A 144179-nucleotide genomic window follows, 5' to 3' on the forward strand; every position below is an offset into this window, starting at 1 on the left:
TATTGCCACCAACAATAAAGTCTTCAGAGTGAGAAGCTGAACTGGGCAGCTGGACATTAGCTCAAATAGGGATGCTAGGAGAAGCGTCAACTCAAGATTTCAATACCACTGAGGAACTATTAACTAAGTTGAAGAAATCAGGTAAAGTAAACCCTTTAGAAAAAGGTTGAAGGCGTGCATGACGCTAAATAGCCCTTAATGGTAGCTTCTGTCAGACCCTTCTGTGCCAGAGGTGAAGCAAATTTACAGGATGTTAGAAAGTCAGGAACAAAACGCATCACAGTCTTCTTACTGGGAGCTTCCTGTCAGCCAAGATGATGATCCCAACTTCAGTAAGAATGCAAAAAGTCTCTAAATGGCACTGCACTGTCTCTGTGAGTGCTCCAAAAGTAATTGAGGATTGGGGTGGAGGACCAGGGCAACCTACTGCAATAGGAGGTTTACCTCGCGAGGGACAGGAAAAGGTGTCTGATTGCTAACAGGTCAGTATACATTACCATCCTTTTACAAACTGGCGCAACCAGGATCAGCTTTGCTCAGTCCTCCTGCTTCTTCCACAGGACTTCCAGAAGTAGTGGAATTGGTGGCAACCTGTACAGGTGAAGCTGCTACTGGAAGAATTCCCCATTGCTGCACCCATGGCCGCAGATGAGGCGCCTCCCCAAACAGGGTCCACAATCCCACATCAATATGACAGTTGATATAATGGACGGTCGCAATGTTGTCTGACAAAATCTGGATGTTGCTCCCTGAGATCGAAAGGAGAAATGCCTTCATGGCAAGACGGACTGCCCACAGCAGCAAGTTTATGTGCAGATGTTGCTCGGACATGTGTCAAAGGCTTGCACCATCATGTCACTCTGATGTGCTCATCTACCTTGTTCAGAGGCCTCTGTCATCACAGAAGCCTGTGCTTGCAGAGGGTGGAAGGAACAACCCAGCAAAAAGTTAGAGGAGTTCATCTAATAGTGCAGATCTGGGAAGGCTGATTGGTAGATCTGCACACTAGCTAAGGGCCTCCCTTGAAGCTGGAGCTGCCATTTTCTCAGACACCACAGACGAGCCCTAATCTACCATCTGGCATAGGGCACCAACAGGATGCAGCAGGCCATGAGACAAAGAAGACATAAGAAGCATTGATGTCTGAGTCAGAAACATCAGAATCATCTCTTGAATATCCCTGATCCTCTGAGGAGGAGGAAAATCCTTCATGTTGTAAGTGTTAGTCCTGCATCTGAGAAGGACAGCATCGGCAGCGGAGTGAGGTGAGATTTCTGTGTGTTGATAGTAAATTCCAAGTCGTAGAGGAGAGCCACCATGCACAGATGCTGTTTATTGACTAGTGCAAAAAGAACAAATGATGTACGGGATGCTCACTGCCTCATGGATTCAAGATGGCCTGGTTGATATGGGGTGATAACCCGAAACCAGTCCAGGAGGCTTGTTTCCAGTCCAGGGAAGACCTGGCTTAACAGTTCAGGCTGGACTGTACCCATGAGGAGCAGGGTCAAGACTGATTTGCATATGGTTGGGTCCAAACTGAGGTGGCGTGGTGGGCAAAAAAACAATGGCTTAAACCCAGATCTGTTGACTGGGGTGAATATTTGGCATTGTTCAGCATTCTGTCCATCTTCTGTCCTTTTTGTTTTTTGACAAGGCAGAGACTCTACTTTCTGAGATTTTATTTTTTGATTATATAGTTCTCATAGTTATAGCGAACATAGCATCCATTGCTGGACATTCACAAAAATGTGACAGGATGTCCTCACACACCACCAGGTGTCATGCTTCATCAGGGGTTCTTGAGGCCTTCCTCCACAAGGGTCTGGATGACCCAATAGGGGAGTAAGATTGTGAGCTTGTCTCACGACTAGATAAAAAATTGTCTTGGGGCTATCGCACCTGTGCAGTGTCACTTGCCACTGAGCATGCAAATGTTGCATGCTTATGGTTATCTTTAATTGTACATATGCCTTATCTTATCTACACACTAGGAGAGACCTCAAATATTGTTTTTATCTGTTTGCAGGTACATGTGGGCCAAATATAAAAGAGGTTGACACAGGTAATCTTTTCTATTATTAGAGGCAAAATTAGTGTATATTGACCATACCAGGATCCTGTGTTTCTGCCCTGAAGAATGCCATGGACTCACATGAGCCATCAGGCAGAAACATGTTGGCGGTACAGTGGTGATGGGGTACTAATTCTCCTTGTCACCACAGTTGGTTTTAATACCAAGTGCCATTTCTAGTAAATAAACGGGTCGTTTAGGATGCCACATTGGTTTTCAGTATATCTAGATCACGGTTCCATTCTTAGATAGAAGTGCCTCCCTGACCCCGGGGGAAGGCCTGCTTTCCATCAAACCGGGTTTTTGTAGAGCTTAGGTTATCCTGTGATGAAGCATGACACCTGGTGGTGTGTGGGGATAACCTGTCACATTTTTGTGTATGTCCAGCAATGGATGCTATGTTGAGTAGAACTATGAGGGATATATAATAAAAAAAGAAAATCTCTGGTAGCTTTTTTGTGTGAAAACTTTGGGTTTGGCAGCCAGCTCACACAGGAGGTCACACAGCCTCTAGTTCCCTACCTTGGATAAATTCCAGGGTTGTGTGTTTGCTAGAGACTCCACTTTCACCAGCCAGTTGTCCAAGTATGGAAAGGAATGGAGTCCTGACTGCTGCAGAGAAGCTGCCACAACTGCACAAGTTTTGTCAAGATGTGTGCTGCATCCCTCAGTTTGATTGGCTCTGGTATCATGGAGGATCTGCACACCAAGCTGGCTGCCACTAAATCCACATGAACAACGTTTGGAAGAAGAGTTTCCATATCCAGAAGAGGATACAGCTTTGCCATAAACCTAGGGAGAGATGGGTATTTCTAATAATTTTTAATAACCTCCAACACATACGTATGTTTAGGTAATCCAGAGCAAAGAGGTTTTTGGACCTGTTGTAACACTGCAAATCCCTCAATTGAACTCCCCAAAAAGCAAGAATTCAGCTGAAAATTGCAGGCATGACCCATAAAGCTCTACACGTCAATATATCCCAAGCTACCTCGCCCAGAAGGCTGAACTTTCTGGAGGCTCCGGATCCTTCAGAAGCTCCAGCACCTTACTGCTGAAACAACAGAGATTCTTCCAAAAGAAAACCTACAACAGAGCCTTCTCTGGCATTGCCCGAGAATTTGGAACTCCCTCTCCCCTGAAATCAGACTGAATTCTTCAACTACATCTTTCAGGTAAGAAGTTAAGCTACTATTTATGAACACATTTCTGTCCTAAACCCTAGGAACTCCTCTCCCTGAGCATGTCATGTCTCATCAACTACACTCATGGCTCCTGCTCACATATTCTCTTTTTGATCAATCTGTTTTAACTTTGAGGTGACACCGCCCTCATCTGGGGTGTTGCCTTATCCAGCACTGTTCTAGATTATGACATTATTAGTTCTACATGTCATGCTCTTTGATTATTTGTAAAGCGCTCTGATACCCGTGAGGGTCATGTGCGCACTATATAAAACCTTTCAAATAAAAAATAAAATAAGTAAGATCATGAACGGATCGTGTTGGAACTCCTCAGTGATTTTGTGGGAGGTGAGGATTGGCAGACGCAAATTAGAGTCCTGGAGCCCAAGGATGCCAACCACTATATTGAGGGCCTATAGAATTTGGCTTAGGGACAGCATCTTGAACTTGTCTTGCTGGCTGTATGGGCAGGTTTAGGAGGCAAAGGTGAAGGACGGGTAAAGTCTGGGTCTGGTCTTGTGGTTCAGAAGTTAAAGGGGGTAAATGCCCTTGACTCTTCCAGTTACATCACCTCTCTGGGCTGTTGGTTCTGTAAGGTGAGGACTTCCGCTACTAAAATCAAGGTGCATGCTAGAGAGCGCATCCTCGTAGAGGGGAAAACGTGCAAAAGGAGGGACAGGAAGAGTATGGCGCAACACCTGTGGATTAGTTGAAGGATCCAACAATCCATTATCAACGTCTTCTAATTGGTGGGAGATCCTACCCCCCCACCGGAACAAGGTGGTGTACTGGGGACCTTAAAGAGGGTTTGAGCCAGATGATAGAGGGGACTGGATCTGCTGCTGGTACTATCCCCCATGTTTACCCTTGCCCCAGGAGAAGCTGTACATCAAGTAGGGTATTTGGAGCAGCTGTGAAGGTTGGCACCGATATAAGGCTGTGCAATGGAAAAGGCTTGAGTTCAAGCTGATGAAACTGCTTCAACTGGGAAACCAGAAGGTTGGCAGGATATGTCCTGAGAAGGGAAAGTTATGAATTCAAACACAGTGGTGCAATGTGATGGCCTTGCCATTGGACCAAGCAATGGTGTCCACAGCATCCAGGCTAGACTTCAAAATCTATTTGGAGGAATCCAACCCAGCACTAACCAGATGTTAGAATAATTTTTTTCATGAGGTATGGTATTATGATGACTGAAAGGTTTGCCAGTTCCCACAGGGCATGAACACAGCATCTCAGGACACATTTATTGTGCAAAGGTCAAGGTTGCCATAGATGAATACATGTTGGCCGTTATTGTCAAGTTTTTTAACTCTATCTGGAGTTGCCATAGGAAAGGTATTTAGGTTCAGTTTTGGGAAAGATTCTTAGAACACTGAACTCTCTGATGAAGGATAAGATGACAGAAACGGTGGGTTGCCCAGGGCAAGTTTATATTGTCTGGCTATTTGCTTGGATTGAAAAGGGTTTCTCCCATGCAGCGAGGACAGGTTCCAGACTAGCCTCATGAAAGTGGAGCCAGGGTCTGAGCCTGAAGAAGATGGTTCCAAGATTTCCATCAACATTTTAAAGCCATAGGGGAAATTAATGTTCCATTCGGGTGAAGTATTGATGCCACTTGCAATTTGTAAGTCAAGATATAAGCCAGAATTACTTTTTAGTGGGGAGGAGGTTATCAGGCTGCAGGTCACCATCTTCTGTATTGCTGAAATCCTTGTCAGGCATGTCAAGAGTCTCAGACCCGGATCCAATTAGTGTTAATATTTGGGGAAATAATTGGGCACAAGGAATATGCTCACCAAAGGAAGGCCATGTCACCAAAAAATGCTTAGCCCCTTTATTTCAGTTCTCAAAAGAATACAGCCAACTTTGTTGGCGACACCATAGTCAACTTTGAGAGTGGATCTGTATCAGCGGATCTGTAGGAGGCGCTGACCAAATGTGTGATGTTATCTAGGCACAATAACATCCATTGAGGTATCAATTGGGAAGCCTTAGGGTCAAGGCAGCCAGAGTAACAAGCCTGTAACATTGTTCTCAGCCATGGGTAGAGGCCCAGAGGTTACAAGAGCCTTCCCAAACAAGTGTAACATAGCTAGCTGCAAGGGCTTGACTGACGAAGGGTCAGCAGAAGGAATCTGGAACTCCTGCTTCACCTTTTCAATGTGGGAATTTTCTCTGATGACAAGGAAGAGTCTAGCATAAGGGAACAGTGGTAAGACTCCAAATGGTCCCGGTAGTGTGACTGTTTCCTGGAGAAAGAAGAGGATTACTCCTTTCCAAGCTTTTTTTGTGTGAAAATCTTTTTGGGTATCATTCCTTGTCAGCAGATTTATCTGAAAGCAAAGTGGAGTGCTTTGGCAAAAAATAACTTGGCCTCTCACTCACTGATGGCTTTAGGGTGCATCGAAGAACAGGTGTCACGTATAGTGGCACTGTGTTTCAAACCCAGACTACATACCATTATAATGGGAGTGTGTGAGACATTTCCTAGCAGCACCTTTGGACAGACTTTAAACCCTGAAATCCAAAAGGAGAAATTTGACCTAGTCACTGTCAAAATGCTGGTAATTTTGCCTGTGAAGCAGCAAAAGATCTTCGGACATTCCTTGGTAAGGCACAGAAATACAGGAACTTATGCTGGTGCACCAGTTGATACTTAATATATCTTGATGTCGTCACAAACAGCGGAAAAGTCCAGGCTGAAGCCGCATGGCACCTCCTGGTGGTGCTGGAGAACTAATACTGGAAATCGTTTTTAGACTCATCCGGCGCTTGGAGGGATATTCATAAGGTGAGGAATCTATTGTTATTTACGAATCTAGGACCCTAGTGTAATTTTCCCGATTCATGCCCATATATAGGTATAAATCACCCGATCCTTATATAGGCATAGAAATCATACCCTTATTTAGACTGAGCCTATGCAGCCCAAAAACGGCATGGCTACTTCCACTAAGTTCTGAGAATCCACAACGATTTCTTAGAAAAACCCGCCTTCAGCAGCTAGGGACTTCCCTTTGCCTGAATACTACTTTATCCAGGAAATCATGGAGTTTTAAAAAAACTGAGTCTTTGATGACGTTATTATGTCCAACCATACGTCAAACTTGGCACCTTCAAGATATAAATATGCCTACATTTGCCCAGACAAACACACAGTGGTTTGGAGCAGTTCGGCTATCTACTTGCCCGATGCGCCCTGCAGCAGCGAGTGCCGAAGGAAGCCGACCCTCCAGCTGACGCACTGAGAGACGCTGTCTTTTCTCTTGCTGAGAAATCCAGGTCCAGTTTTTCCAGGCTACCCTTGCGGGTTGCTGGGAAATCGAGTCCTGAGAGAGAGATACATGACCTCCTTCATTCTAAACCAAGGTACGGAGCAGATTAGACCATTAGAGAATTCTTGGAATAGATTCTTGGTAAAGAATACAAAACTTAAGCTGCACTTCACTTACTTCTTCCCTTGTACTAGACTTAGGTTAGGTACACCGGGATATGAGTATTTTATAAGCACCAGTTGAGTACTTTTAGTCATTATTTTATCACTGTATGTATTTTAGGTATTTTATGGCTTAGAAACAATATCATGCTTTTACAGTACTACTTTATAATACTTATCGTATTATATACCTTGTACTTTATAACCAGTATTGCGATTGTAGCAGTAAATTTCTTATTCTTGAGAAAGAAGACTGTTCAATAAATATTTTTTATTGAAAACGCCCGTCTCAGCACCTCTGGTGAAACTAAGCATGCACGATTGACTGAGGGAAATAGTTGTCTATTGTTTCCGCGACTCTAGAGATTGATTTCTCATTCTTGGGAAACAAAGTTGTCATGTTTATGCGGTTGTCAGAAACGAATCCCTTCTTGTGAATTCGAGAAAGTTTCTAGTGACCTCTGAGCTAGCTGGCACTCACAATTAAGTTTAATATATTCGATAGAGACCTAGTCGACCTCAGTCCTACGTCTAAACTATAGTATATATTATTCCAATGAGCAGAGCCTATTGGGAATATAGGAACTACACTAGACTATGGGAAGACTTATCCATTAGAAATACATTGTGAGACAGACAGAGGTGTATACCTCCAAGCCACCAATGACACAGCACCCTGACTTCCATGGTAGATGGTGGGTGGGTGGTCATCGGCTATCCAACAACATTTGAAATTGGGCCCTTAGACAGCCATGACGTATGGGGGTGGGATGGGGGGTGGGGGGGATAGCATAAAAATGTGAAAGTCACAACTCAGCAACAATGGAGAGCTATGAGCCTCAAGACAAAAAATGGTTTGGGCATAGAGTGGTGTGGGACTTAAGGAAGGCCAAATGTCAATATTCTGGGGATAGGATAGAGGGTGATCTGGAAGAATGAAGAGGGTAAGACTCCCTGTAATGTGACTTGGGAACAGGTGTGTGGGAAAACAGAAGGCAGATTAACCGGCAGGCAATGGTGGTGAAGGCAAACCTGTGAATCCTTACCTGTTAACCGGTGTGAGGTCAAGCTGCAAGACACGGAAACGTGACAGTTTTGAATCACATCGGCCCTGGTCAAGGCTGATCCTGTGCAACACATGCCTATGCAGCACTCACTAGGTAATGGATCATTCTGTGCCAGGGCATAAGCAAAGGCACAGGCAGAGAGAAACACAAACCCTTCCTTCCTGACCACCTCCCCATCATATTGTAGTTGCTGCCTGACAACTGGTCGCTTCCACAATATTGTTAAAATTCTCTGCTAGGAGTCCTGTATCAAGCACATGCCCACTCACAAAAAACTGACGCTTTAGACACAAATACAACACAGAAAATAGAGAGACTACACACATTTTGAAATTACATTTATGTATTTCTTGCATAAGCACATCACCTCAACAACAGACTGCAAATCACGGCAATGTGTATGAAAAAGCTGAGTGGATTGTCTATTCGACCCACGACCACTAACGAGTGCCAATCACCCCTTGGTATCCGACAATTAAATGACAGTATCGATTAAGCTGCAGAATGGCCTGGTGGGTGCCACAGATCCCAGGGATAAAGCTACAGCTTGGGATAGATGCAAACCTTTTCCTTTTTTTGTGGCAGAACTTGATGCTTTTAGTGGGGAGGTTCATTTTGCAGGTGGGTTAATGGATTAAAGACATCATATTCACACTCCGGAGAAGGGCAAACGCTAGTTAGTTGCAGTACTCTCAAATGAACCCTTCTAATAAGAATAGATGTCAAGTGAAAATGGGTTTAGCTAACATATCCAAGGGAGGGCTGAGGGCTTCTGGAGGTTGCAAGATGTCTGAGGGAGATGGATGGGGCCCTTGGGTTGGTTAGAGATGTGTCTATTAATTGCACATCTTCCCAGGGCATGGTGTTGTCACCAGTCTTTAGACAAATCCTTGTATGATTCAGATATTGAATAATTTTGAATCAGATGACTTAGGTAGTGTATTCTTCTTTGTATACCAAGATGAGCATACATGGAAGATGGGCTACACTTTCAGCTTTAGAGATTATCCCTGCTGGGTGACCAAGATGTAAATAAGCTTGAGAAGAAGTTCAAAATGGCAACAGAAAAACACAAAAGTTTAAATCCTGAAAATTAATCCATTGATGTGTACACATTTGCAAGTCTATGGTCAATCAACAAGCTTTTAACACAAAAATACAATAAGCACTTAGTTTAAGAAGGAAATGGGCTATCAGTGGATGGAGCCCCAACCCCTAAAGATGATAAAAAGACTCCAACATTGCAGCAAGGCAACGGTCCTCATTCTCTCCAGCTGAGATCATTTTTCCTGACTTCTCTGAAATTCAGAGCTGGGACTGGACAATAACTGCAGAACCTGCGGGGAGACAAACAGCAGGATTTTAGAAGGGGGAAAGGAGAAGGGAAAGGAAGAAAGAGAAACAAGTTAAAGGAAACAACAGGAAAGGACACATTTACAGCAGAAGAAAGACATACAGGAGAAAAAGAAGTACCCCAAAGAGAAGAGCACAGAAGAAAGTGTGAAGGAGGGTTGTAAAGACATAGGACAGAGAGAAGAGGAAGAAGTGTAGGAGCCCCAAGTTGAGACTGTAACTCCACTCTTCATATCTCCAACTCTTAGATTTAACAGAACCAAGAGACTATCTTGTACAAATGGGCGAGGCTGAACCACATGCAAGAACACTGGCTGAAATAGAAGAATGGCTAAATATGAAAGGCCCACTGCTTAATATTGTCTTTAAACTGCTATGCTGAGTTTTTTTCGAGGGTTTGTTGACCTAGCAATGGGAATATTTAAGGCCTGTGAATTTATGATTGACCCATTGCTTTCAATGAAGTCAGTGGCCTGGAAGACCCAAACCACATTCTAACCACATTAAATGAGCCAAGTTGTGCAACAGGGTCCACAACACTTGAGTTTGCTGAGCATTCTGGGAAACAGAGTGAAGATCTAAAGATACATGCTCAACCGAGAGAGAGTGAAAGTCTCTCCCTGGAAGGCTGAACAGTTCCCCATCTGGAAAATACAGGCAGCACCTGGATTCGGGATTTGTGGCAAATGGTGACACTCTGATGCAGTTTGTCAATTACATTGTAAATGTATGATGTGACCACTCATGCAGCACAGGGTGGAGCTTGCTAGGTCTGTCAATCGTCAGCTTTTTTGCGCCTTCGAGCGGGCTGTACAAAAAAGGATGCCGTGATCTGTTGCCGTAAATCTAATTTTACTTGTTCAGCAACACAGTTAGAGCAAATACTTTTAGTGATGAATGTTGCAATAAATCAGCACTATGGACTTGATAGTATGGACTATGGTATGTTTTTTTTCAACGATGGGAGATATATCCTCACTTTTGCTCCAAGATTGGTCATGAAACAATGGTCATAAAAAGAAGGAAGAGTATAATCAAAAAATGACTGTGGTGAATTCTATGTGGAAAAACTAGATTTAATGAATCATGGAAGACGGCTGCTTTCAGGAAATGTACATTCTTGAGTGTTTTGGTCTCAGGAACTATGTATCTGTCTTGACACTTTCCTCCTTTCTGAAATAGCTCTCATTAAAAATCCTAAAATATTTTTTTGTAACTCCAGCATGTAAGGCTTTCCTTGTCCACGTCTGCCACAGATCAAGCCACTGCATTGAAATCTGGACTTCCTTAAACTAAGAATAGATGGAAATCCTGCTCCAGATCACACCATTTTCAGGATTTCCTTTGGACACTCACCACCCATGTGTATGCCCTGTGTGCCATAGTGTAAGGATTCTGCTCATCTCCTTTTCTACTGAGCTATTACATGAACATACTCTTACCACCCCACTTGTGAGCAATCCTTCTTTAGATCCTGGCGACCGCAGTAACCACAGACCTATTTCTAAATTACAGACCACAATTTGCTTCTCAGTTCTGTGGGTCATAGATAAATTACTTGGTATCCCATTATTTCCAAGCTTCAGCTGCTCATTTAGGTAATATACTTTTGGAACCCCTTCATGCAAGCATGCCGGTTCTTCTCCAACTCTACTACAGGCCATCGTACAATAAAAATAGACTCAGTCTTTCGATAGACTCAGCGTTCTTATCTTTCTTGACTTCTCTGCCGCATTCAACATTGTGAACCATTTGATTCTTATTGGCTACTGATGTAGTGATCCGTAACCAAGCATTAGCTTGACTTACAACTTTCTTCCAAGACTGATTGCCAGTGATATCTAAGCTATGCTTTCAATGTGACTTTTCTCAGTCTGCTTTTGGAGTCTACCATGGGGCTGGGCTAACTTTAGGACAAGACTGATTACCTACTCCCATCCATCTAATCAAAAGTTTCAGTCCTAAGTTTTACATTACCACAGCTTCTACTTGGTAGTAACAGTCTGCACAAAATGTGAAAAAGGGGGTACACATGTACAAAACAGGCACAAAAACGTGTGAACACTTATTGGATAGTTGCCCCCCCCATTGTGGTACAAATTTGGTCCTGAGGGAAGATAACACCCCTTACCCAATGCAAATGTTATTAACACCTGGATCTAAGGGCATTGCCAACCAAGATGGCTGACAACACGTCCTGAACTGAGGCTCTGAATCCCCCTGTCTAATCCTGGTGCATCCTGTGGCTCCATGCCCCTGTGGAAGAGGTTCTTTGAATTTCAGACGCCTATGGTGGTGAAGGGCCCCCACCAGAGTGGTCTTGAGTTATTTCGCACTGCCTTAGATGGGCATGGCCTGTGGAGTTCTGATGAGCGCTGCACCTGTAAACTGGCGGGCAGACGGCACTAAAGCTGGGACGGGCCTGAAACCACCGGAGGGTGGCTTCAGAATAGGTCCAGCAGTCATAAATAGTGCGCATGGTGGAGGGAGCAGAGCACCAGGGTCTCGACGCAGTGGGTGTGGCCTGGATCACCATGCTGCACGCTGGCTGAGTGGTCCGCACAATGGGTAGAGGACCAGAAAGTAGAGGAATGGGGCTGTCTGGCCCTCCCTGATCTTGGGGTACCCGGTTGAGGATACAGTGAAGAGGCAGGTGCTGGACACAGGAGCAGCGTGATCCTATGGGAGGCCCTGCTGGGCCATTTTGGAGTGGGCAGGCTGACTGGCAGAGCACTGGGGAGGAGGGTAGCCACCCCCACACCCTCTCACAAGATACACATTCGGCACGGCTGGAGAGAAGCGGCAGATACCTGTTTTGGCTGCCCTGAAGAGGGCTTGATTGACCTGGGGAGTGAGCCCTGCCTGCTAAATCGCAGGAAATCAAGGCCAGACCCCCACCCCAGGCTGAACAGGCCGGGCAGGTCGAGGAGGCCTGGAGAGGCTGTACAGCAGAGAGATCTGTGACAGGCAGAGAGATCTACACACAGTGGCTTCTACCCGTTGGCACGACTGGCCCAGAGGCACTGGGAAGGTGGATTGGAAATAAGGAAAGATTGGACTCTCCCTGCAAAGGCACCCTCTGGAGCTGTAAACTGGGATGAGATTGGCCATCAAGGACCTCCCTGCAAAAAAAAAAATGGACCAATTCATGGATGGACCTCGGGGTTGTAAACGACAGATGAGTGCTGACAAAGAGGACGCTACCTACCTCCCCAGAGACATCTGAAACATGAATACTGGAAGCTATATAGCAATCTAAACAGACATTGGAGCATAAACTGGACTCCATCTGTATTGAGGTTAACCTGCTGAGAGCTGACTTGTGCAGGGTTACGCTCCCTGACAACAGAACGGAATGTGAATAGTCTCACAAAGGAGGTTAAGGGCCTTAAGTCAACAATACAGACTCGCACAGATCAGGTTACATTTCTGGAGAAATGAGTGGAGGATGCTGAAGGTAGGGCCCACAGATATAATTTGCGCTTTGTAGGAATTCCTGAAGGAGCAGAGTGCAGAGATCCAGAGATCTTCCAAGAGGACTGGTTGAAGTGTACTGATGCACCTGGCATACTGTTGCACTTCCTCACCATTGAATGTACCCAGAGGATTTTGGTGCTGTACCTGTCACCTGGGGCACCCCTAGGAGCACTGATTGCATGCATCCTTAATTATCAGGATAGAGATGGCATCCTGAGGTGTTCTAGGGTGGCAGGGGAATCTCTCGTTTGATGGCACTACAGTGCAGATCTTTCTGGACTATATGCAAAGAATATAGCTGCTTACAAAGCATGCAATTAGATTGCATGCCATTACAACGGGGTTGTTACAAGTACGTAATACCATTACATCGAAAGTCATTACAACGACTTGCTGTAGGGGGCACACTGGACTTAGGAATAGTATTATTTACTATTCCTACTCCAGTTTACGCAACAGTAGGGAAGGTGTTGGATTTTAAATCCAATACCAGTGCGCCCCCTATAGCAAGTCATTATAATGACTTGCGATGTAATGGTATTGTGTACTAACAACACAGTCGTTGTAATGACCGCGTTGTAATGGCATACGTTGTGGAGACAGCGTTGTAAACGCTGTTTCCCTATGCAAAAGGTACAGTTCCAACGCAAGTCCGACCTGGCAGCCAAACAAAGCCTATGCCCGCTTGGTCTCAAATACATGCTACTGTACCCTGCAAAACTTAAGATGTTGCATGAGGACAGCACATATTTCTTCCAGAGGCCGGAAGAGGTATGAGACTGGATGGTGGGCCTGGAACACGGAGGACAGCCTAGGAACTCAAGGAAAGGGGATCGCAGATTTTGTAATAGATCAAGTGGCTCGATGGGGCATGTTGAGAGATAGTTGGAGCCTCAGGGTTGCAGTACAGGAGTATGGTACCCTGGAGTTGGCGGCCGGCTAAGAGAAGGGGCTAATTGACACCCCAGAGGAAGGATCAGCGAAGGGCACACCTGTATCCACCAGACTCTGGGCGATAAAAGGAAGGGCTGCTGTGAGGTGCTGGGGCGGCATCCAGTCACGGACGGAGGTGGGACTTATAGAAAAGGAGCTGCGCTCTGAGAGGCATTGGATGGTAAGGTGGAAATATGGGTCCCAGAAGCAGAGGAGACCGGCTGCCTATTGTAATGTATGACTGTACCTGAAAACGTATTGAGGGTAGACACAGGGAGACGTGAGCTACATTCCATGTGTGAGTTGGACAGCAGCTGACTGACTGACCTAGAGAGCGGACAGGCCATTTCTTTGCCCCCTCAGAACGGGTGCATTCTTGTAGCTAGTAAGGGACACCAGGGAGGGATGCTCTCTACTATGGAGGATTGATCTATCCCTTTGGGTGGAGGGTGCGATTCTTAGCTTAGGGTTAGGAACACAGTTGCTATAATAGGCAGCAGTTGAACTTATTGTTTAGTTACTGGGGGGGAGTGGTCATTTGGATGCCTGTACATGGGGAAACATAGTTGTTTTGGGGGTGGATATGTTTACCATAGGAATTGGAGAAGCTAGGTTCAATGTATTTGGCAGTAATGGAGGTACAGAGAATCCAGGGCATCGTCCACACAGGATTGGATCGAATGACCAAGGTAGTGACAGATGACCGGTGATAGCATGACAATTATCACCTGGAATGTCCAGGGGCTTCAAGATAACACTACGATACAGGGTGCATATATATCTTTAGTGGTATAGGGTGAGGTTGGCTTTCCTGCAGGAAACACACTTAAGCGAGGCACAGGGAGAGAAGCTTAGAAAGAAATGGAGGGGGCAGTGTTACTCCGCCACAAACTCAGCGTATGCCAAGGTAGGTGTCTATTTGGATAGCCCTTGGGGTGCCATTGTCACATCACGCTTCTTATGCTGATGTGGAAGGCAGATACATACTTTAAATAGTGCTGAAGTGTGTTTAGTGAATGTTTATGTGCCGAACGTAGATAATAAGCTATACTTCCTGAAAGCGCAGGAAGTGACCATGCCATACGTGGGGGTGCCATTGTTGTGGGGGGGGGGGCTTTTAATTGTATACTGGATAGCACCCTAGACAAAAAATCTCCAGTGACCTCAAATGAAACCAGAGATGGATTGGGCATTATTGGACATGGTGCCCTACTGGGATGGTGTAGATGCTTGGCGAGCACTTAATCTGGGGCAGTGGGAAAACACATACCATTCAACGGTACACAGGGCATACAGTAGTCTGGACAGACTCATTGTATCCAGAGAACTGGGGCATCGGCTGTCTTGTGTGGAGACCCTGAACAGATTTTTATTAGATCATGCCCTGCCAATGTCCACATATACCCGGCAGGGGGAGATTAGGGGGGGGCACACCCCTACTATTCCCACATGGCGTTTGTCTCGTGAGGCACTTTGGGATGCAGCTTTCCAGGAGGACAAAGTCAAGGTCATGGAGGGATTTTTGCCACCAACTGGGTGATGATGACGGCCTGGGCTATTGAATGGGCTGCCCTTAAGGTGGTGCTCCGAAGGGAGTGCCTTAGTAAAGCATATGGGATAAAGCCCACCTGCAGAGAGTGCTCCAGGACCAAGAAGCAAAACTGACCAGATTGCAGAGAAGCGGTGGGGAAGTGGGGCAGCTGATCAATGACACTTTGGAACTAAAGAAGAGCATAGGGAACACATGGGCAGCGTTAGACAGATTCACACAGAGGGATTAGCGGAGTGGCTACATAAAGACGGGGCTAGGCCAAAATCTCCTCGCCTGGTCGCTTAAGAAAGAGACTCCTCCACCCATGAAATTGGAGTTTAAAGAGGTGGATGGCAGGATGGGCTCTGCCCAGAGGGCAATAAATCAGTACCTGAGTTCTTACTTGACAGAGACCTATAAAAACCTGAGGCAGGGCCGCAACTTACCTAGCGAGAACGCCGCGAATACCGCATGTAATGGGGGTACTCTACCAATCAATTGCGGGTGTATCTTAATATGCCACTTTATACTTATATTCATTTGGACTGGGACCAATACTGTGATACCTAGAGGTGCTACAGGGATTGCTTTTTTCCGATAGATTAGGACGATAGTAAGATTGACTTAGCCCTGGCGAAGTCCTGTTTTATCCAACGGACGAAACACATGTTGGCATAAAGCTGTAATGTTGACCAGGAATGTGTACTGAAGAATTGTTCCATAAATGAGAAGCCTAATATCTGAATAAAAGACACTGAACATTTCCATATCAATACGAACTGGTGGTTTTGATCTGGGAGTGCTTGGAGTTAATTTTGAATTCATTGAGTAGAAGACTATTGTTTTCTCTGGTTGAGGAATACTTGGTGGCTCTCCCTCCTCCTAAGCACCAATCATAATATTTGTATTTCTCTATGGACTTTTCTGGACCAATTTTGAGTGTGCGCCATTTCCCCAGCCATCATTAGTAAAGCATATATGATAAACGTTGATGTGAGCAAATTAATGAAAATATTGGTCAATGGAGTTAAACCTGCAATAGGGACTTTGGTGCATAAGGACCAATGTGGGATTATTCCCACTAGAAGTACCACAATGAATATTTGACGGGTAAGTCACATTATGCACATGATCCGTCGGTCGGACTCTCAAGGTGCTCTAGTGACCTTAGACATGGAAAAGACGTTTGATACATTGGATTGGGGCAATATGATGGAGGGCCTTAAGAGAATGAATGGGATTTGAGGCCAAGTTCTTGCAGTGGATAGCACTGTTATATTCGTACTCTACGGCAGAGTGGGCACTGCGGGGTGTCTCGAGCAGCTGGAGGGTTGAGAGGAGGACCAGACAGGGGTGCCAGCTCTCCCCATTGTTGTTCGCCCTGGCAGTGGGGCTGTTGGCCATTTATCTCAGAGGGGCATTAGCGGAGAGGGTCAAAAGGGTGGGGAACAATAAGCATGTGCTGTCAATATATGCAGATGATATCCTTCTTTATTTAACACCAATTCAACATTCCATCCTGAGGCTACTTGCAGCGCTTCGAACACTCGGGAAGGCATCGGGCTGTATGTTAATCAGGGTAAGTCATCATTGTTCCCGTTGGCATGGCTGTCCACGGTTCCAGTGGTGGTGCTTCTGCAAGTGGGAATTCGGTGGGAGATGGATATATAGTGCTATTTGGGTATCCAGGTGGCACACATGTCCCAGTGGCAGTTGGCTTATAATGTACATGGAGCGGTGGAGGAATTCCTGGCTTCTGTGTGCTTTTGGAATACACAGCCCTTATCGACAACTGGTAGAGTACCGGTTGCTAAAATGGTGTGCCTCTGATGGTGCCTATACGTACTGCAGGTCTCCCTAAGTCCAATACCTCATACTGTGTTTAAGGAGTTGGACAGCCTACTGGTTTTATTGGTTTGGGCGGGAAAGAAGAGTAGGGTAGGACTGATAGTACTCAAGCTAGACCCTGAGAAAGTGGATTTGGGTCTTGCTGTTCTGGAACTATATTATATGGTAACTCAGCTCCAGTACACAGTGCAATGGTGTTCACAGAAGCAAAATTGGGAAAAGAGATTGTTAGTGAGGACTTATGGGGCAGAGAACCTTCCAGTCTGCCTCATGGCAGGAGAGCCCCATCTGACAACATGCCCGTACACAATACGTCAAGTGGCCATGACATGGGAATCAGTGGTGAAGCGGGTACTGTGGGCACCGCCCTTTTCCTGGGTCCTACCCTTGGAATGGCCACAGTAGTTTATTCGCAATGCTTGCAACATGTCCTTGAGACGGTGGACAGAGAGGGAGTGCACCATGCTGGGTGACTTATTTCTGGGGGAATCCTGTATAACTTTCCAGGACGGTGCAGCAGTACCTCGGGGTGGGAACTGGACAGTTTTAGCAGTTTGCTACATTGCCCAAGATGATTTGAGAAATATGGACTGGGTTCCCTGCAGCCCTAGCAGTGTCACAGGCGGTGGCGGCCTTATTAGAAGGAGGATTATAGGTGGGGACTGCCTTCAGATTATCTGCGGCAGTAAAACAACATAGGCTGCCGCTGGTAATGAAAGAGTGACATGGTTGGGAGGCAGGCTTACAGGAACCACTGAGGTACAGAGTTTATGCACAAGGGGAGGAGGTATCTAGTAATGCTAGGTTTAAACGGACACATTTCTAGGTCCTTCACTGCACATACCTCACACCTGTGAGGTTACACCATATTTACCCCCAATAACCGCACAGGTGCCTTAGATGCAAGCGGGGACAAGTTGTTCAATATATGGTCTGGATGTGCCCAGACGTAGTGCAGTATTCATCTCAGCTAAGGTTGTAGGTAAACTACAGGACTGTGACGAGGATCCAACTGGAGCCATCAATCAAAATGTGTTAATTGGGGCTTGTCCCCCCACACCAAGGATGGTAAGATGCAAAGATGGTTTGCACATTTGGGGCTTATACTGGCCAAAAGGCGGATTGTCATCCATTGGATGGCGAATGTGGGGCCCACAATGTTAGCATGGATGAGAGACATTGAGGAATGGGTGGTGGCGGAGGGGCCTAGAACAAGGATGGTGAGGACTGATGAGAAGGTGGAAGAGGATAGTGCAATATGGTCTGACCTGCAGCACAGCTTGATAGGCCTGGTGCTGTCCCAAGGAGAGGGGTCGATAAATCGGAGATCTGATGGGGTTCGCCCCCCTCCACCTGAGGGATGATTAGGAATTGTGCAGGGTGCAGCCAGGAGAGTTTCATAGTTGGGAAGGGTTGGTTACACAGTGAGGGCAGATATCTAAGCCCACCCCCCTTGGCTGAACATGGATAGGGTGGCCTGGCAGATTAGGGTGGGCAAATGGGTACTGCAACGTGACAACCTCAAATGGACATGTTATCCAGAGAAATCGGACTGCAATCGATATGGATTTCATTCTGGCACTGCTTTTTGGTTGTAAGAGGCGGAGTCATTCCTCTATATGTTGTATTTAGGAATGATACCCCGCTATCCTCTTAATTACACTGTTACCAAAGAGGATGCTCTTCTAAAGCTTCTGCCCTCCTCTGCCAGGTGGTAACCTCGTTGAGATGAATTAAAGATGGATGAAGAGCAATGTGCATACAAGCAGCAACATTGGAAGCAAACCTGGCAGCAAAACTGTGGGATGACCTTCAAATTACTCTCATAGGGAAACCTACTTTAAGAAACTACTAGTAAGTGGTTATTCCACTAGACCTAGCAGCAGCCTGATAAAGCTCTCCGTTTCTGTTTTTTCCTAAACAGCATGATGAAACCTGGGTTCATGTGCTCTCTACAAATAATAAACAACATAAACTACAGATGGGTTCCAGAAAGGTTTCTGTTTCCTTTTGTGTGCTGTCTCTCTCTTCTGTAGCTGTTCTGCCTCTATTTTTTGCCTGTTTAATTTACCAGCTTTCACCCTCTGTATTTGTTGTCTACCCCTCAGCTTGCTTGATACCATCTCAGTTGCACTCGCTTTTCAACACCATTTTTAGCTCCCTCCAGAGAACCAGACATTACTGTCAGTTTTAAGTAGAGAGTGGATGCAAACTAATTTCAGGTGGAAGTCTCTGGCAACAGACTGAAGATGGACACCGATGCCAATGTATTCAAGCTGCCACTCACACCAATGAAGCTAATATAACTGCTATAAACATGGCTGCCACTGCCTATGAATCAATGGTAATTGACTACATTCGATTACTGCGGTCAATGGACTCGAGGTGGCAGCAGGATCCAATGGAATCAAGATGGCTACCAGCACACAGTGCAAACCCAGGCCTCACTGCAGTCATGCATGAGCAGTCCCCACCCTAACATCTTTCAGGAAAACCATGCAGGCGTTAGCAGCTGGCCTTAGTAATTATTAAGGAACGGTTGCTTGTTGCCATATCCTTTGCAAAGGGAACGTCCACCATGATTAGTGAAGTGAGAGTCAAATCAATAATAAGAGAAAAAACCTACCAGTAAATCAAGTTCAAAGCGAATTTAGTGCCTCAAAGTCACTTTGGCACCTGTCTTCTTCCTGCTGTACCACCTCGTGTGGTGAGTGAACACCACACTGTGTGTTTTGTTTGTAGTCAGGCAGAAGGGTAGACCCCCACAAGATGCTTCCAATCGCAAAGGGGGTTGTAGAATGTGTGTGCTAATCCGCATTTATCCAAAGGCCATAATACGTGTTTCACAGCCCACCCCCCAGCCTTTGTTCTTCAATCATTTACACACCCGGGGGCAGATTTACAAGCCTGTGCACCCCTTTTGCACCACTGTTGCGTCATTTCTGGGACGCAGCGGTGGCGTAAAGCTAGCGCCATGCTGCAGGGGATTCACAACGTGACGCATCTAGGGAGATGCGTCACGTTGTAAAGCCCTGCGCTACATGAAACCTGCGTCAGGTTTCATGTGGGCGTTCCGGCGCAGGGTGGGTGTTCCAGCGCAGGAATGCCTCGGAAAAATGCCTGAGTGAAATCAACAAGATTTCACTCAGTCACTTTTCCGACCCCGCTGCGTCAAGTAAGGTGTGGCGCACATTGTGCAAGATAGGCCGAGTTGGCACAGTGCTGGAGTTGCATCGCACCTGCGACACAAGTCCAGCACTGCGCCAACCTTACGGCAGCAGTGCGACACGCATCTGCCTATCCTTCCGCCATGGCGCGCCGCATTTTAAATGCGGCGCATCCGTGGTGGCGCAATGATGGCATTGCGTGTCGCACATTTCTTGGCCCATCCCTGCTGATTTGCAGGGATGCGCCAGGAAATGTAAATCTGCCCCCTGGTACGTGGCAGCTGCAAGTAAGTCTTTCCGGGTCACATCCGTCTTCCTCACACTGCTTCCTTGTTTCCGCGGTTCCGTCGCCTTCATTGGTGGCGGCTCAGGGTCTTCTGAAACACAGGCAGGAGGAGCTGGCGTCTGCGCCCCCAGAACTGTCTGACAGTCCCACCACTGTGCGTGAGAAGAGCCTCCAGTGCAGTGTCGCCTGCTCTGACTGGCTTTTTTATGAGGAGTTCATTCTTTAAGCTAGTTATCCATCGATTTAAAGGATACAGCCATATTATTCTAAACATTCTGAATAAGATGGCGGTGAAGCGCATTCAAGACCAACTGAACCACATCTTTGAAACTATTTTTAATAAGAATAAAAATCAGAAAATACATTTTTAAGTCTGGCGTGAGAACACAGATGTCTTGTGGGAAAGCTTATGTCCAACACAGTTGGTCTGAGTTGGTTATGATGAAAATCTGATGCTAAATATTATAGGCCAGATTGTTTATTATGAAAAGTTAAGATAAAGGCAGTAGGCCTGACACACTGATTGTGAAAAGCATATGTTAAAGCCAATATGCATTTAAGAGTGGATTGTTATTACTCTATATCATAACCTACTAATAAGAAGTTTGTTACATGCAATCTCACAGATTACTATAGTAGGCAGGAGTTTTGGCATTAGGTACCCCTCTGATGAACCGTGGATATAGAAGATTTGCACTTTGAGAGGTCTTGTTAGACCCTTTTAGTAGAGATCGTATTTAGCTTTTTCAACTGTAATTTTTTTATATGTTTGTAATTGTATGACTGTATGCTTGATGGTTTCGATTCACTATCCTGGCCTGGTAGTTTGGACTGGACTATTCATATTGGAGCAGGGACAAGCCAGATTTGCACATGGCTGGGTCCAAACTGAAGGGGCATGATGGGCAAGAGAACGATAGGTTGGAATGCTACCCGTGGCAATTGTCTGGGGTTAGACTTATTGCAAGCCTTCTTCTCTCCACCTTTTGCATGTTTGATGTAGGCTTGCTGGTTGCCTTGTGGGAATGCTTAATCTCAAAACTGTAGGCCTGAGTTGGGAATGGTGGCAAGCCAATATTAACATCTATAAACGTCATTGGTGTGTTAGGAAATCATATTTCAGATGCCAATGGTCTGATCTTATCTTTTTACTACGAAAAGCGACAACAAAGTCAGTAGGCCTGATTTATTTACTATGTAACACATATGCTAAACCCAATAATCTTTTACGGGTGGGTTGTTTTTGCACACTGTTTAAGCCTGTGGGCAGGTATTTTGTTACATTTCATCTCACAGATTACATTTGTAGGGAAAGATCTTGGTGTTGTTTATCTCCTTTGACAAACTCTAGGCGTAGAAGACTTACACTGTAATAATTCTTACTATAATTTCTTTGTAAGACTTGACAGGCTTAACTGACTTCCAGGATCTTGATTTGAACTCAAATCATTAAATATTAGGTACATCCATATAAATACAGATATTTATTTATCAGATTTCTGTAGCACATGTTCGCCCAAGGTATAAATGCACTTCACAAGGTAACAATAAATGTGACACGAAATCTTACAGAGAACTGGCAATTATAAAAAATACGTGAAACATGGGTCATAAGCGAGAAGGAGAGTGTGTGGGGCAAGTAGGATAAGAGCAGGTAAAAGAGTAAGCAGAGGAGGCTTGAGAAGGGACAGCATTAGTAGGAGTGAAAGGGATAAATGGTTTGCGGGAGGAATGAGTTAACTGGGGTAGGGTGATGAGGAAGAAAGAGGAAAGTGAAATGGGTGTTACGACGGCAGAGGGATGGAGGGTGAGATCATAAGTGTATCATATCGATCAGTTCTGAAAAAGTGGGGAATATTGAGATAAGTATAGTTCGAACAGGTGAGTCTTCAACAGCCGACTCAAGAAAAGGAGGCTCGGAGCAGTTCTGATAGTAGGCGGACAGTTCCAAAAAGTGGAGGCTGCTCCAGAGAAGGATTGTTGTAGAGCATGAGAGGTTCAGAATAAGGGTGATTCCAAGAGAAGGTTTTCTCTGCTTCTTGGGTTCCTTCTTCCACCCAATGTCTTGAGCATGTTGGTCAAGTAAGATCAGGCTAGGATTATTTTGAAGGCTAAACAGCCCAGCTAGAATTTGATAGTGGTTTTGATATGGAGCCAGTGCAGATCAACAAGTACTGGAGGGATGTGATTGAATTTCTTGGTCGAAAAGAGTAGCCTGGCTACTGCATGGAAGACAGCTTTTATTGGAGTTAGGGCAGATTGGGAATCCTCTGTTAGAACTAACCCTGGGCGTAGGACTACGCTACGCTACGCTACGCTACGCTCGCGGAGCGTGCGTAGTTTGCCCTACTACGCGCTACTCGAATTGCACATACCACTGTGCAAAAACATGTAGCGTAGCAGGCATTTTTTGCTTGCTCGCGGTCCTCAACGTCAAGTTGGCGACCGCGAACGAGCAAAATCAACATTCCGGCGAGACTTTTTCCTTGTTCGCAATCAGCAACATCAAGTTGCAGATGGCGAGCGTGGAAAATATACCTCCCGGCGAAATTCTCAACGCGGGGAGGTCAGGTTTCTCATTGCGAGTGGTCACGTATGCTCGTGACCTCTCGCAATGTGAAACTACCAGTCCGCGTTGAGAAATTATTTCAAGTAAAGAGACCTAAGGTGACAAAGTTGGGGTGACATCTGGCAGATCAAGGTACTTTGGCAGATCTGGGTTGAAATATTTTTTTTGCTTTGAGTGAGAATAGAATGGATTAAGCCTTTTTAAGGTTAAGAGTGAGAAAATCCCTCATCATCCAGTTTTGAATGTTGCGTAATATTGCTCTTACGGTGAGGATATTGTTTAGGGTGAGGTTTTCAGGTAAATTTGATTGTCGACTGCATATTGGTAAATAGAGACGCCCAAAAAGTTGCCGATTTCGGCTAGTAGTTCTAAATAGAAATTTAAGAGCAGTGGGGAAGGACCAGTAATAATAACTGTATTGTGTGATTAATTAAAGTATTTACAATGTTCGAATCAAGAAAGAACAAATGCATGAAATCCATCGGAACATAAGCCTATTTAAATGAGATAAAACATCAAAATGTGCAATGAGGTCAAATGTAGCAGCAGCAATTTGCATTAAAGCGATAATGCGTGATTCAAATCTTTGCAAACTATAAGAAGGCAAAGACATATAGTCACAGGCAGGCGTTGTGTCAAATGGAATAAAACGTCAGTATACACTGGAAAAGATGCCTAAGAACAAGGTAATCTAAAATATGGCAAAACTAAATCTGACACCAACAGAACTATAAGGTGCTAAATCACTGGTAGAGTACTGGCTAAACTTTTACATAGCACTTCTCTCAAATGCTGTGCTGATATCATAAGATAAAGTGCAAGTTAATTGTCTAGCAGCAGTTATGCATAAGCATGGCGATGGGTGGCATAGTTTAGCCAGTTATTGACTAAGCCCAAGCATTCTTAATCATTTGATCTACCTTGAAAAACAGGTTAATTCATAGACAGTTCTAAGTGGCCTGTTGATTTGCCACTAACTGGTGGTGGCTAGCCTGTTTCACGGTTATACTTCCTCGGAGAGGAATTACAGCTTTTGTTAATTTCTTTTATGCAAGCTTGTATAAAGCTGATGTTTTTGCCTAACTTAGCCAGCTCAGTTGGTTCGGTGATAGTAAACACTGAGGCCATATTATCAAGAAAAGGCGATACAATATTGCCGCTTTTATAGGCAGGAAACTGCAGCTAAAGCGGCGATAATGGGCTTGATAATATGCCCTTGTGAATTCCCATAGAAGCCCAGGTTCTGGTGTTAACCTGGACTTCTATAGGAATTCACAAGGGCATATTATCAAGCCCATTATGACGGCAGTTTCCTGTCGATAAAAGCGGCAATAATGTATCACCCTTTCTTGATAATATGGCCCTAAATTCCTTGCCTCATTGCAAGTGCCAATTCCGTGAGCCAGAAAGAGTGGTTTTAGCAATATGCAACAGGCTTGAAGAAGCGTCGGTCCACAGTAAAGTATATGATTGACTCAAGCTTATAGGTGAAACATCTGCAGTTGGTGATCTTTGAAAGAGACAGCCATTTGGGATTTAGTTCTTTAATTTTTAGGCCCATTAGTCTTGCCACCATTATTTGAGGCAACTTTTCCGGAGCACGGAGGGGAGCTATGGCTGAGGCAGTGTTGCTGCATTTTGGCATATAAATTCCCCACTGCTTGTAGCATTGTTGAGTTCTTAAGATTGCCCATGTTGCTTGCCTTTAAAAGGGTCCTTGTTTGGATTTTCAGTATTAATTTGAGTGCTGCGTGCGAAACCTGTAACTCGTTTAATACCGTCTGGTCAATTTGAAGAGTAGCAATTGATTTTTGGGGGTAGTGTGACCAGGGGTTCCTCTGGCTTAAAAATGTTCTAAAGGATAGCGTTCAGGATCTTAGGCAGTGCTATTCTGATCCTGTAGTAAAACCTTAAAAAGGACGCGATACTGGCCCATGTTTGACCCTACAGTCCAAATTCCAGCCTTCCTAGGCATCCCCATAAGTATGTTGCGGATCTTAAGACCCTTTTGTAGGCTTTCAGTTGGAATTTTTCCAAGATGTTGAGACATGGGTAGGCTTCATGGCCATAGTTGATCATAGGTTTAAGTGTTGGGGAAGGATAGATCCTTGTGGAACTCCACAAATGATTGGGCTAGATCAGAAAGATTGCTGTTGATTTTAACAATATGTGATAGCTTGGAGAAGAAGAAGGCACCGGCGCTTTTCATTAGCACCAGTTAAGGACACATTCATTTACGGGGAGATTAAGTGATTTGCCCAGAATCACAGGATGTTGAGCCAATGCCGAGACTCAAACCAGTTTTCCCAGCTTGGAAGTTGGTAGCTCCAGACATTACACCACATCCTTTCCCCACTTTCACGGTTAATAGTTGGTTCTGTTTTAGGCGGTGAAAACAGGAGAAATGGGCTGGTGCAAGCTGTCTCACTGCTTTAGAGTGGGGAGCTCGGAGCAGCGGACAGGGTGGACACTGGCTCAGCAGAAGAAATAGTTACTATTCAGTCAAAGGGCTGCTGAAACTACCCCTCATTGTTAGGCCTGAATTGGCAGTTCCTTAACCCCTTGGCCGCAGCGGTAATTCCGCTGCAACGCTGGGGGTGGAGGGGGTCCGCGCGGCGCCGCCATGCTCATGACGGAACCACTCCATCACGAGCCACGGGTGCGTTGTGCTTGTGACGGAGTGGTTCCGTCACGGCCCTACCCGCTTAATAAAACGACCACGCAGGCGCGGAATTGACGCCACGTAGGCGGGGCCACTGCGCCATGACGGAACCACTCCGTCACCAGCACAGCGAGTCCCTGGCTCGTGACGGAGTCGATCCGTCACGAGCACTCAAGGTGTTAAAATTTATCTAAAGTGAACTTTGGCTCCACTCAGACACGCATTACTGTCTCACACCATGCTACTGGCTTTCTGGTGTATCACTCCACATTCGAGGAACTGAGGGGCATATTACCAACGAATAGCGATATTTATCGCTAACTAGGCTTAGCAACAATTTTTTTATTGCTAAGCATCGTCGGAAATTATTGCTGAGATAACGTGCTATTAGCTACGTTTATCTCCAAAGCGATAATTTTTCCGGCGATAGCGTGAATATGGCTGAGAATACAGCGATATTCACGCATTAGCGACTAAATGTTCTTAGCCATGTTATCCACCTCCCATTGGATAACATGGCTAGGAACTGGTCTGGGCAGGTGTTAGTTTTTGGCGATATTAGCGCTTAGTGCGAATATTGCCATTGCTAAGCCTGCCTTGCTAATAGGCGTTAGCGACTGCTTTCAGTCGCTAACGGGTTGGGACGCCCACTTTGCATGTCATTAGCGATAATTATCGCCAACATGCAAAGCGGGCCCCAAACCGCTCGCTATCGCCTACAAGCTGTCGCTTACTGCTGTTAGTGACAGCTTGCTAATAGGGCGATAGAATTTTTGGCTCTTAGTGGCCGAAATTGCCTATCGTCCCCCCTTGATAATATGCCCCTTAGTGCTTCCATTAGCATGCTTGCGGGCTGTTATCATGGGAGCCAACTTGTGTGAAACACGGGGCTCAGACACCGCCAATATCTGAACCGACGAGCTCGACATTTGCAGAGGCAACACTAGCAAAACCTACAGGCATCAGGTGCATCGTCATGTCAAAAACGCAGATACGTTTTCATGGCTCCTCGTCCCTTTAGGCAATACTAGCTGCTGTTGCTGTGCTGCCGCGACCACAGGAGGGGTTAGGCGTCAGTCAGGTGGCACACACACTCTTCCTGGTTCTCAGCAAGTCTTAACTTAAAACTACATGGGCTAGATAATGATCCAATTCAGGGGTGAATGCCTGGATGTTACATTACAAAAGGGCTTGTTGGCAATGGTTCTGGTTTGATAGAGCGAGGTTTCAAAATAAGCTGGATATGGATGGTACAGCGCTTAGTATCTTGGAGAGGCCGTGGGTGAGAGGAGCCTTTGATGCAGCTGACATTCTTATATGGAGCAATGGGTGTTGTATTTGATCTTTTTTCTACCGGTCAGCAATTTTAGGGCTCATTTCTTTTAACTTTATCTCTTTAGATGTTGCTGGGTTCTGCATCCTTTGTTGCCTGTGAGCTCGTTTTTGAACCATCCTAGAAAGAATATAACAAAGTGGTCCAGAAATTGTGCTATATCCAGGTCTAGTCAGTTCCATCCAGGGTGAGGTGCATTAGGAAACTATTTTGCTGAGTAAGTTTCTCTGGTGCTATATATCATTTACTTTTTTAATTACCTGGGGTGTTAAAGATGGGCTGAATTCAGTCATAATGCTCATGTGCTAAATTTGTTCCTGATGGGTGGACAGAAATGGAGATGTTTTCATTTGAGATATGTATTTGTGGTGTGTGTTTCTGGAACAATTCACGTTTCCCCGCTGCATAGGAGGAAGCAGCCGGAGTTGGAATGCATTTGACTAGAGACTGCAGATCCAGTGGTTTGGGTACAGATGTTTGCAGAGTACCGGTGTATTTAGATAACTACCCGATAAACCACATAGAATCATGAGCCAGTTTGTAACACGGAAAATCTCAGACATTCCTAGGAGAGCACCTGCTATTTCAGTAAGAAAGTCTAGATTTCTTCTGGAGGAATCCTTGGTGGTGTCTTGGTGAACTTTCATACCCTGAAATAGTACAGATATACTAGTTGGGAGAACCACTGGAGAACTTCCAGGCTGTCAGCATTTCATACCAGACCTATATTACCTTCCAGAATGTGGAACAGCATTGTTTGTGATATCTTTATGTATTTTTGATCACTGCAGATGTTTTATTAAAAAAAAATGAAAGGGGTCAATTCACACAGACAAATAAATAAGGCAATGAAGACTCTGGTTTTTCATGGCTGAAAGCTGGTGTGTCCATAATGCTATGCTGGAGGATTTTCCTGTATTTTAGATTGGTGGAAATGCTTGGGGCTGATTATTCAAAGGTTCAGGATTTGAGTTATAGTTTGGAGGGACTAAAAATCCTCCAATTTCTGGACATGTGGTGCATGATTTTCGTCTGAATTTCCTCTACTGAATGGATAACGTTATGGAGGAAATGTAGTTAGTGTACTCTGCTCTGTATTTAGAGTGTCATCCAGATACTCAAGAATTTTCAGCCCCCTCCAAATTCTAAATGTGGCTCTGCCGCTTTCTCCCGTCCCCATACATTGTCACCTTTTCCTGTTTGGCGTGGTCTCTCGCGGGCTCTTGGCTGAGACAGGTAAAATACCATCATCCGTTATGGAAGATTCATTCAAGCCCACACCTAGCGACCCGCAGTAACCTCCAGTCTACCACATGGTCAGCTGGGAAACAGTCTTCAGCCCCCTTTGCTTCCTCAGGATTGGCCAATGTTTGCACTTTTCCACCAGCTGTCTCATGCTTACGGGCAATATTGAGGTGGCCTTGGTTTAGACACACCAAACTCCGAGGTTCATAAATATTACAAATCTGCAATCATTACAAGCCAGTGCACTACAAAACTCTTAAACTAAGTATTTTGGGGAAGATTTACAAGAAAGTGACCCATCTGTATAGATGCGTCACTTTCCCTGCGCCACCATTAGAAACCCTTGCGCCACTATGGATGCGCAGTATGTACAATACGGTGCACCATGTCGCAAGGATTGACAGATGCGTCAGAAATTCTGACGCATCTGTTGACACAAAAGTCACGCATTGCTGGAGTTGTGTCGCAAGCACAACACAACTCCAGCAATGCAGGGGGAGGCCTATCCTCGTTGTGCTGCGTCACTCCTTACACCTGCTTCAAGTAGGCGAAGAATTTGACACAGTGGCATCCTAGAAGTGGCGCAGTGAAATCCCACTCTGCATATAATATGCCTGACACAGGTATATGGTGACGCAGGGCTTTACAACGTGATGCATCTCCCTAGATGCGTCACGTTGTAAATGGGCCGCATTGTTACGCTGTGTCCCAAAAAGTGACGCAATAGCGGTGCAAAAATGACCCAAGTGGCTTGTAAATCTGCCCCTTTGTTTTCAAGAAGCACCCACTTGTAGTCAAGAGTCAGCTTCCTGATAGTGAAGCAGCCTTGGATGAGCCACATGCGGGAGGTGTTAGTGACTCAGGCCCGAGTGACGTGAATCTTGTGAAGAAAATCACAAATCTTCAACTCTTTTTGTTAGTCACACCACACACCAAGCAGGCATTGCACAGAACTGAATTTCTTACCAGCCAGAAAAAGAGAGACCGGAGGACAAATTGATGTTAAGCTAGAACATGAAGAGAAAGAATTGGTGGGGTTACTGTCAGAGCCAGGCCTTGAACTGGAATCAATGTTCTACGGGTGTAGGGTTCTAATATGTGACTACAAACGTCCACTGAAGGATGCATCTGGAAATTCTTAATGAGAGCTTGTGCAGGGCAGGGGGCTTGGTATTGTGCAGTGGATTTGGGTAAAGATTCCCAAAGGATATTAAGGACCTTGCCAGTTGTTACCTGTGGTAAGTGATTCTGCAATCAAAAATAAAATATCAGTACTTCAAGATGTGGTATTGACAGGGTTCAGTACTACCAAGCAGTTCCAAGTTCTGCACTTTGGAATGAGGGATATGCAGTAATGGTAAAATTAGGCAAATTGAAAATGCCCACAGTTTGTCCGAGAGGCGTATTTGCTCAAATCAGGAAAAAGGTTTAGAAACTGTTCTAGGGAGCAAGAAAGCAGGCTAGTTGTGTATAGGATAGTTTGTATCTGCTTGTTAGTATGCGTAGGAAGGCAGGACCACATGATTCTATCACACAGTGAAATGGGGGAAGAATCAATAGACTACAAGTACACGCAGGTTCAGCTCAAACATGTGGGGGACAGATACTACGGCCCAGCAGTCAATTCTAACTCTATGTTACATTGTGAAGTTAGGTCAGATTCCAAGCACACAGGACCTTTTCTATACCCGGCACATAAATGGGATGGAAAGACTTAATGGGTCATGAGTCTCGTCGCTGTTATACGCATTGTCCACACAGATTTGATGACACTTGAATCCCTTATTTTTCTTATATCACGTGGTGACATGGTATGGAAAGACTCAATAGGTGATGGATCCCTTCTAACTATGTTATATACCTGGTGTCGACCCAATTTATGGAAACAGACCATGAGTGCCTTCTAGTTCCTCAACAGCACAACACGGCATTCTGTGGACTGACTCAATGTACCATTAATCTCTTCTATCTCTGTTAGACCCATAGTCTGAACAGTCTTGATGGACCTTGAGTTATACTAAATGATGGAAACAGACTTGGTGGATGAACCATTTTTATTATACCAAATGGTGGAGACACGCCTGATGGACCATACGTTGCATCTACCCTATACCAGGTGTTCGGGTCCGACTTCATGAGCCAAGACTATCTTCTATCTCTATTACACTATGTGACGGGAAAGGTAGAGCAGGTTACATGGACCATTAGTCTTCTTTTTTTTATACACTATGGGGCCGGTGCGTAGAGCCGCTCGCTTGAGGACCGGAGCACGGACGGAAGGTGGCTGCCTCCATCGCCCTTAGTGCACCGCATGTTCGTGGGGCACCCGGTGCTAAATCATTCGTAGACAACCTGATTCTGGGTCACGGTTTCGCAAGTTATACAATATGGTCGAGGCAGGCTTGATTGCTCAAAATAATTTTCTATCTGGTACAGTATGTCGTGGGGGCAGACATGATAGGTTAGGATCGATCTATTTCTATTATTACTTGTGGTGGGCACAGACTTCATGGACTTTGAATTAATTTGATCTCTATTTTACCATGTGTTTTGGAGGACTTGAAAAATATGACTTCTTTCTGTCTCAGATAACCCACGTTGTGGGGAAATACTCTGTGGACCACGAGTTTCTTTTATCTTTGTTATATCATGTGGTAGGAACAGGCTTCGTAGAATGCGAGTCACTCCTACCTTTTACACTGTGGAGGGACAGACTCGACTGAAAAAGATTCCTTTCACATCACAGTAGGGACAGGATTCACAGTGAACATAGTTTTAGGATGGAAACCTTGCAGCACCAGGAAAATTGAGGTGAGGAGTTGCACGTACCTGTTGGGAAATAATCAGCCATTTTCTTAAGATAGATCTCTTCATCCTTCTCCAAGAAAACGCAGATGATGATGCGGTCCACCTGTAACTCACAGCAGAAGAATGGAAGGTTACAGCAAGAACAATAGAGCTTCTATCCAATAGTATCCCCTAAGCGTAGGGACATGTAGGGCCAACGCTTAGTTTTCTGAAAGGAGAAGCATCTACTTCTAAAGTTGACTTGGGCTACAGAGAAACAGAAGAAACTTGGGGACCAGGAAGCACGTCAAATAAATGGGGATGATATAAACTTTTTTTTCTGTTTCAAATTTTGTATTGCCAATATAGACAACAAATGTGTTCAGTTAGTTCAACGTTTGCACAACCATTTGAATCTAACAGTGTCTTATTACAGCTTTGAGAGTATCGAATGGCACACTCAACACTTGTTTGGTTCACCAGACATAAGCTACTTTCCTCCATAACAGAACACTATTAGCCATTACTTCTGCATGGAGACATCACATCCCCCAAAATAGATCAGTGTGACAAGCAATAGCGATGAATCCTTATGAAGGCAGTAAATCATTGGAGGTGTACATCAGCAATAAGAACAACATATTACATTCTAGCTCACAGCCTGGAACACATCCTCCTACCTGTAATTTTATCCATGCCTACCACTTTGGCAGTAACCCAACAATTTAGATGATTTAGCTATGGTGCAACAGTGTTTCAGTATTAGCTTTGCAATTCATAGCATCTTGCTTTTCTGTTAGAATAGGAGCCCAGTTGATGAATATACCAGCTGCAGCCCATGCAGGTAAGAGCGTTGGGGCCGGGTGAGGGGAGATTTTGACGAACGATGATGAGGGGAAATTAAATAAATAATTAATTTTCCCTCGTCATCATCCATCGAACCCCCCCCCCCGCGTTCTAACCTATACGGGCCGCGACTGGCGTATACTGACCTACGTCTCACCATTCTTCAAAGGAATAAGAACAAGGGTGCTTCCTTGCGGCTTATTCAAGTTCCACCCCAGTCAATTTATCTAGCAAATCAGTGTTACCTTCTTGCGAAAGTCCTGAACCATTGTTCACTCGAAGACGAGGTGAAAGAATGAAGTCCCTACTGCCCTGGGCTGCTCCTATAGGCTAAGGTCATTTTTATGGAGCCTCGCCAGGGTAACAGACACAGAATAAAGTTACCACTGATGTAAATGATGAGGAACATGCACATACACTTGGAGTATTAAAAGTGCAGGGAGGGACATTGAAGACTGAATTCCTTCATAAGGTCAAGGAACTCTGGGTGACCTGGAATATCCTTTCAAAATATGGCAGAGGATATTTTATTCCTTATAACATGTTCACACCACTTCTTTTCTAAAAAAAATCTCTTGCTTCTTCGTATGAGCAAGGAGTGTTGCAAATATGTCGAATAAACACAGAATTTGTTCACAAATTTAAACACACCGATGTATAGCTAGTAAAGCTCATAATATATCTGAACATGCAGTGTGATTCCTGTTGTAAATGTACCGAACAGCTCTGCAAAAAAGCAAACATACGGCCACAACTGGAGTGTTCTAATTACTTTTCATCTCATGAAAACAATTAAGATGAGCTAAAAAGGACATCCTAAAATGAGCCTTTTTCCAATAGGGAGCCAATGCAGAGAGTGTAGTATGGGAGCAGAGGGAGAAACAGATGGGAGGTTGCATACAAGTCTAGCTGCAGTATTCTGCCCCACCTGTAATTTAGAAAGCAAGGTCTCATTTGCACCTAAAAGTAGAGCATTTCCACAGTGAAGACAACTTGTAATTAAGACTTGAACTAGGGTTTTCCGAGAGGTAGGGGGGAGCCAAGGAAATACTTTTTTTCAATGATCACATGGTGGCAAAAGAGGTTCCACATGGGTTGAGACATGTTCTTTTATGGACAGAGGAGTGTCTAGCTTAACACCAAGATTTTCAACTACTTGTTTTGGGGGTGGGACAAGTCCCATTTCAGGTGGCCACCAATTTGACCTCCACAGGTATCGGGCTTTCCCAAAGAGAAGTATTTCAGTCTTTTCTCCATTTAGTTGCAGGCAGTTGGACATTCAAGAAGCAATCTTCCTCTGACTGTCAGAGAAGCCGGCTTTCACCCCTTCCAGATTGGGGCCAAAGGAGATGACCAACCGTATGTCTTTGGCGTAGGGTATTGTCTCAAAGCCACATGTCTTGACGACTTGTGCCAAAGGGGCAAGGTAGATGTGGGTCTTAGTGTGGTCCCCTGCGGAACTCCTTTCCCAACCGGCATGGGGCATGGTTTAAAGGGCTTCGGAGAGATAGTTTGAGTACAGTCTTTCAAAAAATCAACAAACCGTTGGAGTGCTTTGTTGTAGACTCCAGTATTGTGCAGCCTGCAAATTAAGATATCATGGAAGAATGTGTTGAAGGCCACAGTTAAGTCCAAAAGAAGGAGTATCATTGGGTCCCTGCATCCAGGGATAGTCTGACAGCATCAGTGACAGAGACTAGCGCAGTCTATGTACTGTGATAACTTCCAAAGCCTGACCAGGAGGGATCAAGGTGCTATGTTCTCCCCCCAAAGTTCAGAGCTGCTTGTGTACAATGCTCTGTAAAAGTTTGCTAAGTTGAGGAAGCAGTGAGATCGGGCAATAATTTGAGAGGCTGTTAGGGTCAGCTCTGGGCTTTTCTAAAATGGGGAGGCTTGGGCAGTTTTTCATATATCAGGGACTGAGTCTATGGAAAAGATTAAAAAGGGACGTAATGGCGGTAGCAATTGAAGTGGAGAGACTCGACATAATGCTAGGAGGGCACAGGTCCAATGGTGACACTGATGCGGCTGTTTCTAGGAGACTCTGGGTCCACTCTAGAGTGCCAGGGACAAACCTTTACAGATGAAAGATGGCCATGGCCTTAGGTGAAGGCAAACTAAAATCAGGAAGATAGTCAAACTGGCTCTGGGTTGGGGGGAAATTTGTATAAATATTAGTTATCTTCTCTTCAAAAAAGTTGGCTATCGGGTCGCATAGCTCTTGTGCAGCCAGGATCACACATGTGCAAGCGCGTGATTTGATGAAATCATTGAGTGCTTTGAAGAGAGTTTTTGTGGAATTTCGTGCTTGTTCAATGTTGTTTATTATAAATGTTTCTATGGACCATTTCAATAGTTTTGTGATAGTTCTTTAGCAGCAGTTGAAATTCTTCTTTATCTCTGGGAGCTTTGGTCCATCGGCAACGCCTTTTCAGCCTTTTGCACTTGGTTTTCCCTTTTGTACTTGGTTTTCCCTTTTGCACTTGGTTTTCCCTTTTGCACTTGTTTTTCTGCAGTTTTAAATGAGCTGAAAACCATGGCCATTGTTTCTTCCAGAGGCGGCAGTAGCCTGTATGATAGGGACGATGAGGTCAAGTGCCTAGTAAAAGGAATCATGAAAATTCCCCAGAGCGACCTCCAACTTTAAATTGCTGAGAGGCTCAGATAAAAGGGAAGCCTTAGCAGATGAGATTGGAGAGAGAGACTCCGACCATCTCGTATTCTGTTCGATTTTACCAGCTCATTTGTTTTTGGAATTTGAAAATGAATCAAATAGTGGTCTGTCCAGAGAAGCAGTAAGGGGGGTTCACACCTAAGCTCATGGGAATTTGTAAATATTAAGTCTGGGGTTTGACTGGCCAAATGAGTAGGCCCCTCCACAACCAGCTTAAGCCCTAGCATCTCCATGTCAGCCAAAAGAAGGGCCACCTCATTCTTTTGGACATTTTCACAGTGAAAATTGAAATCCCCCTGAAGGAAAAGATTGTTAGATGCTAAGATGTGAGGGGCAATGCACTCCGCTAAAAGATGACTGAAGTTTTCCTTAGCTCCAGGAGGACGGTAGTCCTTGAAGAAAGTGGTACATAATACGTTTCAGGCAAGCATTCCTTGATAACTTCTTAGTGTACTGGAAAACACCCTATAACCGGACTGATGGCATTGAAAGGACATTTCCTCGTTTGTCAGGAACTTTCTCTAGCCAGCACCCACTTGATACTCCCACTCACCAGGCAGGCACATCAGTTCAACCCTTCTTTATTCAGCAATGATATTTTTGACAGGATGGTGGAAAAAACTGCATGTTCTAGTGTAGTGTCATGGTGTGAGAATGTCTGTTTGTGCTGCACTGGTGATGTTACTGAATGGTGGGCGTGGATGAGAAAGCGTGATGATGCTTGAAATGCTGGAGAATTTGGGATGGAAGGAGTCTAGCAGGTAATTACTGCAGGAGGGAAGATGAAAGTCATGACAAGAGCTGGGATCATGATGCTGTACTTAAGGGCCCAACATGTAATAACGACTTCTGTGACCTAGCAGGGTGTCTCCAGATTCTCCTGGGTGCAGGCCTTGCCTCCAGTTTGCTACAACACTTTGAGGTCGTACCTGTGGAGAGCGCTTCCCAGCTACCGTGAGGGAAATACCATCACACAAAAAAGTGCATGCTTATATACGCAAAATAAAAAGCCGATGCTCCAGCCGCGCCCCATGCAGGTAAGAGCAGTGGGGTGGTGAAGCCGGGTGGGGGGGTTTCGACAGACGATCAGGGAAAATGAATTATTTATTTAATTTTCCATCGTGGTCGCCTGTTGAATCCCCCCAATCCCCATCCTGACTCCACCGCCCCAACGCTCTTACCTGCACGGGCCGTGGCTTTGGAGCTCCCAGACCCTCTTTGCAAAAGAAGTTCAGTATTCAGAGAGCTACAGTAGAGTGTTTTGATACAAATCTATTTCCCTAGCGTCATACCAGATTTAATAAAGAAAGCGACTTCTTGGTGTAAACACATTGTTGTTTCTTATAGAGATGCGGTGGTACACCACAGCTGTTTGTGCCAGCTGTTCCATCCTGTGTTTTTTTTATTTTTTTCCCAGAAATTTCCTGTGTTTTCAAGAGTGCTTGGAAACCCCTAATCCTATAGACTAGTCACACTTTGACTTCGGTGCTTCTGGGAACAGGCGAGGTTGCTTAGGGGAAAAGGAGCGCCTTCTCGAAGAGCCTTAATGAACATAAGGGCATATTACCAAGAACCTCGTTAAAAATGTTGCCGTTTTAGCAGCAGGAAACTGTTGCTAAAACTGCGATAATGGGCTTGCTAATATGCGATATAGAATTCCAATAGAAGCCCAGGTTACATGTCCTGCACATCTAACCTGGGCTTCTATTGGAATTCTATAACGTATATTAGCAAGCCCATTATCACCGTTTTAGCGGCAGGAACGGTGATAATTTTAACGAGGTTCTTGCTAATATCCCCCAAAGTGCTCAACCCTCAACATCCTACAAGAGGGTTGCAGGTCGTGGGAGTGGGTATAAGGTTTTTGGGGATACAGTATGGCTCAAGAGAAGTCTACTGATCCCAGGGGCGTAGCTTGGTCAGTAAAACTGGGGGAGGGCGTGTGCGCTTTAGATTTTCCAACAATCACGCAAGCATATAATGTTACAATACATTATACAACAAGAAGGGTGCATGAGAGGGACTTACGGGCAGTGGAAAGGGAGAGGAATGAGGATTGAAAGGGGTACTAAGTAGGAGGAAAAACTATATTATGTAAATTAACCAACAGTTTTGAAGACTTTCAAAACAGAGATAGGGAGAGTGTGTGTGCTTTTTTCCCTATGTGTATGTAAAAATTGCAGATGAAATCTGACAGACACCTCACCATATCCAACTGAAAGCACTTGTACTCAACTGGTTACCAGAAAATACAATTATTGCAGGAGTGTAACACCCCAAACACCCCCCAGAAGCTATGCCCCTGACGGATCCTTATGTAAAACCTAGGATCCACCCACAAATGGCACTAATTGCCCCCATCTTTAGTGCGTGTTCTGTAAGTACACCCTATAACAAGCATTGGGAGGATCAACACTTCTCGCCGATGGTGAGCTATTTGCTTCGGCAATCGGGTGGGGTGGGCAGCGGCGGCCGGCACAGGTAAGAACGGTGAGGTGGGGCAGGGGGGAGGCCGAAAGATGATGGAATAGGTATTATTTATTTACTTAATTATACCTATTCCTTCATCTGATGGCTTCCGTCCGTCCACCCCGCCCTGCACCCCACCCCACCCCGCCCCACCGTGTTTACCTGTGCCACCCGCTGCTGGGGGTGGGGAACGGTGGATAATGGCACGGTTAAACAAAAAAGCGCTATGAGGATGTCAGCAATTGTCTCTTCATAGCCCTTTTTAGGTTTTGACTGGCGATGCGTACTTCAGTACGCATGCGCCAAAAAACCTTTTGATGTGTGTGTGTGGGGTCGGGAATACGCCCTCTCCTCTCATTGGCTAGCTCCATAAATGGAGACTAGCCATTGGGAGGAGGGGGCGTCCGTCAATCTCGGACCAGATTCGGGGGCGTTCCCGAGAATTTTTGGCTTTTGGCGACTTCACGCGACGTCAGCCAAAAGCTGGGAACGCCCCCAAATCTGGTCCGCGAGGCGGCTTTGTTTCCAGTTACCCCGGGCACTGCTCTGATAACAGGATTACTCATTGCTTTCTTATCGGGTGTTGTGGGCGTGGGCGGCGGCGGCGGGGGCGGGGGGGGGGTGATCGTGCTGCGGCAGAGGGCACATTTCAGGTGGTAGGGTGCCTTGTGTCCCGGCGCCGCTGGAACGGGTCCAGCCTGTCCGGTCTGCGTGTACGAATGCTAATATCTGAAACCTAACGTAAAACAAGCATTTGCAATGATTCTCACATTAGTTACACTTTGGGGTATTTGCGCTGTAAATAGCAATGCTTCTTTATATACAAGTTGGCCATTAACCAGTGGCGGGGGTCCCGAGAAAAGAAATTACGCAACGCAAATGCATGCCAGATAAAGTAAACTGCGGCAGCTTGTCGGTTCTTAAGAGGGGAGGGGGAGAGAGAAGGGGCGTCTTTTAAACCAGCCTCGATGCCCCAGAGCCAGCGAGCTTTGAGGTGCAGGCAGATGGGGCAAGGACGCAGTGCTGTGATGTTTCAATGCGCCCTAGCACCACGTGGTTGTAGATGGGGGTCCTGGTACAATGGGGGTATTGGGGGGGTGGGGGGAGCAGGGAGGTGATGGTTTTTAGCTGCGCTAGGCGGCCGAGCAGCAGCGTTCATTGAGCTGGCATTAGCCCCGTGTCGTGAATACTTGAATGCAAGCTGGACGTATTTACAAGAACATGCCTGCCGGTGTGTCCCTACTCCAGCCAAGGGAAGCTTTGGAAAGTAGAGGGGGAACAGCACGCGCGAGTGTGGCAGCAAAAGGGGGGGCGCATTTCGGCAACCTTGCCCAAAGGACTTCCAAGGGTGGAATTTAAACTTTAAGGGGGAACGGGGCTTCCCGCGAGGCAATGCAAAGCGCCCCCGAATCTGGTCCGCGAGGCGGCTTTGTTTCCAGTGACCCCGGGCACTGCTCTGATAACAGGATTACTCATTGCTTTCTTATCGGGTGTTGTGGGCGGCGGGGGCGGGCGGGGGGGGTTGATCGTGCTGCGGCAGAGGGCACATTTCAGGTGGTAGGGTGCCTTGTGCCACTTTGTGCCCCGGCGCCGCTGGAACGGGTCCAGCCTGTCCGGTCTGCGTGTATGAATGCTAATATCTGAAACCTAATGTAAAACAAGCATTTGCAATGATTCTCACATTAGTTACACTTTGGGGTATTTGCGCTGTAAATAGCAATGTTTCTTTATATACAAGTTGGCCATTAACCAGTGGCGGGGGTCCCGAGAAAAGAAATTACGCAACGCAAATGCATGCCAGATAAAGTAAACTGCGGCAGCTTGTCGGTTCTTAAGAGAGGAGGGGGAGAGAAAAGGGGCGTCTTTTAAACCAGCCTAGATGCCCCTGAGCCAGCGAGCTTTGAGGTGCAGGCAGATGGGGCAAGGACGCAGTGCTGTGATGTTTCAATGCGCCCTAGCACCACGTGGTTGTAGATGGGGGTCCTGGTACAATGGGGGTGTTGGGGGGTGGGGGGGGGGGGAGCAGGGAGGTGATGGTTTTTAGCTGCGCTAGGCGGCCGAGCAGCAGCGTTCATTGAGCTGGCATTAGCCCCGTGTCGTGAATACTTGAATGCAAGCTGGACGTATTTACAAGAACATGCCTGCCGGTGTGTCCCTACTCCAGCCAAGGGAAGCATTGGAAAGTAGAGGGGGAACAGCACGCGCGAGTGTGGCAGCAAAAGGGGGGGCGCATTTCGGCAACCTTGCCCAAAGGTCTTCCAAGAGTGGAATTAAAACTTTAAGGGGGAACGGGGCTTCCCGCGAGGCAATGCAAAGCAAACCTGGCATGCGCGTGCGCGGCCTTCCTCAGTTGCTGAATGATGGATGAATGACTGGGTGAATTGAATCCGTTATGCCCTTTATGTCTCATTTGCAGGCTTGAGCCACGACTCGAGAATGGATGCATGCATAAATGAGGTAACACGTGAATAGGCTGGATAATGAATCGACGGATTAACTGAATCATTGAATGAATGCACTTGTGGAAGAATGAATGAATGAATGAATGCATGGATGGATGGATGCATGCATGCATAAATGAGCTAACACGTGGATAGGCTGAATAATGAATCGATGGATGAACAGAATCGTTGAATGAATGAGTGCACTTGTGGACGAAAGAATGAATGCATGCATGGATGGATGGATGGATGCATGCATAAATGAGCTAACACCTGGATAGGCTGAATAATGAATCAACGGATTAACTGAATCGTCGAATGAATGAGTGCACTTGTGGTCGAAAGAATGAATGCATGGATGGCATCAATACAAGAATGCTAGGCTACCATGAATGAATGAACACATGGCTAGGGGTTTGATGCATGCATTCAACGGATGAGCGTGTTGGCCTCATGAAAGCTGAGGCTATCGCACATAAACAAACGCAGAAATGAGGGCATTAATGAATGGATTAATTGAACCTATTCATACCCTTGCCCTAATGGAAGCTGAGGATACTGGACATGGATGAATCAATCAATTAATGAATAACTGTTGTCCCACAGGAGCTGCATCTATGGAGATGAAACGTTTTGCCATTGTTGGTCCTGTTGGCGAGGTTGGTCATTACTTCATTGTAAAGCTGGCTTGGTGAATCAAATTATCGCCAATGGCACCTAAACGCCACGGCTCATACTTCCGGCAATACCTTCATCCTTCTAAGGTGGACGAATCCAATACCATTACATTTGGTGGCAGTAGCACATAACAGAAGAGACTTGTTATAAGGTGCAATTCAACGACGAATTGTTAGAACTACTGTATTTTAAGCAGGGGCGTAGCGCCAGGAGTGGCCCCAACCTTCAAGAGGCCCCGTTAAAAAACATGGAGTTGACTAAAGGAGGGGTAAAAGGGCACACGAGTGTGGCAGAACGGGGGACTGCCAGGAGTGGAATTACAACTTTAAAGGGAGAATGGGATTGCCCAGGGGGCTTTGAGATAAGAAGGATGCCTATGCAATAAAAAGCAAACTCTGCATGCGCAGCCTAGGCGCACTTGAGGACTGATTTTCCAGCTACTATTTACATGTGGAAACACAAAGTGCATATATTGACGTTTATGTGGTACACAGTGGCTCCTTCGCATGCCTGCGGTGCCCAAAAGGCTTTCCTCCTCCTCCTCCTCCTCCTCCCTGTCCCGAGCTGAGAGGTATCACCAACTGTCGCTTTCTCTCTCGCGAGAACGCCGGTACTTCCGTGAAGATGGCAGCTGCAGGCTGGAGAGTATGTGGGGGCCGGGTTGCCCGCTTGTTCGGCTCTACCCTTGGAAGAACAGGGAGCCGGAGAGTTCTGTGGCCGAAAGCCCCCGTGGTGGGGGGCGTGCTCCTCGGCGTGGGGGTGACCTGGTACAGCCTCACGAGTGCCCGCGGCGGGGAGAGCCTGGGGAGGAGAGCCACAGTCCGGGCACAGGTAGGAGGCTGACAGAACTCTACTGAAACCATTGCAGTGGTTCGCACTTCACAGCACAACCAAACCCAGTGCACACACTGGCCCTGCAAAACACTGCGGCAAACCTGCCAGCGATACCATACTTTGTTTTTAAGTAGTGCTGTACAACTTCAGCCAGCCCCAACTTTTTAGCCTAACACGCTCTCAGTTTTAAACTATTTTAAAAACATGATGGCGAAACGAAACTGTGTCCTGGTTGACAAACATGACACTTTGCCATCACTGCTACTGCACGTAATGTGTGTTAATACGCGGCGTCATGTAGAACAGCACTGCATCATTGCAAGAGCAAGTATGCTTCGGCTTCGCCATACTCTCCGACCATGTTCTTGTGGTAATATTCACCCTGCTTGTATTTGCGAGTAGCACAGTAACCGCTATTAATTTAGTCCTTTTTGAAGTATTTATAGAGCCCTTTATACGTAGTTGTGGGGCGCTGAGGAGTATTTTCGGACAGTACCCGGTTGAGGAGGTAGTTGTTAGCAGAGTGTTGCATTTGTTGTGAAAGTGTGCGGCGAGTGTTGCATTTATAGTGATAGTATGTGGGAAGCTGTCTGTGTGTGTGTGGGGCTCTGTGTGTGTGTGGGGGGGGGGCTCTGTGTGTTTGTGTGTGTCATTTGCGAGAGAAAAAGCTAGTGGCATTGTAAATGACAATGCCATTTATTTATGTTAAAAAAAACATAAATAAAAATAATGTCAAGAGCAATGCCAATAGCTCTAACTTTAACAAAGGCTAAACCATTGCATTGTAAATGCTTGTTTCCTTCTGTCAGTTGGGAGATGGAAACAAACATAGACAGGGTGAGAGAAGAAACAGGATGAATGTGTGGAGAAGAAACAGGACTGAAGCAGGCAGGGGTGATTACAAATGAAAAGTGCAGCTCTTTGTGCAGTATGTCAACATCAAAAACACTCACATAGGAGATTCAAAATGCAGTAAGATAAATAATTTACAATGTAGGGAGGCAGCTGGAACACTAACGGGTAAGAATTTCACAACAAGAACTATAAAATCAAACATAAAACTGACACTTATTTTACATAATTGTAGATTATGTGCACAGTTCCATTAAATGTTCAACAACAAAATAAAAAAACCTTTTAATTCAGCTCATAAGTAGAGAAAATGTAAATATAAACCAATTGACAGGTTAACGTTTTTATGAAGGCGTGACGTCAGATCATAGTAATCATTTTAGAATTCAAAAGATGAACGTGTGTAGGGGGCCAGTATTTGTTTTATACACTATGATCTAGCGTGAGCACAACCCAAAAGCAATGTAACTTTTTATTTTAGGCTAAGGAAATTTAGGGCCATATGTATCAAGGCCAAATGGGTTCGCAAACGCCGAAATTCGCAGAATTTCGGCGTTTGCGAACCCATTTTCGCAAAATGGTATGTATCAAACAATTTTGGGAGCAAAATAAGGAATCGCAAAATTTGCCATTCCTTATTTTGCGATTGCATTTAAGGAATCGCAAATTTTGCGATTCCTTAAATGCAATGTATCAAGGAAAAAAAAATCCAAAATGCCCTTAAGGAATCGCAAATTACCACCAACTTCTAGTTTGCGGTAAGTTGCGAATTCTTTTAAAAAAGCATTTGTTTGAAAATCCAATGGTGCCATGTGCCGCTCATACATGCCCATAGGGCATGTATGTGCGCCATATGCACACACATGTCATTTTCAGGGGTGCAGCAGGGTATTCTTGGGACACCCCTGCACCCTTGAAATTATTCGCAATTTGCGATTAGCAAATTGCGAATCGTAAATTGAGAATAATTTCCCATTCATTCCTATGGGCCTCCTGGCCAATAGAAATGAATGGGAAATTATTCCTTAATTGCGATTAGCAATTTGCTAATCGCAATTAAGGAATTTTAAGGAATCGCTAAAAAATAGCAAATTTCTTCATACATGCCATTTTGCGATTTCTAAATAGCGATTCCTTAAAAATCGCTATTAAGGAATCGCAAAAGGGTATGTTGATACATATGGCCCTTAGTGATTTTTCAAGAATCACAGGAAGTGGAGGGGATGCCGAGATTCGAACGGGGTTTCTCAGGCCCAAAGTCGTCCGCTCTGTTGTTATGCCACATTCTCTCCATCAGTGTCAAACCTAAAAACAAGCATTGGCATGACGGGTGCTATGCCACCAGGGATTGAAGAGCTATAAAATTACTACACACTGTGCTTTTTACAGTGTGTGTGTGTCAGGTTATGCTATTCCAGTGTGTGTGGCCTATGTCAAACCGCTTTAAGAGCACCATATGAATAATGCCATGTTTACAGTCAGTGTCTGGTTGCATTGAGCTCAAGATACACTATTTTCACTGTGTCTTTTGTGTATCAGTGAGCACATGATACCAATTGTGCAGGAGTAAATATCCCTGCGGCTACACTGAACTGATAATGCATTTCATCATCATGAAAACAGAGCAATACCTATTGGCTCTGTCAGTGCCCATCCTCTCAGTGCAAACATAAACATAATAAAAAGAGGCAGTTTCTAAAGTGGTTAAATGTTTACAGTCACATATTCAGGAGGGGCGTATCTTGCTAAAGTGACACAAGGAAGTTGTGAGTTGTGCCTGTGAGAGCAAAGATAGGGGAGCGGGAGGAGAATTTCTTATTCGTGTGCCTTGAAATGCCAAGATAGGCGCAGCTGGGCACTACAGTGGACTGGCTGTAGGAGCGTGGAAGTCGATTCTGTCTTCAGTGTTGTGTCCAGTGCCATAAAACAATGCTAGATGCAGATGAAGTGGGGGCATTGCCAGCTTTGTAGTCGTAATCACAACACCCTGTGTGACTAGCGTCGCACAGGATAAGGATCCGATATAGGTAGCATGAAATTGGCAGGGTACCGTGACCACTTACAAGCAGTAACAACCAGTGCCAGGAAATGCATCTAGACAATGCAGAGAGAACTCTCAGGGAAAGATAGTATGCTGGGTCGATGTTTGAGCTGCAGAGATTAATGTATAGTGCCACCGTTTTTTCTGTGTCATGCATTGCACAATTCGGGAGGGGGTGAGAGGGGTAGAGAAACACACTTGTAACTTGTACTTTACCCAGGATGTCAACTGATTTTGTAATATTTTCCAATAACAGAGCCACGGCCCCCAGGTTTAGAATGAGTGCCATAAGTAGTCACACTCCTACAACAGCTTTACAGGGATGGTGATTGATAGGAAACAAAGATTTATTAAAACGCTTCCCAAACACATGTTCACATTACGACAAAACAAACAAAAATGCAAAGGAGATTCAGAATATCTTTAAACTGCCACGAGGAACCCAGCAAAAGGAAATCTTCAACAAAGACGAGCAGGAATCAATGAAAAAAGTTGTGCCCTTACACAAACACATAAGCACCAAAGTTGAAAGATACCGGTAGTTATGTGCTGCTCCTTGGGAGGAAACAAATGACAATAAGGAGGGACAAAGCTGAAAGATGAATCACTAGCAAGCAAGCTTTTTTAACGGACAATCAAACTCACAAATAAAAAGCGATTGGTGGGCTGTAAGCCCACAAAGTGTTAACAACATGTCTCGAAGAGACAGCGCAAGAGCTGCCTTGGTTCGACCTAAACATACAGATTAAAAAAGTCCATCTCACACAGTGGATCGTATAACTCCTTCCTTTGGAGCCCTGTACAGACAAAAACAGTAATGGTCAAAGTATCTGCGCATTTGATGTCTGATGGCCTCCATTTGTGCCAAGGCTTTGGCATATATATTTTCTACCTACAATCTACCCAATCAGTGAAATATTTTCAGTCATCAATTCTGTGCTTTGCAAGATATGCAAACATGAAGACTTAAGATTTAAACAAAAGAAAAACAATGAAAAAAGAAGGGGCGTTTGATCCAAAACATGGTACAGTACGTTTATCAACACTTCTGACTCAAGAGCGCTAAAATGATCGAATACGTGTCCAATATATATATTTTTTTAATGCCTAACAAATAATATGTCAAAACAGGGATGAGTATGGGGAGGATAAGTGAAGTTTAACTGGCAGAAATAGAAAATTCATGGTGAGTGTGATGCTTAGCAGCAACATGAGAACTGTGGTGAATGCATAGAAATGCATTTCAGAAGAAACAAACAGAGCTAGTAGCTTAATTCCAGCTTGAGCAGCAGAAGCCAATGAAGGGCACGAATCAAAAAGATTTAACCTGTGCTTGGACCATGTGCCACTGCAAGAAAAGGAAGTGAGGCACGGCAAGACTTGCCAAATGAGAAGGCAGCAAAGAAAAGTGGCAATGAACCCAACGAGAATTGTAAGCTATTGGCAGATTCCAAGCCCATTATTAGATACAAGAGTCTTGCAAGCGAGAATGCATGCTCTCGCAGGATCGACCTAAAAAAAGCTATGTGCCTGAAAATGATGGAGTTATGCTTGCCAGTACTGCAGGATTTTTTTGTTGTTGTTGATTTTTTTATTATTTTTATTTTAAACATATTTTTATTGGCATTTATAGTTTACAATGACAAAGTGCGTCAGGATACAGTTAGTCGAATTGCATTTCTCACATTTTACATCATAATACATCGTTATCCACACTGTAAGTAGACAAGTATTCTGCCGTTAATAAGGTCCTAATGTGCGTGATTTTGTTTGGAACTGGGGTGTAAAGCTGGGGAAGCGTTCATGGAATTCTGGGTACGACTGTCAAAGGAGGTATTAGGGTGATATGCGTCTCGCTACCAGTACTGCAGGATGACCCCATTCCTTCCTTCTGCTCTTGTCTCCACTGAAAAACTCATTAAATCTGTCCACTAACAGCTATCAAGAAAGCCTTTTAAAGAGTTGCTGTCCACTAGTCTGTTTTAAGCCTAGAATATATATCTGATCCTGTTCTTGTGAGGGCTGAATTAGCAACAGAGGTACAAAGCATGTGAAAAAAACACTATGAACTGTCAACCAAAACGTGAATGAAGCCAGGCCTTCAGAATCCTAGTCCTACCATACCCTACCATAAAACCCTACCAACTTGACCTCTGAAAACCTTTGGTACTACCTGGTGCAAGGAAGTGTGCTGCTTACCTTCTATGGTTCATGTTCTGCCTGTGGCCCTACTGTTCTCCCTCCTTGCCCATAGACATCTAGCTAGACGCCTTGAGCAAGTAAAGGATGACTTTGAGACCACCACACAGACTAGCGTCCAGCCATCTCAATGATCAGCGACAATAAAAGAAAGGCAGGTGAGTGTCCCAGGAATCATCACTCATCTTAGCATCCATGCTGCCCTGCACCACTGACCTTTTTGTAAGCAGCAAAACCTGTGCATTTGTCACCCCGAGTGGGAGGGGTATGCCCAGATGTGGGTCCCATGCTCTCCATGCCACCGGAGTCAAGCTATCCTGGCTGATGAGGGCTGAAAGCCTGAAACTGTTCCTAGGATGCTTGTTTCCAGTCCAGGCAGGACCTAGCCTGGCAGCTCGGGCTGGACTGTTCCCATTGGGCACAGGGTCAAGACTGATTTGCATATGGCTGGGTCAAACTGGAAAGGCTTGGTGAGAAAAAAAACGATGGATATAGGCCCAGATCTCTGTACGTGGGTGATTGTATGAAATTGTTCTGCATTCTGTCCATCAATTATTCTTTTTGCATTTGTACCACCGTCAGCACAGCTGAACCTCCTTCTAGGAGGGCATTGAGCACCGACACTCCCAGAAGCAGTCTTAGGCTTATGTAATAGAGGAGTCCACCAGCTACATCACGGAGTCGCCCTTTATCCCACAAGACTAGTCAGGAGTCCAACAACTGTCCGTGCCTACCAACTGCATGCAAGATTTACTCCATGGGATAAAATGTTCCATTTGTGTCTTTTGACTCATTGTATTTTTGATCATAAAGTCTTGTTGAGGTTGGGAGAGAGCCATTCGCATCTTCCATTGTTAAGAAAGATTCCCTTTGAATCCCTTTCAGTTATGGTATCAGTCAACCCTGAGGCAAGGTTGAATAGGGATCTGAGTACTGCAGAGGAATTGACATTTTTCGATGACAACAAGTAGGAACTAAGATGTGGGTCCCGGTGGTTGATCCAGGCATCCGGACCAATTGGGAAACATTATATCACAACATCAATGTGTTAAATTCGATCTGCACTTGTTTCAATTCCACAACATTGACTATAACCGTCCTGTCAAGGTGATTACTATATTGTGGTGATGCCGGACAACACATTTCACTTGGGGGTTGTTGATACTTCAAGCAGTTTGCCACATGCAACATAGGGAAGCCGACTAAGCCCTCTACCATGGTGAAGACGAACTTGGAACTGGAACAAAGTGGGGTGGTTTGGGCCCCACTGTTATACCGATCATTCAGATCGGAGTGTAGTTCCAATGTCAAACATCCAACATCTTGTGTGGGGTGGGGCCTTTTAAATTGTATTTTCTGACTTCAGCACGGCACAGTCTTTGTGAAATGTGATGGTTCACACAGCAGTTAATGATGATGCTGGCTTGAAGAATGAGTATTCAGAAATAGGGCACCTGTCTGCCATCAGCTTTGCTGAAGAGCACTTAGGGAAAGACAAAAGGAGCAGGCCGTGCCTAAAAACGTCCCTACCTCTCACAACAGAATATGCTGACTCGCCCTCCTTCCCTATAAGCAACCATATGGCAGTGCGCAGGAAGGACAAATAAGCAATCCCCTGCCAAAAAGTAATTTTGGAATTTCCAAAGGCTGCTCTGTCTCCATCCTGGAGCTCCTCCCCTTAGCTCCAGGAATGAAGGCAATACACACATACTGTCTGGTGAAGCTATTTCCCAGTCTGCATTATGAACCAGTCAAATCTTGGGAAGTCCAAAATGGATTTTGCTGGTCGCAAAAATCCTACTATCAGAAGGCAGGGGGTCCCATTGCCATCCATACTTCACACACATGCATTCAAACATTCACACGGGATGTCAGCCAAGAATCTAGGTGCCACAAAAGCAAAACTCGACATGAATGGAGTCTGTCGGCACTGCACTTCAACTGAAGCAGGTCTGTTTAGTACTACAATCCACAACACCCAAATGCTACCACTACTGCTTCATGTCAACAATCTAAGACACAAGCAGTAGTCTCAAGTCATGATAGAGGGTGCACGTGGTGTGCTCCTCCAGTACTTGCTGGTGGACCTCGAAATCGTCATGGACAAGCCTACACATCACCTTAAACGATAGATCATCTGCATGTAAAAAAAAACATACCAGTTTCACATGCAGTTGAGTCACTCAGGGTAAAGGGCATGCCAGTTCACCAGGCAAGTGAAAGACCCACACATTATGCTTACCTGAATTGTTCAAAAAGCAGCTAATTTTCCGGTGAGGGGATTTCACTTTATCAAGGGGGAGGTGTATGCCTCTGCAATGCACTTGTGACATGCCAATACTTTTTATAAATTATATCTTGTTTAATAGATTTATTTTTATGCACATAAACGCCTTCTTCGTTTTCTTACATGAGGCAAAGTAAGTATGAACAGTTCTTCAAACCATCTGAACTGATCGCTTAATCAAGAATCTGATCAAGTGTGAATTTCTAAAGAGTATATTTCAATTCCAGGTTGTGTCATCTTCTCAGCTAGATATGCAGATGTAAGATAGAAAGATCAAGCGCTGCTGAACTGGTCAGTTGCAGGAAAGACCAGAAGCATGTAGAGTGGGTCGGCTTTAGCGCTGGTGGCGCCCAGTGCGACAATCATTTTTGGCGCCTCCCCCCATGACCTCCTCCTCGGATTCTCTTATGATCATTGGCCAAATGTGCCCCTCATCTCTCCAATCACATGTCACTGCTAAACACAGCGCTGCCCCCTTGGGGTCAGCGCACTCTCCACAGGTCAGCGCCCAGTGCGTCTGCACCGGTCGCACTGCCCTAAAGTCGGCCTGCTGCATGCAGGCTCCCTTTGAATTTTCATCAGTGCTTAGCTCTTGTCTTATCAAGCAGTAAGTGTCCGACCTTCAATGAAGATAATCAAGCTTTTCAGGAGTTAAAGTGCCTTTTCATCACTTGGATGTTTCACAGGCTTTTAAGGATGAGGCAGATGCCTCTGGCATCACAATGTGCATGACCTAAATGCACAGTCACGCCATGCAGCCTCTTTTCACTCCTGAAAGATGAACTCAGCGGAAAGGAAACGGCAGAGCAGCCCCCATAGAGTAACAGTACTGACGACATTGTCTCATATCCGCCTATATGCTTATTGCATGACAGCTGCGGTGGACACTGTTCTTTGCAGAATTTAATTTTGTCATCACGTGTAGGCAAGGGGTTTGCTGTTTGTAGGGCTTCGTGGAGCTCCAGACATACAGAGAAAACAGTGCGATTGGCGTCCACCTTTGTTGTCGTCGAGTGTGCGTTTCCAAAGGAATGGATGTTTTAAAACACACCATATGGAGAACCTAATGTCTTGTTATAGTTACTCTAAGAAAACTGACTTGAGTGCTGGATGCGAGAATAACTAATAGCTAAAATAGTGGCCTGTACAGAAGGAAAGAAAGACCCATACATTCAGAAGTACACTGGCTCATATTTTACCAGAATAAGTGCTTAATTTGAGCTGGTGTTTCTGGTGCGAACCACAGGCACTTAATTGTCAACTCTGGCGCTTTTGCCAGTCTGCCACAAGATGGCGCTGTCTCACTAATTTAGAGATGACTACAACAAAAGTCAATTATTAATTAAATATACATAGATAATGGCTATTACCTGCCTCCCAAACGATTCTTACAGGTTTGGGGGCCTGAAATAGTATACATTGTCACTCTTGTGAGCTGTCTGATGGTTAGTAGTTGTGTTGTTACTATCATTGGCAGCATGGCAGGGGCAATGTGTGGTGCAAGCGCAGTGGCTTCCTGACGAGAGCCCTGGCACTTATTTTTTATTACAAATTAAGCACTGACCATAATATGTCAAGAGTGGTGGTAGGCGACTCCCAACAGGCGTCACGTTGGGAAGGGAGTGGGGTTAGGGGGTGGACCAGAACCTCTTACCTTGTCTTTATTCTCTTCCAGCCACAGACGGATGGTGTTCAAAGCAACGTCAGCCGCAGCGGGGTTGGGATATCCTGGGAGGCAGCAGATGCAAAAAAACACAACAGAGAGAGTTAGCAGAGGGACACAGGAAAGAGGGACTGTCAGTCATTGTGCCTCGCCAGAGGAGGTTAGATGGCATCAAGGAAGATGTGTGTAAAGGAGGAGGGAGTAAAGGCAAGAAGGATGTGAGTTTTAGGTTGAGTCTGGAACAGGGAAGAATGACAGCACACATGCCCCAGACCTCATCTTTCCTGCTCCTTCTCCCTCAGGTCTGGCATTTGAATGTGGAGATGATGGAGTCAGTGGAACATGGAATTGTTGTTTAAAAGGTTCCCGTCAAACAAAATCAAAACCATGTGGACAGCCACGGGATTAGATCAACATTTGGAGTGCTATATGTCTACATGCAAATGCTCTATATTTGTGTACTTTTTGTACTTTTTCCTGATATATTCCTTTAGTGCACACTATGTAGATGGTGGTTGCAGGTGATGGGCACTGACACTTATTTCTCAGGATTTGGACTTATTGTGTATTATCAGACTCTGATCCAGAGCCAGAGGAAGAGAAAATGGTAGAACAGGACAAAGAAGGAGCCAGAGAAAAATGTGGAAAACACTGACATAGGAAGTAGAAGTGGATAGAAAATGCAAGAGGGAGATAAGAGATAGGAGGTTTAGGGTGTTGGAGAAAAGAGGCATTAATTGGAATCAAATGTATTTGGCAACCCCAGCATTTGCCAGATTCAGCGGGAGACTTGGAGGAAAAACTCTAGGCACTCTCCCTATTTTTATTTAATAAATTAACACTGTCTTGGCCTGATCATAAAAGCCAATTGATGAGCCAGACGGAAGGAAGGTAAGCAAATGGCTGCATTCACCGATATAAATTCCCCCTCCGCGGTTCACAGAAAGTGAATTGTCATTCATTAACCAATTTACTGTCACATAAAATTACTCCAGTATCACGTCACTCAATGCTGGAGTACATCAGCTCCCATGAGTGAGGAGTGGACCGTTTCAGGGTCAGTAACCTAGCTTGGATATCATGACTCCTGGTAAAAGCAAGGAAAAGGGCCCCTTGGACAGATGCTGGGGTAGTAAAATACAGTAATCATCAAAGTTCAATGGTCCCCTCAGAGTTCTGTGCCCCAGTGCACTGAACCTGCTGCACCAATGGTAGCTACGCCCCAGATTAGGGTGGCGGTAACCTGGAAAGTTTGTGGGCAACCCAAACGAATGGTCTATTCCCACACTGGAAACGGCTGAAAATTTCCTCCTGTCAAGAGCAGGAGTAAATCTGTTTCCAGGATGACTGTGATCAGGAAACACCCCCACAATGGGTGGACTTTAAGGCGCTCACGTGCTTCCACGTGTATAAAAACAAAAGAAAACAAGTGCAATTGCACCATTACACATAAGGAAATGGCTTCACATGGGAACATTTCAGTTCATAAAGGTGTCCTGCAGTACAACCGGAAGTTGTGATGGTTGGCCCTTTGTGGTTTAAATCTTTTTATTCATTTCTACCTTCTTGCAAGATCATTTTCAATTATTATCCCGAGTTTCATCAAGGGTTGGCCCTTTAAAGGAGTGGAGTTGGGAATACACGTGGATCCAGGAATTTTAAAAAATCACACCCAAATGCCTACGAGGGCAGATTTTGGAAATTCTTTGAGAATCAGGCCCAGATGGCATCTTTGTTATCAGGTGCCTGGAGCACAGGCCAGAAGCCAGTTTTGAGGAATAGAAAAGCATACACCACAGGTATAAAAGCAGAATCAGATGTAGGATTCATCTAAGTGTGAGATCTGCTACACAGTAAAAAGCTGTAGGTTGGGGGGAAAGCAATGACCTCTGACATCTATGATACGGGACATTCCAATATGTGATGGGGTGCTGCCTTGCTATCCGGCGAAGATGATCTTGGGTGGATCAAGATGCAGGGAGTGGAAACTGGAGAGACTGTACAGAACACAATACCAAGTGGGAATAAGCAGAGATAACAGGTTTTAGTAGGATACTCACCATAGACTCCAGTGGAGATGCAGGGGAAGGCCTGAGGGAGCAGAAAGAGACAATCACTTGTGGTGCAGCATTTGGGATCACCCCTGCCTATATCCCCCACACTGCTTCCAGCCCCACCCTGACTCCTATGGCCACCTGGCCCCAATCCTGACAATGTGGCAGGGACACAGCACACTGGGACCAGGAAACAAAGAACACAGGGACAGAGAAACACAAACTCAACTTGGATACTGTGACACTTGAAACAATCCAAGGTCGCGAGAAGGTCAGCCAGAGCTCCCTCCACTGGGATTACTCATAGCCTGTAGACTTATTCTTATATGGAGTGAATAAAATGTAGCCTTGCCTTCCCCACAGAACTGGCATTGTTAGGTTTAACCAGGACCTGCAGACACACCCCTCACATTGCCGTGGGTTAGCTTGGAGCTTGCAAGACTCCCTTCCCCAACACCGCTAACAGCAACTGTGAACTTCATAGCCTGTCCCATGGAGCAGACTGAAGGAAATAAACAACAGAAGGGCTTCAATCACGGTGTTTTTCGTTGGGGTGGTTGGGGGGGGGGGGGTTGTTGGGGGGCTGTGCTTTAAATGAAAATATAGAAGTCCAGTTACTCACTATTTAGAGTACCTGTTTGGCCCTGCGAAGTGCCAGTACCCTCCCGTTAAATGTATTGCAGTAGTGCTGAGAAGTGCAGGTACTCTCCTTTCAAATAAAAGAAGTGCTGGTACTCAGTACAGGACAGTACCTGCCCAGTTAAAGCCCTGGGGGGGGGGGGGGGGGGGTCATATTTGAAACTTTGGACATGAGAAGAACAGTGTGAATTTTAGCAGTTATGTCATCATATAAACTACAAAGAAATTGTTACAGTTTCAAATGGTAAACAAATAAAAAAGGTTTCTATGACCCTGTTCAAATGATAAACAGGAAGGGGCGAGAAAGAGGCGCCGCCTCCTATTTGCTGTTCAGGGAGGGCTGTATCAATGATTTGTAACCTCAACTTCAGCCGCAAACCATTGATCAGTAACCGACACATCGAACAGAGCGGTACTTGATTCCCAAAGGGGGCACTTTCCTGACGGCCATCTTTCCCTTTGGGGGTTGTGACCGTGGCTTCGTGGGGAGCAAGCAGGGGTTCCTACTTGTAGTCCAAATGTCTTCTGAAATAGGAACCTTTTTTTGTTAAAGTAGCACCGGACCCTTTAAAAAAAAAAAAAAATCTATTTGGGAATGCAAATGGAGGGACGTGGCCTGCTGTGCACAGCCAGCCTCGATCCCTGAATTTACAGCCAATTAAAGTAAGTCGCAAATTGGACCTGCCTAATTAATTTTCATTAAGCAGGTCAGTTTCCGACGTCCTTGTGAATGTACAATTTGCGATGTGAGTATTATTGGATAGGTCTCATTGTAAACTGAATTCCCACTCACAAAGCAATTAGTATGCAAACTGCACACCCCTGGTTTGTGGATGCGAGTCGTCAGGGCCTATATCATGAGAATGTTCTCCCGACCTGACAATGGAGAGGCTTCCCTCCCATATATCCTTTGAACAGAGATGCTGGGAGAATTTCTTGGAGGGTTTAAGGTACATCCCAGCCTGCCTTTCCTGATCTGACTCTGCATCAGAGCCTTTCCTGGTCCTGTCCGGTCTAGCAGCTCCCAGAATCACATAGGCAGGCATTACATGCTCATATGATTCCCCTTCTAGTGTGGGTTGACAGCGTCACTGTCTGCAAGACATGTGGTCAACAATTTTTTTTACCATACATAGAGTACATATTTGGATCCGCTAGAGAACTATTACTTTTTTTTTTACATCACTCCATCAATTCACCTTCTAGGGACTGCTAACACTCCAATGCCTTATGGACGTCCCACAAATACACTCAATAATCAAACATGCACTTATTTACCTCATATTTATATATTGTATGGAGAAAACAATATTTGGCAATTTTTTACCTGCAGTATACTTTAAAAAAAAGCTGTACCAGGACTTGAGCGTGAGCCTGGCTATTAGATGGTTGCTGAAATATTTTTCAGAGTCTGGGATGGCCTGACCCCAAAATGTCCTTACCATCTCACAAGATCCCATATGCAGCTCAACCGTGTTTCTCTTGGTTTCATTACCTCTTCAGCTGCTGTACTTCTGAATTCACCCTCAGAATGCTCAGCAGGTCCCATTGTGTCCTGCCATTGAGCTATCTCCGGGCTCTTGTAACAAATCACAGCGGCCGGCGGCTGCTCGCTCTCAGCAAGTCACGTGACGCTGACACATTGTGTTCCTAAGTTCTGACACCACTCACCCTGCTTCTTACCACTGGTTCGTCTGCTGCGGGGCCTCTCCGTACACTTTCAGAACACCAGGCAGCTCCTATAATGCGGTCTCATTGTGAGCCCCCACTGAGCCTTATCTATTATCAACATAACCACCACCATTACCATAGCATCATCGCCACCATTAGTACCACCACTACCATCACCGGTTGTATGGCATTACAACGCGGGCTTTTACCCCGCATGCCATTACAACGCGGGGATTACAACGAAAGCCGTTACAACGACTTTCGCTGGAGGGATCTGGATAGTGGAATAGTTTAATTTTCTATTCCAACTCCAGTCCCCGTGGATAGTAGGGAAGGTGTTGGATAGAAAATTAAACTATTCCCTATCCAACAGCGCCCTCCAGCAAAAGTCGTTGTAACGACTTTCATTGTAATCCCTGCGTTGTAATGGCATTGCGGGGTAATCCCCGCGTTGTCATGGCTGTTCCCCATCATCACCACTACCACAAACACCACCGTTGATACTCCCCATATAGCCAGCATGGTCACTACTGATGATATCCCAGAGCACGCATTCTCCATGCAGATGACTTCACTGAGCAGAAGGTCAAACTCTGAAGACACCGCAAAGCATCATGATAGTTCCCTTCAGACCCGTCTCAAAGTCCCGGTAGTTACCACAGTGCGTAGCTTGTTCTCCAGCACCAGTTTCAGACTGTTCTTGTAGCAGTTGATCAGCTCCTCCTCCTGGGTTGGACTGGGGTCACCTTGGGCAACTGGCCCCACTGTATGAATGACATCTGTAAGAAAAAACAAGGCAGTCGGTGATCCTTTCACCAGAGAGCTGGCAAAAGATAGCCCCATGAACAGGGAGGCTTCACATGTAAATGTAAATGTATGTGTCTTGTAAAGCGCACGGCTGCCCTGAGGCGTCTTGGCACTATAGACCGCTGGGGAACCCGTCCTGGCTATCCCTGTGAGATGGTCCCTACTGGGTATCTCCAAGGTGAAACAAGGCATCCCCGGTGAATGTGGGGGCCGTTGTAGAGATGAGGCAAGCTAATGCCCAGAGTTACTGAGTATGATCCCTGGTTAGAGTAGTCACCGAGGCGAGAATTATCGCGTCCGCTGACCCTGGTCCACGACGCTGCCGCGTCGGGAATTGAACCCTGGTCCCGGGCCGTTCTCTGATTCCGGGTCTACCGCCTCTAACCAGTGAGCCACACCACTCCACATGTCACACTGTGTTTCAATGTGAAGGTGTTGCCACAAACCATCTCCAACTAAAGGTAGAGACTGTGATAACTTGACACAGCTAAATGTGTCAAGTTCTAGAGGTTATACTTGGAGTATGCTGGGTAGTCCAAGAACATCAAGCTCAGTATTGTGTCCCGCTGCGCTGGCCTCCTCTGGTGCACAGGCTTAGACTCTGAACGCCTCATCAGGGACAATGTATCTACCCATGGCGTTTTTATCTGGAGTATCACATATAGTATTAGGGGACACTGGGGGAATCATGCTCTGTTCCTTAGGTCAAAACTCCAATATTATGTCGAGTTCTGGAGACTACACCTGGGTGTCTGCGTCAAGGTCTATGAACTACCAAATTCTGTACCCATGTCTAGAGAATGCTGGAGGTCCAAAGGAATGTGTTCAGACATGGGTGCAGCATCTTGAATACGGTGTCCAGTCCTATAGGAAACTTATCACCAAAAATAATAAATGTAATCTAACGACAGTCAAGGGATGGGTGACCAAAGTGAAGAATTATTTGAACCATGTGCCCTAGATATTTCATACTATGTTACTGTTTAAAACCATGCTGTATATGGTTTCTGTTAAACTGTGATTTATAGGCTCGATGAATGAGCCACATGGTTTTTTAAGTGATGCACTTTTTCTGATTGGCACTTTATCCTTTAATCACTTCCCTATCCTCACTGAAGCACTATCACCCAACCCTCTCCTTCCCCCCGCTCATCACGTTCCCGCCTAGGGACACTGTCACATGTAATAATGTGTAAATATCGTCACTAAGGGCCATATGTATCAAGGCAAAATGGGTTTGCAAACGCCAAAATTCGCAGAATTCCGGCGTTTGCGAACCCATTTTCGCTAAATGGTATGTATGAAACATATTTGATGCAAAATAAGGAATCGCTAAATTTGCCATTCCTTATTTTGCGATTGCATTTAAGGAATTGCAAATTTTGCGATTCCTTAAATGCAATGTATCAAGGAAAAAAACATTCCAAAATGCCATTAAGGAATCGCAAATTACCACCAACTTCTAGTTGGTGGTAAGTTGCGAATTCTTTTAAAAAAGCATTTTTTTTTAAAACATAAAGGTGCCATGTGACGCTCATACATGCCCTTAGGGCATGTATGTGCGCCATATCCGCACACATGTCATTTTCAGGGGTGCAGCAGGGTGTTCTTGAGACACCCCTGCACCCTTGAAAATGTTCACAATTTGCGATTAGCAAATTGCGATTCGCAATTTCCCCTTCATTCCTATGGGCCTCCTGGCCCATAGAAATTAATGAGAAATTATTCCTTAATTGCGATTAGCAATTTGCTAATCGCAATTATGGAATTTTAAGGAATCGCTAAAAAGAAGCGATTTTCTACATACATACCATTTTGCGATTTCTAAATAGCGATTCCTTAAAAATCGCTATTTAGGAATCGCAAAACGGAATGTTGATACATATGGCCCTAAGAGATCAATGCTCAGTGTGAATTAACCACTGTGTGCAACAAATACCTTGTGTCTTATGTTTCATTTTGAATGTATGCTTTGATTTTGTCCATTGTATTGTTGTTTTATGGGACCATTGTTCCTATGCACTGTCCTTTACCCAGGGCCCAGAGACTAGTCTTAGGTTTACCCTTCTTAGGTAACCAGTTCACACTCTCAGGCAGGAAAAAGCAGAGGTAGTCTGGGGTTGAAGCATCCAGCACAATCACACCCTCTCAAAAATATTATAAGGTGTTTACCCAATGCAAACATTATTAAGTAATAAATAACAACGGCAACAGTTACAATCAATTGAATGCATATATAGATATAGATTAATGGAGGTGTTTTGTTCATTTTACGTTAATAGCATTTTCAAATAAAAGAAAGAAACAAAATCCAATAGCATTCAGTTCAAAGAGATAAGCAAGAACAAGTGGTGACGGGAATGAGGGAGAGCAGTTCTCTGTGTAATGAAGAGAAGCAGTAAGTAATAAGGACATCACTCACTTCCTAAGAGGGGAGATGAAGGAAAAGGGTCTAAAATGTGTTCTCCATATTCGTGCATGAGACAATATGCTGGCACCTTGGTAATTCCCTGTGCGACCACTGTGATCCCAGAGGTAGGCATTGCACAGATGCCCCACTGCTCCTCTATGGATCCACCTCTTCTTCCTCATCATGCCTGGCATCATGCTTGGCATCATGCCTGGCAGCTGCAGCTTCCTGTTAGCGACTTTGTTGTGAGTGATAAGACAAGCGCAAGAACACTTACTGCCTGTTTTACCTGAGCATTGCAAGATGGCAGGCTTCGCTGGCACTTTCCACATGGGTTGAACATTATACCACTTTGGCAACACCAGGCATATTAGGAGTTTCCTCACCGCTATAGTTTTCAAGGCGTTGAGCCCGCCATGAAAAGTGTGGCAATTACGAAACAAAGGGGGCCCTTCAGGGCCCCCTGTTGCCTCTGTGCCAGGGGATGCATGCAGTGGGGCACATGGTGTGCCCAGTGCTTAACTTGTGCCGGTGCTCTCCGGTGCTCAGCACCGGCACTTAATTGCCAGCACCGGGTTTTATGACTGTCTCCCACATGGTAGTGGTGTCTGCCAATTTAGGTATGAGCACAACAACTTCTGTTTATTATTTCAATTTACATTTCCAATTATTAGTATTTGCCTCCAAAGCCATTCTTATAGATTTGGGGGCCTGTATTATTATGAATGACTACACTTTTAAGAGAGAGTGTGATGATTAGTAGTGAATTGGTGCGGTCATTGGAAGTGCTGCTAGGGAAAACTAATGCAAGCTTTAGTGTCCTCCTGTCGAGGGCCCTGGCACTACGTTTTTTTACAAATTAAGCACTGGGTGTGCCCCCTGTATGCATGCACCCTCAGCTCCTGCAGGGCATGGACTTGATAGTGCATGCCCTGCAGGAACTGCCTTTGACACTCCCAATGCTGTGCCTTTTTCAAAGGAACTGCAGTGGGACCACCAAAGAACTGCCCGCCAGAGACAAAAAAAGTTGTAATCTGGCAGGTGGTTTCTTATGGCTTTGGCAGTCGTGGGACGGGGGTATGGTGGCCCCGCTCCAAGTCTACCAAAGTCATAATAAGGCCCTAAGTCTTTACTTGGGCATATGACACTGCACAAGAGCTTAGGAGAGTGCCCTTGGGCATTCAGTGCAGTTCATCTGAATATGAGATTTAAACTGGGTCTATGGAGGCTGAAGCAGTGCATGAGTGCTGTATAATGGGTATGGAACCTCACCTATGAGTCTGCATATCACACACCATTGCAGGGCTTGGCATATGAGGCTGCACTTGGCACAAAATACCGTATGAAGCTGTATAGGGAATACAATAACAGTACTTGGGGATTTACCACTACTTGGCAAAGGGTGTTGCTGTACCTCATAGCAGACCTGACTCCATTAGGCAAGATCTAGCCTCTACGGCTACACCTGTGAATGCAACGCCAACCTGGGCCTGTGGATGTTGCACCTGAATGTATGAAGCTGCACATGGGCAACGGATGACTTTGTCCAGCGAGTACGTTTCATATTAGAGAAGGGAAACATACAAAACTTGTATAAAATGTTATAAGTCTCTGATTGGTCAGCCAAAAAAGAGTCAAGTTCCTGTGGACTTTTTCCCACTTCGCCAGACACAGAACATTCCGGAGAATCAGGGGCTTTTCTATTCCTGTCAAAAGTCATTCATGTTAGAACAAATGTGCAATCAAGGAAACAGATTCCCCGTTTTTTCTACCTTCTTCAAAATCATGTTAACTGCTTCACTGCAAAAAGGCCAAGGGTTTCTGAATATGCGGGTGGCGCCGCTCAGACGTCTATGATCATGTACAGGCACCGACCTTTCTGGTTGTGGGTGGAGGGAATGACAAAGTTGCGGATCACGGTATCTGGAGACTCAAGTTGGTCACTTTGGTTGAAGTTTTTCTTTTTCACACAATCAATAAGCTTACAGTGTACGCTGGGCCAAGCTGTTGTTTTGATGCCTGAACAGTATATATGTAAAATGCAGTGATAATCAGGGCACGAGCCTAAAAAAAGAAGTGGGTGGACGCTGTCACCGGGAGTGACGTCCCAACAGGAAGTGACGTCACGAAAGATGGCTTGTACCATCGGGCTCATTGCCTCCCCTCGCTCACCCTTCAGATGCGATTGCATCTGAGAAGCCAGCGCGCGTGCAGCGTCCTGTGAGCTCAGTTCTCGTCCCAGAGAGGGCAAAGAGTGAAGTCCAGCTGTTTGGCAGGGGGGACGGCGTCCACCCGGTAAAATTAGTGGGGGGACGCCGTCCGCCTGCGTGGTACCCCGACTCGAGCCCTGATGATAATACGGGCGGAACGGGGGCAATCACCTTCGGTAATCCTGGCTCCATCCTGAAATTGTCATTTGTCAAATTCCACGTGGGAGACATATACCTGTTGTAATCTGAAGCAGATGATTAGTTGTCTACTGTCCTGTCATGTGAGCTGTTTCTGTAAGAGATAACCACTCAAATGCAATAAAGAGGTTCAAACAGAAAAACGTCTAAGGATTCTAGAGGGAGGTAGAGGAATGCACTCTGGCAGGATCTGAGGGTCTAGTCTTTCTTTCACTCCTAGTCCTTCCTTTGTCATCTCACTCTGTTCGCATGGAAACCAATGGCCGGGTCAAAGTGGCATTCCTGTCGGTGGCGCATGTGGGGATTGCTAAAAAGATGCCGCGTCCACAAATCAGGTGGCAGAGGCACCAGGTACAATCATCTTAGGATTTGGGCGAACAAAGCCTAGACAGAATCCATCAAAGCTTCTGTCCTTTGCCCTTTCTTTCTTTCTTTTTTCTTTTCACTGAGGACATTTTGTTCCACACTCAAGGCATTTTCGTTGGAGAGGATGGCACGGCTTGATCCCAGCCGCTGGGATAATGAACTCCCATGTAGATGGCCATTACAAGTGGACTTTAAGGGCTTGGATGCTGAATGCTGACAATACAAAGCATGTTCTGAAGGAATGTGTTTACTGCATTGTAACTAGCTACGATGTAAATACCCCATCTCCTTTCCTTTACATACTGATTTAAGTTTCGCATAACTTGTTTAAGAGTAGAATACATTTGTGTGTAGATCTGAGATTTAGGAAAAGTAGACATCTATGCTGTGGTGCAGAAGATGATCTTCTGTCCACCCGTCATCCTGAGTCGGAGAAAACAGTTTGCATATTGGGATTGTCAGCAGGCACCTATAGGGACCCACGACCAACCTTCACCCTCATTTTTCCATGACCATGTCTTGGCTTCTCACAAGACCCTAATGCTACGCAGGCGAGCACAGTACAAAACTCATTATGCGATTCCCTTTTAGACCTTCCTGGGAGTCGGGAGGCATTTAAGTCCGGAGAAGGGATGTACATGAAATCGGCATGGCGGCGCTATCAGGTTTGGGACTAGCTTCGATCTCTCACTGGTTGAAGGGGCTCAGGTGGGAAGGCTGGAGGGTGGCATGCTTGAAACAGGGGCTGCCTCTCATGAGACTGGTGGCCCAGGCTCTTGGAGAAGAATCATAGCAGCCAGGACTACACGGCTGGAATCTATATATATATATTATATTACCTACCGGCGGTCGCCAGTAGGTAGTTATAGTTAGGACCTAGTTACCATAGGAAAATCACAAAATTCTATTCCCAATAACTTTGGCGCCGATTGACGAATCTTTGCAAAATTTACATATATATACACACATATATATATATATATATATATATATATATATATATATATATATATATATATATATATAGAGAGAGAGAGAGAGAGAGAGAGAGAGAGAGAGAGAGAGAGACACACTTGAAATGGCCACAGCTTTTTGCCTCAAAAGAAGAAGCAGGGAAAGCTTCGAAACGCGTCAGGCAGCAGGGCTCTATGGAGGGATGTGAAACCGCATGTTTGTGCAAATAAAGGTTGCTGTCTTAACTGCTGTGGTGTGTGGCCTCGTACCTGAGGGACTTTGTGAATAATTAACATGAGGTGCCTGAAAAATATCAGAGGACCTGCAGGAGTTAAAACTTTCATCTCCTAGGGGCACGGCAGACACTTTAATGAAACAGGCGGTTTCTCACCCTGGAACCCAATGAAGGGTATTTGAACGTTGTCCTAAATTTTAAATGACTGTGACCAAACCCACTGGAGGGTATAAAATTGTGTTAAATGGTACTCCAAATACCGGCATGCATTGAAAAGGATTATAATTGGAAGGCGCACCGGAAGCCAGTATGATTTAAAGAGCATGCGGGGTAAGATGGAGAGACACACTTGAAATGGCCACAGCTTTTTGCCTCGGAAGAAGCAGGGAAAGCTTCGAAACGCGTCAGGCAGCAGGGCTCTGTGGCGGGATGTGAAACCGCATGTTTGTGAAAATAAAGGTTGCTGCCTTAACTGCTGTGGTGTGCGGCCTTGTACCTGAGGGACTTTGTGAATAATATATATATACATATATATAAAAATTTAACTGTTCGTTTGTTCAAAATCTCAAATCTCCGAAAGTTGTTCACCTATTGCTTTGAAATTTTGTCACAACGTTGCATTCGAATACGCTTGTGTTTTTATATACACAACGTTGGATTCGAATACGCGCGTGTCGAATACGCGTGTGTTTTTAATCGAAACCCCAAACAGACACATAAAAATGTCAATGTGCGTTTGATAAAAATCTTAAATCTACAAAAGTTCTTTACCGATTGATTTGAAATTTTGACACAACTTTGAATTTGATGCGTTTATATATACACAACGTTGGATTCGAATACATGCGTGTCAAATATGCGCATGTTTTTAATCTAAAGGACTAACAGACCCTATCGATTGAGTTGCTGCGCCACAACTACAATAGACGCATAGAGACAATAGTCTACATATATTAGTATGGACAGTTGGGGTCAGGATGGCAGACTGGGAGTGGGTGAAGGGAGGGGGCAGGAATTAGTTCACTTGGCAACATTAAGAAAGGTTGCATAGAGACAATAGTCTACATATATTAGGATGGACAGTTGGTGTCAGGATGGCAGACCTGGAAGTGGGTGGAGGGAGGGGGGAGGAGTTGGTTCACTTTGCAAGGTTAGCGCGTGTGTATATATATACAACGTTGGATTCAAATACGCGTGTGTCCAATATGCGTGTGTTTTTAATTGAAAGGAGGAACAGACCCTATCAATTGGGTTGCTGCGCAAAAACTAAAATGGACGCATAGAGACAATAGTCTACATATATTAGGATGGACAGTTGGTGTCAGGATGGAAGACCAGGAAGTGGGTGGAGGGAGGGGGGAGGAGTTAGTTCATTTTGCAACATTAAAAAAGGACGTAGAGAGACAATATTCTACATAGATTAGGATGGACAGTTAGTGTCAGGATGGCAGACCGGGAAGTGGGTGGAGGGAGGGGGGAGGAGTTGGTTCACTCTGCAACATTAGCGCATGTTTATATATACACAACGTTGGATTCGAATATGCGTGTGTCCAATACGCACGTGTTTTTAATCAAAAGGCCGAACAGACCTTATCGATTTGGTTGCTGCGCAACAAATACCGGGGACGCATATAGACAATAGTCTACATATATTGGGAGGGACAGTTGGTGTCAGGATGGCAGACCGGGAAGTGGGTGGAGGGAGGGGTGAGGAGTTGGTTCACTTTGCAACCCGAACAGACCCTATTGATTTGGTTGCTGCGCAACAAATACAAGGGACGCATTTAGACAATAGTCTACATATATTAGGATGGACAGTTGGTGTCAGGATGGCAGACCGGGAAGTGGATGGAGGGAGGGAGCAGGAGTTGGTTCACTTTGCAACATTAAGAAAGGACGCATAGAGACAATAGTCTAAATAGATTAGGATGGACAGTTGGTGTCAGGATGGCAGAACGGGAAGTGGGTGGAGGGAGGGGGGAGGATTTGGTTCACTTTGCAACATTAGCGCGTGTTTATATATACACAACGTTGGATTAGAATACGTGCATGTACAGTACGCGTGTGTTTTTAATCGAAAGGACGAACAGACCCTATTGATTTGCTTTCTGCGCAAAAACTACAAGGGACGCATACAGACAATAGTCACAAAAACATATTGTATACCCACAAGCATTGTGAAATTAAACAGATTAGAAACGTGTGCTTCCTCTTTTCGTTCTCTTCCATTTAACCAGACTGAGTCACAGCAACGCGTGGCTGGCTACAGCTAGTATATATACATATATATATATAAAAACCAATGTGCTCAGAAGCATTGAGTGCGCACTCCGCGGCGCTTTCACCATCTGGTTGTGAAGCCTCGCTGCAGCTCCCTTTGCTTGTTCCCAGGATTCAAATCTGCCTTTTGCTGATGCATTTCGAGGCCAATACGCCTCTTCATCACAGGCTAGCAAGCATACAGTGATTAGTCGCCTCCATTTTAGCCATCCTTTATTCAGGATACAACCCTCAGTGGGCTTGGCCAAATTCGTCAACACAACAGTATGCTGGGAGATGTAGTACATACAGCGATGTAGTCTTTGCCATCCTATCGTAGGTACAGTGCAATGTTGCCAATTTTCACAGTCATTAAAACACCTTTAGTAGTAAGGGGATTTCTGAAAGGGAGCCTCTGTAGCAGTAAGTTCAAAAAATGGGCCAGCAAGGGGTTTTGTTTGAAATTCTCCCTGTCAGCACGTAAGAGACTCAGGTTGATTGGGTACCCATACTACTACTAGTTAGTGGCTGGATACGATTTCTCTAATACAGATCAATAATGTTACCACACTAACACAATGAAATGAAAAAATACAATAACCAGGTTGTTAAGTCAAAGGATTGTTATTGATAAAAATAGGGTACAGAGAAATGCATTTGAGACATAAAAGGAGTGTCTTACATGCTCCAATATTACATCACAAAATGAGTCTACACTGCTAATAAATAATAACACAATGATTTCAGAAAGTAAATGAAAATCAATGGTAATTGATGAATAATGAGCAGAGTTAGACTTGATAGACTATCAAGTCTAACTCTGCTCAATTGTGACCCTATCGATTCGCTTGCTGCGCAACAACTACAAGGGACGCATACAGACAATAGTCACAAAAACATATTGTATACCCACAAGAATTGTGAAATTAAACAGATTAGAAACGTGTGCTTACTCTTTTCTTTTTCTTCCATGTAACCAGACTAAGCCACAGCAACGCGTGGCCAGGTACAACTAGTATATATATATCCTAAAAAGCTGAACAAACAGCTCTGAGTGAGGGGATTTCAAAGTTGCTGTGACACTAACTTACACTTTCTCTATTTGCCGTTCAACACTGAGTTGTGGGTGTGTGGCACAGAGGGAGACCACCACCCCTCCAGAGTAACTTGCCTCACCAGGGCTATCCATAGAACAGACCACATGAACAAGTGGGTGTGAGATGAACAGCTGCCTGAGACTTCACTGGGGCTAAAAAGGCTCCCTCTAAATCCATCTACATGACCTAGAGGTGATGAGCTGCAGTGGCACTGGAGAACAGTACCGGATGCTTGGCTGGTCACCACCTTTTCACTGAGGTGAGATACAGTTGGGGAAATTTGACCTTGGGTGTGAGAGGGATCTGACAATAAGGGCATTTTGCAGAGCGTGAGTCCAAGGACCCCATGACCTGGCCACTGCCTGAGGTAAGTCACTTACTGAAGCTGATTATCTGTGAGGCTCTTAAGGCAGACTGCTGTGCCTCTCATCACTGGCAATGGGCAAGTTGGGGCTCAGGGAAAAAATGTTTATATATATTTGGAAAGACGTCTTTGTGGTCAGTCTCTTATAAGAAAAATTCCAGAAGAAAAGAAGTTCCAGAGAACATTTCTTCAATAGATCAAAAAACCTATTCTTTGAGGGAAAATAACTGAAGGTGTGTTGCATAGTGTATATTGGGGAACATTGTAGTCCCAGATTATAAGTGTTGTAGACTCTGGAACCTGCAGTGTAAAACCATATACCACAGGCATCCAGTCTTTTAAATGCCCCTGAAGCCAGTTCCAAATGACAAATCCACTGCTGAGAGCAGATTGGCTATCAATCACCCCAGCCCAACAATCCTCAGACAGTCTCAATTGGTTCTGGCCATCTCCTCACACACATGTGGAGATAGTCATTTACTTGCAGGGGCGGCTCCTCCGTTGGAGTGGCGGAGCGTCACCCCACTTAAATTCCCCCCAAAAACCCAGAGATGAAAAATAAAAAGGTAGTTTATCACCATTTTATTTTTCATCCCCTGCCCCGAACAAAGCATCAGAACGGGGCAGGGCCGCCGGTGAGTGACAGCAGCAGGGAGGATGGTGTGCTGGCTGTGCACTGTTTAAAGTGTGCTTGTCTTGGTGGCCATTCATTTTGAGACGACCAGCCACACATGCGCACTTTAAACATCTCTCACTCATCTGTCCTAAGAAAGCTGAGTGAGAGCAAGTACAGGCCTCCAGAGCGCTGTGGAGCGCTGAGTGAGGCTGCTCCCTCCAATCAGGGCGACACTCTCATGCTGTAAGAACAGCGCCCTGATTGGAAGGAGTTGCAGCATCCAGGTCCTGTGGCCATCGGTCAAAGAAGTGCTTCGGAGCCATGGACATCATTGGTAAGCCTTCTTTTCAATTTAAGTGTGCGCCCCCCAACCCTGATAGATGCCAGCCTCCAATGTTTGCTTGCCTTTTCTTTTTAATAAATTGCCTGCTCACATCTGCATCACTGTCTCACACTACATGGGCGATATCAATCACATTTTATCAGCTTTTTATCACCACTTCTTTTAGGTGAACATCCATTCTATATTCATAAAGGATATCCCAAATAATTGGTCCATTAGGATTTGGAAGAAAAGGGAAGGCATTATTAAGAATATCAGGCAAAGAGCAAAGGAAGGAATTAATGTACCCTGCTAAAATGAAATATATCTGATTTGGCGATCGAGCCTAGCATATCACTAATACCACCTAGGCCTCAGAAGGGTAGCATCTATAATGAAGTCATCCCGAAACCCGAGACATGTCTCGGGCGATATCCTAAAACCCGGAACATGTATCGGGTCTAGAGATTCATCAGTCCTACAAGTACAGACTTGCACCCACTTGAGTGATCCACTGAAGAACTGCAAGTACCAGAGTCCCGAGGGGCGATCCGGAGGAGGGGCTAGCGGTGTGCGCTCCATTTATGACGAAACACAATACGGCTCCCTTGAGCTTTGGGCCGACGGGCTCTTGGAAGACGCACCTGCGTGCCGGTTCTTGCATCGAAGCCTTTGACTGTTGTGTGGCGGCCTTCTCTTCCACCCCTAAACAATCTTTCTCTACTGATGAGGGAAGTCATCCCGAAACCCGAGACATGTCTCGGGCGATATCCTAAAACCCGGGACATGTATCGGGTCTAGAGATTCATCAGTCCTACAAGTACCGACTTGCACCCACCTGGATGATCCACTGAAGAACTGCAAGTACCAGAGTCCCGAGGGGCGATCCGGAGGAGGGGCTAGCGGTGTGCGCTCCATTTATGAAGAAACACAATACGGCTCGCTTGAGCTTTGGGCCGACGGGCTCTTGGAAGACGCACCTGCGTGCCGGTTCTGGCATCGAAGCCTTTGACTGTTGTGTGGCGGCCTTCTCTTCCACCCCTAAACAATCTTTCTCTACTGATGAGGGAAGTCATCCCGAAACCCGAGACATGTCTCGGGCGATATCCTAAAACCCGGGACATGTATCGGGTCTAGAGATTCATCAGTCCTACAAGTACCGACTTACACCCACCTGGGTGATCCACTGAAGAACTGCAAGTACCAGAGTCCCATGGGGCGATCCGGAGGAGGGGCTAGCGGTGTGCGCTCCATTTATGACGAAACACAATACGGCTCCCTTGAGCTTTGGGCCGACGGGCTCTTGGAAGACGCACCTGCGTGCCGGTTCTGGCATCGAAGCCTTTGACTGTTGTGTGGCGGCCTTCTCTTCCACCCCTAAACAATCTTTCTCTACTGATGAGGGAAGTCATCCCGAAACTCAAGACATGTCTCGGGCGATATCCTAAACCCCGGGACATGTATCGGGTCTAGAGATTCATCAGTCCTACAAGTACCGACTTGCACCCACCTGGGTGATCCACTGAAGAACTGCAAGTACCAGAGTCCCGAGGGGCGATCCGGAGGAGGGGCTAGCGGTGTGCACTCCATTTATGACGAAATCTATAATGAGGTACATGCTAATAACACCTGTAACCATGACCCCCACGCAGAACCAGTTCAGATACTGACAAGAGAACTTGGACTAGGCAGCACAACTTGGATCTCCCTTGGAAAGGATCAGTTGAGTGTCTCTGCCTAAATCATACCTGGAAGCTAGTCTGGTAGGGGCTAAGTGTTCCCCTGAAGAGTTAAACTCATTCACAGTATGTTTCTGAACGAGCAATCTTTGGATTTCCCTCATTAAATGAATTTTTTTATAATAAAATGCCTTTCTGGGACATTTAGAAATAAACTTTATTTTTGTTCCTATAATATATATTGAATAATAATGACATTCTCCTTCTGCTGGTTGATAACTTAAGGGGTTTAGCAGAACCTTACTTCGGAAAGGTGCAGTTTACCTACCTCGAAACCAAGAGAATACGGACAATATACTTTGCAGTACATGGTATCAGGAGGTATACAAAGATGGAGACAGAATAATGACCATGAACCGTACATCAACAACGATGTTTTGTTCAAGGGTACTTGAACTGAATGCCAATTTATTCTAGTGAATACTCGCCATAGAGTTGTGTTGCCAATAAATTGTTTCCAGATTGGTACCCGCTGAAGACAGGCTTGATTCCTGGAACACAACTGCTGGAAGAAATCAATTCTTGGAACCAAATTTCTCAGAACTGCTTGAGACATGTAGCTATTTTGGTCTGGAAGTTCCAAAATTAGGAATAGCATTTCCTACTTGCCATTTTTTGTGAATGGCAATTAGGAAATCACTATTCCTAATGTATGGCAGTCATTGAGTTTCATTTAGCGACTGGTAGACCTATCTCATGAATTATAATGAGGTAGGTTGCAATTTGCGACCCACTACGATTCACTGCCATCACAGAAATGGTAGCCTGCTGGGGTAAACCGGCCACAATGTCTGTGATTGCTTTAAAAAAAAATGTTTTTCTTTAAAAACGCAGCCCGTTTTCCTTAAAGGAAAGCTGAATGTGTTTAAAAAGAAAAAAATGTCAATGGTTAGGTTACATTTTTTAAGAGGAGGCAGTGGTCCCTTGAACCAGGACTGTCTTTAGGGCGGCGTGACCGGTGCAGTTGCAACTGGTGCTAAGCCGGGGGGGGGGGGGGGCGCTGTGTTTTGAAATAACATGCCTTGAAAAGTATTTGCTGCAGAGTTCTGTGTGCGAGCCAACAACTTACAGGCAACAGTACAAATGTCAAGATAATGCTGGTGATTAATGTTCCCCCTGGAGAGAGTGGTTTTGGCTAGTGGCAGTTCTGACTAATCATAAAGTAGTGTAGCAGGTTAATGCCCCTGCTGCAAAGAATGTGTGCCATGCAGACCGCCGTATTTTATGTGGCTAGCTCAGTGGGTTACTGCTTTTGTCACAGAGATCCTTTAGTTTTACTTGCAGTTCAAATGTTACAATCCTATTATAGCGCAGTGACATATGAACTGGCATCAAAAAGCTGCATGCAGACTGCATGGTATACATTATAACATGTGATTCCTACACCTGGTAATCTTCATTGTCATATGTAACATTTCTTATAGACTGATTTACACACATGTTATTCATTGTTTCTGTATGATGTGAAAGCTCTGTAAAGTGCACTGACACCCTAAACTGGCATGAGTAGCGCTACAAAACAAATGAAATGTATGTGAAATAGGGCTATGGAGAGATGAGGGGCACTGCTAGAGGGTGGTAGTGAGGGAATCCTTGGATTAAAAGGTCATGGGAAGAGGGGGCACCAAAATAGATTAGCGCTAAAGCCGGCCCTGCCTTGGACCACTGCCTGCTCTTAAAAAATATTTTTCCAACCCTTCTCAAAGGGGGAGAGGTTCCTTGGGAACCCCTTACCATTTGCGAATAGGTTACCACCAACCTTGGGCCTTATTCACAAAGGACCTCCGCACTGATTGAAGTATATTTACTAACTAATGTAATTTCTACCACAGCTGGAAGACTCTGAAAACCTTGAAAGAAAGGTACCCACAATAGCTATAATAATAGGATTGGGGGATTTCGATAGCCACATGCTTCCAACAACTGCACACATGAAGGTAGTGTGGTCCAAAATGAGTAATGGGATATTCCACACCACTGTACTAACCCAATAAAATGTAGGAAACAAGATAACATTAAATTAACTCAATTTCGTTCAATTCATAATATGTTGAAACAATGAAACAGTTTTAGTTTAAATGTTAACAAACGTACACAAGGTGTGCCATAGGTTCACGTTTTATTTGTCAGGATGCTTGAATAGCTGACCAATATACCGCGACCGAAAACCTAATCAGAAGAGCTCACAGAAAATTCTGTGCAATGAATGCCTAAGCGTCTAGCATGAAAATCACACTCTGATGTTTACAAAAATGAATTTCGAGTTCTTGCAGAGTAACAAGTGGGACGCTGCAGTGATCCCCGCAAATTATCTCCTTGTCACCTTCATCAATAACATTCAAAAATATTTGGGAGGATGTTCCTGGCAGTACCAGAGAGGTGGTCTATGAATAACTCCTTCGCTGCGGCGGCTATTCCGCCGCAGGGCTAAAGGGGTGGGGGGGGCCACGCGGCGCTCACACGCTGGTGACGGAACCGCTCCCTCACCAGCCTCGAGTGAGCTGTGCTGATGACGGAGTGGTTCCATCATGGCCCCGCCCGCTCAATAGAACGCGCCACGCAGGTGCGAAATCAGCGTCGCGCAGGCGCGTCGGGCGGGCCATGACGGAACCGCTCTGTCATCAGCACCGTGCCACCGCGGCTGATGACGGAGCGGTTCCGTTATCAGCATATATATAGATAATAATGTTTTTCCCACTGCCAAGGCAGGATTCGGATGGAAATCAGCATGGTGGGCCAGGCCGCTGTGCTCTATTTATTGTTGGATAAATATGTAAACATCAAAAAGGGCCTAGGATACGTTTTTTTGCACTTAAAGACTGCATTTTAAAATGTATCATTGCACGATCTATGGGAGGCATTTGGAATCCTGTGAATTGCCACAATTTGCTTGATGTTTTGATTTCCCTCCACAAGTGTAATTTTCCCAGGGCTTTAAGTGGAATGAAAAACTAGGGGGTTTCTCAAAGGGGCGCGGCCAATGTTTTTAAGAGCGTGGCTTAAAAATACACAAGCTAAAAATGTTGTGCTTAGGGTAGTGTGCCGCCCAACTGGTATTTTGCTGCTTCTGTCATTGCATACAGATATATAATACAGAACATAACATTACACCTACAACAAGTCAGAGCTATTGGCTATGCCAATGGTTGAAAGTTGTGTAAGATAAATAAGCTGCAACTATAGCCACGCTGTATAGAACATTGAAAATGCTTCAGTTCTAAAATGATGGGACTGAAAGAACTGAACGAGTCTCTTTGAAGTTACATCAAAAGCAGTGAAGGGTGGCACTGCTGCAGAGTTAAGATTTAGTTTTTCACCCTGAGGGCGAAAATGGAGAGCCCTATAGGGAACCGTCTCGGCACCTGCTTTTTAGAACTGACAGTGCTGAGACCAGCAGGACTCGGCCCACTTAAAGCCATGAATTTTCCTACTGTGAAGTTAGGGATAAAGGTGAACACCAGGGGGCATATTATCAAGAACAGGCGATTAAATTATTGACGCTTTATCGGCAGGAAACTGGTTAACACCAGAACCTGGGCTGCTATGGGAATTCACAAGGGCATATTATCAAGCCCGTTTTCGCCGCTTTAGCGGCAGTTTCCTGCCGATAAAGCAGCAATAATTTTATCGCCCGTTCTTGATAATATCCCCCCAGCTCTTTTCCTGTTTGCCCGGGGTGCCTGCTTGCCCTGACTCCGCTTACACTATATACCAATCAGTGGTGGCTTGCCTTAGGTTGTGCCAAACATTAACCCAGCTTGGTAAGCTAGACAATTGTCATCAAACTGTTTGAATGACACGAATTGCAAACCCTAGAAAAGATTAGAATTTTTGTAGGAGAAATAGGCTTGCTGTCAGTCTGATGAAGACTAAATCAATGACTTTTAAATTGAATGATTGCAACCATTTGAGACGGGACAATATCTGTTTTAGAAGGTGACATATATTGATTACTTGGATACATGATGATTGGACAAGCAGATTTCTAAAAGTACAGCTCTAGTATTACAGCGGTCAGGGAACAAAAGGCGTTTTCCAGACAATCTGGGAGGAAATCCTTTAGCACATGGGTTGGAAGTGTATAGAACCAAGCCCTATCAGTGGGAGTGCATGGGGTTGATGTTTGGGGGAAACCCGATATTTCTAAGATGGTCACCTCAGAAAATAGGTTTTAAAAATTGTGTTGATGCTGCTGCAAAGCACCCTCATTGTCCCTTTACGCTGCTGAATTGGTCACAAAACTATTGGTTCTTTGATGGGGTTGATACCGCGGTTATATTGGATGCAGATCTTGGAAAATACGCGGCTGAAACTCTTTGAGAGCTATTGAATTTGGCGGCAGCGTGGGGTTATAATTAGGGCTCCCGGCTTTATATTTATTTTTTTAACATTACCGTCTGTATCGATCCATATTTATTTTCTGGCAGTCTTATTGGTATATATCCATATTTATTTTGTGTTTTGAGGATAAATGGAGCCAGAAAATGTTATGTTTCCACATTTATTTAGCTCTTGGACGTGCGCTCATACATAGATGTCTGTCACGTTTTAGCAAAATAAGCAGCCACGTGTAACAAAACACTACACTCAGAGATACATATTAGTGTTATATTACAAATGTATGTTAACATATGCCTGTATTTAAGGAAATCTCATTCAATTTTTAACTCCTCATGCTGTCTATTTGATCAGCTCTTGCCTGGCGTTCATGAAAGACAGCATGGAGAGTCACTCACAAGAACTATTTTCAGTACTTTTCCGCTTTTAAAAATAAATACAGACAGGAAACACGTTGTTTTCTGTCTGTATTTATCTGTAAAAATCAGTAAATAGGAAAACCGGAAGCCTTAGTTATAAGGGATCACGTATCTTTGGGAACAGCTCCAGATTATAGGCATGAGACATATCTGCCTGCATGTAATACTTCTATTCGGCATTTTGCCGCTATCTTCACTAAAGCAATCACTGGGCCCCTAGAGGAATCTTCTACTTGTTGCCACCCCGTTACTGTCGTCTTTTTCAAGGCTTTATCACCTGTTATAAGTTTGCACGGCTACTATGACAGCTGGTGATCTGTGAAAATGGTGATACGCAGTTCCTGACCCGAGTTCTTGTAAAGGGATTTGGGAGAAACATTTAGAAAGTAATGGAGTTAAAGAGGGCATTCAAAGCACTATTTTCACACTGATTTGCTCAAAGTCATTGGTGTGCCAGCCAATGATCCCTAACGCTCCCCGGGAGTTGACCCGATTTTATTAAAATTTACTGTGGGTGTACCATGCCCCCTCCCCACATTCAATAAATATTTACCTCCCTTGTGTCTGGACAAGCATTGTGCCATTGGTGTCACTTCCACCCCATATACCATGGTTGTCCTTCCTGACACTCAGAATTATTTTAAGTGTGCCCCACCAGCATTTTATGTTCATGTAGATTATTTCTAGAGCACAACTGTTACTCCAAAGAGTGTCCTGGCGCTAATACAGAAGAAGGGTCTGCTGAGGAAATAAGAGGAATGGACTTAGGGACTAGAAAAGAGCCAATGCTTGAGCTTTCTCCGAAACACGGGGTAGCTGTGATTTATCTGATTGTCTTCGGAAGTTTATTCCACACAGATGTGCCCGGGAGAAATATCTGCCCCCAGAGTTTGCCTTCCTAACCAGGGCAGCACTGGCCGTAGCGGGCACCGGGCAATCCCCTGGTGCGCCGCAAGGGTGGGGCCGGTTTTGGGCCCCTGGGGGCCATTCTTTTACAGGGTCGTTTTAGCAGCATAGCTGCAAAATCATCCCTGTAACAAAATCGGCAGAAAACCGGCCCTGGCAAAGAGCTCGGCGGCACCCCCCACCCCTCGCGGGGGAGGGGGGCAAGCCAACGGAACTTAATAAGACAAAGGTTTACAGATCGAAGGCTTCTTGGGGGTGGGGGAGGGGGCATAGAACTTAATTCTAGATCGTAGATAGCCCGGGCCACTTTTGTATAAAGCTTTATAGCATTTTGCTATGGGTCTCACAAATGCCAATAATTATCTTTAGTGTGCTAGCACTAGCATTTTGTCATGGGTGCCTCATATATCAAGAATTGCCCCTAGTATGCCAATTCCAGCAATTTGTCATCGGTATGCCACATGCCCATCACCACCTCCAAAATGTCAGCATCACCGTTTTGCCAAAGGTGTCACATATGCCACTAATTACCTCCAATCAGCCAGTGGCACCATTCCGCCATGGCTATCCTTCATGCCATGAATTATTTCCCCAATGCCAACACTGGCATTTTTCCACCGGTATACCGTATGCCCAAAACTACTGCTAGTAGTTGCAGGGGCACCCTAAATGACAAGAATTACCTCCTGTGTGAAAAGAGCAGCAACAAACAGAGCAACACTCACAAACAAACTTTCACTCACTCATGCTTACATACATTCAGACACTCATTACATCCCATACGTACATCCCCTCACTCACTCTCATACTTCTTCATACCCATTCACTTGTATTCACTCACTCTCATTTACTTCCACAGGCTGTCACTCTCAGTCACTCAATCTCACTTGCTCGATTTCACTCACACTCTTAAACCAGCAAATGCTCGTCTACGCACACACACTCACACACTCTCTCTCTCTCACACACCCACATGTGCACTCAACATTTGACAGGTTTTCTTTTCACTTACGTTCTGCGACCAGGTGATGTATGGTCCCTTGCTCCAGTAACACAGCTTCCTTCCGCCTCGAGCACCGAAGCATTAAATTGAAAGCTAGAACCTGCTAGTGATAGGAACATTTCTGCTTGGTGCTTTTTTTTTTTACCTTACTCTACCCCAAGTCATCAAAGGTCGAGTGGGGTGGGGTCAGTCAGGCTCCTTGTTGGGACGGGATGTTTCTTGCATGAAACAGTCCAATATCCTGCCTTACATACGTGTGACCCTGTTTTTTTTACATTTTTGGTCACGTCACACTATTTCTGTGGGACCTAGGTCCAGGCTTTTGACAGTGATAGATTCTAGGCGCGGGGCCAAAGGTATCAACATTAGGAAAATAGATTTCCTAATTGCACATATCACCGGATCGCGATTAGAAAATCACTATTCCTAATGTATGAAACGTTTACATTTAAAATAGCCATTCCTAGTGGGTCGCAAATTGACCTACCTCATGAATATTAATGAGGCAGATAGCAATTTGTACCCGCTAGGAATTGTTTCCATCACAGGGATCATGGCCAAGCATTTTCTTTTAATAATAAAAAAAGAAAATGAACATTTTAAGCTTTTTTTTTAAGAGTAGGCAGTGGTCTGTAGGAGTACTGCCTGTTTTAAAAAATATTTTGTTTAACATTCTCAAAGGGGAAGGGATTCCACGAGCACCCCTTCCCTTCTGCGAATGTGCTATCACAAATTTTGAATTGGTAAAATATTACTGTTTTGTGACCGGACTTTGGTCACAAAACATTAATACATACCATTGTATTTGGAAGGGATACCCTAAACACACCCCTTCCTGATACCGAAGCGGACTACGGTCGCAACGCATATTGTGATTCGGTAACAAGTAGTCCCCACTGGTCTATGCTCCAGGTTCAGATGATGGGTGAGCCATTTCATAGTCTTCCAATTGTTCTTCTATACGCTGTGGGTAAAAGAGGGTGCCATAGTCCTCTGCTGGGAAATAGGGACAGGGATTACCTGTGTCAGAGGAGGATTGTGGTGAGCTGTGTGTGAAATCTGGAGGAGGTGATGGCGGGGGCGTGGAGTTGGGGGAGCTGGAGTCAGTGGAGGGCTACTAGCTTTGTCTCTAAGCTTCTTGGGTGGGCAGGATCGGAAGAGACTTCCGGTGCTGGCCCGTCCTCGAAGCCCAGACCCCTTTTCTTGGGCAGAGTCTCTGCAGTGCCCAAATCGATCTTCCCCGTATAGGGTTGTATGATGATCTGTCTTTGTCTTCCATCAAGTTCGCCTGGAAGCCTTTGAAGGATGGGCCTGTCGGAGTCCTCAGAGTCAGTGCTAGAAGGTTGACTCGATGCCGGACGACGCAGGAGGGCCAACAGGACATATTTAAAGGCTGTTTCGGCATCTTGCCGTCAACGAGGTTCTTTGGACTTAAAGGTTAAGGGAGTTTTTGGCGGGATCCTGTTTCAGCTCTGATGGCTTGCCTCGGTGCAAACTAAAGCCCAGTGGCAGCATAAAACCTGTAGGTGGAAGTGACTTGTGCACGGCGCTGAATATCTGACCCCCTCGGGCAGTGATCTACCCCAAAGTGCAGTATTGTGTGAGATTTGTGCGCTTCAGCCATGCTCGTGGTTTTCAGTATCGACTTTGTGTGGCTCTTTTGGGGACCGTTATGGATGGAGCACCTTTGTCCCTATCCTCTTACAATTTGGAGAATCCTGAATCAATGACCTACGGGCTGGGCTGGTCGGCCAACACACCTTATGACTCAGCGTCCTGTTCTTCAGCGTTCTGTTCACTACAGCATGCTGATGTGCACCCAGCACCTGCCTCTCTGTCGGCGAAGGGTCTTCTTGAACCTTTTAAGACCAAGCATAAGGCGCACGGGTCTCTTTGTGGTCTGGGGAAAGGTTATATACTTTGGTGAAGAAGGCCAAAGGGTATTTGCTGTGGCATTGAGAGCATTTCCTGAAGGGTTTATGTTCAACACCCTTCATACCTCTTTATTCTCCAGAGTCGATGGAAGATTGGTGTCACCCTGAAGGTGCGAGGGCGCCATGAGAGGCAGGGACCCAGGCTTCAGTAATGATGTCCAAAGTCTGTTGAGGGAGCAGGGAAAGGTCGGTCATCAATGAAGGCCTTCTTCTCATCAACGGGAGTGGCGTGTTTGACTGCCTGGGCCTGAAGCAGCGATAGTCAAACACGTTGAGTCCAGGAGCCCAATGGCAGAGAAAAACAAACAAAGGAGTTCAGTGCCCATGTGTATTGCTAACTAAGGGAGGAATCAAATCAACCTCCTGACACAAAAGACTTCAAGGTGCAAATGTCCAAGTTGAACACTAAATGGCAGTATGCAGAGTATGTGTATCTACAGCCACATATGCTACGAGCAGAGGTACCCTCTATTAGACCCAAAGCAAAAAGAAGGGGGGACTATGAACCAATAAAGATTGACCTGACTACACTACACCTACAGATGTGTAGCTATTTAGGTACATTACACCCCCACAGTAGCCCCAACCATTTATTGTTTTTTTTAAGCATGCCACAAGAACCTTCACATTTAAAGCCCTTTGGTCTCTCCAAGACAGTTTTATCTCATTTTTTCTCAGTCCTACATTCACCCCACACATTTAAGACACCCTCACACTTGCACGCTTCATCATACGGCATAAACAACAAAATATCTCTGCCAAAGCGACCCTTCGTGGGGCCAGTAGGGCATTGCAGCGTCTGCCCTATGAGGAGCAACACCCAATGATGAAGCATGACATCCCCAGGGATGTGTGAGGGAAACACAATATAATCCATACCATTCCCTATCAAAGGTTCGTCCACTGTTTTGTCTCACCCTCTATTTCTTTTGAAAGGAACGCTACCTTTCCAGTTGGTCTAAATGCCCTTTATCTGACCCCATCCCCGGTTTTTCAGTTTCTCAATCTCCACATGGTGAGATGGGTTTTCTTCAGGCATGTAATATGAATTTCCTGTGCTTCAAGTGAAGATATACTCTATATCTTTGAGCTGGTGAGACTGAGCCCCTCACATTTCAGGTGACGCAATTATAAACAGCATGCATTTTTTGTATGGAAACAGTAAAACTCCTCTTGATGCGTTCACTATCAGCAACTAAGCCCAGAAGATTTAATTCCCATCCACAATACCAGGCTCAACAAGGGGCAAACTTTGTGCACTATTTCTTGATATACATTTTGCAGTGAAGATTTCCTGGTGCTGTCCAATCCGCATTGTATCAAAAATAATGCTCTGGCAGACACAGTCCTTCTCCTCAGCAAAGGCTTGTAGAACTCCCTTGCCCATAAAACACATTACAGTGAACAAACAAAAACTGTGTCTGGACGTTGTGTGATGTATGTGCCGCCAAAGAACTCTTCCTAACTCTTCAGTGGATCCTTGTGGTACCCCCCATCAAGTGTATTGAACAAACTGCCACACCATATTTGGATCTGTTTGGATCACTCTCATTTTAGGAAAGTACTTAAGACAATTTTTTTCTGTTCTAGCTACTCTTATTGCCCTGTCTCTTGGTTGCGCCGAGATACCTCTTGGGGTGATTCAAGCGCGTTAAATTAATTTAACATAACAATAAATTAGCATCTCTTCACTTGACGCTATCTCACATCCATTATTGTGACTAGTCTTTCCATGGTCGATGTCAATGTTGTCCCCTGCGTAGCTCTGTAATTCACAATGCCCTCCAAAGGAGTGCCTGAGCATTCCAACACTTTGCTGGCTGGCCCTGTGTCCGAGCCCACCGCCGCCTGCTGGTTTGTTGCCTCCTGGGTGCAGCTGCTGGCTTAGCCTACCATCACCCTGTATTTTTCCATTGGTTTCAATCCATGTCCAGACCTTGTTGGGGTCGGAAAAAATGGGATGTTTCTTCAGCAATGATTCTCAGTTTTGTAGGATAAAGTAGAGAGCATTGATTCTCATGCTTGCATAAGACACAATATAGACCAGAAAAAATGTAATCTATTATTATAAGTTGTCTAATGCTCACAGACAGCCTGCAATATCCTGTCTTTATCGAGATAATACAGCAAGTGTGCCCACCATCAGTCTGGAGTGGCCCCAAGAGCTAGAGGGTGCCCTGGAAGTCTTTGGGCTTGTTCCAAAGTAAAAAATGTAGAGCGTGTACCATCACATATTTTCTCAATAAGCAAAGTTTCAAGTTTTCATGCCCTCTGTCCACTCAGCTACCCCCACTGATAGGAAATTATTACAGTGTGACCCCCCTTCAGTGTTCTCTTCCCTATGCTGCACAAACATCACTGATCCTTTCAAGTCTTTCGCCTGCACCTGCAACTCCTCTACTATGGGATTCAATGCAGCCAGGTTAGGTTCATAGTCATTATTACATGTATTTGGATATATCTACTTAATGTTTTGCTCTGTGTAGTTGGCAAACATCAGTGCTGTAGGTTTCTTACACAGCACAAATTGCTTATTTTTTAATTTAATTCATTAAAATATATGGTTGCGGACCGTTTTTTCATTTCCGTCACTTTTGATTTCAGCAGATGGTGCTAGTACCATGTTGTCTTGACTTTATTTTCAATGTGTTCTTTGAATTTGAGGGTTGTGCTGATAGTGAGTCCAAGTGGCTTGGCATTGTCTACCAGCCTAGGGCCCAAGTGATCTAGATTCCAGTTGAATTTCTCACACTCTGTGTTGCTTACTTGCTCGTGCGCATCTCCCCTTGCCCTGCATCCTCTCTAGTGTGCTGATTCCACTCCCCTCACCAGCTCTCCGTTGCTTCCCCCCCACCTCCTCTTCTGTTGCCCCCCAGCCCACTGTCTTTTCTTGAATTTTTGGGAGGGGGGACCAGGCAACAAATTGGTGTTGGCCACTCTGCCTTAAAAAGTGCTTTTGCCCTACTTCTTTTTTTTATTAACCGCCCTAACATGAATCAGTAAATAAAAAATATGGCACCTGCATCAGTTTGCAGGCATACATCATGCAGAACGATATATGTGTATACAAACCCAAATGACTCCTGAAGGAGTAATTTTACGAAGATTATTTGGTTGATGGATTGGTAAATATCATATCTGATCCCTCAAATAGTTTTATAGAACATTAAATTATTTTCAATAATTATAGATAGGGCGGACGGTTTTATGATATATTTTTTTTAACTTTCATCTGTATTTATCCGATTTTATTTTCTGGCTATCTTATTGGCATTTTTCTATATTTATTCTGCCTTTTGAGAATAAACGGGGAAGTAAAATGGTATATTTCCACATTTATTTAACTGATAAACTTGCACTCAAAGTTTGATAACAGCCACGTTTTGGCTAATTAAGCAGCCAAATATAACAAAATACTACACCTACAGGTAAATATTAGCAATACATAAAAAATATTTATCAACATATATCTTTATTTAAGGAAATGTAATGTTGTTTTTTTAACTCTCCATGATGTCTATCTGCTCAATTACTGGCCTAGAATTCATGAAGGACAGAATGGAGAGTCATCACAAGAAGCACGATTTTCAGTATTTTTCCACTTTAAAAAAAAACAGACAGGAAACTCATTGCTTTCTGTCTATATTTATCTGTAAAAATCAGTAAAAAAGGAAAACTAGGAGCCTTCATTAAAAATCTGACAACAAGGTACAATAAGTACTTTTTTATTGTTTAGTATAGCAATCAAATATATTTATTCTACAGCAGTACGTCTTTTTTAGGGTCAATGCAACCGCACCTGTCCGCTATCACCAAATGACACAAAAATAACATCCAATCCAAGTTGTGACCCTTTAATAGCATGGGAGACCATTCAACAAAATTATGAATATTCTTTTAACGCACTCAGCGTTCTTTCTTTTTGGATGAGTTTTTAAAATCATTAAATTACAATTGTGGTGGCCAGCACGTCAACGTTTCGGTCTCTAGATGTCTAATGAGTACTTGAGACCATCCTCAGGACAAAGTGAGAAACATAACACTTGTGAAAGACCTCTCAATGAAATCTATCTTAACAAAGGTACCAATCAAAACTCCGAAAACGGCTCGAAATCTCTGATGTAGCCAATGTAAGGAAAGATGCATCACAAACTAGGCAATGGAACCAATCAGAATCCTTGGTTTTGTAACTCGCAGCTAATGATCAGCACACAGCAAAATTGAATAATTCATACATCTGGTTTTGATGTCCACGCATCCCCATCCCTGACTGTTTTGCAGTGTGCTGGTAGGGAGTCCCTTGCATGCCCAAGCTAGACAGTTAGGCCCTACCTCATTAATAGTAGGTTGGATACTGGCCAACAGAATATATGTTTAAGAGGAGCAACAATCAAAAGTTCAAATTTACAAGTTGCCAAGACCCATCATTTTCATACTAGGACAAATCCTGGTCCACTTGTACAAAAAAAAACAATAAAGTGCAAATGAATGAGCAAATATGCAAACTCCATAATTATTTTATCATATTTAAAAAAAAATGCAGTCAATAATAGAAGGTAAAATTCAGACCTGAACCAATTACACAAAGGAATGCAGTAAATGTAATTTTGTAGGCAAATTTGCAACATCTGTAATCTCACTTTTTGTACAAGGGGCACAATGAAGTGCGAATGTAAAACTAAGAACACATCCGCATCACAATTCAATAAAATACAAATACGTATGAATGCTAAAATTAAATATTTATATATTTTTTTCTCAACTGAAAAAAACAAAGGTTAAAGTAACCTTATAATTAGGTGAAATGTTCAGTAACAACATAACATTTTAAACTTTAAAAACCATACTAATTCACCAGTTATAGTATAACTCACCCCCACACCATGCACACTTTCCTCATTAATAATTCCATTGCAAATGTTGCATGATGTTATCAAGATGTCATGAGTGATGTAATATTTGGAGTAATTAGAAGTGCACGGAGAGGGCATGAGGTACAGTTACCTTAGGGCATGAGTTATAGTTACTTGAGATAACTATGCTTGCAACTGGTAAATTTCTATGGTTTTTAGATTTTAAAATTTTAAGTTGTTACTGAACATTACACCTAACTATAAAGTTATGTTTAGTGCATTATTAGGGATTTTGTTAATGTAAAGTAATATTTTATTACCATAAGTAAAGCCATGCCTTTGGCTGTGCATGGCAGGTGGCTGCAGAACCAACCCCCGCAGGCAGCCAACCCTCGACTGCAAATAGCCTTTGGCCGTCTGTGGTGGGGGTTTGGCCACACTACAGTTGACCCCCCTAAACAGGCAACCTCTCCGCACCCTAGACCCTATGAATAAAGTAGATCTATCATTGTTTACAAAAACTACCAATAATTTTAATCAAATCTATATTTCAATAATGTACACAATGAAATGTTTGTTTTTATTGATTACTTTCAAAATATTCAATAAAGTTTTATTTAAATTACATGTCTGCAACTTTCTTTTTACATAGTTTTTATTATTACATTTTGGGAGCGAAGCGTGAATATATATTTAGTATTTTTCTTTATAAAAGAAAAACATGTCTCTTAGCCTACATTTTAACATTTTACACCCCTAAAAATGCATTCATAAAAATAACTACATAAAAGCCTTGCATTTTATGTGATAGTTCTTAAAGCCACATAAAATGCAACAGCCCCCTAGGTGGCACTGCAGTCCCAGCTGAAGAGCAAAAGCTCCAACCTGTATATTACTTTTTAAAAATATGTTAAGTTCTCCTGGGGTCATGGTTTCAAAGATTTTTTCTAGTGCTGCTGAGGGGCTGCTGAACTATCTGCAGCACCTCCACAACATGAAAACGTTTTGGTTTGTTGTCCCTGACTCTTCTAGGGACATCACTAAAAACCAAATATAAGCGAATAGCTAGTGACAACATCACTGATCCGGCCCAGGGGGCTAAGGCCCCTGGGGTCACTCCTGACTCGGTAGGGGTTGCCATGCGGGTCCCCTATTCCTTTATTTATGATACTGGCCCTGGGGGCTGGGGTCCCTGGGTCCTCTTGGAAGCTCAGGGAGAAAGACCATGCAACTCCCTCACCGTTAATTAAGATGCTGGCACCGGGGTATGGAGTCGCCAGAGGCTCTTTGAAGTTCAGGTAGGCTGGTTGTGTACCCCCACTCCTTTATTTAACTTAGCTGCCCTAGGGGATGGGTCCTCGGGCCTCTTGGAGGCTTGGGGAGGGGGACTGTCACTGTGTACCCTACGCCCCCCTAAAACATATGGCATGCTTCCCCCCAGAGACGGGTTTAATAGAAACGGGCAAGAGCCCGTGCTTTTTAAAAAACATTTTTAACTGCAGATCCTTTGCGAATTCGCTGCAACATTTTTTTAAAAACAAAAAAAGGTTTTGTCCCCAACAGGCTCCCTCTGGCACCCCGCCAGCAGGCCTAGGAAGTCAGGGTATCTCTACCCTGCCCACTTATGTCTTTTCTTAACTTTTATCTCAGGTCTCGGGCTGAGTCCCTGCCACCACATCCTGGCTGAGGTGCAGGCAGCCTATCAGATCTCATGAGAAGATCTGTTTTCTCTGCAGATCCTCCATGGTGTGATATACACAATTTTTGTAACCTTCATTTTTCCAAAACTACTGAAAGGATTTACACCAACACACAAAAAGCACTCTTTCTGTACCAAGATCTAGCGTTCTGCCAAATTTGGTGTGCAGCCATGGAGTGCTTTGGGCTGTATGTGTCTTATTGAAGCATTAATGGGGAAAACACCTTTTGAGACCCCTCCTTTTCTTTGGCTCCAGCTTGACGGATCAGCCCGAAGCACCCCATGTGTGAAATAGTCAATAAGTAGCACTCTTTTGGAAAGTTTTGTTAAGATATGTCAAACAGAGCCAAAGTTTTAGTTTAATTGGGAGATATATATTATAAAGCAAACACAAGGAGATGATGGACGGAGCACTGAAACTTTTCAGACACTCACCGCCAGTCACAGATCTGGGTTGAATCCATCATCGTTCTTTAGCTAACTTTGCCACCCCAGTTCAGACACAGCCATCTGCAAACCAGTCTTGACACTGTGCCTCATGGGAACAGTCCAGCCCGAACTGCCAAGCCATATCTTCCCTGGAACGGAAACAAGCATCCTGGGACAGGTTTCTGGCTAACAGCCATCAACAGCCAGGCTAGCTTGAATCCAATGGCAAAGTGAGCAAGGGATCAACGCCTGGGCATACCCTGCCAACTTAGGGCAAACAAAGCAAACACAAGGAGATGATGGACAGAGCGCTGAAACTTTCCAGACACTCACCCCCAGTCACAGATCTGGGTTGAATCCATCATCGTTCTTTAGCTCACTTTGCCACCCCAGTTCAGACTCTGCCGTATGCAAATCAGTCTTGACCCTGTGCCGCATGGGAACAGTCCAGCCCGAACTGCCAAGCCAAATCTTCCCTGTCTGGAAACAAGCATCTTGGGATCCGTTTCTGGCTAATATCCATCATCACCTGGGCTAGCTTGACTCCAGTGGCAAAGTGAGCAAGGGAAGCCACGTCTGGGCATACCCTGCCAACTTAGGGTGAACAAAAGAAACACAAGGAGATGATGGACGGAGCGCTGAAACTTTTCAGACACTCACCCCCAGTCACAGATTTGGGTTGAATCCATCATCGTTCTTTAGCTAACTTTGCCACCCCAGTTCAAACAAAGCCATCTGCAAACCAGTCTTGACCCTGTGCCTCATGGGAGCAGTCCAGCCCAAACTGCCAAGCCATGTCTTCCCTGGACCAGAAACAAGCATTCTGGGACCAGTTTCTGGCTAACAGCAGTCATCAGCCAGGTTAGCTTGAATCCAGTGGCAAAGTGAGTAAAGTACCCACATCTGGGCATACCCTGCCAACTTAGGACGAACAAAGCAAACACAAGGAGATGATGGACGGAGCGCTGAAACTTTTCAGACACCCCCAGTCACAGATCTGGGTTGAATCCATCATTGTTCCTTAACTCACTTTGCCACCCCAGTTCAGACACAGCTATATGCAAATCAATTTTGGCCCTGTGCCTCATGGGAACAGTCCAGCCTGGGAATATATCTATATCATATATGTATATATATATATATATATATATATATATATATATATATATATATATATATATATATATATATATATATATATATATGGGTGTGTATATGAAAGGTAGTGCAATAATGATTTTTATCGATCGACATTCAGCTAGTGGAAGCAGTAACAAATTTCTGATGTATAGATACAACTAAACATTGTGCTGTCATTCCTGTAACAGAGGGACATGGCACTCATGATCTTGTTCCATAAAACCCAAGCGATGGCAAAAGGCACTTTGTATGAGATCTTACATACTTAGTGCAGAATAACAGGCAATACATGATCTGCAAGTGCTAGATTTGGTCTGGAAACTTTTGACATAGTTCTCCCGTGCTAGGAGAGTACACTGGGTCCAACTCAACACTGGAACTGGAGTCATTTTGCTTTGACTGGAGCCATACAGCACCCATCCCAGCATCCTGATCTCAGTTCTCATCTGCTTTTACTGCATCTTTGGATGCAGAAACAAACATCAGTAAAAAAATGGAGCAGAGCTACAAACCAATATGGGTTCTTATTCTCAGGGCTATGAGCTCCCTTTAGATGGATCGGCAGGTGGGATCAGTGAGGAATCTGCAGGTAGGTTGTTCTTCTCATAGATACTGGTACCTGCAGATTCCTCACATTTGAATAGATTTCCAAGCCATACCCCTAGGAGGAGGGACAGAAGGAGTGGGGCTCAAAAGAGGAAATCCTATAGTACTCAGGACATGAAATGGCCATCCCTCCTCACCTCAGAGTGCGCACAATAGTGCTATTCAAAAGTGTATTTCTTGGCCACTGGCGCGTCTACGGCCAGGACTGCTGTGAAAGATTTAGCCCTGGTGGAGTAGGGTTGGATTCTCATTTGTGGCAAGAGAGTAGCATATCTTGATGTAAAGCAGTATCCAATGTGGTAGAGTTATCATATCAACTGTCTTACCCTGTTTGTTGCCTGTGTACTCTAAAAAGACCTGATCTCCTTAGTACAGTCAATGTTAAAACTAACCACCCCTCTGGGTTCAAGCCAATGTAAATGCTCCTCCTCCTTGGTTGGATGGGCTAGGGATAAAAGGTGGGCTAGGTGATAGATTTCCCCAGTTGGAAGGGGATCATCACCTTAGAGACGAAAGTCCCTTTAGTTCAAAGGGCAAGCTTGGCTAGGAAGAAGCATGTGAATGGCAGGCAGACACTTGATACTTACAGCTCGCAAACACATTGTGCTGACGTCACAGCAACCAAAAACACTATCTTGAATGTCAATAGCCATAACTGGCAGCTATGGAGGGCCTCAAACAGAACATTCATCAAACAAGTTAAAACTAAATGCAATTCCAATTGAGGTATGACAAATGGAGTTGTGTGAAACATGTTTGACAGGTTCTTCAAAAACTGTACAACCACTGGTTCACTTCAATAAAAACATCTGGTCCCCAGAGATATGGGTCGGTGGGAAAGACGAAAGGTCTGCAATGTACCCATAACTTCACCCATCACACTAACGTACTGGGCCAAGGATAGGGCAAAATGAAGGCTGTTAGATAAGGTAATCTTCAAAGGCTCCACTCGATGCTCAGCACACCATGCAACAAATGTGTTCTATCTCCTGGAATAGACCGACTTGGTAGAAGGGTGACTGGCAGAAAGGATTAGTTGACCATCGCTGGTGGTATCTGAAAGGAAGTCAGATGATCACATTCAATTCCCATGCATGAAGGTGTAAAGTCTGGGGGTTGGGGTGTAGAACCTGTCTTTCCGATAGGGAAAGAAGACCTACTCTGAGAAGAAAAGGGAATGAAGCACATAGGGAAAGGTGCAGAAGGGATGACACCCTTCTCAGCCAGTCTGGGGCAATGAGAATTACTTGGGTCTGGAACTCAAGGAATAAAAGGTATGGACGGATATGCGCAGTGAAGTGGAACCCTCCACTTCAACTGAAACACATACCCCATGGCTCACCTCCACAGACACTGAAGGGCACAAAACATGGGGCAATGGACACTTGTGTGAGAAGCAAAGAGGTCCAACTGATGGATGCCCAACAAGGCAATGATGTGTCTAACCACAGCTGAGTGAAGATGCCACAGCCTCTGTTTGTGCCCCCAAGTTCAGAGCCTCAGTGCATCTTGAAAGAGAGGGTGAGAGCCCACTTCTTCATGCCTGTTGATGCACCACATCATGGTCACATTGTTGGTCTAGATCTGGTCAGACTGACAGTGAAGTGAAAGGCGGAAGGCTTGCGTTCCAGTCGGACTGCCCCAAGTCTGAGCAAATGAATATGCGGTCTCTGCTCCTCAGGAGACCAAAAGGCCTCTGAACTCCTGTTTCCTCAGATGTGCAACCCCACTTGAAAGTGGCCACATCTGCCAACCCTATGACCATGGTGGGAAGGTGGACATAAAGCCCTCCCTTGAGACAGTTTCTCCTCTGTCACACACCAGCTAACCTTTTTAAAGCATCTTGGAGATTGCAATGGAGTCCCCTAGATCTAGCTCGTCTTGAAACCACTGACTGCGGAGGCACCGCAGGGGAGCTCTTTATATGCCAGCATGCATGTGTGAACGGAAGGGTGCAAGAAGCCAGCACACCATGTAGTCTCAGGACCGTCAGGACTGTAATCCGAAACATTAGGATCATATGCCAAATGTTCCAGATCCTCTGTCCAGGAGGGAAGGCTCAGAGCAATGGGGCATTTAGTCCCACCCCTATGAGCAGCAGGTGCTGAAAGTGCTTGAAGGTGAGATTTGGACGCCCTGATGGTAAAACTCAAGTCGAACTGTCAGAGACAATATTGTATGCAGGTAATGTGACACCATCTGCGGTGAGCTGACTTTGACGAGCGAGTTGTCCAGGTATAGTAATACAGCCCATCTCATAACTTCTGAGATGAGCCGCAACCACCGCCAACATCTTTATTTATTTATTTTATTTATTTATTTAATGAGTTTTATATAGTGCTGGCTAGACCCGTAGGTATCAGAGCGCTTTACATTAGGTTACACAATGTTACAGAAAATGATAACAATTATACATTACATCAAAAATAAGCAACACATTGAGAGAGGAAAGAAAGAGAGAGGAGGGGGGAAAGGGCAAAGTGTAAAGAGGGAGGATGAGGCAAAAGACAACAGGAGAGACAATAGAAAGTCTGCCTAAAGACTGACTGGGTAGGTGACTTCCGAGGAGGGAATCCACAGCCCATCTCTCCTATAGCTAAACGAGGTAGCTCCATCAGGCATTAGTCAAATAGCTAGTTCTCAACTGACGTGGGAAAGTTCACAGAAGAAAGTCCAGTGGATAAACAGGGTGGGAACTATGAGCAAGTACGGGTGAGGGCAAAGGTCAATAGCTGGAAAGAGGAGAAGAGTAGAGCAGAGAGGGGTAGGTGGTAGGGTGAAGGGGAAGGAGGGACATAAGGTCAGGAGAGACGCAGGAGAGTTTTCCCAAAGACCAGCTGGGTAGGTGATGGTCAAGGAGGGAATCCATAGCCCATCTCCCCTTTAGCTCGCGAGGTAGCTCCACTGGGCATCAGTCAAAATGGCTAGGTCTCAGCTGTCGAGGGAAAGTTCTCAGAGTAAATGTCCTGGTGGGTGAGCAGGTACAGGGTCGGGTGAGGGCTGATCAAGATCAGGACGCTGACCAATGATTTTAGACCAGGAGAGATAGAGCATTGAGGAGGGTCCCACTGTGGCAGCCATCTTGAGGTCAGGCAAGGGGGATGAGTCCTTGAAGTACGAATTCAGTCTGTCCCCATTATTCTCTATAACCCAGAAGGAAAGTGGGTGTAAGCTAAGCAATGGCTCCGCAAGGGATCTCACAAGCGGCGGTCACGTTTGGCCCACAGTCTGTAGCGCAGGGCCAGCCTCCGCCTCCCTCCAGCCATGGCAAGGTCTCACACCAGTAGGCGGTCAGCTCTCTTCCCCGGGTCCTCCACCAGACATCGACCGGGGGCTCCCAATTATTATGGCAACCCTCGCAGTGCCCGCTCCTTCCACAGCGCTCTGTCTTGTTTGCGCCCCCCCCCCGAGCGCATCTTTATTAAAGTTCCTGATCATTATGTGTGGGCGGGAGCAGTCGCTGAATACTCACTGCGGCGGCCGTTTTCCTTCTCATCAGAGCTGCTAAGACACCGCACGTAGCCGCCAGTGCACAGCAGCTCAGCACCCAGCCCTCGGCCACAATGCAGACTCACTCCACCATGGCTTCAAACAGTCTCAGACAACTCCGGACTGTCTCTCCCAGCAGCAATGGTGGTCAGTTGATTTGTCAGCAGCGATGGAGGCCAGTTGACTTGTGATGGGAGGAACGTGCACTGGTAGTGCATGAACCTTATCACAATCTGCAGGGGCCACGTGCGAGACTGAAGGATCGGTATGTGGCAATACATGTCCGTAAAGTTGAGGGACACCATCCACCATCCTGCCCAGTTTCCTGCTCTGAAGCCAACTCTACTACTCCCTCCTGCAACAGGACTCCTACCTCCCGCTGCAGCATTTGAACATGGTCATCGAGTTTAAGTGACTGGGATGAGCAGATGCAGTCGGTTACAGCTGGAATGGAAGAGTATACCCAGATTCACAGGAAGTATGCAACATGGGAGGCTAAATTAAGTGGCAAGCTTGACTAAATTATGCAGCAAGTAAAATACAATTATGCTGCATAATGCAGCATATTTTGTGAAAGTGTTACAGCATTGCCTTTTATGTTTACACGTTCTGGGCAAAGGTTACCCCTCATTAGTAACAGTCTAACACTCAAATTCAGCAATAGGCAATTGAAAGCTAACCAGGCGACTTTTTTGAGGGTCATTCCATTGCACTGCAACACTTGCTTCATTTTTAGTAGCTTTTGACCCGTCTGAGCTAGATGCTGAATTCTTTTTGGTAAAATATGCAGATTATGCAGCAGATGATAGATTGTGTGGCAAATGCAGAAAATCCATATTCATGCCAAAAACGCAGCAGCCTCAGAATTGCATAATTCCAGTGGAAGTGAGAATACCTCTTTTCCACAGTTTGCATGACCCATTGGTCTGATGTCATGGCCCTCCAGGCCTGTGAGAAAAAGGATACTAGCAGTTCCACCAGCTACACATTCTCCTTCATGGACAAACTACAGCAATTTCCCCAGTGATGCTGGACAGAAGGTGGAGGGAGAAGAATGACAGGTTTGGCTGTCACTTCTTTTGCCTCTGCTCTCTACAAGCAGACAAAGGGAATCCGCAGATGAAGCTGGGTGACAGGCAGATTGACACTGTCTGTGAAAATCCCTTGAACTTCTGAAAGGACCTGAAATCCTTTGCCAAGGACTGCAGGTCAAGCAATCTTGTAGCAGCTTTACCTATTTTTAAATGCTTCAAAGCAGTGTCTGCTTTCTCTTCAAAAAGGTGCTCGCCGCTGAAAGACATGTCCATTAGAGTACCCCACATTTTCCCCCCATGCATCCCTGTGCAGTTTTAACAACGCGTTGTGTGGCACCCCGCCCTACCTGGATCACTTCAGCAAAATGGGTCTTCAAATGCTTAAAAAAGTAGGGAACTGTCATTGCTTTTCTAACTAACAAGGTATGGTTGTTACTCCTCAAAAGACACGTGGCATTGAGGGAGCATAGCGCTAACCTTCCTGAGGAAAACACTTTCTTACCCACCCCTTTCAGTTTTGAGATTATCTGGGGGATGAGTGAAGAAGGAACTCAGGTTCAGTTTAATGGTAGATAATTCTTGGATCCCTGGGTCAGCTGGCGCCAGGCTGTACTGCCTTGTCATAGTACTGCTCACACCTGGGCCTTGGTGGGCTTCATCCATAGTTCCTTACATAGCATCATGTAGGTCCTCATTAAATGGGAGCAAAGACTCCACTGTGGGTCAGGTGGATTGTAGAACCTCTGAGGATATTGGGTCAGTGTTCGACAGAGAGAAGAGGCAGTTCGAGTACCTCAGCTGCCTTCTTTAGCAGGGTGTGTAAGGACGACATCTCCACTGCTATTGGAACCGGAGGTAGGTCAATATCGGGCAATGTGTCCAACCCGCTTTCAGTCTGCGGACTCAGTAAATCTGCCATCTCAAGAAGCTGGAAGAGGCATGACGTGTCACCATTGCCCATGTTCTAGGCTCCTCTAGGGTCTGACTAAAGTCAGCATCTGCCCAGAAGAGACCATGCATGGTGCCCCAATACCTTTGCGGGGCACCACAGCTTCCTTTCTACACTGCTCTTCCTCCAGCAAGCCTCAGGGCCACAGGCTCATGCCAGAAGGTAGGAGAGGTTGCAGAATAGTTGGTGGCAGAGAGGGTGGTGGATGGGGCAACGTCTGTAACGGTGCTGGAGAAGGTGGAACGGACAAGGGACTTGGAGTAAGGACCGCATCAGAAAAAAGCTAAACAATGCCTGGGAACGCTCAGTGGCAAGGGCAAACCAATGGGCAAGTATCCTTGTAGAGCCCCATTCAGACCTGTGGGGACCGCTGCCTGCCTGCACTTGTCCGACCCCCCTTAGTCCAAATTGTGCCCGCGGTTGCGAGCACACAGGATCCGCCTTTCCATCGGCGGGATTTCTCCATGGCCAGCCTTGTGTGCGTGCTCGCTTTTCTGTAGGAATGAGAAAGGCGGTGCTTCTTCTTCTTATTGTGTCTCCGCTTCTCTGCCCTGGAGGATTTTGATGACAGAGAGAAGCAGGAAAGATATCCTGGATCACACTCTGGCTCTGAACCAGGACCGCCAGCGCCATGACAGTCATCCTTGGCACTGGGCATGAAAAGTCTGGCCTCCCTCTCCTCAACTACAGTCAGATTCATCCAATGACAACGACTTCAAGCAGAGGAATCAGCCTAGAAGCTGGATACCACAGACAATTGTTATGTGGGTCCATGATGGTTATTTGCCCACCACACCTACTGCAAAGTTTAAACCATGACGTCTCAGTGGCGACATGCTCCTTAGCATTGCGCATTAGAGAATGTCAAGAGTGCGAAACAATCACCTCAGCGAGGAGGAAAGCTCCTGACCCACGTTGAAAGAGGTGGAAAACACAGAGCTGATGTCAGGGCACAGGGATGGTCGCCATATTGCTGCAGTGGCGTCACCGTAATTCCACTTCTAGCATTGAGATGGAAACAGCAGGGCAGAGCTATGACAGGATATTCAAAGGTGAGGAATCTGCAGGTACAAGCATCCATTATAAACAACATTTTAATCATGCAATAGAAATATAGTTCCACATCATACAGACAGTTATTTCAATGCCTCTCTGAAAAAATAGTCCCTTTTATTTTGCCTACCCTTCAGTCTGTCGGGGCACGTATGGCATCTGAAAGGAGGAGAGGCACTTTTGCTTGCATAATATGCACAGAGCACCAACTGGGCATACTTTCTGTACCTACCCCTCTCCCTAAGATTTAAGGATTAGACTTGTACGTCTGTGATTCCCAGAAGCTGCTTCTAGAACCACTGAAGTTGCAGTAAAGGCAATCTACAAAGGCCAATCCGAGAGAGAAAGTGGGCGTGTGATTACATTTATGCAGCTGGAAATTAAGTACTTTCGGTCGTTCAGATTTATCTGGAAACTGTTTTTAGCCTCCTTTGTTATGAGGAGAGAACAAGTTATAGTTTTAAATTGATGTGACCGAGTGACCTATGATTGGATAGAGACGTGACTATGCAAATTGGATAGTTTCTGTAGGAGTAAATCCGGCTGGTATTAAATCACAAATCTGGAGCCATTTTATTATCTCACTGGCTGTTGAACTTTTCCATCTGAGATATATTTCAAATCATTTCTTACTCTATGGAATACATTATTTTAACACTATTAGTTTTAGTGCACCGCCATTCTATCCCTTTATATTCCCACCAGTGAACAATTCACAATACTGTCCGTGCAACAATACCTTGTGGCCAAGGTTGGGAGTGCTGCTGAAGTTACACAACCTCAGAAGTGCACCCTAGGTGCCCCCCGAACAGTGAGGGACACCTTGTTGTAGCCTATAATAATAGCCGGAGGCACCTTGGGGTTCACTTAAGTTTATTATGCATAGCACAACACCAGCGCTACGGAGAACCGGCGGCGCTCACATTAGAACGTTCGGACATCGGGACATTCCACTGTGGCGCGGGGGTGCGACCACAGTGAAGTCACAACACACCTTCTAACCTGGTCTGAGAGAGCAGATGTAGCAATGCATGGATTATAGAGAAAAAGGGTAAACGAGTCACGCCTGCTGACCAGGGCTGAAAATTACACTGAAGTAACAAAGCCCTTTGGGAAGGAAAGACAACAGGATTGGACTGGCCTATAGCCAAAGCTGTAGTACGGTCGTTAGGTCCTATGCACAAACACTTCCATTTTACATGCTCACGTTTAAAGTTGACACCTTCGATGCTCGTGACGTAACAGTTCCGTCACGAGCGTCGGTTGGGCTGTGCTGGTGACGGAACCGTTCCGTCATGACCACGCCTGTTTTAGAATCTTCAGCACAGCGCGAAAATTTGCGCCGTGCTGAAGTGGTTAAACAGTGACCCTTAGCATACATTTTGCTTGTGCACCAGCATATGATAGGGTACTCAGAAACTGTTTTGCTTACATATAAGTTTCTTCGTAGGCACATTATCATCTCCTAGAACATTTTGTACAAGGTCTTGGTATAACTGCACAAACTGTCCTTATTGGTTGTTGTCTGTTAGGAGACATCTCTGGGTAGGTAGAATAAACAATAACGGCCACACCAAAGCTCAAGCACTGAATGCATGGGTCCAGGTTAATACATATATTGGACCAGTGATACTCAAAGTATGGCCGTGGGCCACTTGCTGCCCTCCTGACCTGCATATGCAGCCGGTCCCCTGCTGAACTACCACACTAGGCTGCTGCTTACTTAAGACAGCACTAACTTTCAGAACAATGTTAAATGAACAGGTAAGTGTTTATTTACAAGATAACTGAAGCAGAAAAAAAGAAACAACTAGGGAGTCCTACTTCATTTTAGGAGCACATTAATTGTTTTTAAACATCTTACAACAAACGTGCATAAAAATGATAAAGTCTCTTCAAAATTCAAAAAAGTTTATTTCAAGAAAATCCAGAAGCTTTTCACCCTAGAGCATTAAATTATATCAGTGCACTAAGAAGTATTTTTTAAAAGTGATAGTTTTAAAAAATGAACGTAGAAACATTCATGCCTTTTCCCACCCAACAACAATGCCACAAGTTAAGTAAGATGCAAGTCATTGTTACATCAAACCCTATGGGTGGCCTGGGATGCAATTATACATGGGCAACATTATAGTTTATTAAATCAAACACAAGAATGTTTTGTACGGTACATATCCAGAACACATGTTTTTCAAGCTAGGCGTACGTGTCATAATGAAGAAAAGGGAGGCAAAGTGAAATAAAACAATTGCCTAGGATCACACAATTTGGTCAAGTTGGGAAGCCAGGGTTGATTGTAGGTTTTCTAGTTACACATTGTGCAATTCTATTGTATTCCAATTTAATAATGAAGATACTTCTTTTTCACTTGACTATTCCAAAGCAGTGATAGCAAGTAGGAAAAGCATACTCCAAGGTGCAGTAGAGGGAAGGCGAATCAGATACTGCATAGCACAGTATTGTCAAATCCATGCCACTTCTTGAGACTAGAGGATTAATTTAGAGGGCAGTAGGGAATGAAACCCTAAAAAAACAAAACATGACTCACTGACCATACCATGTAGAGGCTTCGCATGCTCAACGTCCATCTTACCCCCCCCCCACCCTTGTCCCGATAAGTCTTACTACCACCCAGCTGGCATAAATGCAGGACACAGGCACACCACCAACCCTACTTTGTGGCCCCTTGGTGAATCTTTGCGAGTAACCATGTACTGGACCAAGCCTTTGTTTAGGCAGAGGAGCATTTTGATGGCTTGCCAACATTGCTCCGCACCTGAATTCTAGCCCAGCTGAATCTCATCATTTTCCTGAGAAGGACGTCAGAATGTTCTACACCAGAGATTGGCTGTCAGATGATACATGCAAGCAGTCAAATATGGGAAGCTAGACCATTCAAGGTATTTTGGCAGATGAGCACAGCCTATACCTTCTAGGATAGGCAACGCTAGGTAGAAGTACAATCATATGTATACATATAATCCAATGCAAATACACAATGGTTAAATTGTTCATTGTGTTCCACATTCATGTAACTTTGGTAACCTTGTTTTGCTTCATTCCATTAATAATTGCAGCGCACATATTTTACACTAGAGTCCAATTGGTTCAATACATATTTCAACTGTAAATTTGTGTACTTCTTGTGTCTCTCTCTGGGCATGCCTGAGTTACTAATGAAAGGGTACGAGAGGATAAAATCGGTTTCCACAATTTCCTTGGGAGAATTAGAATTGTCATGTTCTGAGGTTGCAGACACCCTCCAAAGCCCTGTCAGTTTAGGGGCCCAGATGGAGCAATGTGAGCTAGTCAGGAATTAAGTCAACATAATCTGCTGGTGTGAGGAGAATCATTCACCATAATTTTGAAGCTTATGTTGCCTAAACACACAGTCTTATTGAGAAAGTAGGAACTGTACGACAAGGCGACTGGGATTATGAGGCAGGGGAGCACCACATTATGTGGCTGTTTTCACTAAATTATGCGGCATGCAAAGGCAAATTATGCAGCATAATGCAGCACATTTTTTGATAGTATTACTTCATTGTTTTGTAATTGTTACACATGGTAATACTATCGGAGCAAGGATTTCACCTCATTAGTACCAATTTCCAATCAAATGCACCTGAGAGATGACCAGTAAACATTTGTGAAGTGCCTTCCATCCTGAACAAAACCATTGTTTTAGTAACTTTTGATCCGTTTGAACTGAAAACACATTTTTTTGTTAAACTCTGCATATTATGCAGCAGATGATGGATTATGTGACAAATGCAGGCAATGCATAAGCATGCGGAAAAAAAGCCATAGCCACAAAATCGCATAGTTCCAGTGGTCCTGCCTGTTGAGTAAACTACGCAGTGCCCGATGCGCTCGTGTGACAGGTCAGTGAAGGTAATTTTGTTTGTTTGTGAGCTTGCTTTTTGGTCTGCTGAGATGGTTTTTACTGTTGATTTCCATGATATTAAAACAAACATTTCCCACAAACAAGTTCAAATCAATGCAGTCCTTCATATTGTGAAAAAACATTTACACAGCGTATGTTTACAAACATGGGTCACTTTTTTTTAGCTTTGAAATTCAATAATGGGGCCACTTTTACTTTAGTGCCCAGGCCTACTTTCTGACCCAGTCCGAACCTGAAAGACAAGACCGTGACGCCTGGTCTGCAATGAGGTGGGGGCAGTCAATGGATGGAAGCAAAGAATAGGCCTTAAACTGACACCAGATCACCATCGCCAGGACTGAGAATGCAACAAAGGTAAAGCAACAGGCAAATAAATGGGAGGCAGTGCGGTGAAATAACAGGGCAATGATGCACGAGAGGCAGGTACTTGTTTCGCACTGGCCCCTGCTGGTGAGTTGTAGGAATACTTCTTTAAAAGCACAGCCCCTGGGTGACGAACAGGGCCAGACTGAGAACACAAAGCTGCCCTGGAAAATCTATGGGATGGTGGGAGTATGGGGGATGCTAGAGTGAAGCACCGCTGCTGCTTTTGTTACAGGGGGCTGATATTGCAGCACTGATGCAAACCCTATCGCCAGCAACAAACATCTCCCCCACTGCTCCAAAACCAGCCCCCACCCTTCCAGCCCACTGGGAAAATGCCCGATGGCCGCTACGGCCAGTCCGGCCCTGGTTACAAAGATGCATGTACTTGCCCTTACAGTGACCCTGCCAGGGAGGGAACTGCTGCCCATATAACAGGCCCCAGAAAGGGTGAGCCCAGGGCTAGTCATAAGTACCTTCTGATAGCTGGACCTGTGAATGCAGATGCTGTAATGCTCCTTTCCACCTCTCTGCCGCATGGACATATTTTCATTTTGACAGAGAAACGCTGTGCTGCAGGTAAGGCTCGACTTCATCCCATGCTGTTCGCCCTGAGTAACACCTTGCCTGCAACACCGACTCATTATCAGGTCTAATAGAAAAACAGGTATCGTCTGATCTAATTAATTTTTTTTAGCACATTACTTGCATAAAGTGCAATTTTTCAGTGAACACTTTTGACCTACAAGTATGTTTTCATCGCCAATTAAATTAGTAGAAACCTTCTGCTGTGCCCCCCCTCCCTCTTTAAGCTGTGCATTAATTAGGCAAAGTCTCATTAGGTTTTTTTAATTAACACTCGCTCCCAAATCGTGCTTGTGTTGGAATACATTGACAACACTTGGCCAGAGAGGAGCTGGGGATGCCTTTGCCGCACTCGGACTGACATATATGGAGCATGAAGGGAGATGTTAACATCACTATCTGACAGCACAGCACTGCACGTCCCAAACAATTACTGAAGGCTCCAAAGTACCTCCTTTCCGTCTTAATCCATTATTATCACCAGGACAAGACTCGAAACCAATATCCGTCCTTGCAAAAATGTTCAAACCAGCCCACACTGCAGGAAATGTTGACTAGACTGCTGAAACTGGTGTCTATTTGGGTCATTCTCACCAAGTACTCCCCAGCCTCCATCCCTTCAGGAAAATGCTAGAGCACCAAAATGCTTGAATTAATATCAACCACTGGTAATTACTCAGCCGCATTCCAGGCAAAGCGTAATTTAGCACATCATGCCACCTCAGTTTGGACCCAGCCATATGCAAATCAGTCATGACCCTGCTCCAATGGGAACAGGCCAGACCCAAACTGCCAGGCTACATTCTCCCTGAACTGGACCACAAGCAACTGAAGACAAGGTTCACCTATTTTAGTGCTCATTAGTCGGATATAGCCTGGTGCCAGTGGTACAGGGCGCACAGGATATCACACTCAAGTATACAAAAAGTGATGGATAGAATGCTTGAATTAATCTCATCAGCTGGTAATTTTTCAGGTCACATACCGGGATATTGTTATTTTTCATGCCATGACACCTCAGTTTGGGCCCAGCCATATGCAAATCGCCCTTGAACCTGCTCCAGTGGGAATAGTCCAGCCTGGACTTCCAGGCCAGTTCCTCTTTGAACCAGAGCACAAGCAACCCAGCATTGGCTTTGCCCTTATCAGGGCTTAACAGCCAGGTATAGCTTGGCTTGAGTGGCACAGCGCACAGTGTGCACGTGACCCACACCTGTGCATACCTGTCACACCAGGGCTCAAAATTGAGAGATACAAAAACTGTTAGTTGCTTATGTTCTGGAGAACGTCACTAGGCGGCCGCAGATTCATTGCAAAAGTGTCAATGTAACATTATTGGGCCAGGTGGAGGCAAGGTTAGATCTCCTTTCGGAATGAGTCAGGAGGGTGGTGTTGTATCATTGCTATTTCCAATATCACAAGTTCCAAAATACGAAGAAGGGTAGGAGAGAGTAGACTGCTAATGCTGCAGACAGAGCCGCTTGAAAGCTCTGCAAGAGTAGATGAGGGAATGCTGCAGATCTGGTGATCTGGTGACTGCAAGTGATTCTAAACTGCTGCAGAATCTACCCTTTGTGAGGACCAGAGGTGCTGGAGAACTGGTCCCCTGGTTTATGTGGAACAGGAACCCTATCACTTCCATGTTTTCCTGTATAGCCGGTGCTCGGCTTTCCTTCATACTACCCCTTCCTAGCCCCTAACAGTGTCTTCTTCAGGATGACTGTGCTCTTCTAGGCTCCTCACTCTCCTTCCTGAACATGTGTTATTAGTTCTGTGTGTGCAGCTGCCTTTTGGTGTCAATTATGTATTCCAGTGTGAGAAGTGTTTGGAAGGGGAAGTGCACAGTTAATTTCTGACTTTACCTGTAACCCTATTCATCTGACACAATATAATCTAGCATTTCTGACTTAAAACGCTGTGGGTTTAGTTCAACTTATTAGAAGCCTGTTTAGAAGATAGAAACTCCTCTTGGAATTCAAGGGCTTTAGTGAAAGTAAAGTGGGGTCAAGCTCTTCTTCTGTCCTGAGACAGAGCTGATGAAAACTTGCTTCTAACAACTCTGCCAGTTAGGAGTTTAAAGAGACAAGAGGAGAGGAATTAAATGCATCATTAAATGAGCATACCTGCTCAGAGAGCCAAAAGGTCTAGAGGATGATTGATGTCTGGCGGGGAGAAAAGGTAGCTGGGGTTCAAGCGGATAAAAGATGCAGGGCCATGCAGGAGGGAGGAAGATCCCCCAAAAAGCTGCATCGGATAGCTGACAGATGGTAACACGTGTATGGTAGAGGTGTTGCATATGTGCTGCATGGGCGTTATGCACATATACAGAGGCCTGCACAGTTACAGGCAATTGAGTCTTCGAATCCCACCAGTCTGAGTCATTACCAGCACCACCTTTGTCCCCCCATGAGGATGGATGCAGTGTCCGCGAATTATTCGCTTCTCCCGCACTGTGCCCATAGTGTACCTTGCAAAATGACAGCTCCGCCATGCGCAAGCAAGGGAGCTAGCGGTGCTGGTGGCTTTGCTGTTCTCTGTATTTGAGCGTTGCATGAACAGCAGCTGTACTTTTTGTACCTATTTTGTGTGTGTTTGTGCATGTGTGTGTCCACACTATCTATAGATGTTCCTAGAGAAAATACATGTGTACACCAGGGCTAGACTGGGAACCCAAAGCAGCCCTTGCAAATGTTGTCAGACCAGCCCCCATAAAGTGCCTAGGGAGTACAGCCAGTGAGCCGGACCACTACAAGAAGGTTTAAGGGGGTTCTCCCCCCAATAAAGGTTTGACCAAAATGGTGAATTCTCCAATACATATTTCATTATATATATACGATTCTATTAGCTTCTAAAGCATAGTTGGGTGACTTTAGGGTGCCCCAGGATTCAACAATCTTTGTTGGGGCCTTTCAATGATTCCCTTACTATCACCTTGCAACAGGGCCTCGCATCTCTTCATATGCACTCTTTCACAGGTAATTGTTTTATAGAGCCTCTCACACCAATGTAGGGTGTTGGAGCACTTTACATCACACACAAATAGAGAGACACTGAATTATACGTGTGTAAATCAGTGTATAGAAAGTATTACATAAGAAAAGGGGGACTACAAGATGTAGTATACAAATGTCACAAATCAATGGGGGGGGAAAGGAATATGTGATCAATTCAGTTTCCTTAGGTTATATATCATCTAATCAAAATAGGAAGGATCACTTGTCCTGCACAACATCGGGTATCCGGGATTTGTTCTTTCTAGTCCCAATTAAAAACCCTCATGCACGTGTTAATGGATGGTCCCGTCAAGCGGTATATCTTGATTCTCTGCTAGCCCTCACACGTGTCTGCATAATCATAGGGTTTTGTAGTTATGCAGAAAATTGAAATTAAAAGCTTTTTTCAGCAACCAAGCTCCCTACACACCGGATGGAGATACTACCTTACGAAAGAAATCCTCCTTTTGCCCTTTGAATACGCAAGTACCTATTGAGATACTCGCTTTTGAACAAGCCATAATGAAAGAAATCGATGGCCTTAAAGACAGTACAGAAAAGCCCTTCCAGAACCTATCCAGAGCCGAACAACAGGCGTTAAACGAACTGAAAAATGATGGAGAAATCATCATTAAACAAGCGGATAAGGGGAGGGATAGTTCTCCTCTCTAAGGAAGGCTACAACCAGCAATGTCTAGAGCTACTCTACGACCAAAAATTCTACAGAGTGATCACTACTGATCCAACCCCCAGATTGCAGAGGACTATCACGCTAATGGTAACTGAAGCAGAAACCAATGACTGGATCTCAAAAAAGGAGGCGGAATTCCTCGAGATCACGAACCCTTGAATACCTTACTTCTATTCTCTGCCGAAAACGCACAAGGCACGTATGCCTCCGCTAGGGAGACCAATTGTCTCCGGCATTGGTTCGGTACTAGAACCTCTGTCACAATTTGCGGATCAATACCTCAAGCCAATAGTACAGAGAACTCCAACTTACTTGAAGGACACCAGGGATCTTCTTAATCTCCTCAAATATTTTAACTACTCAGAGGAAAACATGATTCTGGTAGGACTCGACGTGGAGAGCCTTTATACCAGTCTGCCCCAGCAAAAAACTCTCGAAACTTTAGAGACCATTATCTTCAACAATGACTGGGACTATAAAACACCAAGGCATTTTGTTCTAGAATGCTGCAGGATGGCTCTCACTGAAAATTACTTTCTGTACAATGATACCATGTACCAAGAATGCCATGGTACTTCCATGGGGAGCACGTTTGCTCCAAGTGTAGCTGGACTATACGTGAGCAATTTTGAGGAGGAACATGTACACAATCCCGTCAATCCCTACCAAGAACAGATATTATTCTGGCGTCGATATATTGACGACGTCTTATTGATCTGGGAAGGAGACATGGAGAGTCTTGTCAACTTCCATGCTTGGATCAACACCAGTGATGAGTGGCTAAGGTTCACATATACAGCTGATAAAAAGCAATTAGATTTTTAGACATCACCATTTATGTGGAGGGCCCAACTCTACAAACAAAGACCTACTTTAAACCGACCTCAAAAAACAGTTTACTCTCCTTCCAAAGTTTTCATCCTAGACAACTAAGGGAGAATCTCCCTTATAGTCAATTCCTCAGGCTGCGTAGGAAGTGCAGCAAGGTCACTGAATATAAACAACAGGCTAACGACCTAAGTGGAAAACTGGAAAGAAGAAATTACCACAAAAAAGTCATCGCAAAATGTAAAAATAGAGCACGGAATCAAAATAGAGACGGACTCCTGGAACATATGCCAAGAGAACAAGAACCTGACATCCTTACTTGCGTAACTACCTATGGCCCGGCAAGCAACAAACTGAAGAAGATAGTGAACAAAAATTGGGGAATGCTCACTTCAGCTAACATCAAGTGGCCTAAACCCAGATAAAAGAACTCGCAATCTGAAGGACATACTGGTCCACACAAGACCTCCACCAAAAAAAACATTGGCTGTAACGAATTCACTGTGGGATACACGCCCGGTGGTTGGACATTACCTCTGTGGGTCTTGTTCCGTGTGTCCTCTTACCAAAGTCACCAAAGAAATACAGTTATTGCCTGATTTCAGATGGAAACTCTCAAACCACACGAATTGCAATACAAGCCATGTGATCTACATGATCACATGCCATGGTGGAAAACGCTACATAGGCATGACGTGCAGAAAAGTCAAGCAGCGCCTGTGTGAACACCGTAGCAACGTCAAATGCAAAAAAATGACAACTAAAATGTCTAACCATTATCTAGAAGCAGGCCACACAATCAATGACCTCAATTGGGTAATTCTGGAGACTCTGAGTAACATAGACCACAATGCAGAAAGAATTCTCTATGAGAAAGAACAAAGGTGGGTGCACAGACTCAGAACTGACCAAGATGGACTCAATGACAATATTCCGTGGGGAAATATTTACAAATAAAGAATCATTTGAATTTAACCTGCTAACCAACCAACGGTGAACAACTGAAACCTACCAATGATATGATTAAGAGAATTGTACTGGTAATTGTCACAGAAAAACTGAAACACAAATGGATCCAGGAATTAGGACCACCCATTGTAGTGTTATGGTCCTCCTTATCGATAGATCATCATGTTCAAGGAACCCTCTAAGAACAGGACATGTTCTGCAAACCTTTGGGACAAGTGCGGTCTCTATGAGAACCAAAACCTATATGCACTTCATCTTAATTTAACCCTACTGCGAGGCTCTTACAGATTATAAATATATAATTTATGTGCATCAATATTGATAACTAAAAAACAGACTGCTAACAATCGCCGCTAGTCTGTTCTCACTGGTAAACCAAATTACTTAAATGTGCGATCCTCTACTCATTGACCATTTTCAGACCCGTGTATTTCTGATATTATAGTAACATCCGGCCTCTACTATTAATACTTGATCACAGATAAACAATAATTTAGAAAACAGACCGCCAACTACAACATTAGTCTGTTTACACTCGCGTAATTCGGACCCGGAACAAGACTCATTTCCGGGACCAGCAGTGGCAGAGTCAGAACAAGTCGGAAGACGGAGTACCACAGGTAGCAGACAAGGGAGCTCCGACAAAATCGTAAAGTATCTGCAAACTTTATTACATTCTCTGAAACTATATTCATTATCATAGCAGGCCTCCCTGACCCACATGGATCCTGATGAGGTTTATTAAAGCCGCAAACTGAGGTATGTGAAATGCGCCATTTATGTGTGTACCTCAGCGTGTAACGATCACAAAACTTGTAAGAGTGTTGAGAGACACGAACATTTGCCTGTGCACTTTTACACTACTGTTAACACAAGGTGACTCGGGCGCCCAGGTTCCTTATTGGTGTCTAGAAGGGCGATACTAGAGGGACATAAGACTAAAGACGCCACGTATAAGTTCAATTGAGTCAGCCTTATGCACAGAGAACAACCGCCATAACGACCTAAAAAACAAAAGTAATATTAAATCGACCTTGTCTAATTCGACAACATAGTGAACTTGTGATATGCATTCCCACTGAGAAGGAAAACGGATGTTTTACATAATATTATGCGGGGGTCTTGCTAGAGTAGATGAGTAGAATAAGGAATAGAGAAAACTTGCCATTCCTGATAACAACCAGGTATGAACCTGAAATTTGCTATTAATGAGGAAGTCGACCCTGACCATGAGTTAGGGAGTTCAGTTTGGAAGTATTGCTATTTTCTAGTTGCTACACCATTGTGCGTTTTATATGTTCCTGGTATTTGAAAACCAGTTGACTAGTCTTGTGTTAACCCAAAACCCCAGTCCCTTTGTCTAGTTTGTCTTTTCTATTCACAGGTACCCTATGACCTCTTGAGAACTCTATAGATTGAAGTTCAACACAGATACATTAGGTAATACCTAGATGTACTATTCACATATAGAGACATTAGAAGTCTCTATACACTTCACACCCTGGTCCTGAAGAAAGCCCACCTGACCGATTGGCGACTAATGGCTGAAACATGTCGACCTAGAGCACACCTTAGTGTGAGAGAGTCATCAACACTCTCAATCACCTATATTGTTTTTACTGCCTCCGAGAAACCAGAACTATTAAAATTCTTCTCTGGCTTTGAGAGACTTTTACCAACTTTCACTATACCCTATCACTGTCACTATCACTGATCACTACTGTTTTTAACAAAGGCTATTACCTCCTGGTGGAGGCTGCATAACTACAAAACCCTATGATTATACAGACACGTGTGAGGGCTAGCGGAGAATCAAGATATACCGCTTGACGTTACCATCCATTAACACGTGCATGAGGGTTTTTAATTGGGACTAGAAAGAACAAATCCCGCATACCCGATGTTGTGCAGGACAAGTGATCCTTCCTATTTTGATTAGATGGTATGCAAATGTCTTCCATACTGGTAGGTATTTTTTATGAGTGCTTGGTCTGAAGAAGCACAAACTCAGGATTCAGAACATAACACAGTGGTTAGGGTTGGCTTTACTAATAAAAATGTATTTCTTCCCAAACAAACCCTTTTTAGCAACGACTAAAAAATAAAAGTAACTTTCGAACCTGTACCATGTAGTTTGCATGCAGCTCTTTGATGACACTTCACAGCTCACTGTGCTAGAATATGTTTGTAACTTATGAACTGCACAGTAACAAAAGGGTCTCTGTGACAAAAGCAGTAACCCAATAACTAATGCACATAAAATACTGTTCTGTGAGCTGCATTGTACATGTCTTTTGCAACAGGCATATTATCCATCCGCGCTACTTTTGCTGAGTAAAAACTGCCACTAGACAAAACTCCAATCACTCTCCAGCAGGTACATTAATCACCAGAGTTATATTGACACTTTTATTGTTGCCTGAAAACTACTGGACCTACAAGAAACTCTACAAAAGCTGCTTTCAAAATTACTGCGCTACTACAAAAACGCACCCCAGTAACAAAACCGCCCACCCACTTCCAGCCTCCCAGGGAAACGCCTGATGCTCGGTCCGGCCAGCTCGGCCTTGGTGTATACACAGTAGCATGCACTGCTGCTGCGCTTGGTGTACCTGTATTGTGATTTGATGTGTGTGTTAGGGAAGCTTTCATAGCTGTTGCCCATGTTGCTCTGTGTAACTGAAGAATGTTGAAATACTATCTCTGTGTGGAAGCCAAAACGATTGGCTGTGTCAGTGCTTGTTTAAATTGGTCTTACTCGGCTAACTACGTAGAATCAAGGAGATTCCAAGTCTCAGGAGTTTAGGAACTAGGCACCATGGGCCAGATGAAGGAGCCCTAATACCGATCGGAAACGGCCGATTTCGGCCGTTTCCGACCGGTATTAGGGTTTTCAGATGTAGGGGCATGTTATTTTAAGAATCGGTAATTTTACAGGTTCGGTAAATATACCGATTCTATAAAATACCGAATCAGTATATTTACCGAATCGATAAATCCATATGTAGGTGACACTCCTAAGAGTGCCACAGGCCCTTAAGAGTCGGTATTTTACCATACAATCCTATTGTGTGGTAAAAAACCGAATTCAGGTGTGCATGCACATCTGTGCATGCACACCTGTGCAATGTGACACACAGACATGCCCTTAGGGCATGTCTGTGTGCCAAATGGCTGTATTTGGGGTGCTAGAGGGTGTCAAAGTGACACCCCCTGCACCCTTGCTGCAAACGGTATTTACTGAATCGGTAAATACCGATTCGGTAATGCCCATTGATTCCTATGGGCTTCAATGTCCATAGGAATCAATGGGCATTACCGAATCGGTATTTACAGAATCGGTAAATACCGAATCTTAACGATTCGGTATTTACCAATTCTGTAATACCTACATCCCCCCCTCTATTTTACCACTTCTTAAATACCGAATCGGTATAATTCGGTATTTAAGAAGTGGTAAAATAAAATTACCTACATCTAGGCCCATATTTATAAAAACCTTTTTGTAGGTTGCCGTTTGCACCCGCAAAAAAGCATTATGTGATGTACATACTTTTCAAATCAGTACTTACAAGTGGCGTTATTAGGGCGCCTCTTACGCATACTGATACGTAGTGGTATTTATTCATGTTTTGCGACCGAATTCCGGGTGCGAAACATTAATATTTTACTAGCACCTCGAAGGAAATTGTAACACATTCACAAACGGAAAGGGGTCCCCTAGGGACCCCTTCTGCTTTGAAAATATAAACAATAAATATTTTTAAGAGCATCCAGTAGTCCCACAGACCCTTTCAACATGTACATGAACCCACTCATCAGTGTTCTCAGATGAATCACATTCTCCCTGAACTCCCTTCAACTTTGGATGTCCTCTGAGTGGGAACACAGAGGACAACCAGACCTATTTTAAGGTTTCCTGAGCATCACATAAATTCACTAGCTTAGCCAACAAGTTTTGAGGAGTTGATAGAGAAAAGTAGCCTCATACTAAATGGGGCACAAACAGAGGTCGACCCCTCTAATATGCCATCCTTTTTCAGACATCCAATCTCCACAGCTGTTTTCAGAATTAACCTATGGATCTACCTGGGGAGCAATCAAAGTATGTTCACACAAATAGGTGCAGTGAGCACCAGCGGCGACCGGCACAGGTAAGCATGGTGGGGTGGGGCAGTGAAACAGGAGGGGAAGCCAACAGATGACTGAATAGATGTTATTGATTTTTTTATTATATCTATTCAGTCGTCTGTGGACTCCCTCCCCACCCCTCGCTGCCTCACCGCGTGTACCTGTGCCAGCCGCTGCTGGTGAGCACAGGAGCCATTTTCAACTGACAATGGCCTTTAGCTACTTACCCTCACAACTATATGCAGTGGAATGGGCACACCAACCTCCAAGAATGCCAGCAAAACACAGACATAAAGAGATAAAACACTGCCTCAAGTATTGACAGCCTCTCAGTAAGGCTCAGGGTAAGATTCAAAACTGTCTGTCTCCCCTCCAGATGCACAGGAGGCACTGATCTGCCAGCTCAGCAGCGAAAATATTCCCTAGAGTTTTGCTGCTTTCTTTGTTTCCAAGTTTCGTCCGCAAACTAGCAGACTCATGGAAGTCCCACTGTATTTCCATCATCTTTTCGGCCATTTTGTAAAGCATTTTTACTGTCTTTATTGATTTAAGAGAGGGTTCCTTTCATGCGAAGATGTTCGGTACATTAAAAATTTTGGGTTGGTAAATCTCCATCCGAAACTTCACCCACTTTGCTATTTTAGGCCTTGTCCTGTACTTAGCCATATAGTTTAGTGTGCTTTGTGGTGGGTTGATGATGATCTTTTTCACCCCAGCAAATTCAAGTGACCAACATTTTTAAAAAGTGCTCACCCATTTAACTCCTTGTGTGCTTAGGACGGACCCCGGCCGTCCTACGTAACTCTGGGCGTGTGCTCAGGACGGCCGCGGGGCGTCTGAACGCAGCCGATTCCCCAGTGCAGCGCAAATTTCGCGCCTGCGCTGGAGAATTAATCAGTGGGCGGTGTTTGGACGGCCGGGGGCCGTCCTGAGCACGCCAGGGGTTACGCCCCCTAATTACATCCCCGCACCGGGGCGGAATTACCACCGCAGGGAAGGGGTTAAGAGGTAGACATCTCAAAACACAGAATCTTTACAGGTTCAACATTTTTCATTAAAATTCCTAATATCATATCTGTAAAAACAGAGGTCAGCTACTACATACATGATATTTTCCACTCTTTATTTGAAATTGGTTCAGGAGGACAGGCCTACAGGCTTTGACCCAAGCCTACCTGCACATAGAAAATCTATTTCACAAGCACCTCTCATTTGTCTCTACACAACTATGCAGTTAATCAATCATGCAAAATAAACCTCAAGGGAAACCCGTAAGATATCAACAGAGGGAGGTAGTAAGGACAAGAACAGAGACCCCCAGGTTATATTAACAGTGTCGATGCTGCACTGGTTGACAAGTCCAGATCCACTCCGGCACCTTTAAATCACACATTCAGCAGCATACTCTCAAGACATGGACATCCAGTCATACTGACCCCTTTATACGGTCAGAGACCAGTTGCAGCATAGTCATCAGCACCGCCAGCTCCCATGCTTATGCATGGCGGAGCTGTAATATTGCAATGTACACTAAGGGCACAATGGGGGTGAAGGAAATAATTCACGAACACTGCATCCTCACAAGGGGGCAAGGGTGGTGGTGGTAATGACTCAGACTGGTGGGATTCGAAGACTCAATTGCCTGTAACTGTGCAGGCCTTTGTAGATGTGCATAGTGCCCATGCAGCACACATGCAACACCTCTTTCACACATATGTCTTACCATCTGTCAGCTATCTGATTCAGCTCTTTGGGGGAACTTCCTCCCTCCTGCATGGCCCTGCATCTTTTATCTGCTTGAACCCCAGCTAACGTTTCTCCCCGCCAGCCATCAATCATCCTCTAGACCTTTTTTGCTCTCCGAGCAGGGTATGTGCATTTAATGATGCATTTAATTCCTCTCCTCTTGTCTTTTTAAACTCCTAACTGGCAGAGTTGTTAGAAGCAAGTTTTCATCAACTCTGTCTCAGTACAGAAGAAGAGCTTGACCCCACTTTACTTTCACTAAAGCCTTGAATTTCAACAAGAGCACCTGTCTCCTAAACAGGCTTCTAATAAATTGAACTAAACCCACAGCTTTTTATATTAGAATTCCTGGATTATATGCTGTGCCAGATGAACAGGGTTACAGGTAAAGTTAGAAAATAACTGTGCACTTCCCTCTCCAAAAACTTCTCACACTGAATACATAATGGACATCAAAAGGCAGCTGCACACACAGAACTAATATCAAATGTTCAGGAAGGAGAGTGAGGACCACAAAAGAGCACTGCCAACCCAAGGACACTGCTACAAAGGGGTAGTACGGAGGAATGTCGAGCACCGGGTATACAGGAAAACGTGGAAGTGATATGGCTCCTGTTCCACATAAACCAGGGGACCAGTGCTCCAGCACCTCTGGTCCTCACAAATAGTAGATTCTGCAGCAGTTTGGAATCACTTGCGTTCACCAGATCTGCAGCATTCCCTCATCTACTCTTGCAAAAAGTTTGAGCGGCACTGTATGCGGCTTCAGCAGTCCACCCTGTCCTATCCTTTCGTTTGGGATGTGCAATATTGGAAATAGCAATGATATAAACCAAATGAATAAAACCAGGCCTGGAAAAGTTATTTACATCTAACATGGAACAACTGGAGATCTGTGGCACTGGATTTTGGCCCATGTGTCGAACGGCCAGGGCTCAAATACTGCATGTGCCCTGGTGAAGTTTAACTGGTGACTATCATTCTACTTCTAGCATTTCTACGCCGCCCGCTCACGTGCCGGTTGCTGCCTTCATTACCCTGATACAACCAAGCACTGTCTGGCTCAAAATGGATGTTTTACTATGACACTGCAATTGAGATCCGGGCACCACCAGCTCCTGTGTCTTGAGTACAGACTGGGCCAATTCAGGCCTACCACGTGTCACAATATTACTTGGGTAAGATGTTGTTAACTAGTAACCACAACAGTTCTAAGGCCCTGATTACGAGTCTTAAAACTTCCGTACCATTGGTGGTTGTCCGACCCCCGCCTCCTCAGCGGTTCGACTGCTCAATTACGAGTCAGCTGGTTGGACCGCCACAAGTCCACTGCAATCAATCGGATCCAGCGGTGGTGGTGAAATCGGAGGTCTACGGAGGCGGTGCCGATGCAGTCACGGATTATGACCTGACTTTTTGCAAACCTTTTCATGCGGGGTCCCCGCCTTGAAAAGGTTGGCGGAAAGGCAGGGAAGGGGGCCCAAATAGGTCGATTTTGCCCATTGGTGACTGTTAATGGGGCATATGTTGTGAACTCCTTTAAGTGCACTGTGTGCCATGCACAATATGGTGCATGGTATACAGTGCACCCAACGGGCAAGAGGCAATGAACTGCGGTGACATATGCTTCAGGCTCTCTTTATGAGCCAAAGCATGCCGCCGCCCTTCAACCGCTGATGACACACTGCCAGCCCAGCTGTAGTGTCATAATACGAGGTCAGGGTGCAGTCGGCTTGGCAGTGTTCTCCCGACCGCCGCAGCAGCGGTCGGCGCGGTCGGGCCACCGATCTCGTAATCAGCCCCTATGTGTGTAAAAGGCTGCTTTTATGAGACAGATGCACAGCACATTAACTGTAAAATAACACATGAAAACGTACATTATACAAATATGTATAAAACCTCATTTATTTCTGTTTTTTACAATTAAAAAATACATTATTTTATTTACTTCACTTTAAAATTGCTATTATTTTTGTTTTAAATATATATTTGACTAAATGTAAAAGTATACAATAAATTTAAAATTGTCAAAAAAGAACATTTTAAAAATGTGTGACATCTTTTTATTATGATAAATTTGGTGGGAATCTTAAACACTAAAGGGGTGACATTACTATTACCACTTCAATCTAGACCAAATTGGGGAAGGTATTGGACACTAGCGGGGTGACATTTGCCATTCACACTCCAATATTAAACAACTCAGAGAAGGTGTTGGACACAAAAGGGGTAACAATTACTATTCACAATCCAATGTACACCAACTTAGGGAAGGTGGTGGACACTAAAGGGGTGAAATGTACTATTTCCACTTCCACTTCAATCTAAACCAATTTGGGGAATGTCTTGGAATCTAAATTGGCGAAAATTACTATTCCCACTCCAATCTAAACCAACTCATGGAAGGTGTCGGACACTAAAGGGGTAATATTTTCTATACCCGCTCCAATCTAAATCACCTTGGGAAAGGTTTTGGACACTAAAGGGGTAACAGTTAATATCCCAACTCCAATCAAAACCAACTTGGGGGAGTTGTTGGTCACTAAAGGGGTGACATTTACTCTTCCTATTCCAATCTAAACCAATTTGGAGAAGGTGTTTAACACTAAAGGTTTGACATTTACTGTTCCTACTTCAACCTAAACCAACTTAGGGAAGGTGTTGGATAGTAAAGGGGTGAGGTATATTATTTCCACTACAATCTAAACCAATTATAGGAAGCTGTTAGACAGTTATGGGGTGATATTTACTATTCCCACTCCAATCTAAACCAATTTGAGGAAGATGTTGGACAGTAAAGGGGTGACTTTACTATTCCCACTCCAATCTAAAGCAACTTGATGAAGCTGTTGGACACTAAGGGGGTAAAATTCACTATTCCCACTCGTTTGAATACCTGGGTGTCGAACTCACTGCCAAGGGCACCTCACCCATCAAATTCCACACCATCTACCATCCCCTGTAGAGCGTACCCCTTTCCCCGAAGAACTAACAGACCTAATATCACGGTTCTCTATGACAGACACTAAAGACGTGGTCCTGGGTGACCTCAATATCCAATGGACGACCCAGAAGTCTCCACTGTCCAGAACCTATCCAACCTACTTGAAATATATAACCTCAAACAACTCTGCAATAAACCAACTCACATCAAAGGTGCAACACTGGATGCGATCATTACCAACAATGAACTGGTCTCTCTGAAAGAGATTTCTCCCATTGACTGGTCCGACCACCACCTCATTCTGTTCAAGATTGATGCACTTGTCAGCCACCAACCTATTCGTGATGACAAACCTAAACACTGGACCAGAAACATCAAAGGAAGTCCCTTAATCCGAACTTGAATCCATGATTCATGCCCATCTTCAACTCCAACCCTCATCATGGACGGCCGATGACCTTACTACAAACTTTAACTAAAAAATGACTGAGGTTTTAGACCAAGTAGCTCCACTCAAACTCAAACAATTGAGGCAAACCAAATCAAAACCCTGGTTTAATGTGGAGCTGAATGAGGAAAGGCGTCATCTCAGACAAACCGAAAGGTCTTGGAGACTAAACCCCTAGACCTTACACCTGGCAAAACTTAGATCTGCTAGGCAGGCTTACAAAACACACATTTTCAGTGAAAAGGCGTCTTTCTTCCGCAGCCAACTAGATCTGGCGAAAAACAGACTGAGAGAACTCTTCAACATTATCAAAGGCCAATCAAACTGCACTCCCTCTCAAGAAATCAAAGCCACCAATGAGCGATGTGAAGAAATTGCAACCTTCTTCACTAATAAAGTCTCAAAATTTGATCAATCCTTCATCCATACCGCTAACCCTCCTTCTCTTTTAACCTGCCCCCTTTAACCACCCTTGACCATCCAGAAAGAGTTCTTAACAAGAGCAATCAGGCCTGCCTCCAGCTAAAAAACAATGCACATTGGTCCGACTTTGAACCAATGTCGGAAAACGAGGTCTTCAGTATAATTTCTAACCTAAAACCTTCCTCCCACACTATGGAGCCCATCCCATCCACAATTATAAAATAACTCAACCACACCATTTCCCCTTTCTGGATAAAAAACATTAACGCCTCTCTCACCTCAGGCTGTGTCCCAGACTCCCTTCAACTTGGACATATCACATCCATTCTCAAGAAACCAGGGGCAGATCCTAATGATCTCTTACAACCTCAGACCTATCCCCAACCTCCCATTCCTTGCAAAAACATTGGAGAAATGCGTTCTCCAGCAACTCAACAAACACATTGATGAGTTCAACCGCCTTGACTCACTTCAATGAGAATTCAGGAAAGGCTGTAGCACGGAAAAAGCTATGCTCAACGTCTCTGACGATATTCACAATGCTTTAGATTAAGGTGATGCCTGCCTACTCATCCTTATTGACCTATCTGCGGCCTTCGACACAGTTAATCATACAGCTTTTTGGAGACCTTGTTGAAGCGCTCCAGCATCAATGGCACAGTACTAAAATGGTTCACCTCCTTCCTTCAACACCGCTCGCAACAAATTAAAATCAAACTCCTGTCTCTCGAAGCCAACAAAAGTCACACTTGGGGTCCTGCAAGGATCGATCCTCTCCCCGTCCCTCTTCAATCTCTTCATGGAGCCCCTCATAATCATCTTGAAAAAAGCTGGAGTGCATTCCCACCTTTACGCTGAAGACACCCAAATCTATTTCAAAATCAAGTCTCCCAGCGACATCCAACACCTCAATGCCACACTAACCGAGATCCAAACTTGGTTCAACGCCAATCACTTAAAGCTCAATCCTGATAAAACAGAACTAATCCTATTCTCTCCAAAAAGCAACCATCGTCCAATCCAAGAGTGGCTCAAGAATCTGGTCGCCCTAAACTGCCCCATCGTCCTATCCGACTCAGTTAAGTCTCTAGGCATCACACTTGACAAGAACTGTTCTATGGAGGCCCCCATCAAAAACTCTGCAAAAAGTGCTCTTTTCTCTCTAAAACACCTCAAGAATTTGAAACCTTTTCTTCCCCATGATGACCTCAAGACAGTAGTCCAATCCCTAGTTCTCTCTAAAATTGACTACGAGAACGCCATCCTAACAGGGACTCCAAAAGCTCACCTAGCCCCTCTAAGGGCAGTGTTGAATATGGCCGCTCGACTCGTATATATGGAGTAAAAAGATTTGAACACATCACAAACACATCACTCTAGCTCTCAACTCCCTCAACTGGCTTCCCATGGAAGGGAGGTGTATTTACAAACTGGCCTGTATCACACACAAAAGCCTTCACTCTCCGGCCCCCAACTACCTGAACAACAAACTGGTCAGAGCAGGTCAACCCAGAACTCTGAGAAGCTCCAACTCACTCCTTCTTATTCCTCCGAAACTGAAAAAGAAAACCACACAATACCGATCGTTTTCTGGCAACGCTCCCAGGATGTGGAACGCTCTCCCTAGAGTCCTCAGATGCAATGTTATGTTATGTTATGTTATTAAAAATTTATAAAGCGCGCATACGCCCGAAGGCTTCTTGGCGCTGAAAGAAGATAAAAAACATAACAAGGGGGGAGTCTGCAGGAGTCTTTATTTCAGGTAAGCCTGTGTAAAGAGGTGGGTCTTAAAGGCCTTTCTAAAGGCAAGGAGGTCCTTACTCTGACGGAGGGCTAGTGGCAGAGAGTTCCATAGGGTAGCTGCCAAGAAGTGGAAGCTGCTACCACCTTGTCGTTTTTTCTTGAAGCGAGGTACTTCAAGTAGGTCTTTGTGGGCTGATCTCAGGTTACGTGAGGGAACATATCTTCCGATCAGCTGCCTGATGAATAGAGGTCCCTTGCCTTGCAAAGCCTTAAAGATGATGCACCCTGCTTTGAATTCGGCTCTTTGAGCCACGGGTAGCCAGTGCAGTGTCTCTAAGCCTGATTTGATCGATTCCCATTTGGGTACATTGCAGATCAGCCTGGCGGCCTGATTCTGTAAGTACTGCAGTCTTCTAAGTTGTCCTACAGGTAGGCCAAGGTATAGACTGTTTGAGAAGTCGATGTGGGAGAGAACTAGGGCCATGACCACCTGAATTAAGGCGGAAGGAGTGAGGAAGTGGGCGATTTTCCTAATTTTCCTTAATTGGTAGAATCCGGAGGAAACCACGGTTCCAATTTGGGATTTCAGCGAGAGGTCCTCATTGATGGTTATCCCCAGGCTTTTTACCGTCGAGGATTTCTTAGGGGGAAGACCCATATCAGCAGGCCAGAAGTTTGGGCTCCAACTGATTTCGCTCTTGCCGGGCAGGATCAACTCAGTTTTCCCTGGGTTTAGCTTAAGGTGATTTGAGGACATCCAATTCTGGATTAAAGTCATAGTGGATTGGAAGTCCTCCACGGCATTTGGGGAGTTAAGAATGAAGACTAGCTGCAAGTCATCTGCATAATTATATGCAGTGACTTTGTGCTTTCTCAGGGCGAAAAGAAGGGGCCGCATGTACAAGTTAAACAATAGGGGAGATAACGAAGAGCCTTGGGGCACCCCGCAGAAAGACTTGATTTTGGCAGCGGAGAAAGAGCCTAGGCGGACAGACTGAGTACGTTCAGAAATGAACGATTTCAACCAGGCTAGGGCAGAGTCTCTAAGGCCCGCCTGTTCGACACGATTGACCAGGATAGAATAGTCAACCGTGTCGAATGCGGCGGACAAGTCGAGAAGTACCAGGGCTTGATGAAGGTTTTTATCAGCATTGGACCTCAGGGTGTTCTGAACGGCCAATATTACTGCCTCAGTCGAGTGGCCCGGCCGAAATCCTGCTTGGTTGGGTTGGAGATAGTCTGATTCCTCCACGAAAATAGAGAGGCAGTTGGTGACATGCGCCTCTAGCATTTTGGATAGGAAGGGCAACCATGATATAGGCCGGTAGTTCGTGAGGTCCAGTGGGTCAATACCAGGTTTCTTGGTGAGGGGAATTAGTAAGGCCTGCTTGAAACTGCTAGGCACTATCCCTGAAGTAAGAGAGTCGTTGAGCAGGGGTATCATGCTATTGGGCATGGCTCGACCAATTTCTTTCATGATTTGGGGGGGGCAGACATCCATAGGGGAGCCTGATTTGACTCTAGACAGTAGTCCCGAGAAAGTTTTCAAATCAATGAGGGGGAAAGAATGTAAAGTTGAGGGATTAAAATAGATGTCATCCACTGGGGCGCTAACTGGAAGTGTGGAGATGTTCTGTTTGATCAGTAAGATCTTATCGCGGAAAAAGTCATTCAGGGAATTGCATAACGCTTGTGTGGGGACTACCGGAGGGGAAGTTCTATCGTTGTTGCAAAGATCATTTACTATCCTGAAAATTTCTTTTGACTTATTGGTGGCATTTAGGATTTTGGATGAATAATAAGTAGCTTTATGGTTTTGTAGAGTTTTTTGGTAAGTCTTCCTGGCTAAACAGTATGTGGCCCTGGCTAAAGGGCAGTACTGAGAGCGCCATGTTCTTTCCTTTTGCCTCACTTCCAATTTCAGTTTTTATTAGCTCAGGTGTAAACCATTTGTGTGCATCCGGGCTCCTAGAGCTGCAAAGACGAGTAGGAGGAGCATAGATGTTGGTCGCTGCGGTAAGCCATTCGTTGAGCCGACCATCGGCCTCCTCCACATTAGTGCTGTCAGGGGGAAGGGAGTCGCCTAAAAAGTTGAGAAAGGCTGGCAAGTCCATAGAAGTCCATTTCCTGATGGTTTTACTGGTTTGTAACTTGAAATGGGTGGTCTTGTCTAGCTGGAAGGAGAAGCTTATGCTGTGGTGATCAGACCAACAGCAGGGTTTTATGTCTATTGAGGATAATGGCAAGTTCAAAGACCAGATTTGGTCAAGACTATGGCCCTTCTGGTGAATCTCAGCGTGGATGTGTTGTGTCAGGTTGAGATCACAGAAAAGTTCAGTCATCTCTGCAGCTTGGGGATCCAATGATATGTTGTCAAACCAGAAGTTTCAATCCCCGACCAGAAGTAATTTAGGGTGATTTGTTACTAACGGTGCCAGTAGTTGAGCTAAAGTGGAAGGGAATGTGGCCATGGTTTGGGGAGGGCGATATAGTAAGACCAGTACAAGTGAGCCATTGGAAGTATCTATTTTGGCGACTATATTTTCAGTGTTGGGTAGAGACAAAGATGGGAGCTGTCTAAGTTGGAATTTCTTATTAACAATTATGGCTGTTCCTCCCCCAGTTTTTCCACCTGGGCGTAATGCTGATAGTATATAATAATCTGCAGGTAGGGCAGCTAAAATGTCTGGTAATGAGTCAGGAGTGAGCTAAGTCTCTGTCAATAGCAACATGTCAGGTTGTTTGTCCATAAGTAGTAGAAAAATATCTGACTGGTGTTTGATCATGGAGCGGGTGTTTAGATATATACACCTGAACATGTGAGCAGAGCTGGGTGTGGTCGTGAGCATTGAGTACTCAGGAGCAGGGACGTTTGTGAGGGTGGTGGGATTGCCTATGTTCAAGTTAGATATGCGTCTCGCCGCGTTGTGGGGAACAGATGGATACGTCGAGGTTGTTGGACGAAGCGCTAGTAATTCAGCAGATGTGTAAGCATGATAGCATGCAGAGTCCCTAGTCCCTAGTCCCGGACGCTCGCGGACGAGCGCAGACGAGCTTGCCTTATGCGCGCCTTCGGCGCGCAATCGGCGCGCCCGCTGCGCTCGTCCGCTGCGCTTCCTTGGGAGGCACATACTTATGAGTTGGTAGGTGGATCGGCGGTGGGCGTGGCCTCCGATGGGGGCGTGGCCTGTCGGTCGGCCGAGGCTCTGTCTCGCGTTGAACACGCCGGTTTCTGGGCAGCGGAGGGGCCGCTTGCAGTGTGGGAGGCTTGGGTGGGTAAGTGAAAGTTTTAAAAACAACAGGAATCACAGGACAGTTTAAAAAATACAACGGTGCGCTCTCCCGGCTTTCCGCCTCAGGAGCAGCGTTTGTAGGTGGAGAGGCTGGTGAGCAGCGTCTCTTTTAGCTCTGGGTCGGTGGGCGTGGCCTCCGATGGGGGCGTGGCCTGTCGGTCGGCCGAGGCTCTGTCTCGCGTTGAACACGCCGGTTTCTGGGCAGCGGAGGGGCCGCTTGCAGTGTGGGAGGCTTGGGTGGGTAAGTGAAAGTTTTAAAAACAACAGGAATCACAGGACAGTTTAAAAAAATACAACGGTGCGCTCTCCCGGCTTTCCGCCTCAGGAGCAGCGTTTGTAGGTGGAGAGGCTGGTGAGCAGCGTCTCTTTTAGCTCTGGGTCGGTGGGCGTGGCCTCCGATGGGGGCGTGGCCTGTCGGTCGGCCGAGGCTCTGTCTCGCGTTGAACACGCCGGTTTCTGGGCAGCGGAGGGGCCGCTTGCAGTGTGGGAGGCTTGGGTGGGTAAGTGAAAGTTTTAAAAACAACAGGAATCACAGGACAGTTTAAAAAATACAACGGTGCGCTCTCCCGGCTTTCCGCCTCAGGAGCAGCGTTTGTAGGTGGAGAGGCTGGTGAGCAGCGTCTCTTTTAGCTCTGGGTCGGTGGGCGTGGCCTCCGATGGGGGCGTGGCCTGTCGGTCGGCCGAGGCTCTGTCTCGCGTTGAACACGCCGGTTTCTGGGCAGCGGAGGGGCCGCTTGCAGCAACCCCTCCTTCTTATGTTTCAAAAGGGACCTCAAACTCCATCTCCTTAACAAATACTTTCCTAACCAACGTCAACTAACCTAGACTTCATTATTCCAAGTTTACTCCTCTCTCTTGACATTCAAGGATAGTTGGTGACCGGACTGTGTTAACCACCTTATTTTTCATGCTGTATTCTTTTTATCCCTGGTTTGCTTCCTTACTGCCTGCATATAATGTAATGAAATTTCCGTCTGTTTTTTTACAGGATGTATGTAAAGCGCTCTGAAACCTACGGGTCAAGCTAGCGCTATATAAAACGCTAATAAATAAATAAATAATTAAAATCGCCCAAAAATTAGTGAAGGTGTAAAAACTTAAATAAGCAAAATAATTAAATTTAATCTAAACCAATTTGGGTAAGGTGCTGGACACTAGGGGGGTGGCATTTGCTATTCCCACTTCAATATTAACCAACTCAGGGAAGGTGTTAGACACTAAAGTGGTAACATTTACTATTCACACTCCAATGTAAACCAACTTAGGGAAGGTGTAGGACAGTAAAGGAGTGAGATTTACTATTCCCACTCCAATCTAAACAAAATTAGTGAAGGTGTAAAACACGTAAAAATGCTAATTATTTAAATCCAATTAAAAATAAAACGTTTTACCTACAACATAATATTTTACAAATACATAATTATTACTGCACATTATCACACTTAAGGACATTACATATTTTCCCAAAATGTTACAATACAACACATCCAGACAACTATTAATATTGCTGTCATTATAACAATATTTTATTTCCTTTCTAAATATATTTGTAAATTGTATAATACAATGACAACTCTATAAAAAAATTAATAGTTGTAATTTAAACATATAATTAAATACAAAAATAACATTATTTTAAACAATCAAAAATATTTTAAAGATTTTTAAAGGATTAGGATTTTATTTTTGAGAAACATTTAAATATATCTAAGTTCACATCTCAAAAAATATATAATATAATAAAATACATTTTAAAAATAATAAAAGATTACATATCTAAAAAATAATTGAAAATTAAAAATTATATTATACATTGTTTTAAATTCTCCCCACCATTATTTCCTATTAACCCCAAATCCTGCTACTAAAAGAAAATGTAAACTCTTTTAAAAAAATCTAAACAAATAATATTTACAAATAACAATTTATTAAATAAAAAATATTCTAAAATTAAAACATGAAAAAATATAAACACATAGAATTTTAAAAAATACATGACGTAATATTTTACACTACAAAACTGATAATTTATCCAATGATATTTACTACGCCGCAATGATAAAAATGCTTGTTGTGCATTTCCCTGCACTACGAGGTGCATGCCACCTGGTGCAGGGAAATGTAGGGGGGGCACAAAACGGAAGTGCCCCTGCACAAGGGGTCCGCAACGGGCCCCCAAAGTCAATCTCCGCCAACCTTTCCATGGCGGAGGTACCACCATGGAAAGGCTGGCGGAATGCAGTACCCTGTTGCGGCGCCACCATCCTGGGATGCAGGCCGGGTCCGACAGGCAATCGTAACGATTGCCTGTGTCGGACCCGTGGCGTGCCTTTGATATTCCTGTCCGTGATATATATATATATATATATATATATATAAATATATATATATATATATATATATATATATATATATATATATATATATATATATATATATATATATATATATATATATATATATATATGTTCTTTTAATTTGGCACTACTTACACTTTTTTGCACAGGCACTATTTTGCACAATAACATCCAAATGTCATAATGGTGACCACTTTGGTCATGATAAAAACAACATAAACTTAGATCACGCCAGAACATTCAAGTATAAAGGCATAGAATTAACTGATAATAAGTAGCCATAAAAGATCAGGCAATTGGACACCCTGACTGGTATTAAGGTAAAGCCAATATATAAACCATATGAACCTTAGACATAACCAACAGGGATTTATCCCAATATTTTAAACAGGTGGTGTTGTCTTATGTATATATTATATATTTATATTTGTGTACTATGCAATAACATTTATTCATATATATTTATATAATTATATTTGTTTGTATATATTTATTTATATAACTAATGAAAGGTGACCCGATTGTACCTATAAACGAAAAGTGGTATGGTATTTTATCTATCATTTGAATAAACAGCAAAGCCTTAGTTGTTTTTCTATACATGTATTAAACAGCAAAGCTTGCACGTCAGGAAAACAATGTAAATGTTATCCAATTAATATTTATCTATTGTTGGCTCTATTTGACCAAACCAGTGACACTAAGTGATATTTATGTGGATGTTTATTTTAATTAACACCAAGCACTTTATACATATAATCATGTGGTTACATTTACCCAATGAAAATTATTAAGAGAAAAAAAGTGTAACCTTTAGAATGGAATGCCAATGGTGGATGCGCGTCATGTGATCAAGTCCCCTGGGAGGGATGAAACGCATACCAACAGGAAAACAGCAGCCACGGACACGAAAAGGCTTTTCAGCAGTCGTTTATTTTTGCAGATACCGGCAACTCGACGCGTTTCGGGACCAAGGGCCAGATGTAGGAGCCTTAATACCGGTCGGAAACCGGGCATGTCTGTATGTCACATGGCACACAAGCCAGAAACAGGGGTGCAACAGGGTGTCAAAGTGACACCCTGTCACCCTTGCAAAATCGGTAATTTTACGATTCTGTAATTACAGAATCGGTATTTGCCATAGATTCCTATGGGCTTCAAGGCCCATAGGAATCAATGGCAAATACAGATTCTGTAATTACAGAATTGGTAATTACCGAATCTTACAGATTCTGTATTTTTACCGATTATTTTACCTACATAGCAATTACCGAATAGTGAATACCGAATCTGTAAAATTCAGTATTTACCATTCGGTAAATTGCTATTACCTACATCTAGGCCGAAGTCCCTTAATCACGAGTGCCGTGAGTTCAGTTTCGTTCTCTTAAATAAACATGTGTCAAAAACAATACATAAACAGTGAAGACATACTACATATAATCACAGACTTAAATCCCTCCTTTTTCCTAACAGTATATCGGTTTCTTATCCTATTTGTATTCTATATATAATTTTAAGCTTCACATTTATGTACTTCAAACTTACAATGCAACAATTCATTCTTCTGCACCCGATATATTTTGTAGTTTTACAGCCAATATATGACGCGCACTATTTTTGACAAATGAATCTGTCTGGTACTGTTCTTAGAACCGACAGCACACCATCATTTAAAGTGATACATCAAATTGTTGAGACTGTGACTCAAAATTTTCTGGCTGCTACATGCATGCCATTTACTGTTATTGAGCCACTCATTCATGCTTTTTGAATTTCATTTCAAGTGACTACAAAACTTTATTGACACCATTGTCCTACGAAATAAAGAATCGCAGATCGTATATACATATATATGAGATCCTGATATTCTCAAATGGAATTCTATTGGATTAAGAAATTGGATACCATGGGCATCATTGGGATGGCGGGCGGACATCCTCACAGTAAAAGGGACCGCCCGTAATAAGGGCGGGGGTCCCATGCGGGCAATTAGGATGCGCCCACCACAGTGGCGGGCGCATCCCGTATTTTTAACATTGCGGCGGGAGGTGCTTTCAGCACCGCCCGCCGCAATGCTAAAAATGCATGTTGTGCTTTCCAAAGCAGAACGTGACAGGCACCGCGCGGTGCCTGCCACGTTGTTCTTTGAAAGGCAGGGGTGTACCCATGTGCACCCCCCACTCCCCCCCGGAGTCCATGGGGGGCCGCAACGGGCCCCCCAAGCAGACTCCCCACGCCTTTCCGTGGCGGCACTGCCACGGAAAGACATTCACAAATGCACATACTAATATGGCAAGCGTTGTCTGAAAGACACCACCATCATATTGAAGCCTTTCCTGCCCCGACGACATGTCGACCGGGCGGAAAAGCGGCGGACATTCTTTCCGTACGCCGCGGACCCCCCAGCCATTATAATATGGCGGGGGGTCTTTTCTACAGTGAAGACGGGTGGATTGCCCCCGCCGGCCCAACGGGGCCAATCTGCCCGCCATCCTAATGGGGCCCCATGTATCTATCTGGGATGAATGATAAATTAGAATATTAATGTTTTTTTATGGTTTTTTCATGATTGTTATAATTGTGCATCATTTATTGAGATTACAGAATAGGTGTTCATATATGATTAAAACATTGACTCGTCACACCCATGGTTCCATCATATATTCTTGTTTGCATACACTATGTTAACACACTCTTTATCTGTATTTTGATTAAGGCACCTTGAAGTTATTTAGAGGGGTACTGCTCTTTTAAATGGCTGCTCGAGGTATGTGGGTGCACACGCTCTAATGCACACTGTTTTCTGGAGAACGCAGCATCATGATTGGTATTTGAGTTTAGGATTCTTTAGGTTTCTTCGCGTATTACAGCTCTTTGTACTACAGTAGTAAGTACAACAAATAGTGCATGATATTGAGGTCCTTATTATGAGAATGGTGGTCCATAGGACCGCTGGAACCATGGTTGTGGTCTTATGACCACCACAGTGCAGGACAGCCTGTGGTATTACAACTGCGGCAGTCGAACTGCCATGAAACCGCCAGAACCGCCAGGATCAAGGATCCTGCTGGGCCGATGGTCTTTCCCTGGTGCGAATATGCAGCAGGCACCGCTAAGCATATTCTGAGTTGCCATTTAACTGCCCTTTTCATGGTGGTGAACCCTCTACGAAAAGATGGCAGAATGGAAACCAAGGGGGGCCTAACAAGCCCCCCTACTGGATTTTGGCCTGAGGCTGCATGCGGGGGGCATATATGGTGCCACACCTGGATTTGCACCCCCTTCCTGCACGTGTGGCATATATGCCACACCGTGCAAGAAGGTGCAGTCAGAGCTCTGACTGCGGCGGTCTGCATAATAGGCTCTTCTATCAGCCTAGCAGACTACTGCCATCAGACCACCACAGGACCGCCCGCCAGACCAGGATTTAACTCCTAATCTGATGGGTGGTCACACCATGGCTTTGGCTCATGGAGCCTGTCGGTCAGGCAGAAACTCCTCATAATTCCTTTCAGGCCGGTGTTTCCGCCGACGGGATTATGATGTCGGTTTAGGACAGCCTTTCTATATTGGCCTTTCCGACATTGAAAGGCTGTCGGAATGAGACTTTGGGGGCCCCTAGCAGAGCCCCCTTTCACCCTGGCCCTCCACGTGTGACCCATTAACATCGCTGCACCATGAGGTGCCTGCCACACGGTGCAGGGATGTTTAAAAACATCAATTTTTCAATAGGAGCTTGTGCTGCGGGCAATTTCGACCCACTGCACATGTTCCCATTACAAAATGGAAGTTTTCAACCGCACCATGTGAGGTTGTATCCCAATTGCTTGGCCGGAACCGCGGACATGAGGCTGGTCGGTTCCCAATCCGCAGCGATGTTGGTCAGAGGCAACTCCGACCGACATAGTAATCAGGGCCTAAGTGTCATCAAGAAAATGTAAGAGGGAAAAAAACGGTGTTGACAGAAACAGAACATACCAAGCAACTAAAACAAGCATTGGCGAATGGGACTATTGGCTTTGCCTATGGTTTTTAGTGATGCTGTACAACATCTCCAATGCTGTGCAGCATGGCTAAAGAGATGAAAAAGCCTATAAAACTACTGGTCAAGTCATTTTGTAGACTAGTGCCACACTCATACATGTGCCTACAAAATGATGTGGATGCTGTTAAAAACATTTAATAAGAAAGGTTGTTTTGGGAGAAGCAGCACAGTGTGCATGGGCGGGAGAAAGCAACGCAGAAGAAACATGGTAGAAGCAACATGGCGCATGTAGATGTAGGCAACAATGTGGCTGCAGGTGTGGTGAAGCAACAAGGAGGCGGGGAAAAGCACATCACACAGGCGACGGACAGCAATGTGGAGCTTGGGGAGAGAAGTACACAAGGGCAGATGCATCATGAAGGAGACAGGAGAGATGTGCACGGGTGAAAGAGAGCAATATGGAGTGCAGCAGAAGGGGGAAGAGTGCATAAACCAAAAAGAAAGAAGCAGTGCCTGAAAAGTGAGCAGTGGAAAGACACAAATTATGTGGCCATTCTCTAGGGCTCAGACAAACACAACAAGAGGAAGTAAAGCCCACAGAAGTTAACACATAAAAAGCAAGCAAATGAGAGTGACAATAAAGCCAACCAATGGTAAACAATCGGTGGGCTCTAAGTCCAATGTAAGAGAACAGTATATGTTTTCGCAAACAGACAGCTTGCGCTCTCTGTTAGGCGATACCTAAAAAAAAGGGAAAGGTGGGGGGGTGGGAAAAGAAACACAAAAAGAACATTGTGAAGAACAAAGAAAGGAAAAAAGATGAATTATCAAAGTAACCTGGTTATGTGGTAGACAGAATACAGAGGGAAAATCAAAAAAGAAAAGAGGACAAAGAACAGAAGTGACAAAAGATAAAAGGGTTTCTACAAGCTGTGGTATTATACGGACATCTGTAGCATCGGGCGACACCAGGGAGAACAGGTGACGAGCTTGAAAGGGGCTCTATAAGTGGCACCATTATTTTACCGCCCCCACCTCCAAGTGATGTTCAGCAGCAGGAGGCACTGCTGAGCTAGACTGACAGGAGGCGATAATGTCTTAGGCAAGCCTTGAGCTCCTGCAGGGGGACTGTTGCGAGGCTTAATTACCAGTGTAGTAAAACATAAAACTGGATATTAAAGTAGAATATTTTAATAACTCCAAAACTCGTACTAGCCCATGTTTAAAGAACTAGATAAATCTTTCAAGGTAATGTTTCCGCTGAACTCGTAATTCCAATGGGCCCGGAAACTCCAATTACCAGTGCCTTAACAGGCCACTTGTAATGAAGGCCTAAAAAACCTTTGTGCATATTTTGATAACAAAACACATACATTTTGCCTTGCAAAAATTCAAAAACTCGGTAAAACGCAATGGTTCTATAAGTAATTTCCCTAAAAGAGCTATGATTAAAACTCTGCAGTCAAAATCATGGGCACGTCAGCTAGGTCCCTTCCTAAGTCCGAAGATTCGTAAATGGGTGTGATGATAATTGTATTTATTTATTTATAAAGTTTTATATAGCGCGAACAAGATCCCGAAGGATATCAGAGCGCTTTACATTAGGAAGGAAAGGAAGGACAAGAATGCAAGATCAACATCAGGTAGGAGTAAAAACAGGAATCATCGCAGATTACAAGATAAATGCAACACGGAGGGTTATAATAAACAGTTGTACACGGGTAGCGAAGGGGGCACAGTATGTGGTAAATGGCCTCCTAATTTGGAACCCCCTCATTCGCTGTGGTGTGTAACACGCCCCACTTACCTTGCTGTTCTGGCAGCTCTCACACGCTTTCAGGCAGGGATTTAAGTAAGATGACACAACTGGGGGGTCCGTAGAGGGAGCAAGGCCTAGGAAGAGTAACTAGGAATCCTTTCCAAGAAGACCGGCCTATATAATTCAGAGTATGGCTTTGAACATTTAAAATAAAAACCCTGTACTTCCCACCGCATACCGCCTAACCATTATTTTGGTGTCATTCTGTGAGATTTCTATTTTTGTATCCAGTCAGATCGTACAGTAATGGGCATGTCTCGAAAAAAAACAGCCAACCCTACTGGCCCTGTTAATGTTTGGTAGCAGTATCGGGTAAATGAGTAACAACAATGATTTTGTTGCAAATACTTCGAATTTAAATTGTTTCAATTCTGAATATGTGAGACTGTGAATTAAACGGGAAACATCCTAAACCACGATGCTTGAGCAACGACTCACCTGAACAACGAGGAGAGAACAACGAAGACTGCTCAACAACGAATGCCGGTACCACGACGGCCGGAACCACGACTTGACGGCCACGTTACTTCTCTCCGCTGTCTTCTGCCTACCATCCCCTTACGCTCACTACGATTGGGCTTTGTTGGACTGATACGTCACTCATCTCTGCCCAATCACAAAATGTCTCCCGCGATAGGTTAAGAAAAAAAAGTTAACATTAGCATTGTTTCGTATGCACCCTGGCTGGCGTCAAAGGTAGAAAATTACAAAAAACAATTTGATGGACAGAATGTAGATCAATGTCTTACATTCACCCCAGTACAAGGATCTGGGCCTAAATCCATCGTTTTTTGCACTCCACACCACCCTGGGTCAGATAATGGCTTTATGCAAATCAGCTCTGACCCTGTGCCCCATGGGAACAGTCCAGTCCGAACTACAACAGCCATATCTTTCCCAGACCGGAATCAAGCATCCGAGGACCGGACCGGTTTCGAGGTAACACCTCTCATCAGCCCGGCTAGCTTGACTCCAGGGTGGTGTGGAGTGCAAAAAAACGATGGATTTGGGCCCAGATCTTTTGACTGGGGGAATGTGTGACATTGATCCACATTCGGTCCATCACTTGTTGTTTTTGCAATTGGCGTCAAAGGTAGGTCATTTCTTTAAATAAATATTAATATTAATACTTGAATTTATTTTAAAAAGTATAATTTTTAAAATGAGTTGTTTTACATTTGTATTAAATAATATGACGTGTAAACACTTTCAAATCTTGCAACGCGTTATAAAGGGATTTTGGGGGTGTGTGGGGGGTTTACCCCCATAAAAATGACTAATTAAAGGAATTTCGTTGTTAAGGAAGTTTTTCTAAAAAAAGTAGTTATAACGAAAAGATCGTTGTTAGAACATTCGTGGTTGAGGAGGTCGTGGTTCAGGCAGTCGTGCTTCAGGCAGTAGTTATTGAATCATACAACCAAATTAAACATTATTAAGGTCAGTGGAATTGGTAGCAGTTTTCAGAATGTCTCAATCACTCCCTTTCATGCTACTTCCCTCAGCAACATGTTTGTTAGACACTTAGGCCTTTTCTTCCGCACATCTTTATGAAATCCTCCATTTGCATATCCTGCACCTCATTTTCCTCTGCAACACCTTCTTTTGACTCTCTCTTGCATATACTTCTTTACATCTCCTTCACTTTACCATTCACCTACACACACAATGCAACCAATAACCTGTAAGCACTGCATTCACTTTTTCTTTCACCCGGTCAATATTTCAACAACTGTGTACCTCCGTCATGTACTTTTGCAGAGAATCATACCGGCAAATGGTACATATGACCATTGCTCTGTATGATCTCACACAAAGCAACCGATAACCGGTAAACACCGTATTTACTTTTTCTTTCGTCTGGTCACTTTTTCTTTCATCTGGTCAATATTTCAACAACTGTGTACCTCCTTCACGTACTTTGGCATAGAAACATACTGGCAAATGGTAGACATAACAACAGCTCTGTGTGATCTCGAGAGAGGCCAAGGATTGGATGAGCATGTATTTTTGACTCACCTTTATGAGCCACTGACAAACACCGTGAGAAATTCATACTACCTTCAGCCTTAGCTATTGGACGAAAAGTGTTGGCTGGGCTGACTAAATTTTTGATAAAGGAATCAATAAATTTGGATCTGAACATAAATACATGACACCCGATGGACTGAATTCGATTAAATGAATGCGATTTGTGGATGACATAATACTTTGAACTTTCATTGCTCGAATTGAGTTATACTTATTGTAATTTTTTTGCTCTCCTTTATCAGTTGTTGCACAATCTGTAAATATCTGATGTGTGAAATAAGTGCCGGTCCCTAAAAATAAGGGGCGAAGGCCCCGACAGGCAACCACTGACTCAAATTAGGCACTGGGATTATCAAGCAAGTTCCTTAGTTTCGGTAACACATTATCTGGTGGAGACAAATTCTAGCTGCAGATTCTTACCTTTGAATTTCTCAGACGTCAGGCTGGATCAGGAAACTTTTAGCGTGAGCAGTACCCTTGCAAGCCGTTGGGTGGTTCCATCCGGCTCTGCATGACATTGCTGGCATAGTTGACGATGGTTGAGACATTGCGGTCACCTAGAAAGGCGCCAACCAGTCGCGAGGCTTCCGTTTTTTTCACTTATTCTCTGCCAGAAGCGCAGAGTCATGAAGTAAACTAACTATTTATTGTGTGTCATAACTAGGGCCCTGCAAAGTGAGCAACCCAAGCCCCTCTAAATGAGTCGGTAGAGCGGGGAGGTGCGAGTGGGTCTGTAAGGAATCTGCAGAAAGATATTGTCTCTATCAGATAATGCGTTACGGAAGGTAAGTAGCTTGATCATCTGTTAGAGACTTCTAGCTGAAGATTCCTTACCTTTGAATAGATACAAGGCCTGGGTGGTGAACTGCGCTCCGTTTGCTGAGCTTGCAGAGTTGTCTGCACTCCGCACAGCTCGCAGAGTGCAGAACACCGCATCGCGATGTGCAGTGGATTTTTTCCCCGCTCTCGAACGGTAAGATTACGAGCGCGAGCTGGAGCTCGGGTAGAATTTCTACCAGAGCGGCAAAAATACCAGCACAAACAGCAGTTTGCACTGCACTCCGCCACTTGCGGAACGTCGCTGATTTTATTGGTAACTTCACGGAGTTCTGTGTAGCAAAATTACGCCCAGGCCTAGATACCCAAGCCATACATCCTGGCGGTGGACTGCTAACATCAAAATGTCTATTCCTACAGACCCGACAGTCCAGGCAGTAGTGTTTTGCAAACATGTGCTATGGAGCCCATGTTGCAGCCTGGTAGATGTCCAGGGCTGGCACACCACGAGTCAACTGTGTGGTTGTAGCCTTCCCCATGGTAAAATGGGCTTGTAAGACTTCCGGAAGATGCTTCCTAGTCAGGGTGAAGAAGATTTTAATGCTGATAACGACCCAATACTAAAAGGTTCGCTTCTGCCCGACCTTTTAAGATACCACATAACCCACAAAGAGTTGGTCATCCAATCGGAACTCTTTAGTGCAGTCAAGGTAGAGCGACAATGATTTTATTGGGTCCAGAATATGGAGATTCTCCTCTTCCTTAGAGGAATGCGGGGGATAAAAAAGGTGGGCAGCGTGACCGATTGACCTAGATGGAATGGAGTCACCAGTTTTAGAAGAAATGAGGAAGGGGTGCGAAACACCATCTTATCCAACAATGTCATAAGGTAGGGAGGCTTGGATGACAAAACCTGCAATTTTCTCACTCTCACAGAAGTAATCGCCACTTGAAAGGCTATCTTGATGGTAAGCAACTGGTGGGGATAATTGGGAAAAGGCTCAAAGGGATCGCACATGAGATATGTGAGAACCAGATTGAGATCCCACTGTAGCATGATAAAGGGCATAGAAGGAAACCTATATACAGGCCCTTTACAACAGAGGATTTGAACAAGGAGGGTGGGTCCGGCAGCCAGAAGAAAGCAGACAAAGCAAAAAGATAACCCTTAAGAGTACCCAAAGCAGAGCCCTGCTGGGCAAGGGTAAGAATAAAAAGAAAAACATTATACAAAGAAGTAGAAAGAGGGTAATTTGACATTTCTGTACAATAACTTTACAAACTTTTGCCAACGGCAGGCGAATTCCGTCTTAGTGGAGGGCCATCTGACTGTCAAGATTACATTACATACTTCGGGAGGAATGTCAAAAGCTATCAATTGTCACTGCTCAATCTCCTTGCAAGGAGGCAGAGAGTGGGCAGGCTCAGGTGGAGGACCCTCTCCTGCTGCTGCGACAGAAGATCCTCTCAAAGAGGCAGCCTGATCTGAGGATTGATGCTCATTCGAAGAAGCTCTGGATGCCAGACTCTCTGTGCCCAGTCAGGAGCCACAAGAATTACTTGGGCCTGGTCATCCTTTTTTTTTATATATATTTCTTTTTATTAAACAAACATCAGCAAAAAATTACATTACAGAGGGTCAATTACAATAGCCAAGCATACATCTTGGGGTCACAGGATAAACACAAATTTTTCGAAATTAGAGTGGAACTACACAGAGAGGGGGAATCATCAGGGACAGTGCTCATGGGTGGTGTACAAATTTCTCCTCTGTAGCTGTTCGAAGGCCCCCAAATCAGTGACCACTTCCAAAGGCATCCCCTCACAAGATAAGTAGTTTTCTTCCTAAACATACACCAATCCAAGTTGTTTTCCCACCCTTCCAAGGAAGGGGCCTGTTTGGCTCCCCACAATTGGGCGATATTTCGCTTAGCGATCATATAACATGGTGCGACCAATTGCGTCTGCAAATTATTTAAGTCAGTTGGTTCCCATATGTTAAGAAAACATCTTCTTGCCTCCGGAGAAAGGAAAACACCAAGTACTCTATTTATAGTGGTATGTATGCTGGGCCAACATGAGGTGACATGTTCACACTCCCAAATAATATGCATAAAGGTGCCAACCAGCCCACATTGCCTTTTGCACATCCCCAAGTCCGAAAGTCCCATATGTACCATTCTGGATCCCGTAAGGTAAATCCTATGTAAAATCTTAGTTGAACCAGTCGGAGGCAAGCTGGGTTTGCGACCTCTTTAGGAGAGGACACCGCCGTCTGTCAGTCTTCCTCATCTAACTCCATGCCATCCTGTACCCACTTATCTCTAAGCGCCTCAAGAGAGCCAGTCTTGTGATTAATCAACTTTTTATATATTAGAGAGATCGTTTTGTCGGGAAGATGTCCATCCAGTATTCTATCTTCCAGAGGGGAAGCTTCTGAAGGTTCCGCCTCACCAGACAATAATGACAGGAGGGAATGCCGAACCTGTCCATACAGAAAGTACTCGGAGTGTGCGAGTTTATACTCCACCTGCATTTCCTCAAACGATTTGATCTTCCCCCTCCCCCAGACATCCTTAACTGTGGAGATGCCTATGAGTTCCCACCTGTCAAAGCCTTTCGTCTTCCACAGCTTACCAAGCTGCTCGGAGTCCCAAAGCGGGGTAGCCATAGTCAACCTATTCCTCCAACCTAATGAGTCTGTGGCAATATGCCAAACACGCACGGAGTGTTTAGTGAGGCCTGTTAATGTCACCCTGTTAGGACGCGAGTAGAGGGCTCTGTTATAATTGTTACCGGGTAGAAGCTATTTGTCCATGACATAGCCAGGGTAATCGACCCGGCCATACGTGCAGTGGTTAATTGCCGCTAAGTGGGCTGCCGAGTAATACCTTTTAATATCGGGGAGGGAGATGCCTCCGTCGTACCAAGAAAGAGTCAATTTATGTAATGCAATGCGGGGCCTCCCCTCCCACAACAAACTCCGCTGTAAGCTCTCAATTTCTCGGAAGTAACTTGATGGCACCACATCTACAGTATTTTGCAAAGCGTAAATAAAGCGCGGGAGGGCCATCATTTAAACAGGGCCGATCTGCCCAATAATGAAAGAGGAATCTTCTTCCAGTTGGAGATATCACTCAGAAGTCGATGGAGAGGGGGAAGCAAATTTCGATAATATCTAACTGAGGGGTCCAGGGACACAAAAAAACCCAGATAATTAAACCCTTCTACACTAAACTGAATGGGTCCAATTCTAGGAGGTACTGGAGGGTCACCCCTCAATACAAACAAAACAGATTTTTCCCAGTTGATCAAAAGGCCCGAATTCCTCTTGAAGGGGGCCAGGACATCAAAAACCACTATAAGAGATTTACGGGGGAGGCCAAATAAAGCAAAATGGCATCTGCATATAGGGATATGCGGTCCTCCCACTCAGGGGACCACCGCAGACCCCTGATTGAAGGCTCCTAACATATCCAGGCGGCAAGTGGGTCAATAGCCAGTGAGAAAAGAAGGGGGGACAGCGGGTAACCCTGTGGGGTACCCCGCCCCAATAAGAAGGCAGCCGAGATTCTGTTATTTACTACCACCTGCGCAAGTGGATCCGAGTTCAACACTCGTATCCAGCCAATGATTCCGGGGCCAAACCCGAACTTAGTCAGTACCGCCCACAAATACGGCCATTCAATCGTGTCAAATGCCATTGCCGGCTCCTGCAGTGTCTTAGCCCTGGCCAAAACTCTGTGTAATCTGCGTAAGTTCAAAGCTGTATTCCTGTGGGCATAAAGCCCGATTGGTCAGGATGTACTAGATCAGTGATGACCTTGACCAGTCTATTCGCCAATAATTTAGCCAAAATCTTAGGCTCGGCATTAAGCAAAGAAATAGGTCTGTACGAGGCACAATTAGTTTTGACCTTCCCCTTTTTGTGTATAACTACTATCGATGCGACCCTCTGGTCTCTGGGGAGAATTCCTCTGTCCCTGGACTCCAAAAACATTTTCCTAAGATAGGGTGCAAGGCAATCTGGCTTAAGCTTATAAAGTTCAATAGGGAGACCATTGGGGCCTAATGCCTTGCCGGAGTTTAAAGAACGGATAGCCAAAGCGATCTCGTCAGGCGTCAACTTACTATCCATAAAAATGTTATCTTCAAAGGAGAGGTGCGGAAGCAGTATGTCTCGGAGTAACAGATGGGAGTCAGCTTCCGGGCGAGAGGAGACCGAGGTATAAACCGCCTTGAAGTGTTGGGCAAATTCATCTACAATAGCCTGCGGGTCTGTGAGTCTTTCCCCTTCCTCTGTCAAAAGCTCAGGAACCAGTCGACTGACCCAATCCTCCTTATCCAACCATGTGATGAGTTTTCCTGCCTTGTCTCCCAAATCGTAAAGTCTACCGTGCTGCTCCCTACCAAGAGCCTTTGCCCTGTCCGTGACCAGCGCTTTGTCATCCTGTTGTTTCAGGCGCAGCTGGTGCAGCTTATACTGTGTCACTTCCTGTTCCAGTTCCCTCTACAACCCATTATTTCAGTCTCTAACTCCACCACCTCCTTCTGCCTCTCACTATTAGAGTCCGATATCAACGATAAAGCATGACCCCTGATGACGGTTTTAAAAGCCTCCCATAGAGACCCGAGGAGGAGACAGAGCCCACATTAGTGACAAAATATTCTTCTATTCTAGCAAGAAGGTCTTTCCGAGTCTTGGGGCTACCCAAATACCATGGGTTAATCGGGGCCATCCGCCCAGCTGAGCCGCGATTCCGCGATTCACAACAATATGGATCCACAGTGGAGAGTGGTCCCAAATCCTCCTGGCCAAGTCAGCAACCTCTGTTACATACGAAACTTGTGCAGCTGGGACCAGACAGTAGTCCAAGCGCGAGAGACGATCATGTGCCCAAGAATGGAAAGTATACTGCTTCCGATCAGGGTGGAGCAGTCTCCAGCAGTCAACCAAACCCATTGTGTCCATAAATTCAGGGATATAATAATAATGGTTTCCGGATCAGTAAGAGCAGAGCAGCGCACTCACGAAGCAAGCCAAGGATCGGGCGCAATAGCCCCTTCCGAGAGCTCTACGATCTGACAGGAGCGTGTTAACCAAATGCGCGAGGTACTTTAAGACCTCCAGTCCAGAGAAACAGGTCAACATCCTTTTCTTTCACCTTTGAGCACTTTAGTTATACTTTCTCACGTTTTTTCACCATTGGTCCTGATGAATGCCCGTAAGCCCTAAACCCAGGCAGATTGAGGCAGAAACATGTCGACCTTTTTTTAGAAATATACCCCACAACCCCCCAACTTTTTAACACTCTGAGTGCATCTAATACTCGTAACTCTGTCCATAAGATGCACTACCATAGAGTTTACCAGACCCAAAACCAGGCATAATAAAGGATCGGATTCCCTGGCTTTTGTGTCTTTTTAACAGAACCCTTATCACTGGCTCACTACTGCGTCAACCTTGGGTAAGAACCTCCTGGTGGAGGCTGCATAACCTAATGATTATGCACACACGTGATCCATAAGCGGAGAACCAAGATATACCGCTTCAGATACCACCATACCCATCACGTGCATGAGGGTCTTTTTTCACTGGGACATCCTCATTCCTTCCTGCATACCTAGGGTTGAGCAGGACAAGTGATCCATTCCCCTCTGATTATTATATGCTAACTTGGAAAGTGAATGGATCCACATTCCATCTCCCCCACCCTTGATTAGAACATAAATTCAGGGAGCCATCACATTGCCCGCCCCATTTCCCGAGGGGGGTGTCTGTCCATCCTTCCAGAGACGACTGCATTAAAGTCGCCTTCCATAAGTAACCCTCCGGGAGCGAGAGGAGGACCAACCCTAAGTTCGCAAAGGTTGTGCCCTGAAGCCCCGGAGGGACATAAATGGAAAGGAAGGTTATGTGGTGACCCTCCCACATGCCTGTGACTCCAATGTATCTGCCCCTCCCATCATCTCAAGTGAAGGTAACTGCCAGTGGAAATGCCGTGCGGATCAATACCCCTACCCCTCTGGACCTGATGTAAACTAAGAATGCGCAATCAATTTATATCCCATTCTGTGTAGTGCGTTACATGAGTTGCAACTAGAAGAGTCTCCTGAAGCAGAACCATGTCTGGCGTCTGCCTTTTGAGAAATTGAAGAACAACACTCCGTTTAATCTTGTCCCCCAACCTGTTAATGTTCCAACTCAGTACTTTTATTTCACTACCCCCCATCGTCTGCCCAGCACCGCCTGCATCCCGCTACATGCTGCCTATTAAACCAGTATACAGTTCTGATAAAATCTACAAATCTCTGAATATAAAAAACTAACATTTGCTCCCAACTCCCCCCCACCCAGCTGCCTTGCCCATTGGGCTCCAAACTGCCTGCTGAAAACTGCAGAGTGCCTGTCGCCCCTAACACTTCAAAGAAAGAAAAACTGGAAGAGGATCTCGCTACACCACTCCCGCCCCAACCCCAAATACAACCAGATCCACCCGAGCCCTTAATCACATCAATAACCACACTGCCAGAAGGCCACGCAACAACCTAAAATTACACATGCACTAACGCATCACAAATTTAAGTTACACTGAAGGGACTAGTAGCAGTCTCATTCCTGTTCCAAAGCCGCCTCCTCCGATCGGCTCGGTGATTCCGTTTCATCCCGAGGGAGAGCATCAAGCCAATCAGCCGCCATATCCGGATTGTCAAAGAACCAAACCTTCCCACGCACCTCCACTCTCAACCGTGCCGGAAACATCATGGCATATTTCAAACCCCTGTCTCTCAGGTTCTTTTTGACTGCGAGAAAATTATGACTTTGTTTCTGTACTGCATGTGTGAAATCCGGGAAGAAGGAAAGGGCGGCATTCCCAAAATGAACTGGTCCTCCAACTCTCGCTGTTTGAAGGATGAGGTCCCCGTCTCTAAAGTTCAATATTCTGGCGATCATAGAGCGAGGAGGGGCCCCAGGTCTCGGTTCAACGGTAAAAAAATTACTGAGGTCTTTAGGCTGAAGATGTTTAAGGAAAAGATCCTCCACGAATAAATCGGGAACGGGCCCTTGCGACCTCTCAGGTACACCCAAAATGTGTACGTTGTTTTGCCAGGCCCTGCTTTCATAATCATCCAGTTTACGTTCCGCCGACTCATGGGAGGCCCTGAGCACCCGCACGTCCTGCTGAAGCTGAGCTACATCATCCACCAGGCTGGATGTCTTAATGTCCAGTGACTTCACCTTCTAGTTGACTTTAGTTAGGGCAGCTCGTATGAGGTTTACTTCTATAGATACTGTATCTAATTTGTCATTCAACTACACCATTTTCTGCCCCAGGGAGGATTTGACGCCATCCATAACCTTCGGACCTTGCAACCGGATCACAGGTGTTCCATTGGGCCTGGAGACACAGCCAAAGTGCTAATAAAGTCCCGACCCTCCGGCGGAAGTCCAGGGAGTTTTGTCCTCTGTAGACAGGAGTACAATCTGAGAGGAAATACCTCTTTCATATATCAGCACCTTAGCGCATGCTTCACATACAGGGCACTGATAATCACATAGATCCCTGTAACACCCCCACACATAGGTCCTGAAGAAAGTCAGTTTAATAAAAAGGCCTGGCTGAAACTAGTCGACCACACTGGACGTGTGCTAGGTTTGGCCCACGTGCCTAGTCAGTGCTTCATTAAAGGGCAAAAAGGTCTAGACAAAGAAGCCCCAGGTTGAAGCATTTCAGTCAAAGATTGGTCTTGACCTGCACCAATGGCAACTCCTGGTTCAAGACCTCCACAGCCCACCTCACTACAATGGCATAAGATGCCTCCTCCTCCGTAGCCACACTAGATAAAGAAAGCATACCAGTGTCTGGAGATGTGTCCAGGCCACTGGCCACTCCAAGCTCCTCATTTTGGTGTAATTGCTCACAAAGAGCGTCCAACTGGTGTTCCACGGGGTCTAGAAACCCCTCCCATTCGTCTCCAATGTCTCAAACCTCTCCAAAATGAACAGGCAATGACGTAGAACTTCTGGGCTGCGTTGGCGCTCTAGTCGACATCGACCAATGTTGATCCAAGTTTCCAGGTATCAGAACAGGGCTGGTGCCGCTGGTGGGTGCGAGCGGCACTGGAGGCATCAACTTAGGGGCCAGTACCGGGGAAGATGTCGCTAGCATGACCCGCGCCGACCCGGATTCGTAATCAGATCCATGAGACTCCACTGGCATCGGAGTCTTCAGCGTGGAGTCTAGTGGGGCCTCTTCCGTACCTACAGGGCCCAAAGGCGCACCAGGGGGGTCTGCCCGCTCAAATACACGGCACATGGCCTCATAGTATTCTTTCACCTGAGAGGGGGTCGCTACAGCTCCCGGAAATGGGGGAGGCTCCTTACATGTCTCACCAATGGACGACAGATGAGGTGAAGTCGAAGTCTAGTTGGGCTTCTTCTTATGCCTCTTCCCGAGTGTTCTGAGGACCTTGAGTGCAAGAGTCCAGCGCGACCTCTTCTACGATCGGGCCGCAACCTCCGAGGGGTTGCACTGGATGTCAACTGCCGGGCCGCAAGGAGCTTCATGGATCACTCCAGCAAGGCCTTCTGAGTCATGGCCTGACAGTCCTAGCACGATGTTGAGTCATGGTCGCAGTTGAGACACCAGAAACAGACCAGATGGGGTCGGTTACCAACATGGCATGGTGACAAGCACCACACGGATTGAAATCTACCTGTCTAGAGGCCATCCCTCGACACACAAGAAAAGATCTCTCGACAAAATTTCAAAGAAAGCCTGTCAAAAAGAGGCAGTGGGTTAGCTCTTCTACAGATCAGAGCTAACTGGTTTCATAAAGAAATGAAATGATGCTGTGTGCCTGGGTGGTGCCTATATAGGTGACCCCGATGTCACAACCGACCCCAACGGCACCGATATGTCATACGGAGCTGGACAGAGCCACCCAACGGCACGCAGGGGTACTGCTCACGCAAAAAGTTTGCAAATGCAGTCTGATGCCTGGAAAATTCAAAGGCAAGGAATCTGCAGCTAGAATTCTTTATCAGATAATCATTTTTACTGTCATTGCTCAGAAAATAATCAGTGTTTTTACCTGTAAAATGTAGACATGAATATAGGACCCGATATGAACTCGTTTCAATGTCAATAATACTGCCAGGTCAGGTTCCCATTTAAAACACTGCCCCCAGGGCCTTTGGAAGAAGGTAGCTTCTTGCAGTCATCACTCAGTTCCGTGCAGGACAATCTGTAACCAGGGCTGGACTGGGAATTCAAAGCAGCCCTAGAAATTATGTCAGACCAGCCCCCCGGGGAGTTGGTAGGGGGGCAAGTGTGAGGCACTGCTGCTTTTGTTACTGGAGCCGATATTGCAGCATCGCTGCAGAACAGACCCTCATAAAAAAAAAAAAACAATGCTACAAAACTGGCCCGCACCCTTCCAGCCTCCCGGGGAAATGCCCAATCCATGCTATGGTCAGTATGGCCTTGTATGTAACTCTATTTATAGGTTGTGGATCAGCAGTATAGGGATTTCCCACTCTCCCTGTAAGAATACACACAACCCAAATTATATTTTTTGAAGGTATGGGTCATACTTATTTCCAAAACTTGATTCATTTTGATAATGATGATCTACCTGTTAAAATGATATTCTAATAAATGTCAGCCCTGCAGTGGCCCAGTACCCACCTAACTTTTATTTTAAACCCAATTCTAAATGCTTTACAGCTCTAACATAATTGCATGGCCTAAAAACGACTGATGACAAATTTGTCATCCTACATAAGTGCCTGTTCTGGCTCGGAACACCCACTGAAGGTGGATCCTGGGTACCCTTCCTACATACCCTGTCTCAGATCCAATTCCCCTTTGCTTTGCCTCCAAAGTTGGTAGCACAGAAGCATATGCCCGTGTCCCAAAAAGTGCCAATCCTCTCAGTGGTCCACACTAAGCCCAAAAGATGTCCCGGCAAGGCAGAATGTGATAAACTGTGAGATGAAGTCTTCCAAACGTGCTTTAAAAACCAACAGGGGCATAACTTGCTGTGCCACACCCTCTGATGACTAAAGAGGAAATTATATCAACAAAGTAGACACACTAATTAGCAACTTCATATTTAACAAACCACTTTGAGAACATTCCTCTTGCCAGAAAAGTAAGTTTTAAGGGCTAGGAGGGTCAATCTCAGTAGCTGTCTAGGAGGTGTACAAGGGACAGGCAAAGCTGAAGTCCTAAGACCTACAGGATGTATAGTCTCTCTCATGTCCCTGTCTATGGCCAATGCACCACTGATGATGCGCTTATGTCTTTTGCATGGCCAATCAAATGTTCTGAGGGTAAAGGCGAGTGCAGAGGTAGCTGTAAGCCACAAACACAGCAAAGACATTGCATTGCACTACCACCTAATGATTTTGGGGCGGGAGTGTTTGCTACTACCTTTCAGCATTAACGTCTTGCAACATCTTCATCACTGCATAGTTGACACACAACTGCTGGCAGTCCACTCTGGCGGAGTAGTGGATGGTTGTTTCTGTGCTGCATGGGTGAAGCTTTGGTAATGGGGACGGAAAGGGGGGAAACTGGATCCAGGCATGAGCCATGAAATGAGGTGGCACAACCCGCTAAACAAGGGGATGGGGAGAAGGGACAGAGTTCCAACAATCTCCAGACATACCTGCTCCGTATCCTGCGAGTGCTAGTCACAGCATTATGTCTGCGCAGAGCAACAATTCATGTTCTGTGTTATTCAATGCTCCAGATACCACTGCAAATTATAAGCTAGAGGTAGCCATGTTAGGAGTTAGTGGTTCAGTGGCGGCACCTACGTTATGGCGGAGGAGCATAGCTTCCCTGCTAAAAGCCAGGAGAAGAAAAATAAAAGGAAAATAAAACAATTTTATTATAGTTTGATTTTTCTCTGTCTGACAGTCAGCGCGAGTCTACAGAAGGGTGGGCCAGGCAATACTTAACAGAGCAGAGTCTAGAAGGAGAAGTGGTAGATGCACTTGCAAGTGCGCATGTCAGTTTGGCGGGCCATACAGACAGGCGCACTTAAGTTTCTCCAACCCGAGCTGTATTGCACCGCCGGGTTGGAGAAACAGCACAAATTCCAGGCACTGTCTGAGTGGCAAACCAGGCGGCTAAGATCAATCCCAGTGCTTCTATCATGCTAGTCATTTACAATGCCAATAGATATACCTTTTGCAAATGTGACACCTATAGCATTTGTAATGCAATATGTGTTGTATTTACGTGACTTACATGTATTGATATTACAAATAACAATGGGTTTTAATTTTTTTAAATAATTAATGCTTAAATAAAAGTTATTGTAATTTATAATGGCAATAGCTTAAACTTTTGTAAATAACTTTTGTGAAGATTATGTTCAGTGTATTTTATTGTGACGAAAAATCCAAGAACAGAAGTGAAATATTAACATCTTTTTGTGACATTTGTAATCAAGCTTGAAACATTGAGAAAACATATTTGAACCAGTAGTTGTTGAATGGGTGCCCAGATTGATGCTGTGGTGGCGATGAGTGATGTGGTGGTGAACGAGTGATGCTGTGGCGTTCAGTGATACTGTGGTAGCGCATAGTGATGTTGTGGTGCCCCTGAGTGATTCTGTGGTGGTGCTGAGTGATGCTGTATGCTATGCAATGTTTTGTTTTGCTATCCTATGTTTTGGTTTGTTATGTTATGCTATGTTTGCTATCCTATGCTTTGATTTGTTATGCTATGCTATGCTGTGTTTTGTTATGCTATGCTACGTTTTGTTATGCTTTGCTTTGTTTTGTTATGCTATGCTATGTTTTGTGATGCTATGCTATGTTTTGTTGTGTTTTGTTATGCTGTGCTGTTTTGTTATGCTCCGCTATGTTTTGTTGCGCTATGCTATGTTTTGTTATGCTATGCTTTGTTATGCTATGTTTTGTTATGATATGCTATGCTAAGCTTTGTTTTGTTATGCTATGCTATGTTTTGTTGTGTTTTGTTATGCTATGCTATATTTTGCTATGCTATGATATGTTTTGTTTTGCTATACTATGCTTTGCTATGCTATGTTTTGTAATGCTACGCTATGTTTTGTTATGCTATGTTTTGTTCTGCTATGTGTTATTGTGTTTGGTATGCTATGCTATGTTTTGTTATATTATGCTATGTTTTGTTATGTTATGCTATGCTTTGTTTTGCTATGACATGCTTTGTTTTGCTATGTTTTGTTATGCTATATTTTGTTGTGTTTTGCTATGCTGTTTTGTTTTGCTATGCTATGTTTTGTTTTGCTATGCTATGCTGTGTTTTGTTATGTTATGCTGTGTTTTGTTATGCTAGGCTATGTTTTGCTTTGCTATACTATGATATGCTATGTTTTGTTATGCTATGCTATGTTTTGTTGTGTTTTATTATGCTATGCTTTGTTTTGTTGTGCTATGCTATGTTTTGTTGTGCTATGCTTTTTGTGTTTTGTTATGCTATACTATGTTTTGTTATGCTATGCTATGTTTTGTTATGCTATGCTATGTTTTGTTTTGTTTTGCTATGCTATGTTTTGCTATCCTTGTGTGTGTGTGGATGTGTGTGTGTGCGTGGTTGTGTGTATGGGGGGTTGTCTGTGTGTGCGGGGTTGTGTGTTTGTGTGTGGGGGTTGTGTGTGTGGGAGGGTGTGAGGGGGCAGTGTGTGAGTGGGCAGTGTGTGAGGTGGCAGTGTGTGGGTGGGCAGTGTGTGAGGGGGCAGTGTTTGAGTGGGGTTCTGTGTGTGAGTGGGGTTGTGTGTGTGTGGGGTTGTGTGTGTGGGGGGGTTGTGTGTCTGTGTGGGGTTGTGTGTGGGGTTTTGTGTGTGGGGTTGTGTGGGGGGGGTTGTGTGTGTGTGTGAGGTTTTGTGTCTGTGGGGTTGAGTGAGCGGGCAGTGTGTGAGTGGGCAGTGTGTGAGGGGGCAGTGTGTGTGGGGTTGTGTGAGTGGGGTTGTGTGTGGGATTGTGTGTATGGGTGTGTGTGGGGGGGTTGTGTGTGTGGGGGGGGGTTGTGTGTGTGGTTGAGTGTGGTTGTGTGTGCTTGTGGTGCGTGTGTGTGGGGGTTGTGTGTGTGTGGGGTTGTATGTGTGTGGGGTTGTATGTGTGTGGGGTTATGTGTGTGCGGTGAAGGAGAGAGAAGTGTACTGTCAGACACGTAAGCCTTCACTTGCTTCTCTCAGGAAGTGGGGTTGACAATATATGCTTCCTTATTGATACAAGCAAGCTTAAGTCAGCAGTAATTGCGGTCTGGTCTTCTGAGGCTCTTCCCGGGCTGCTAGTATGGTACAAAACAGCATCCTGGTCAGCTGGTTGGACGGCCCGAGAAGCTTATCAACTGAAACTACCTACTGTACGGAAAGCTAAAATAATCTCTTCTCACTGAGTTTCAAAAGCTGAAGGAAAGGGAACCAACTGTGAGCCAGACTGCTCTCAACAATTCTTTAGCGCCTGGAAGCCTGGATTAAAGAGCAAATACGGTAGCCACAGGAGCGCTGCCCTTTAAAGCCGAGCTCCTCCGCATACAGAGTCCCTACAGTGCCGCAGCTACAGCTACAAGCGCTTAGTAAATATGCCAAAATTATCATAAAATAAACAGGAAAAAAAAACAGGAAAAAGTAATATTTTGACGTGACACGGAAATGTAGAAAGACTCATTGTAAAATAAATACATACAACGCACAATTCATAAATAAATAAATTATTTTACACATCCAACTTGATTTAGTTCCACCCTGTTGAAGAGAGTCGATCTCGTTAGTGCGCTATGGATCGTGAAATAAAGCAAGTGGTCTGGGATCAAAGTTCACACAGAACATAAAGGGGCGGGCTAGGAACATGATTACTATTGATTCTGATGTTGAAGACTACCATTGCGCCCCTTCTTGGATTGAACAATGAAAGGTGAGAAGGGATGGGGCTCGAGTCCGGCACATTCGTTCTGGTTGCTAAGCGTATTTCCCTGACACAAAGAAAGAAGCCTATCCTCTGTTTATTGCCATAGCTGTTTCAGACCATAGTGGGGGCAGGAGCAAAGGCCACATGAACCAACAGGCAGCGTTTGGAGCAGAGCTCCGAACACAAGCAGCAGGAAGAGAAGAAAATTAGCTGCGGCAAAGGGAAACAAGCTGGCATGCTGCTGCTTTCGAAAATTAGATTTTCAATAAAGAAATGGTTTGGCAAGCCGCGCTATAAGTAAAAAGTGCGGCCGCCAAAATGCTACATGTAATTGAGCCACACATAACAAAATATGCATACACAACTCAACATAGTGAAATTAAACACAGCGCCCGTCAACATAAAAAACGAGATAGGAGCAGAGAACGCCGAACAAAACACAGCTTCCCCGCGAAATGGATGCAAAAAAAACCAAGCTCTGGGCAGTGCTGCGGCGGGGGCGGGGGAGCAGGAGCGCATTTCTTTGAAGTCTGATGGGGGGTAGGGTGGGGCGGCTTGGGAGCGGATTCCATTAAAATCTGATGCCGAGGCATAGTGTGGGATGTGGCTGGCGATGATGTGCACGCGCCTGCCTCACACGCCTGCCTCACATAAACTGTACGCGATCCGCAGCTTGGTAGACTTTTTGAACCGCTTACTATAATCTCGCCTATTCAATCCATAATGGCTCAGACAAATGGTGGTGTGCGAGCGGCTTCCTTTGAAGTCTGATGCCGAGGCATAGTGTGGGATGTGGCTGGCGATGATGTGCATGCGCCTGCCTCACACGCATGCCTCACATGAACTGTACGCGATCCGCAGCTTGGTAGACTTTTTGAACCGCTTACTATAATCTTGCCTATTTAATCCATAACGGGATAGAATAGGCGAGACCTAAAAAGTGCACTCCAATAGGTTCCTCAAGTGGCACTTGAGAATTAATACACTCCAATACATTTGCTCTAGTAGAAACTTTCTTTTTACGTTTTGGTGAGGAGGCACTAATGTAGACCAATACCAAAAAGTAAAACCACGACAAGATACCACATTACTGCTTTGTTTTTGGTGTGAATTATTACTTATTATTGGATGTTCTTTTCTGAGATCTGGAGTAATCTACTGAAGATTCATAATGTTCTCAGAAGTTGTTCCTTACCATTCTAGAGTGAATATACTGCTTCAGTTTAATACTTTGCATTTATCCCCACATGACATGCCAACTCTTACATTTGGAGAAATCTATGGTTACCATTATGTATTAAAAAAGCAATGCTAAACTTCTACAGTAATCAAACTGTTACTAAGAGTCTTATTGACGGTCATTTGCTCAAAAATCTTACTAAAATAGCCTTCCTCTTACATTCCTCTTATGGCCAGCTCTCCTGCCTCACAGACCACGGTGTTATGTTGTGCTTCTTTATCATGCATCTCTCTCCTATTAGATTCTGGTCTCTTTCCAGGACTCTGCTTAGAATAGGAATGCTTCACTGTTCTTAGAATAGGAATGTGTTTGATATTCCAGGTCAGTTACGACCTGAAGCTGTTGGTGGATGAGGCAATTAAACCGGACTCGTAAACCTCTCTCTGTTTCCTGTCTATTTCATTTTGGAAACACTACATTAATATTGGCGACGATCCTACCTCTCAAAGCCTCAACACACAGCTGTCTCCATTTCGATCTGCCTCCCCAGCTGCTGTGCAACATTGAAAGGAAGCGTTGTCTTCCCAGCGGCAGATGTGACGACTCGAACTGAAGAAAGAAAACTGCTTGGTGCGGTGAGGAGCACGGCGGGAGGTTAATTAAAATAAAAGGGGACTTAAAAAAAAGAAATTAAACAGCGCGCTTTGTCTGAAAGTATAAGCCGTTAGAAGTGCTCGCGCTGTTCGCGTGTCATAGCGCGATCCGGTTAACAGTGCGTTTCACAGGAAGGCTCTGTGCGTTTCAATGACGCGTTACGCGAACGTAATCAGGAAGTCTCTATGCGTTCCAAGCCTCTGTGCGTTCCAATGATGCACTACGCACATGCTGATGAAACGAAGGAACGCTGTTTAATCGTGTTCTCAATCTAAAAGAACCAAGGAAGCAAGAACGTTCTCTTTGCAAGATTGGAACGTAGCATTGTTTCCAGGAACAAACGAAAAGGGTGATCTCACAATTCTGATTCCATTATTACTGGAACAAAGACTATTATATAAAAAAAAAAGAGAAACAATGAGGAAAAGAAGTTAACAGACCATTATTACACAACAACATATTTTACAATGAGAGTTCTTTTAAGGAAAATTACATAATAAAAGAGAATCTATTAAGAAAAAACACAGTAAAATATAAGAAAAAAAGTGTGCATAAGATTAAAAAAAAAGGGAAAAGAAAATGCAAAATGTAACCCAGCCTGCATTCTTTTTAATAAGTCCTGGTGAGCCAAATGTAAAATGGCAGAAATGGAAGAAGATATTTGC

The 144179-nt window shown here is 44.8% G+C and overlaps 1 protein-coding gene across 1 annotated transcript; it reads right to left on the bottom strand.

Moving 5' to 3' along the window:
* Window positions 1-8087: 8087 nt before the first annotated feature.
* LOC147659140 (ADP-ribose glycohydrolase MACROD1-like) lies at window positions 8088-114959 on the bottom strand. Its single transcript, XM_086951945.1, has 6 exons — window positions 114857-114959; window positions 54961-55082; window positions 52000-52030; window positions 49931-50004; window positions 30998-31079; window positions 8088-9101 (listed from the first exon to the last, which is right to left on the bottom strand). The coding sequence occupies exons 1-6, from the start codon at window positions 114957-114959 to the stop codon at window positions 9070-9072; spliced, it is 444 nt and encodes a 147-aa protein (XP_086808071.1). The 3' UTR covers window positions 8088-9069.
* Between the last annotated feature and the right edge of the window lie 29220 nt (window positions 114960-144179).

The sequence above is a fragment of the Lissotriton vulgaris genome, unplaced genomic scaffold (assembly GCF_964263255.1).
Source record: "Lissotriton vulgaris unplaced genomic scaffold, aLisVul1.2 SCAFFOLD_1943, whole genome shotgun sequence".
Classification (NCBI taxonomy): Eukaryota; Metazoa; Chordata; class Amphibia; order Caudata; family Salamandridae; genus Lissotriton; species Lissotriton vulgaris.

What these genes read in the sequence shown, in the direction of transcription:
- LOC147659140 (XM_086951945.1), bottom strand. Translation starts at nt 114,959, where the DNA reads ATGCCCAATAGCATGATACCCCTGCTCAACGACTCTCTTACTTCAGGG. An exon ending in AGAACAAGCTACGCACTGTG is followed by an intron (nt 52,031 to 54,960) that starts GTAACTACCGGG and finishes CTGCTCCCTCAG; the next exon opens with GCCTTCCCCTGCATCTCCAC. An exon ending in TGGAAGAGAATAAAGACAAG is followed by an intron (nt 31,080 to 49,930) that starts GTAAGAGGTTCT and finishes TGTGAGTTACAG; the next exon opens with GTGGACCGCATCATCATCTG.